Below are 138,177 nucleotides of genomic sequence, written 5' to 3'. Positions count from 1 at the left end.
CGGTAAGTTATTAATTATTTTCTTACTTTTATTTTTATTATTTGAGGAGGGAGTTTTTAATTATTTTCTAATTGATCTCCGCTGCTAAATTTTGTCAGGTATAATAAAGTGGGTGTTACGTTGACACTTGGCATGTTAATGTGTTTTGCCACTTGTGTAGAAAAAATTTCTACATGGAAAAAATCAGAATACAATAGAAAAACATGTCAATAATAATCCATTAAAACATCAACAACATCAACAACTAACTAATTAATTCTAATAAAAATACCTTGTTGTTAAATCTTTATTAAATAAAGACATTCAAATAGCCATGAGTAAGAATACATGCCCTAAAATAGAAAATCAAGAATAAAATATTCAATCAGAAATAAAATAAACAATTCATGTTTACTAGAGAAATTTAAATATAGAAAATTAAAGAGATTAATACACCTTAAGTTAATATAACACGAAATTTTCATTAGGATATTTCAATTATTTTTATTTTATCTATTAATTTGATAAATTTTATTTCATATTTTGAAAAAAAAATCATCTTTTCGAAAATACTGGATCTTCCAATCCTGTGGTGGTGATTATTAAACTAAGAACCATTGATTTTTGCAAAAAAAAAAAACAAAAAACAAAAGGCCACCCAAAGAGCTGGAGCTGGACCACTGGTTGGATTCCTCAAGATATTTTAATCGTTTTTATTTTTCTATTATTATGATATATTTTATTTAATATTTTGAAGAAACAAAATCATCTATTCGAGATATTGGATCTTCCAATCTTGTGGTGATGATTATTAACAAAGCAGAGTTTCTGGCTGGACTCTTCACGTTTGTTTGGAAGTGATCACATTTTATCTTTCTTTTTTTTGGACACAGCAAGCGGTGTCGCATTTTGTTCCACACAGCTGCGATGCTTAGCTTTCAGATTCGTCCGAAGGCTAAAATCCATAATCTATTTCATGACATTTATGTCTGTTTTTCTTTTAAAAGTCATTTTACATTTCAAAATTCACAAAAGTGTTGTGGATTCTTTATCTCGATTCAGGCTTAATGTTGATTATTGTGTTTTTTTTCTTCTCTACATTCTGTGAGATCCTTGATTATATATGAACTCCAGAATTTTTAAGAAGTTATCTTTCAGACTTTCTAAATTCTATTACCGGATTGGTTTTGTTTTGAGTTTAATTATTAATTAGTTAATTTTAGTATATTATTATTGGGATCTTTCAAGCTTCACCATTACTTTTGTGGGATTTGTCAATGATTTCTTACCTCAAGATGTTTTGAATGATTACCTTTGAAACCCTCGAAATTCTATCATTCATTGAATAAGTCGTGGGTTAACAATATTTTACATAGTTGATTTAAGTATACAAATACTAATGATATCTTTACAAATTTTATTTATTTTTTATATACAAAATATATAATACCTGCAATATCAAATAGTTTTTTTTTTTGTCATCCATATAATCAAGGAATTACTAAAATAAAATTTTATAATATTTTAAAGAAAAAACATTATAGTGTCAAATTAGATACTCTAAGTTTTGGGGATAGAATAATAAATTTATTTAAATTCTACATAAATCTTCCGGTATAAACTAAATAACAAAAACATAATATTATTAATTTTTTTAAAAAACAATTAATCAAATATAAAATAATATTATCAGTAATAACATTAAAAAAAAACATAATTATCAAAATAAATTTCTCTCATAAAATTTATTTCAATACATTAATAGCTAAAATTTATTTTAGTTTTAATTACAACTCCAACAGAATAGCTATATAAATAACTAAAATGTTTTTTCTTGTTCTAAAATATTATTTCTACACTTTATTGTAGAACAACAAAAAACAAGAGAAAAATACATATACTGAGCCAGCTACTTTTTTAAAAAAAATAATTTAAAAGCAGAACAAAAACAAAAACCCGCAAATTTCAAAGCCTTTATGCCTCAACTTCAAAAATAAAAATTTTAACAGTCATATATAAAATTTAAAATTTAAAATATTTATATAAATAAACTTAAAATTTTAAAGTTTAAAATTTGAACTTAAAATTATATCTTTTAACTTTCAAATTACTTCATTAATTTTATAAATTACTTCTATTAATTATATAATTAATAACATCATGACTATATTATATAAAAAACAATTAAATTAGTTATATAATTATATTAAAATTAATTTAATTATAAAAAATATATTAAAATATAATTTATTTTTTACTATTAAAATGCATATAAATAAAAAAATTATATTTATTTTATTTTAAAAATTATTTTATTAATTTAGCTATTTAATATATCATCTCCCATGGGAGATGGTCCAGCTCGTTTTAAAAAGTCCATATCAATGAAAAAAACGTGCTCGATGGAATTAATGAAATCAATGCACATGGCAGGGTAATAATAAAGCAACTTGGACGCTAGCTAGAGAGAGCATCCTAGGGTACGGAACAATACAAAACAGCGGCAATCTGATTTTGTTTTTTTCCTGCGAGGAAGTTGTGGTACCTTCTTGATCAACATGGAAATGATGGGGACAAAGATAGCACTTTTGGTACCGTCTCCAGGGAAAACACGATGTTTTATTACAAATTATTAGAAGGACGGAAATGCCATCGTATACCTCTATTATTGGCTATATATACCCCCATGCTTTCACCTTCTCAACCATCAACGAACTCAAGCATATTAACAAGAAATGAGTGTTTGGGCATTCGCATTTTTCTCCTTATTCTTGTCCCTTTCGGTTAGAGGCTCAGCTGAGCAATGCGGCAAGCAAGCCGGGGATGCCTTGTGCCCAGGAGGCCTATGTTGTAGTACTTATGGTTGGTGTGGGACAACGAATGATTATTGCGGTAATGGCTGTCAGAGCCAGTGTGATGGAGGAGGTGGGGGTGGTGGAGGCGGTGGTGGGGGTGGAGGTGATGGTTACTTAAGTGACATCATCCCTGAATCAATGTTTGATGATATGCTCAAGTATAGAAATGATCCTCGATGTCATGCTGTTGGGTTCTACACCTATGATGCTTTTATCTCCGCTGCTAAGGAATTCCCTGATTTTGGTAACACTGGTGATGATCTGATGCGTAAAAGGGAGATTGCTGCTTTCCTGGGCCAGACATCTCATGAAACTACCGGTAGGGTTTTCTTTTTTATTTAATTTCCCTGCTCATAACTTCAATTAATGTCATTTAGGATGCCTAGGTGGAGTAGACTCGTTGTACAAACTCATTATGTAATTAATTAAATAGGGTTATCCTTGGTTTATTAATTTCATTGTCTCTAATTTGACAATGCATGCTCCTACATAAAGGAGGGTGGCCAGATGCACCTGATGGCCCATACGCTTGGGGATATTGCTTTCTTAGGGAAATAAATTGTCAAGATTATTGTGACCCATCTTCCAAGTATCAATGTGTTCCGGGCAAGCAATACTGTGGCCGAGGACCAATCCAACTTTCATGGTAATTCCGCAAGGCCTTGACTAGCAGAGTCATTTGATTCAGTTTATAGGTTAAGTAATTTTTTTTATATATGGAAAATATATTGTGAAGTACTTTGAATCAAAAGAAGAGGCCAAATCCTGCAAAACATTATTAGATCTTGATTTGCATTGAGTTAGTTTATTAACATGTGGTGCAGGAACTATAATTATGGGCTATGCGGAGACGACTTGCATTTGCCACTGTTACAAGAACCAGAACTTGTTGAGACTGATCCGGTCATTTCCTTCAGGACAGCACTCTGGTTTTGGATGACACCACAGTCCCCAAAGCCCTCTTGTCACGCAGTCATCACTGGAAGTTGGACACCGAACGAGGTAGACTCGCAGGCTGGTAGGGTTCCAGGCTATGGTGTGATAACAAACATCATCAATGGTGGCCTTGAATGTGGTCAGGGAGGGCCAAATGATGCAAATGAGGATCGCATTGGGTTCTACAAGACATACTGTGATTCACTCGGAACGACCTATGGCTCCAATCTTGACTGCTACCAGCAAAAGCCTTTTGGATATGGACTCCTGGGATTGAAGGATACCATGTAATTTGATGTTGAAGCTATCATGTCTTTAAATAACGAGAGCTTTTAGCTTATCGACCTTTTCTATTTCCACCAGTAGGATTAAATCATGCTGTGGAAATCCAAAGCGTTTTCTATTTTCCTAATAGAGTTGCGGAGCTATTGATGGTTTTTGACGCCAGGTGCAGATAATTAACCCATAAAACAAGATAAAAAAAAAACCCTAGTATCAATTTAAATTACATAGAAGAAAAAGAAGAAGTCAGGAACATCGCTGTTAGCTAGTTATCTATATATATCATCACTTAAAGATTCTTTGAAAGAGTCTAGTTAATAATCAAGGTGCAACTAGCCTCATAAAGTTCGGTCTATATTGGTGGGCAGGAAAAAGATTGAGAGTGATTTTTATTAGCAGATAAAACTGGATTTGTCTAGGTTTAATGGACCAGCAACACCCGAAAGAAAAATACTCTTATATTTTAGAAGAAAACATATACTAAAAAAATTAGATTTTATTTAGAACGTACACCTTTTATAAAAATCTAGGACAACTAAGATTTTACTTATTTATCTGGGCTTATAAATTACATTTTTTAGAAATAAATACTGAAAAAATAATATTTTTCTCTACTAAAAAAGAGAGGAAGATGAATAGAAAATATTTTTTTATAATTTCATTGATATTTTTCTCACCGATAAATTGATCAACCCTCGGCCCACAGCAAACAATAAATCATCTCCAATTTCCAAGTTCTGAGAAGAACTTATCTCTAGTACCTGCTTTCTTGTCGTAATGTAAATAACTCCCAAATGACAAAAATATGTTATTAAAGAGCATATTCCTACATGAACCCTTGTGATAGAATTTCAACGCTCGATATCTCTTCTTCTCTCTAATGGATTTCCCTCATCAACAGGTGTCTATCGCACTCTAAAGTGATAGGCCAACATCAGCTGATATTTAAAGCAAAAGTCACGCCCATGAAGCTAGAGATTATTCTATGTTATCGGAAAAAAAAAAGTTAAGAAAAAAGAAGGCAGAAGACTAGACCCTAAAAGCCGCCATGCACTGTTCATTAATTTATTATAGCTGCATTTATTTTGCAACTGCTTTTATATTTACGATATAACAAACATAATAAAATATTTGAAAATAAATCAAATTAGCTTTTTTATTTCGAACGATTAAAAAAATTGTGTTTTAAATATATTTTTTTTAAAAATAGTTTTTATATGTTTTTTTAACTAAATTTTATAAAAAAAAATTTATGTTTTTAAAAAAGCTTTAAAAAAAATTAAATTTTTTTAATTTTAAATAAATATTTTTTTATGTTTTGATATTAATTTTAAAGTATTGTATTTTTTTTTTCCATAGATAAACCTCAACCATAATTTTTATAAAATATAAATCTAAATTCAACTAACCACATTTTTTTTAAAATTTATTTTTTAAAATCATAACCACAAATACTATCTCAAAATCAAATATAATCTCATCTTCTCTTTAATTATTACATTGATGTTAAATCTTCTTGAGGTCAGACCATTATGGTTTAAAATCATCTAGAAAAGTACTAGATTGGATAAATGAGCAGCCATCATTATTGAAACAGTCCACAGTTTTTATTAACAATTGACAGAAGTATTAAGTAGCCATGTTTCCCCTATATATACTAATGCTGTTACGATCTCAAAATCAACAAAATCCCAAACAAAACACTTCAAAATGAAGATCTGGGCCTTCACGGTTTTCTCTCTACTGCTGTCCCTTTTACTAGGAGGCTCAGCTGAGCAGTGTGGAAGCCAGGCTGGGGGTGCCCTGTGTCCGGGAGGTCTATGTTGTAGCCAACATGGTTGGTGTGGCAACACTAATGATTACTGTGGTACCGGCTGCCAAAGCCAGTGCGGTGGTGCGAGCGGAGGAGACCTTGGCAGTATCATCTCAAGTGCGAAGTTTGATGAGATGCTTAAACATAGAAATGATGGTGGATGCCCTGGCAAGGGATTCTACACTTACAATGCTTTCATCTCAGCTGCCAATGCCTTCCCTGGCTTTGGCACTACTGGAAATGCTGACACTCGTAAAAGGGAGATCGCTGCTTTCTTGGGCCAAACCTCTCATGAAACTACTGGTTCGTTTAATCAGTCTCAAACCTAATCACTCAGCTTAGTTTATATACTTCACATAACATTATATATCAGAGGAATATTAGTAAGTTAATTATCATGGTTTCATTTGATGAATGTACATGTAGGAGGGTGGCAAACTGCACCTGATGGTCCATACGCTTGGGGATATTGCTTTGTCAAGGAACAAAATCCTGGATCTTATTGTTCTCCAAGCTCCACATATCCATGTGCTGGTGGCAAGCAATATTATGGCAGAGGTCCTGTCCAGCTTTCATGGTAAGTCCAGATTTTTTATTATTGTTATCTGGTAGGTATTCTTTTCTTCATTTCTGGGTTTACATATTCATCCACCCATTTTCAAGCATTAAAAATCAAATTGAAAGAATTCAAGTGTATATTTTTTATTTGTTTAGCACAACTTTGCAGTCAAGTTAATTTGATTTGATAAATATGACACAGGAACTACAACTACGGGCAGTGTGGAAAAGCTATAGGAGTGGATCTATTAAACAATCCTGACCTTGTTGCAACCGATCCAGTAATTTCCTTCAAGACAGCAATTTGGTTCTGGATGACAGCACAGTCTCCAAAGCCCTCATGCCACAGTGTCATCACCGGGAACTGGTCGCCTTCCGGTGCTGATTCGGCAGCTGGTCGGGTTCCAGGCTACGGTGTGTTAACAAACATTATCAATGGTGGGCTTGAATGCGGTATGGGGTGGAAGCAACAGGTGGAGGATCGTATTGGGTTCTACAAGAGGTACTGTGACTTGCTCGGAGTTGGATATGGAAACAATCTTGACTGCTACAACCAAAGGTCATTTGCAAATGGACTCTTTGACTTGGTAGACTCCATGTAATTTTGTCGCATCATTCTGTAATCTGTATGCCTAACAAAATATAAAAATAAAACGTTTCCTGTTCTGAGTCAAATACAAAAATATGACTTTCTTATCTATCCATATTCCATGCCTTCAAGCTTTATGCCCACTACGCTTCTTTTAAAGACAGTCAGGATATATATGGAGAATAGTTGTTTTTGCTAATAGGGCCGGGGACACAAATTAATTAAGCAGCTTAATTGATACTGTTTGTTTTTGCTAATAGGGCCAGGGTGGGCCAAATGCAAACGAGAATCGCATTGGGTTCTACAAGAAATACTGTGATAAACTCGGAACAACCCCTGGCCCCAATCTTGACTGCTACCAGCAAAGGCCTTTTGGATATGGACTCTTGGGATTGAAGGACATCATGTAATTTGATGTTGAAGCTCTCATGTATTTAAATAACGAAAGCTTTTAGCTTATCGACCTTTTCTATTTCCACCAGTAAGATTAACAAACTGTTTCTTTTGTCCCTTCCAGACGATCGGAAAATAAAGAAATAGTTACGTATTTACAAAATACCGTCTCAGTTCATGGATTAAATCATGCTGTGGAAGTCTTCTACGCCTTTTCTATTTTCCTAATAGAGTTGCGGAGCTTTTGATGGTTTTTGACGTCAGGTGCAACTATAACCCATAAAACAAGATAAAAAAACCCTAGTATCAATTTAAATTACATAGAAGAAGAAGAAGTCAGGAACATCGCTGTTAGCTAGTTATCTATATATATCATCACTTAAAGATTCTTTGAAAGAGTCTAGTTACTGCATCAGTATCTTAAACCCAGATGCCCATATATGTCATGCTCTCTGTTTCTGATTATTCAAATCTAAAATTGATCAAAACCCGCCTGTTACTTGTACCCACACGAAGAGACAGAGAAAAGTAGTAATACTAATAATAACAATACTGACCAGCTAGAACTGATAAGGTCTCTCCGATTAGGAGAAGCCACGTTTTGAGGTCCGTAGACATGAAACGCATATGGGTGTGCTTCTTCTTCTTGAACCACCACCATATCCCTCTTCTGTACTTCACCACTACAGCTGTTTGCCATTTCCAGGTTATATCCTTCTCTTCTTAGTTTGAGACACAGACAGAGATTGAGAGAAGGAAACTGTGCGTGGATTCGGTTTCGCTGAGATTTGACAAGTTTCCTTCTTTCTCAGCTTTTTAATTGGTTAGCTTTGCTTCCATGGAATCTGATTCTCTCCCTGTTTGATTCAATTGCTACACTATTCAATTTCTTTCTTTCAAATCACAATATTTGAAAGCCTGACGTTGTCGGTTTATAATTAAATGACTTTTTTGTCCCTGGAAAGTGTTTTTTGTTCCCGGATGAGTATGAAATCGTGAGTGCCGTGTCTCGGGAAAGGGAAAGGAGCCAGGTTCCTTTACCTGGCTCCTTTCCCGCGCTCTATCTTCGACGAGAAGTAAAGTTAATGGGTTGTAGGGGTATTTTTGGTATTAACGATGGGACTTTCTTTGGTCTTCAGCTTAGGCTTTGCTGTGCTGTTTGTATTTCAAAAATATTTTTAAAAATATTAATTTTTTATATTTTAAATTAATATTTTTTGTTGTATTTAATGTAATAATTTCTAAAATAATTATTTTAATATATTTCTGAAAAAAAAACCCAACAAAACATACTAAATTTTTAAATATTTTAAAGTCTTCTTTATCTATCCATGCCTTCAAGCTTTATGCCCACTGCGCTTCTTTTATAGATAGTCAGGATGTATATGGAGAATGGTTGTTTTTGCTAATAGAGTTGGGGGCCCAAATTAATAAGCAGCCCGAAAATGGACGGGAAAATTGATTAGAATTACATTGACTACCTTCCATATCAGGCCTGTTTAAGAACCCACGACCACTTCTAGAAGCCCACATACTTGGACCAAAGGCTTGGATCGTGTAGAGGAGTCATTGGTCCAGGACCCGACTCAAGTATCCTTCTCCTCTCTCTCTCTCTTTTTAAAAAAAACATTTATTAAAAAAGCGACATAGTAAGATCCTAGATAATTAAAATGTAAAAAAATAATAAACTTCCATTTTCTAACCACAACACTATAAATTAATATTTCTAAATAAAACAACAAAAACTTCAACATGATCCATTCATGTACAGTGTACACAATATCAACAAAAAAAAAAGACAAAATATATTTTAAAAAATATGATGTTAGGCATGGATAGGATGATAGAAAAGGTAAACCCTCATCCCAGCTCTCTTTTAGTAAAATATTGTTGTTATTCATTTTTAGATTTACACATAAAACAAATTGAAAAAAAAACATGTAGCAATGAGAAAAAGACATAGGGATGCCTAGAAAATGGTAAAGGATTAGTTAAAGAAGTTCACAAATACAAAGATCAAAATTTAACAGTATATTTTTTATTGATGAAAATCATATTCACAAAAAAAATTCAATTCGAAAATAAATAGTCAAAAACCAGGTGTTTAAGGACTTAATTAAATTTTGTTGAAAGATTAATCGAGTTTATGAAGGGTTTGATTGCGAGAAAAATTAATTTTAAAGTCAATTTAGATTTTAATTGAAAGAAATTAAATTTAGAAGGCAATTTGATCAAACAATAAAAGAATTAATAAGTTTGGGGACTTAATTAAACTTTTATTTAATTAACGCAATCAAGAACTCAATTGAAGAAACTCTAAACTTTGATTTACGAAGGTTTTGATTGCAATAAATTAAAGTCTAAGAAACAAAGTGAAAAGACATGTGCACTGCAAGGAGCTTAATTAATATTTTCTGGGGTAATTTTGAACAAATTAAATGTTGAGAGTCAATTAAGGACCGAATTGAATAATTCAGAAACCAATGACTACTTTGTAAATGGCGCTGAAATATAGGAGTCCAACAGCATTTTATCCCGGGGCAAAATTTTAAAAAAAAAATGAGAGGGGGATTTTCCATGAATAAGGGTCCAATCGAAAAAATCCAGAACTTCAGGGGGACAATTAAAATTCGCCATATCAGTTAAGGAATTTCAAAGGGCACTCATCTTCTTCAGCAGACCAGATCAGACCAGACCAGACCAGGAAGAAGAAAAGCCGCCCCACGATGCGTCTCCATTAACACTGTAACGGTCCTGAGAGTCCGCTTCATATTTCTGGGCGAACGCATGGCATTCTCTGGCTTTATAAAAGCCAGACAAAGGCCACGCAAAAGATTGACGGAGAAAACAGTTGAGAGAGAAGAGAGGTGAACGAACCCGGACGAAAAACACAGAATACATAACGAGAAAGCAGGCAACGAGTGAAAAACCAGGGGAAGGAGGACGAAGAGAAAAAAACCAGAGAAACAGAAAAAGAACAAACAAAAAACAGAGACAGAGACAGAGACAGAAACATAGAAGGAGAGAAGTTAGCTTTGGCCAGTGAGCACACCTTCGCCATCGTCTTCTTCATGAAGCTCCAGCACCAGGGAGACACTTAGAGAGACAGGGAGAACAAGACAAGAAAAAAGAAACCAAGCAAAGAAAAGCAAGACCAGAGGAGACGCGCGAAAAGAACAGAGGCAGAGGGGAAGAAAGTAGCTTTGGCCAGTCAGCACACCTTCGCCATCGTCTTCGTCGTTAAGCTCCAGTATCAACACGTATCGCGGTTATCATAATGAGGGTTAATTGTGCGATGGAGGCCTCTGTTGCAGCCAATATGATTGGTGTGGCCTAAGCTAACATTAATCATTCTGGCTAATTCAAATTTTATTTATTTATTTATTAACCGATATTCCATAAAATATTCAAAATTTTAAATTTGTGATCCCAAATTCGGTCACTTATTTTTTTTTTTTCAATGTAATCGAATTATGTTTTGTTATGTATGCTTTTTACCGAATATTTCCAGTAACAAATCCATCACTAAGCATGTTTGTGAAGGATTTTTGCTTGTTTATAACTGAAAATTCAATCATAAAAATAATTATAATTATGATTATTTTTTAAAATATATTTTAATAAAAAAATATATTAAAATAATATTTTAATTTTTTATTGTATAAAGAATATTCTTTATCGTGTAAAAGAATAATGTCACTTAAAATTTTAATTTTTTAAGTAAAGTCTCAATAATATTTTTTTATAATATTCTTTAATACATTATCTTTAAATAAAATCTTTTTAGATTTAAAACTTGTATTGAAATATATTACCTCATATTTAATTTTTATTAATTAAAATAAAAGTAATGTGGCCAGTATATTTTATGTGGCAAAGGTCCAGATTACTACAGTACCGGCTGGCAAAGCCAATGCAGTGGCCATCACCACAGCCAATCTGGTGGTGATGTTTAATGGTAGAGGGTAAAAATTAAAAGTTCATTAGTTACTGTATCACCGAGTAATCATCACCGTAAAGAACCGGCACCTGGGCCCATCGGTATGATCTAACAAGTAACAGCGTACCATTTCACAAAACAAAAGGAGAGTATTCGAGTATTGATTCTCCAGGGCTCTTAAATAAGCCCTTCATTGACAAAGATAATCTAAGTGCTTCCAAGACATTAAACTCACAGTTATTGCCTCTATCTTAACAACTCAGCTTAAACAGCGTTACTGGCTGAGCTAGGTGAGACGACGGTTCCTAACTAGCTAGGATGTGAAGAAGAAGGTTATATACAAAACAAAAATTCTGAGCTTAATAATCAGGGTTATTAGAAATTCAAAATGTCTGCATAATGGGCAAAATTTGGAATCCAAGGACTATTCAGGGACCAGATGGGATCTTGGTTCCACTCCATGCTCAATTTGCTGGGAACTTGGAGCTCTGGTAACATGTCCTTCCCCGTAGGTAAGTGGAGACTTGGCCTTTTAATCTCGTTTGGTTTTTCATATCTAACATTGTTGCTGTCTTCTATTTCTTTCTTGAAAACCAAATTCTGCGCAGGCATTAATACCGGTGGCACTGGATCTTCAAGTTGACTGCAAAATGACATGGTGTCCAAAGACGATGGTGGTGGGGATGAAGATGGAGACGCATGAATTGTCTTCATTTCTTCTTCCATTGCTGCCCTTTGCTCTAGAACTTTCAAGGAAGTTGCCTTCCTATATATCTTGCACAAGACTATGTCCTGCATTGTATGTCAGAAAATTAATACAAGTACAGCGTAGAATCACCATCTCAAGTCATTCCAAAAAGGGGTCCATTATTCTTTGTATCTTTCGTTGTCAACAGAAAAAAGAATCAGGTTACTGAGAAATTTCAGAAACAGCAAACACTTCAAAATAGAATGGAATTGAATGATACAAGTCCTTCTGACTACAGCTTACAGCAACATTCCACATGGAAGTAACACAGAACTTGACCTTATTTGATACATCTTGGTCCATTCTTTGCAAAAGGTAAAATCTTCATTGCAGTGAGATGTTGATTCTTCGAAACCAACAACAATTGTGGGAGGTTTCTTGGCCACATTCATGCCTCGGAAATCGGAATTAGCCTAACAACTATGTGAAGGTCTTTTTAATTAGTTCTCTTTTCCTTTTGCCTTTTCTTTTAAATTAACAAGTCATGATAGTGATTATAAGTAAAAATAATTTAAAACTAACTTGTCTCCCCCCCCCCCCAAAAAAAAAAAAAAAGAAATAACACAAACACTTCATTCAATCAAGAGTTAATAAAAAATCAAAGCTAAGATACACACATATATATATATATATATGTATGATAAGTACCTTGGGCAAGGGGCATGAATATTCAGGCAGGCGATACTCGTTCATGACCCAATCAGTCTTGTTCCCTCTTGGCGCTCTTCCCTTGTAGAAAACAAGAGTCTTTCTCAATCCGATCATCCTCTTTGGGTCCGATAAGCTCACAATTTTCCGGTCAGAACCAGTGGCTTTCCAAAACCCATTGTGAGTAGTCCTATTAGGCCTTCCTCCACTACCATGCTTCCTGTCTCTAGGCACAAAGAAATACCACTCCCTTTCCCCAACATTTGACAATCCTATACCACAACAACATTAACATTGATGTAAGCATGCATGTTTAAGCTAACTGCGTTGTAACATGAACTAAAATTATTAAAAGGGAGTGAGCAATATATATGCATACCAGGCAAGTCCCAAGGATCATGACGATAGATGTTGAGGTAGCCGATAACATCAAGACGCATTTTTTTACCAAAAACTATATTTTTAAGGTAGAAATCAAGAAGTTCCTCTTCAGTTGGGTGGAAACGGAAGCCTGGAAGATCAAGCTTTAATGCCATTTCAGCCATGGTGTGATGCTGGCTGTCTGTAGTTTCTAGTCACTAGTGTGTAGTATTAGTAGTGGTAGTAAAGCTTGCAATTCTCAATATAAAATTGGAAAGGTTGCTCCATGGACACGCTCCTTCCTTGCAAGGATATTTATAAAGGGTGAGATATGTATAAGCGAGAGATATGTTGGTGATGTTGGTCGATAGAAAAAACATTAAAAGAAGACCTGGTCAGGAAGAAAAAAATGGAGATAGCTGGGAAGCTCGGAAGATCGATCAATGGTGGAACCCACGCGGTTTATCATAAAGTCCCCAGTGACAAACAATGTGAGGGGACACTCATGACATGTCTTTTGCGATCTTGCTTGACCTCGTTTTTATGTTCTACGGATTTTGGCCATTTACTTGGAAATTACAAGGCACGGGGGATGTTTTTTTCCAACAAAAACTTGCACCACATATTTTGGTTTTTGAACAAAATGTTTTTTTTTTTTTTTTCTGGTTACAGATTTCAGATTTCAAACAGCATCTTAGAACTTTCATGGTCAGCTAACCTTTCTTCATTCGTCAGTATTGTACGTAGATACTCTTTGAATTGGTCATAGCAACTAGATGTTTTGCTTCCTGTTGATTTTTCCGATTCTGGCATTGAAATGTATGGCAAGCTCCTAGCTGGTCTTTTACAGGTATGAGTATATGTGGTCGTCATATTGATTTTCTACGTAGAGATCTGTCCATGTACTATGGGTACCTCGCTGTTAATTGTCTTTGCTTGCCAACTAAACTACCTTGATACACGTATACGATCCATGCTCCGTTTGTTTTTATAATTTAACCTTCATCTTACCCATGTGATTTTAATTAAGTTTCACTTAATATTCTCTTGAATTTGGTCATAAAAAAAGATATAGCCCGTAATTATTATATTTTTTTTGAAAGCGTAAAATCTACGACAATACAGACACACACTAAAATACAAATAAATTACTTTTTTTTTTTCTGGGGGGGGGCACCAAGCATTGCTACACGACAATGAGGTTTTCCACAATTGAATGGAGATTGATTGCGCTTTTCATGTTCTAATTAAGCTTGTCCCAGCATTAATCATGTGGGAGCATGATTCATGAAGTTGTAGCTTTTATTGAATTTTCACATTTGGAAGCCGGACAATAATCTCTAGCGTTACACGGTTAAACTATTGAGAGGTATTTAATTAGATCTTACAACGAGAAATTAATATATAAAAGTTCTTAAAACGTAGTGGGTCTATATATTAAGTATTAACAAGAATGAATCATGAAGAATAAATGGCCTCATTTAGATTCAAAGGAGACTCCGCGTTCTTTAAATTCCTTTCACATGATGCTTAATGGTAAAGTTGGAGATCAACGAAGATAATTTTTCAATATCATATGTGGACAATTTGACTTGGAAGTCTCAAGTCTTCTCCAGAGACTTGAAGAAAGTCTTTTCCCTGTAGGTAAATGAGGGTCTCTAGCTATGCCGTTGCTCTTACTGGAATTCCAATGTTCTTCCATCGATGCTCCCTTGGAGAATCTTGGGGACCCCCCTCTCTTCATTATTTGCCTCTCTTCATTATTTGCTTTGTTATTGATTTTGATCCAAGGTTGGTACGCAGGTGTTTTATGTAAATTACTAAGATGAAACAGTGGAATCAGCTTTCCATGAAATTTCCTGGAAGTTCCTTGACACTTGGAGTTCATTAAATGTACAGAAAAAAGATGTTTCCCATTATATAGCATGATTGAAAGCTGAAGCTCTATTTTTTTTATAAAGTTTCTGATCAAAAGATTGCTTGTATGTTATCGTCTCGGATGTTAATTATAGCTCTTTAGCCCGAATAAATTCATTTCATGTATAGAAGGATGCATGGAAGACTCAATTACATCAAGTTCAATGAAAAAACACAAAGGTCCAAGAAGGTCATGAATTGAAGATGGCATAACGAAGACAAAACTTAAATACCTGTTTGATATTATCATGATTTGTTATTGAATTGGGTTAAAAATAAATAAAGAGAAAAATATCTAATAAAGAGTTATTTTATATATATAATTATATTTTTATAATAAATAAAGATTGATTTTGAATATTAAATAATTCTTAACAACTTTTTTAAAGACAATCATGATAGACCTATTATCTTTTTTTTATATATTATTATTATTAACATGCATTCCCACGGTCCTGAAAGACCCATTATCTTTTATTTGTGTGTGAATTGAACATTGGTATTAGAATTATTGATGATACTTGAGATGTGATTTCTCGTGTTGTTTTGATACGCGGTTGGATTGTATTTTTATTAAAACTTATTTTTTTTTATTTTAAATTATATTTTTATAATAAATAAAGATTGATTTTGAATATTAAATAACTCTTAACAACTTTTTTAAAGACAATCATGCTAGATTCATTGTCTTTTACTTGTGTGTGAATTGGGCATGGGTGCTGAAACTATTGCTGGGACTTGAGACAAGATTTTTTGTCATGTTTTGCTACCGCAATTGGACTTATTTTTTTATTTAAAATAAAAATTTTAATATTTTAAAATAATTTTAATATGCTAATATATATATATATATATATATATATATTTAAAAATAAAAATACATTTAAAAAAATAACCGTCAATACGATAACAAATCTACACGAAAAAACCTCCAGTTGAGGCGCAATTCAGGATACGTAATCATTAATTAGATGCAAGTGTCAAAGCACAAGGGACCCATAAATACTAATTGAAAAGAACTTCCACCACGATTTTTAGTGCTTCACTAGTTTCATGCCCCGCGCGATGCCGCGAGTCAATTATTTTTTGCATTTTAAAAATAGCCAAGATCTAAAAGTGTTAAGTTTTTTTGTAAAGTTATACCCAAGAGTCTCGGTTTTGGTTACATCACCTGATCCAAGAGTAATGTTTATAATATTAATAATAACATTAAACTTGGGTTAACCCTTAGCTTAAAAGTGTCTGGACTACAATACCAGATCCAATAGCATTGGACGTGGGTTTGGTTGCAAGGTCGTGTCATAAAAGTGTGATAATTAAATAGATTAGTTAAAAAAAAACCAACAGGAAGAAAAAACTAATGAGAAAAAAAAAATGAATTAATTGGGTTAACCCGTCATACCTTGAATTCATATCATGAAAGTTTGATAACTAAATAGAAAAAAAAATTAACATTAACAATTTAAATTAAATGAAAAAAATTAATTAAAAAAAACAAAAGGCATCAGCCGAAAACTACTTAGAAAAAAATTTAATATTAATAAACTAAATTAATTAAAAAAAAGAAAAGAAAAAAAAACCTCTAAGAAGAAAAAAAAAATAAATATAAAAAAATTTAACATTAACAATCTAAACTAAACGAAAAAAATAATTAAAAAAGCAAAAAAAATTCCTGGTTAACTTGTCAAACTAAGTTAACCCGGGATTCGTGTCATGAATGTCTGGTAACTAAAAAAAAAAGTAAACATTAACAAACTAAACTAAACAAAAATTAATTAATTAAAAAGAAAAAAAATCCCGGTTAACTCGTCAAACCATGCTAACCCGTTAAACCCAGGATCTGTGTCATGAAAGTCTGATAACTAAAAAAAAAATTTAACATTAACAAACTAAATTAAACAAAAACATTTATGAAAATAATAATAATAAAAATTGACGGGTCAACCCGGAATTAACTGGGTTCACCCGTAAAACCAAGTTAACCCGTGAAACTCAGGATATGTGTCATGAAAGTCTAATAATTAAATAGAAAGAAATTTAACATTAACAAACTAAACTAAACGAAAAAAATTAATTAAAAAGAATAAAAAGCAACAAAAAAAAATTCTATTTTAACTTGTCAAACCAAGTTAACCCGTTAAATCCGGTAAATGTGTCATAAAAATCTGACAACTAAATAACAAAATTAAACATTAATAAACTAAACTAAACAAAAAATTTTGTTAAAAAAGAAAACAAAGGAAGAAGCAAAAAAAATCTCAAAAAACATAAAAAACTTAAAAAAAAAAAAACGACTAAGAAATCAGTGTTTTACTGTGGAAATAAAAAAATTAATTAAAAAGAAAAACAAAAAAAATAATTTGAGTTAACCCGTTAAACCTGGAATGCGTGTTATAAAAGTTTGAGATAGAAAAAAAAAATTTAACATTAAAAAAAAAATAAAAAAATGAAGAAAAAGAAAAGCAAAAAGTAAAAAAAAAAAAAATCTGAATTAATTGGGTTAACCCTCAAACCAAGTTAACCCGTCAAACCTGGGATTCGCGTCATGAAAGTTTGATAACTGCATAAAAAAAAAAATTGACGGGTTAACCCATAATTAATTTAGTTAATCTATGAAACCCAGGTTAATCCATAATTAATTAAAAAGAAAAACCATAAAAAAAAATCTGGATTAACTCGTTAAATCTGGAATACATGTTATAAAAGTTTAAGATACAAAAAAATTTAACATTAACAAATTTTTTTAAAAAAAATATCCATTAAAAAAAAAACAAAGAAAAAATGAAGAAAAAAAAAAGGCAAAAAGCAAAAGTTAAAAAAAAAACGAAAAAAAAATCAGCTCAGTTTAAAAAAAAAAAAAAAAAAAAAAAAAAAAAAAAAAAAAAAAAAAACCGGAAAGTAGCAGGGATCAGTGTTTTACTGTGGACTGCACAGTGCAGTCCACAGTAAAACACTGATCCCTTTTAGCTATATATCAATGTCAAGATTCTCGTATTTGCAGTACAACAAATCTTGTTAGAAATTCGAGTGTAGCGTAAGCTAGAAAAATTGCAAGACTCCACCGAATCAGCATTGAAGTTTAGGTTTGGCTATGAACACCCGCAGTATTAGTAGCATTTCAGTTTGATTTTTTTGGGCATTGACATTTTTAAATGCTTGTGATTCAAGAACAGTGACTTCTTAGTTCTGACAAAATGGAAAGCATCTTGACAGTAAGAGCCACCAATTGTGGCTTCCATTGTCCCAAAGTTTTGGAATTGAATCCCATTATGGACCCCCGGGGGGGAGGGTAGAAGGCAGCCATCAAATTGGACAAAAGCCATCAAGATTTGTTGCTGGGTTTGTCTTCAAAAGATAACAGTCCTCCTACTACGAAATTTGATCTGGGTCTTAGCCCAAGACTGAATGGATCCCTGCCCCCTAGTTTCTGGAAGGAGAGAATAGCCGAATTACAAGAAATTTGTCCTTAAAGTTAGGATTGAACTAGAGACAATCAACAAAGATTTTAAATCCGAAAGGATTGATTGAAGTCGGGTGTGCGGTACAGGAACGAGGGAGACAATAAAGAAGAGGAAATGATGAACTTGTCAGGGTTCGATGGGGCGGCTGCAGGCCTTGGATATATATATATATATATATATGAAAGGTCTCTCAGCCACTGCTAGCCTTGTAAATGCATGGTCGAAGGTATCGGATAAGGATAATGTCATCTGCATCTAATAGATATTAACATGAATGCATCTGAACAGGTAGAAATTTTTTAGATTTTATTGTGTTCGGGTAAAACACGAATGTAAAAGATTGGGTATTTGTTTGGGTATAGATACGGATATGCCTACTTATAACTTGAATTTAATTTAAAATGAATAAATAATCTTAAAGTTTTAAAAAATACATGTATATAAATTAATTATATATTAATAGTTTGTTAATTATAGCATTTGAATTCGGGTTTTCAACATCAAATATTCATATGCGGTTAGGTTTTAATAATTATACTAAGTTGAGAATTGCACCCTTTTTTTTCTATAATATTTAGAGTAATACTCGAACTAGATTTTGTACACGAAGACTGTGTAATTAGTAATTAATTTATATTTAAGAGAAATTGCCAACGCTAACATAAAATTAAAACCCACTTGCGATTTGAGGCAACAACTCAAGGGTTATTGATGGTTGTTCTCATAGGCAATTTTGTGGGTTAGCATATTGTGAAAATTTGCTTCCCTCTTCCCTTTCAAGTCTGTAGTTGACTCTGGTTTCATAGACATCTCCTTTTCCAGGCCTCCTTTCTAGTTTCCCCAAAGCTGTAACATTTACAGACTTCAGTTTTCACTTTCAGTTTTCATGTGGTACTACTGCACGCTTCCATACCTCAAGTTTCCCATGTTATGTTTTTTTTTATTATTGAAATATATATTAATTTAATTATTATTTTTAAATAAAAACTTTGAAACTTCGAAAGACATGGTCCAGCCGCAATATCATGGTCCCCACTGGAATTGCTCCCTGTTTCTGCATCATGATCGTCTTGCCTTTGCAGGGATTGGACCAGCTTTGAGAGCAGGAGAAGGCCAAAATGGCAGGCACAAACTGCAAAAAACTTAAAGCGGTTCCCAACTACAGTCACGTTGCCCCAAAACCTGGGCCTTATGATACTCCTCGATACACTTCTTTGGGTGATCCATGCTAATGCTTTCCATGTCTTTTTTGGACCAGACAGGCAAAATGGCTGGCTCCTTTCTGTCAAATGGCAAGTAGAAACTGTCCCCCAAGGTTAATGGGCACTGGAATTGCCTCATGATCCATCCTTCTTGCATTTCTTGATTGTGGCACAGGCTTATCTGGTTCAGTCACCATGCGACACGCATGTATCCCACTTACAGAAAGAGATTGCATTAAGCCACTTAGAATTTGCTAAGTTGGAGCTTCATGGATAAGCACTCTGTGAGCTAACCTAAATTTGTTCCTCCCTCGGCCTGTTGTTAGCCTGTCCAAAAAACGTTGTCGACTCCTTAAATCAGGCCCAAATCTAGATGATGCTCCGTTGGGTCGATTTTTCTGATAAACACATGGTGTTATCATTTATCTATCACTGGTCCTCGAAAAGTTTTTCCAGAGTCTTAGCAGTAGGTTCCCCAAGCTCTGCAGAATCGATTCCAGGGAGTTTTGATGGTGTGAAAAAAATATTTTTCGACTCCAGTAGTAAATGGATTTAATCCTTTCATTAAAACACCCTCTAAATTTACCTCAAGACTTATTATAAATATATTCAATACCCAATTATACCAATATCCTAATCCAAAAAAACAAAAATTAATAAATAAAATAAATACAGTTTTCATTATAGTTACAAGAACCGACCAGAAATCTACTCAACACAAGCTTCAACGGATCAACCTAAACTATGACTTTTAAAAAAAACCAAAACACAGTTGTTTTTGTGAGGGAAAAAAAGGGGTGGTTTTGCATTGAAAAACCCACGGGTTTCAGAATCACCCAGTTGACCTGTGAGGCTGTGTTTTATAAATGGACTTGCAAATACTTGAGAATTGGACAGGTAAAATCACTCGATAAAAAGAATGAAGTTACCACAAGTCTCCAACTGTCCCATCCCATCCACAGGAAATTTGTCAAGTAACTGTACCAGATACGAAGGCAGTTCCTGAATTTTCACAAAAGTATTTGCTGCTGGTAGAAGCGAGGGGTAAGGATTTGAGTGACTTCACAATACTACTTCACCATTACCAGTAGCAAGAGGCGAGTACATAAACCAATAAAATAAAGACAAAAGAAGCTAGTTTGGTGGTTTGTAATGTCATCACCATGATTGGTCAGTTCTTTTTGTTTCAGGCTATCATTAACTCTCTCTTTTACAGTAGCACAAAACAAACAGCCTCTGGAATCTCCAGCTACAGTTCAAAAAATCCCTGTCCAAGCGCTACTGAACTGTAGCAGGAGTAGTATTCCCTGATCACTCATACCCGACCAGCCAGCCCGGCAAACACCAAGCTGGTACAAAGCACTCTACACGTCCACCCACCAACGCAAGCCCCACCATTTCAAGGTCCCCAAGGTGATGTCAAATGCACAAAGCACCACGCAAGATAACACTAAAGAATCAGCAAAAAGGCATGTAGTTGGCTATGGAGAGCATTGTCCATGGAGAATAAAGCTGCTTTTTTTTTTTTGTAATTTTGCTTCTTGTTGTTTCTATATATATATATTTATAATCATTTGAACATAAACATAATTCAAGGTACAAAACATTACTCCTACAATCTTAATACCCCAAGTAAAATTTTGACTGCCTTTTTCCTTTGATCAAGTGCGCTAGTAAAACAGACACAAAAGACCCACTTTTGTCAGTTTTCACTCCCCTCTAAGCACCCAGTCATCCATACCGAACCAGACCATTATGGAATCGTCGGTATGTGACCCAAAATCAAGACCAAAAACAAAAGAAAGGAAGCCTAAAGCACCTTTTTATCCCTAACTCCATATCTTCCTTTATAATGTCTCTCCTTTATAGAGCAACTTCGGTGTGCAAAGTTGTAGCATTGAACCCCACCTGTTGTTGCTGTTGCTGTGGTGATTGTTGCCGCTCAATCTCCCAGCTTGCCTTGGCTATAACTCCATCAAGCACAGGCACGTACTCCTAATCAAAACAAAAGACAGGGCCATCATTCACAGGTAAACAACACAAAAGAAAACGAAGAGGACACCAGGATGGAAAACTGAGAATGATTATTTCTTCAAACATCAGGTTGTCTTTTCCGTAAACGAACTCGTCCAAATTGTATGACCTCTGAAAAGAAAGCAAAACCTCAGTAACCCACCTCAAGTTTTTGAACAAGTTCTTTGGCATTTGGTGCAGAGACAATGATGTTGCGTTGGGAAGGCTTGATAAAGCCATCATCCACGGCTTTGTCAATGAAAGTCAGAAGATAATTGTAGTAGCCATCAACATTAAGCAAACCCACCTGTGCTTTTTTGGAAACAGAGTCAAGAGCTTGAAATAGAGAGCCATGACGCTTTGAGGAGCATACAAGGAAAACTCACAGGTTTGTCATGGATGCCTAACTGAGCCCAGGTAGTCACTTCTAATAACTCCTCCAGAGTGCCATAGCCACCTGCAACCACAGTAAAGGGATGAAGAAGAAATTAGAAACACCGAAAACATCATTGATTACTACGAGAATAAAAAAAGAGACGAGTTCGCGTGATCTATTTATACATAAAAGCGAGAAATGCATGGGACCTGGTAACGCTATAAAACAATCAGAATTGCGGGCCATTTCTGCCTTTCTTTGGTGCATGTCGGCTACTGGCTTTACCTCTCCAACGGTTTCTCCTGTGATCTGTGGTTGCACACACATACACATATATAAAGATACAATCTTTGCACACAATGAAGCTAAAAGTTTCAAACTTTAGACCCCCCCCAAACTGAAAAACTACCACCAACTAGAACAAAACATAAAGAAAATCCATCACAAATGAGATCTTGCACCTCTTTGCTCATCAAAGTTCTTGGTATGATCCTGTAAACAAAACCAGTATTAAAATTAGGCTACTCATGCAAGAAGATGAGAAACCAATCAACATAATAATCTACCCAGAAAAAGCAAAAGAAGGAGTGAGTATATATTGTACCCAAGAACATTGCCTCCACCACTATGAACAGCTTGAGAAACCAAGCCCATCAGTCCAATGCTTCCACCTCCATACACAAGATCTAACCTTTTTGCCACCTTAAACGGAAAACACAAAACACCCTTTAAATACCGAGCACAGGAGCCTCAGTTAACACAAAGTGAAAACAGGAAGTATAATTTACCAGCTCTTGACCTAGTTCATTGGCAGCATCTCTGTAGCATTTTCTCTTCCCGGTACTGCTACCACAAAACACACAAACCCTCTTGAATCTTGATGGTTTCAATACCTTTCCCTCCATTATCCTATTCTATTTTTTTGCGAAATTTAGCTTCTAGATCAATCACTACAGAAACTAAAAAAGCGCGTGAAGGTTTTGTGTGTGAGTACTACAATGTTAAATGAAACAGAACAGCCACTATTTATAGACACAATAAAACTATATTAAAAATAAAATAAAATTCACCAAAAGAAAAAAAGAAAAAAGAAAAAAATAATAATAAAAAAAGGAAAATCAAAAATCAAAATACCACATACACACCAAACAACATTGATAAAGGGATTGTAATGAAGGAAGACAAAAGGGGCTTAAAGGGACAAGCAGAAAGAGCAGTCTCTGCTATCCACCCATGACTTACACGTGGCTTACTCTGATGCCTTGAATCATGAAGGCTTCATGCTCCACAGACATTATCCAATCTCCACCCATCTCTCCCTCCCTGTGACATTTTTAATGCAATGCAGTCATAACTTGGAGGCTAAAACACGTGCAGGGGCTCCCTGCTCTAAAATCAAATCAAGATTGATATTATGCTATTATTTTAAGTATCGGACTACAGATTTATCTAACATATGGGTTAAGCAATTTGGAGGATAAGCCATAGCTAGGTACACAGTAGCATAGTTGTCATGTCCAGGACGAGGTTCAGATCGTGGGATTGATTGTTTACGTGTATAAATTGGTAGGTTAATTCAGATTTATTCGAAAACTAGTAATAAAAAATATCATTTTGGATAAGATTATTGGAAAAGAAAACTTGAAAGATTTTACTTCGGATAAAAAAAAAATGAAGCTGATCCTGTCAAGTTGTTAGTTAAGTTAAAAAGTTATCGGGTATTTTTCAAAACAATTAGGGGAAAAAACGCCAATGTGCAAGGGTTTAGATTAGATAAGAGGCTTGGCCTGGTGATTCTGATAAGTTCTTAATCATAGAATAATCCTTGTGTTGCTTGTATATTTGCCTGATGTTATCATTCCCAAAAGAAAAAGCCAATCCACTTGCCTTTTTTATCCACGAACAAAAACAATGCTCTGTCTCCCGAGTAAAAGTCTTTCTAAAAAGAAAAAGGAAAGGAAGTGAAAAACTCCTAGAGCAAGAAGAATCGTGGCGAAGAACTTGGCATTGGGAATGAAGACATGTTAGAAGTGCTTGCAATTTTCACAATTGTCATTTCGAGACCATGTTCCATGTACATGTAATAGCTGGTTATTTTACCTGTATATTGTCACGAGTCAATAAAGTTTTTAGCAAATAAAATAAATATGCAAATTTTTTAAATGTTTTTTTAATCTAATTATAAATCAAAAGACATATGCATGAATTTAATTAAATACATCAAGAATTATTTATATTAATAAATATAAAAATAAAATATTAACGTGTTTATTCAACTCATCTCATTTCAAGTCTAATATAAAAAAAATTTCAACATGAAAAATTAATATATTTTTTGACTTCAAGTACAAAATATATCTATAAATGAAAAGATTGATATTTATAAATAATAAAATATAATAAACATCACATTCTTTGATAAAAATATTTAAATTCTTAAGTTGACTTTTATCGTACCAGAAAAATTAAAGTAATGTTTCGATTGCTATAAATTAAACATTATTTTCTTAGTTGTTATGTAATAATTTTTCATGAAAAAAAAAGGTGTGAAGGAAAAAAAAACAAATTACAAGAATATAAAGATAAGAATAAAAAAAATATTAATAAACTTAGTTTAAAGCGGTAAACATTCAAAGTGTGAAAAATAAAAAATAAAATATATTTTTTTAAAACTTGAGTTGTTCGAGTCGACGAGATGAATTACACTATAAATTTGTTAAATAATATTGATATTAACTTCCGTGGACAAGGAACCCCATATTAATTACTTGAGCAATGCTAGCAAATGGGGGCAATCGGCACCCAACTGGAGTGAAGTGCAGTTGTAGCAGTTAAAACAACATCATGGTAATGATGGTAATGATTATGCTATCACTTCCACAATTAATGGGGTTTGCAGGCACAAGTGTGCAGTATAAGTTAGAGATCAATCTGTTTGCTGGCGAGCCAAATCAAAGATAACGGCTCTTGTTCTCTCCACCCTCCCTACCAGTTACATTACAGTCTCTTGTCCGAAAACTTTCAATGTCAAGTTGAACGAACTTCCAAAAGATTTCCTTCTCCCCGAAAAACAGGAGTCGTCAACTAGAACAGCGCGTACAATCCAGACCTCCTTTTTGACGTGGTTAACTGACACAATGCTAACGTGGTGTAAGTGAATATAGTCCAGGAATTTTTTTAAAAATATTTATTAATTAAAAATATATTAAATTAATATTTTTTTAATTTGATATCAATAAGTTAAAAGAGTAAAAAGTTTTAATTTTAGACTTTTAAAAAAAAATTTAAAAATACAACTAACTCCCCTCCTTTTCAGTTTTTTAAGAATATATATTACTTTTTTTTATTCACGTTACTGGAAGTATTTGCTCTATTATATTGTTGTTTTTTTTATATTTTGAAAGCATTTTTAAAAAAAATTAATTTTTTTTATTTTAAATTAATATTTTTTGTATTTTTAGATAATTTTAATATATTAATATTAAAAAGAATTTTTAAAAATAAAAAAATATATTATTTTAATACATTTATGAATAAATAACCTTACCAATCAAAACTAAATTAATCTTGAAGCCACGCCCTTATATTGATCATAGAAGAATAAATTTTGCCCGGCGATGATTTTAAAGTTTTAATTTCTTACTACTAAATTAACCCATTTTGTTTTTTAGAAACTATTTATCAATGGTAGTTTTATTTAGAACTAATTTAACAAACAATTAATTACAATATAAAGATTTCCAAATTTCATCACGGTGAAAGCTAGCAAATCTCTCGTTTGTTTATCTTTTGAAAGAAAAAATTCAGCATAACAGGGAATTGAATACTTAAATTAAATAGTCCATTAATAGCAAATAATTAAATATATCGTGTACTGTCTGCATGATAATTAAGAAAACGCAACTCGATGACCATGTGCTCTTCATCCTCTGCACTCTGCAGCCATTTTTTTTTTTTTTGAAGATCCTTGAAGGGTGGAGAAGGTATATCCTCCATGCATGCATGCATCCAATCTATTTATAATAGTAAACCTAGCAGCAATTTCTTTTAAGAGCTGTCTTAAAATAGATATATATATTGACATTCGATACCAGAGAGTTAGCTTGCTAGTTAAGCATGCCCCTTTTATTATCTAGGGTCGAAATCCTAAGCAAATTGCGAGAAAAAATATTTTTTGTTGTAGTAAGCTTAATACTCGTTAGAAAAACAATCCCAGTACGAGAAACATGATTCAAAATATACCATTACCACTGATTATTTAAAATTATATATAAAACTGTTTTTTTAAAAAAGTTAGAGCTGATCTAGCTAATAAAATATAAATCAAATAAAATTTTAAAACTTAACTAAAAGGGAATTAAAAAAAAATAAAATTATAAAATCTTTTAAACTTAATTGAAGCACGATCCTAAGGCTAATTAGCCAATTCCACGAAGAACATGGAATGTAAAATGCATTCATAAAATTTTAACCCGACACCATCATCAAATCAAAAGTTACAGTTCTCATGAAAAAAAGTTCAAACTTGAAATACCCGTAAGGCGCAAATTCTCGCTGGGAAAATGGAAATTGAATCGTGGAGATAAGTTTGTAGCAGCGGCACCAGCCTCTTAATTTTTTTTATTTTTGCCTGGTGGAGATCACACGAAACCTCCTCCTCGGTGCTCAGAACTAGTTATCAAGCCACGTTCGGTTACTGGAGGGACAGGGTGACATTGGGACCCACTTGAAGAGGATTTTTGAGACTTTTGATGGGGGCTATCAAGCTGATTCATAGGAACTTGTATGGTTGCACGTTTCAATTAATGTTCCTGATGGACCCATCCTGGGATGTTGTGTCTACGTGTCAACATCCTGCTACAGATGAGGTTCTGGTTTTATTTGGTTCCATCCTTATCCAACCGTGTTTTTTTTTTTTTTTTTTTTTTTATAATCATTTCAATATATTAATATTAAAAATAAAAAATAAAAAATATCTTAATACTTTTTTAAAACAAAAAATAATTTTAAAAAATAATATCTATCAAACTCACAAATAATTGTCATAAAATATCTAATTTAATGTTTGCTGCTGCTTGGTAAAGGGTTCAAGGTTGGAGCTTCAGTGGTGGATGGATAATCTGTTTGGAAAGTTGGATTCTATGGGGATTTAAGGTAATGTTTCGTGTTGGGGTTTAACTGTATTTTTAATTTATTTTTATATATTGATATTAATAATACTTTTTTTAAAATAATAAAAAATATAATTTTAATGTATTTTCAAACAAAAAATATTTAGAAAAATAATATTTATCATTCTCTCAAACTAGACCCTAAATTATTTAAGCTAACCATTATTATTTTGGGATAAAATGTCAATAATATGTTTGTATCTTTTTTATTTTATTTTTTATATTGAGAAGATAAACAAATTATTTCAGAATTATTGGAAAGATATATTTATTTTTATATTTTAATGAGACGCGGTGCCCCCATGAAATGAGCTCAAGGTCATTTCACATTATACATTTATTTCTATAAACACCTGGGCTTATCTTGGGAGATGAACATGGAAGTGTAGCTCACCACGTTAAGGGTGGCAACGCCAGCGTAGCTGCTCCATGAAAGGTGGCGAGAGCCTAGACTGCCACAAGAACAGCGAAAACTTCACCAAGATGCTTCACTTATCAAGCAAATACCTAATCCTACGAACCCTTATTGGTTGCTGGGAAGGCCACTTGATTGGTTAATTTGGTTGTGTTATTGTCCAGTAAAAATCGATAGCGTTGAAGTGCTAAGAAAATTTTATTCGGCAGTATTTTATTTTTGGATAGACCAATATTATATAGGATTTTGTGCAAAGATATGAGAGAGAGGGAGAAAATCACTGCCAGGGGGAGAAAAATAAAGAGAGAGAGAAAAATCGGGTCGGTCATTATGGTTACCGGTCGTGCGGGCTTAGCCCACCCAACAAGACTTGGCCCAAACAGTCCTTTTTTTAATGTATTATTAGCTATTTATACATTTCTATATTTTTTATTTTGTATTATCGCATATCAATTTTCAGAAGAGCCACTACGTACATCAGCACAGGTTTTACATTCACATATAAAAATATCCGTATTTATTGAAAATCGCATGATTTAGATTGGATCATACGGATAAAAAAATATCCGTATCCGTAAGAATTATTCCCCGTAAATAAACTATAGCATTTATTTTACCACACTGAGCATCATTATCTAATAATAATGTCGAGAAATTAACAGATCATATGCACTTCTTCTTCTCTGTAGTCTTCTTCTTCCCAGCACATGCATGGCCGTTGAAACAATTACAACGAAGCAGCCTGTGATGTGATTTTCTTGAAGTATTTGACAAGCACGTAGATATGGGCAGATACAAAGGAAATGATCTGTCCAATCTTCAGGCTTCGAAGTCCAACACGACATGTTGCATCGTTACCTACATTCTAATCACAATCAAACATAAAAATATTTAGAAAGTAATTACTTTCCGTTAAACAAATAGTTTAAATAGAGCCTAAAAATTTATTATGTGGCAGCTGATATGTTTAAAACTATATTTTACTTCAACCACAATTTTATAATGCCTGGCTAGTTAATATATACTATAATCTTGCATGAATTCTAATAAAAATTCTCTGTAGAATTTTAGTCATGAAAGAACTATATATAATATATAGTTTTCTTAAATCTATTTTTTAAACCCTATCATTAAAAGAGCATTTGGAAAAGACGGTGCAAACCACGATCTTAAAAAATTCAAAATTTTTTGTTTTTGCTAAAATTTGATATGCTTTGTATGTTTTGGATCGTTTTAATATGCTGATATTAAAAATAATTTTTAAAAAATAAAAAAACATCATTGACATGCATTTCGGCACAAAAAGTTATTTAAAAAGTAACCATTATTACACTGCTAAACATCATTGATATGCATTTTGGCTAGCTAATATATACTATAATCTTGAATGAATTCTAATAAAAATTATATGTAGAATTTTAGTTATGAAAGAACTATATATAATATATAGTTTTCTTAAATCTATTTTTTAAACCTTATAATTAAGAGAGCGTCTGGGAATGCGGTGCAGATCACGTTCTTAAAAAATTCAAAATTTTTTGTTTTTGCTAAAATTTAATATGTTTTGGATCGTTTTAATGTGCTGATATCAAAAATAATTTTTAAAAAATAAAAAAATATTATTGATATGCATTTCAACACGAAAAAGTTATGTGAAAAACAACCGTTACTACACTGCCAAATATAATCTAAATTTTTTTTTTTTGCTAAAATTTAATATGTTTTGGATTGTTTTGATATGCTATATCATAAATAATTTTTAAAAAATAAAAAAAAATCATTAACATATATTTTAACATAAAAAATTATTTAACAATCATTATTACTATATGCCTCAAACTATCAAACGTAACTACTGTTTAACCATATTGAAGGACATGGCCCATATTGAAGATCGGGAAAAGGAAATTATTATTGTATATACATCGTAGCTTCAGCTACCAGTGAATAACCAAGGCCCCTTGGTCCAAGGGTTATTAAATGCATTTCCATGGCAACTTAAATTTCTTGCGGAAAGGTTAACTGATGGATGGTAAAGGGTGATGGCACACCGAGCCAGAGCGGCGCGATGATTACTCTGCGCCGACTCTCATGTTCAGGGACATCATGTCCATTGTTGAATTTAATGGCTTGTCACCCTCCTGAGGAGGAGTTGCTTTCACACGAGGTCCCCTCTTTTTTTGTTTCTTGATCGATGAAGGAACTCTTGCAGGCTGCTGTTATGAAGATCATTGATGATGCGCACCGCCATGCTAGCTAGTAATAGCTTCTACATGGATTAGGGTTTTGGTTAGGAAAAGGAAAAAAAAAAAAAACAGACCATGATGCATGGACTTAATTAATAATAACCCTTTAATGGAAGAATTTTTTCTATCGATTAACTTATCAGAATTAATAAATTTATATAACTGAAGATCTGAAATAAAACAATTAAAAAGCTTGAAGTAAATTAGTTAAAAAGAAACGTGCTATATATCTTGATAGTAATAAAGATAATCTTTCTAACTTTAAATTAAATGATTCAACATGTAATCAAGAACAAGTGAAATGGTTAAATGATTTATAAGACAATTAATTAGGATTGAAAGAAGTAATGGTCATACTAAACATTCATTCTTCAACTATCTATACTAGAATAATTGTTTTACAATTATTAACATTATATGATGAGGTTGTTTTTTAAAGTGTTTTTTACAAAAACATGTGAGATTAGCACATCAAAATGAAAACATCAAAAATATATTACTACTTTTGAACCGCAATACCAAACACGCGAGCACATGTTTAATGGGTCGATATTTTTCTTGTGCTAACTCGAGCTTCGTTCCAGGTCCTGTGGTTAAGTCTAACCCCATGTAAGTAAAACATTTGCACAGCAACTTTGAGTGCAGAAAAGTAGAGTAATTTTAAAAATCACCGCTCTACTCCAACTTTGAGTGCAGCAAAGTAGAGTAATTTTAAAAATCACTGCTCTACTCCAACTTTTCTTTTGTCCAGTTAATTCAAATGTCAGAAAAACATGCCTTTGGGTAAATGTCTACCTTTTCTTGCAGGCATGCTTGTGCCACAGCCATGGAGCCACGGCCACTACAGGAACGGTGCCAAGAACAAGAAGACACTTTTTTTTTTTAAAAAAAAAGTACAAATTTTTTATTTCTTAATTACTTTAAATTATTTTTTAAAAATGTTTTTATATTGTTTGAGATATTAATATTAAAAAATAAATTTTTAAATATATTACACTTAAAAAAACAACTGGAATACAAATCCAATCATCTCGAGGGTGGCTAGGATTACATGGGCTACAGTGATCCTAATATTTTAATTATTTTTAGCCGTCAGATTTTTCAATTATACGAAATGAAATTGGCAGGGAGGGGTTGGTTTTCGAGGACATAAAAAAGTTGAATCATTAGGCACTTTATCCATATAGGGTCTCGAGCTTGAGTCTCATAAGTAGAATCATGACCGTGATTAGTGACCCTCTTTTGATTTAACTTGCCTCTGCCGAATCATTTTTTTGGATTGCCGTGCCTCTCGTTGATTTGTTCATTCTTCCCTGCTTGCAGCAAGACTGTATTTCTTCCTCGAATGTCCTTTGTGTAATTATCGTATAATTGCTGCAGGTATCTTGTAAGAATTTTTCCTTGTTTCAACACTCGGGGCCAATCAACAAAATAAATCCATGAATTGATTTCTTACGAAGAATATTCCTTATCGTATCCTTACCTTAAGAGTGTCCGAATTCTTCAAAGTTTGAGCAATATTTTTCTGTTGATTCAGAAAAAAACAAATTGTTGATTCTTTTTAGCTGGGATTCGTTTAAAAATCAAGTTGACTGGTGTGCTTTTTCGGACTCCTAGCATGTTAATCCACAGACGGCCACAAGTTACTGCAAGGGAGAAGGAAGACCTAATTCACATGCCGAACATTATTATTCCCATGGGCCATAGTAGCATACTATTCACACGAATTTAGCCTTTTGGGGTGTATACTTTTCATCCGAAGGCTACTTCTCATTCTTCATGTAATGTTCTAGAGGGATGATTGCCTTTCCCTTTCCCTTTCGCCTTGAATCTACACTTCGCCATAACTTGTGAAAGTGAAGGTGAGAGGGATGCATGGGTGCGCAACTTTAACATGGATTTTTTTTAAAAAAGAGACTAACTTTTATGGTTATTTAACTAAATTATTCCCTTCTTGGTCTTCAATCATGGTTATCATGTTTAAAAAAAGAGACCAACCTTTATGGTTATTTAACTAAATTATTCCCATCTTGGTCTTCAATCATGGTTATTATGTTAAAGGATGCCAAGAGAAGTTTAACTTAAGGGTGTTTAGTTTAGAAGTGTAGTTAGCAGTTGTTTTTTTAAATAATTTTTTTTAAAAAAATAAATTAAAACAATATTTTTTTATTTTAAAAATTATTTTTTATACTAGCGTATCAAAATAATCTATATATAAAAAATATAAAAAAAAATTAATTTTTTTAAAGTATTTTTTAAATGCAAAAATAAATAGAATATTAGTATCTCTAAACTATATTATCATGTCTAGTTTCAAGAATAATAAAAATAAAAAAAAAACTATCCACAAGACCAAGAAAAAAAGTATACAAATGAATGTTTTTCAAGAGATTCTTCGCAATGTTTTGCTTTCCAATTACTAGTTTCATCACAAAAAAGTTTAGAATAATCTTCAAAGGTTCTAAGCAGAGCACTCTTCTATGAATTTATCAAAATCATAAGAATAATGGAATAAAACTATACAATTAAAAATTATACGGGGAATAACTTTTCTAGTTGGTTTGGTTTGGCGAGGCTGTGTTTGCTTTTTATTTCTTTTTTTTTAAATTATTTTGATGCATTATTATTAAAAATAAATTTTAAAAAAATAAAAAATATTAATTTAATATATTTCTGAAAATAAACATTTTAAAAACAATAAATTCGGTGAAAAGCACAACTTTACTGTAAAAATATTATACAACACAACAGAAACTATTAATTAATTGTAATAACAATAATTTAGAGGGTAGTATCTCGTTGACTCGGGTCAGAGCAATCAACTTGACTGAATTAACGATGGGACATTTGCCGGTCTGTATACCCACCCTGGCTTAAAGTTAGCTAACAACACACGTAGTGGATTAATACCTAATCTCAAGCATTTTGAACTACTCAGAGTCCACGTGTTATCAAGCTACACGTGTCCATCACGTCCACCGAACTTTTCAAATTGATTATTATCGAATATCTATCTCTTTATAAAATCAATAATTACAAAGACACTACCTAACAGGAAAAAATCTCCCTTTTTTAAATGTGATAACGGTTATTTTTTAAATAGTTTTTTCGTATCGAAAAACATGATAATAATATTTTTTCATTTTTTTTAATTTTTGATATCAGCACATTAAAAATGATCCAAAAAATACAAACCACACTTAATTTTAATAAAAAAAAAAATTTTGAAATTTTTTTAAAAAACAGGTTTGACCATATACCAAACGGCACTTAACTATAAACAATCCAGGCCTACTCTCAATCGATGCTATATTATATAAGTTAGGCCTCCACTTTTAACTATAAGCCCAGGAAATGGGAGTAATGGGCTTTTGGGATTATTATTTTTTTCTGATAAAATGGGCTTCTGAGATAGAAATGGAGCAAGAGAATGGCTGAGTGTATATAATTCTTGCTCCGATAACATTTTGTAGAGGGAAATCATTCTCGCCATGATGCTGTAAGAGTGAAAAATTAATCCCAAATGGCATTATATCCAGTGGTGGGATTTTCTGTAACTTTGTTATTAAGTGATGATCCAAATGACAAAGTATATAGTCTCTGGATCATGCAAATTAACTGATGGATAAACCGATGCTGTCGGCCTCCAATTGGATGTCTTCTTCTTTTCTTTTCTGTCAGATCATGGCAGACTGGCAGTGAAGAACTCGCCCAGAATTAGGATATTCACTCGAGGAACTTGTGTTGCTTCTGTCTTGTATATATTCAGTACCCAGAAAACCTAGGTTAAGATCCCATGTTTCTCGGCTGCCTTTCCATTAAAGATCCAAACGTAGTTGCCAGCCTCACTTGGAGACTCTGATCGAACTGGATAGGTTTAGATTAAGTTTGTACTGGGTAATCGGGTTACTAAAAATCCGGCCAATCCATATTAGTTTTGGTGGAGTTAGTATATTATCTAATTCAATTAGAAATTCAATCAATAGGTATTTATAAATCCACCGTATGTAATGGGCTCATTCAACATTCATACAACCAACAATAACTAAGTGATAAAAAATTAATTAAGAGAAAAAAATATATTTGATTTAAATTCTATCACATGTTTTTCTCAACTCATGTATAAGTGTGTGATGGACTGAGAATCTTGGGTTAGTGGGCTCTAACCCATCATTTAATTCTTAGGAGAGAATATATATTAAACTTGGTTCGTTTTGTCGAGTTAACCTTGGGTCTTGACCAGATTTTAAATGGTCAAAACCTAAACTTGTAATTGACTCGATCAAATCATTTTGATCCACTAGATCAATCCATAACTCGAGTGAAACTTGATTTTTTTTTTTATCTTTTTAATAAAATTAAAAAATATAAAGTTAATTTGTGAATACTTGTGCTAACATATTTCTTTTATGGCCTATGTTCCATGAAATGTTAGAGAGAAGAGAGAGAGAGAGAGATGTTTTCTTAACTTTTCTATATGGAATAATTATATATATATAGTATAATATGAAATATTTTTTAATTTTTTCATGTGATATATTAAAATTATAAATATTTTTTTTAAATTGATTTAGGTTAACCTATATAATTCAGAATACAACCGAGTTAATTTTTAAATCAGATTTAATAACCGGAGAATAATCAGGTAAACCAGATTTCAATAATTATATTTAAGAATGAGTTGCATAAGAAATTCATCCATGACATAAAAAAAAATGGTCATTTTCCCAAATGAGAGAGGAGGAGGTTTATTGGAGGAAGAAAAAAAAAAACAAATACGCTAAACACCATTAAATATGTGCAAGGTGGACAAATGCCCTACTCGCAAAGTTTTTTTTTTAGAAAAAGGAACATTGAAACTGAATTGCTACTACTCTAAAACAATATGCTAACTTCATAAAATTCCTCTACATTATCGAATTCTGTATTGAAGAATGACATCAGATCAAACTGTGTGTGTATAGATGAATATTCACGATAGTAGTGGCAAGATCCCTCATTTCCAGTCCCCACCATCACATGGAGAGCAACCCTCTTGTGCAATATCGGTGATTTGGACTCCTGAATCATATGTCATCCCACGCTTCCAGTCTTCTGGCAGGACTTTCTTAGCCCAAATCCACTTTCCATCAAATCCAGCTGTCACCACAAATCTGAATTGAAGTGCTCCTGCTGGAACTCTGTTTGTGTCCCATACTGCTCCATGATTCCTGCTCATGAAACCCCAATTTGAAGAACCAACCTAAGGAAATTTAGCAAAACCAGCAAGAAGTCAGCATGGTTTTGAGCATTATATTGAAAAGTATGATTTACTCCATACAGGAGGTTAAAGCTCTGACCTTAGCAACGTCCATGGCTACCACTTCTGTCTGGCCACCTTGATACAGCAGTTTAATGGCCAAGTAATTTGGTTTTTTGCTTGATTCTTCTACTCGAACAGCCAAATTCTGATTCTTGTATTCACAAGGTACCCTGATCAATGAGACAAAGGGGATGCAAATTTAGAAAAAGACTAATAAAATATAAAATACCTTTTTATACTTCTTTTTAAAAGTTAGTCAACACTGTTCTGAACTTTTTTAATAAAGTTGAATCAATTTTCAACTAGTATATCAAATCAATTCTAACCTAGTTTATTTAAAACCTAAGCTAAGTCTCGTATCTCCCTGTATCGTCAAGTTGAGTATAATAACACAGAATACTAGCTGTAGATTATTGTGCGAATCCGCTCAGTTATATAGTCATGTTTTCTACGATTTTATGGACAGCGGTTTTACATTTTGACCGTTACCAGCATTTAATGTTCTCGTTTTTTGTTCCTAGCTATAATGTATAAAATTATAAAAAGTTTGTCCATATCACATGTATTTCTTTTGTGGCTGGTATAACCAAACCATTACCTGCAGAAGCAACTAAAAAAAATCATCATGCTGATCAGGTATTTAATTCACATGATCATTATTTTAACCAAAGAGATTCTATTATATATTATGATAATTGAGATGAATAAATCTTATAATATATGCTCTCACCTTTTATATTCCACGTCCAAAATCCCGTGTTTCAAGATGTCTTGACCCATGCCCTTGTTGGCCATGGCCATGAAAGCTCTGCTACTGAGAACAAAGTCTGTTTGGTTATTTTTATTAAGATCAGTCACAACCACTCTAGTTCCTCTGCTACTACATAAAGCTGTGTTTTTGCATCTTATCTGCCAAAGCCAGCAAGTGATATGATCAATCATCTAAGAATTCCACGGAAGGGAAAGCAGACAAGTGGTGTGGTCTAGTACTTACCTGAAAACAAGCACCACATCCAGCTCCATCTTTGTAAAGAGAAGAAACAGCAGCCGCAAGGTGTCCACTATTAAATCCTATTGCCATGGAACCATACCCACAAGCCCCAGCTGCACAAAACCAGGAATTCTCAGCAATTAAAAACTCCATTCAAAATACAGGGAATATGAAATTAAAAGAAAGGGAAAAGTGATTCTTACTTGAAAGGGCCGAGGCTTTGGAGAAATATGCAACCTTGGATTGGTGAACACATCGATCACAACCAGTAGCAGAGGAGATAATCAAGAAAAGAAAGCAAAGAAAGACAGCCATCCTGTGCTTCAAGATGTCACAAAAGGTAGAGGAGAAATCAAGCATTGTAGTTGACGCAATCTAGTGAAGAAAAAGAGGGTCGAGATAAGAGAAAAGAAGTGAGAAGTGAGGTATTTATAGGGTAGTGAATAAGACTGTAGAGTGGGCTACAGGTCAGCATTACGAAGTAAAATCTTGATAAACTATTATAAAAAGAGACACAAAACGCGGCAAGACAGCGTAAAGAAATGATGGGGTCAAGCACCGACTGATGGTCTAAGCACTGACAGCTGTGGAGTGAGGCAGACTGCTTTTTGCACTCCTAGGAGAAGTTTCTTCCTCGTTTCCATTCTCTACAAGATCACACTTTCGATAATTTGAGAGAGAGGTTGCCTGAACTCACTAAAATTGTTATAAATTGCCCCCCCAAAATTGACACTTGACCTATCTTAATTCTGGGGCCATGCTTGTAAAACTTCAAAAAAAATGTAAAAACAATTGATTGCTGTAATACTTATGTTTTGGTACATCCAATCCCAAAAACCCAAACTATATTTTATTAATATTTCGGAAGTTTCTGAAACGATGTGTAATTTTATTTAATTTATTTTTTTGATATGTATGTTCTCACGTTTAATTTAGGTGGAATGTCTATATAACATCGCTTATATATTGCCGGTTATTTACTCGGAATTTGAGTCATGATAATTGCAATATTTTTTAAAAAGAGCTTTTGAAAAAGGAATTTTCACAATTCATGTATATATGTTTTTGGTAACCCTTTAACCACTTTTTAAAGTGTTTTTTTAAATATTTTTAGTCTAAATTAATTTGAATTTTCTAGGTTTTTTTAATAGTTTTAACTTGCTGATATTAAAAATAAAAAAATCTAAAATATAAATTATTTTGATATATTTTTAATTGAAAAACTTTTTTTTAAAAGCATTTTGTACCGCATTACTAATTACACACAAAATCAGGAAAAAAAACTTAAAAATTGTTATTGGATATATATATATTATATATATATATATATATATATATAATATATATATATATATATATATATCATCTCTTTGCACAAGGATGTGCGCTGGTGGAAAACAATATCCCTTAGTTTGACGGGGACGTATCAATTATATGTGTCTACTGACAGTGAAATCTTTCTATGACAATAATGCACAATCAAAGATAACAAGAGATTGATTTATGGATAATTAATTTGATGTTTTAACAATTATTTTGCCATTTTGTGAGCATCACTAAAGGTGCTTACGTGTACGGTCCCAAAAATAAAAGAAAAAAAGAATTTTGGAGGATAAAAGCTTGGCGAAGGCGATCATTGCTGAATAAAGAGTGGGAAGATAAGAACAATATGTGCATGCGCAAGCCTTACTCGTCACGCAAGATTTTTGCCAAGTTGAACTCTCTAGATGGTATATATGATAATCACAGGGAATGTACAATAAATTCTAAGATATTTAATGAGTGGTTACTTGTACTTACTTAATACATTCACTAGGAAAAAAGAAAAAAATATAAAAATAAAAGAAAAAATCATATCCAAATTCATCAAAAAAATAAAAATAAAAATCTCCACTTAAATAAGAAATATATCATGTGCATTTGCAAATGTCGAGTCGTTTTACATGGAAATATCCATATTTTGCGGTGGATAGATTTTTTTCACTGAAAGCAGGAGGACCGATCTCTCTTTATGTGATCGAAGCAAGTAATCAGGACATTAGATTTGATACAAGACCACCAAGGTTTCTTTATGGATCCACAGCCTACCATTTCTTCTGACTTTTGCCCTTGGATCTCTCTTCTCTCTACTCAAAGTCAAAGTTCCTTTGTGCTCGAAGATAAGGGTGGTGCTAGCTAAGGGACATTTGGCATCCATCTAGGTTAAATACTTAGGATTCTTAGTGGGATCATAATGGTATTCAAAATATCGATATTTGTTATATCTATCCCTGAAAATATAATTTTTTTTTTTTATGTTTAAAGTGTCTTTAATTAGGTTTCAGTATTGATAACTTAAGCTCAAACTCAAATGCTATAATTTAAAAATATTTAGCATATATATAACTAGCTTGATATATATATATTTTTTCAAACTTTAAAGTTATTTATTTATTTCAGGCTGGGATGAAGTTCGAGTAAAGAGACTGGTATTTGTACCAATCTAAAACCCTGAATTTTTGCTCTTGATTGATTTTTTTTTACCCATTCATGTCGTTTTAGAGGAGTATCTATCAGTTTGGGTGAAATAGCCACCCCAAAGTACACCACTAAAATCAGACACAATCAATTTAAGGATGCTGGATCCAGCTGTAGATAGACACCATGAATATGATAGACATAGAAATCTGGATTTTGGGTAGATAATTGTGAAGATTAAAAATAAAATAACCATGGACTAGAATACTTTTATCTTTGATTCTGTAGGGGACTATTTCAGATGGCCAATTTTTTGAAATGCTATTTCTCATTAAAACTAAATGTCTTAAAAATATTTTTGCCAATTTTTCATCCTAGTAGTTATTTTCTCGGTGAAAATTTATCTCTAAATTTCATATCAAGCCTTTAATGGCATCTTCCATCCCTCGACAGTAGCTGTTCTGTCAGTTTTAACCAAGCATTTCCAAAAAGAAAGCAAACGTGTACTCAATGTTTAGCCAGCCTTTTCGTTTGATGGCTATCGTTCTAGGGGACAGCAGTTATCTTTAGTTCAAGCAAATCCGTGTCCTCTCTTGTAGGCTGATTTCTCCAAGGATCTTCATAAATTGTGTCAGCAACAGTATTTCCTTGGAGAGTACGAATAAATGTATTGCCATTCCATGTTTAAAGAGCATTGTAAGATTCTAGTCTCCATTTAAAAGCAACCTGCCGAAAAATTCATGTTGCTGACCATGCTCTGGAGAAAAAATGGTGTTGGAAGTGTCAAAGTTGGTTATGCTAAAAAGGCCACATCTGCCTGGATTGAATAATATTTTACATTTCTCTTCCCTCTTTCCTATCTTTTTTTTTTCATACACTATATCTACACGCCGGGGGGGGGGGGGAGCGGCAATTTCACTAACTATTTCATTGTTGTTTGCTTGTGTTAATATATGGAAGTATGCCTAGCCCAGCAGTTGTGACCAAGCAATTGAGGTGGAGTATACAAAAGAAAGAATTTCCCAATGGAAACTTCCAAGGACAAAGGAGAATATGAGCTATTCAGTTTGCCTTCTCAGTTAGAATCAAAATAAGATCTGTCCGAGCTTTTTCCAGGGCATTTGTCAAGTTCTCAGGCTTCCTCCCTCCTGCCTGAGCAAAATTAGGCCTGCCACCACCTCCTCCGCCACACAACTTTGCTATAGGTCCTATAAATTTCCCTGCCTGAATACCTATATCAACTACTCCTGGAGTGAATGCAGCAACCAGACTCACCTTACCTTCATCTGGACAGGAGCCCAAAATTATAGCTGCTGGGTCTTGCAGTGTATCCATTAGATATTCAGCTGCACTCTTGAGTGCATCAGCATCAAAATCATCCATGGATTCAACTAGTACCCTGAACATAATCAAAACAACCAGTCATTCTTTTGTCCCAAAACATGGTGAAAGTGTTTAGCATGTTTGACAATTACATTACATTACAGCTAACAATTTCAAAGACGAGGAACCAACTATCACACTGAAGGGACAGAGCCAAGTGAAACAACTACATTTTACAAGTCTGCAGAACTAACACTCAAATCATTGACAGATGATGCCAGTTCTGCTCCCTCAGGATTGGAGTTTCTTCAAAAATCATGTGCATATTTAAACCATTAAATGGTTGAGATTCCTTTTCTTAAGTTAAGCCTTTTTGCTTATCAAACCAGGGAATGTCTACTATTACTAGGAAAAAACTAAGTAAGATGAACAAAGAAAAGGTCAATTTGACACTTCAAGTGGAAAGCGCATGCAATTTGGTGAGTGATATGAAAATTAGGCATATTTTGAGAAGCAAGAGTTTAGACACAATAAGTATTATGAGCATGTACATGTATGCACTCAAGAAGCACCATTTACCTGATTGTTTTTGAAGTTCCCACTGAGAATGCCTTGCTAGCAATCATTGATGCTTTGTACACTGCTGCTTTTGCACGCAAAGCAGAAACTTCATTTCTTACCGTCCTTAACTCCTCTAAGAGATTATCCACTCTCGTTGTCACCTCTTCTGCTTTCACCTTCAAATGCAGCAATAAATAAACATAAAATACTATCTTCAGCTTGGAATCAAAACCACATAACAAACCAATCCATCCCCAATATATCCATTTATTTACTTGCAGATTTACATATACAAATATGCCAAATGCAGAATGGTTCTCCATAGATCATAATACACACACAGGCAGACAGAGATCTGGAATGATGTAGATTAGATGGAAAAAATATACACATCCAATAAGAGGAGTAAAACAAAAACATACTTTGAGAGTGGAGCATAAGAGTTTCATCTGGGAATCTCTTGCATTAATGTATTCAATGAAAGCTTCACCAGCCACAGCTTCTATACGTCTGATTCCAGATGCAATGCCCTGTTCAGATATGATCTTGAAGGCACGTATTTCAGAAGTGTTGCTCACATGGGTTCCACCACAAAGTTCCATGGACACACCAGGAACTTCTACGACTCTCACCTACAACACATCAGCATATGTAGAGATATATAAATTTGGGAACTTGTTTCCTTTGGTGCTTGATATGGTTGGTTAGTATCACTATTCAATTGTAGGTATGGTGCAAATACTTGAAAACTCTATGAGAAGAAGATACGATAAAATACACTTGTACCTGCTCCCCGTACTTTTCTCCAAACATTGCAATGGCCCCAGCTTCTTTTGCATCAGTAAGTGACATCACCTTAGTCTGAAGAAGTGTTCCATCCCCAATCCATCCATTTATCAAGTTTTCAATTTCCTCCAGTTCACTGTCATGAAGTGGTCGATGGAAGTTGAAATCAAATCTGAGACGATCAAAAGCAACCAGTGAACCAGCTTGTGATGTTTCTTGGCCAATAACTTTCTTGAGTGCAGATTGTAGCAAATGAGTAGCAGTATGGTGAACCTGCAAGATATCACTCGAACAATAAGATAGTAGGCTTTCAAGGTAGAAAGTAGGTTGCATAAAACTATCATATCATTGCATATCAGCACTGCATTTGGCATACTTCAGTTTTTTTTTTTTTAAAAAAAAGGTTCTGCTTGAAGGTAAGCATCTATAGATGTCCATTAGAATTTTAACCAAGCTCATGCTGCGAGCATCTATTTAGGCAGAATAAGAGGTAAACCATGGTTAAGCACCTTAGCCCGCTGCCTCAATTTTTCATCTACTGCAGCTTCCACTTCTCTTCCAACTTCTAGAACTCCTTCTCTAATAGTACCCTTATGAACAAATACACTGCCAAGAGATTTTTGAACATCTTTAATTTCCACAACAGCTGTCTGTTTGCTTCGATCTTGTGTAACATATAGAAATCCATGGTCCCCAATCTGACCACCAGATTCAGCATAAAATGGTGTCTTGTTCAGCAAAACTTCTACTTCACTTCCTTCAGAAACCTGTATCACTGGTTTCCCATTTAACAAGAGGCTTTCAACTACTGCTCTTGCAGAAAGTGTGTCATATCCTAGAAATTCAGTATCATGAACATTTTCAGCAAGATCCCCTCCATTTTCAACTGCAAGTTTAACAACGTTGTGTGCAGCCTGAGATTGACGCCTTTGGTTTTCCATCTCAACTTCAAAACCATCCATATCTATCTTGACACCTCGTTCTTCAGCAACTTCTGTGGTTATCTCCACTGGAAACCCAAAAGTGTCATACAGTAGAAATACATCTTTCCCAGACAAGCAAGGTAAGGTTTCACTTTTTTGAGCATTCAATAGTGCTTCTGCAAGCATTTGGTCAAGCAGCTTTTCTCCTCTCTCTAATGTCTGCACAAAACGAAGTTCCTCCCTTTGCAATTCATCAAGAATGCTATGTCCTCTAGCCTGTACATCTGGATCAATATGGGGGCTCAATTCTATTACTTTTTCTGCAATGGCAGGTAAAAACGCTCCATCCTCTCCACCCCCCTTTACACCAAGCAATCTGCCAGTACGAACAGCTCTTCTGACAAGCCGACGAACCACATAGCCTCTACCAATATTTGATGGGAGCACTCCATCTGATATAAGATATACAACTGCACGCAAATGATCTCCTATAATCTGAAAAAAATAAAGAACTTTCAGGTGCACGTTTGTTAAAAAGAAGACTTTGTTGAAACGAAATACTTGACATGTAGTAGGTAAGGTAAGAGCATCAATGTACTTTAAGGTTCATTTTTGTTCGATCATCAGCTAGAGCATATGATATATTTGCCAATTCTGCAGCCTTCTCTATAATTGGATAAATCAAGTCGGTCTCATAATTGTTTGGAACCTGCAGCAAAATGAGACTTGAAGAAAGATTAATTATGAAGCAGATACGCAATACAAATGTTGTTATGGATATATGCATCCATGAAATCAAGCCCACTAGTTAAAGAAACCTCCATGGAGATATTGAAATTTCTTTCCTCTCCTTTTTCTTCTTTCTTTTATTATTTTTAAATATGCAAAAGAAAGATAGTTAACTTGCTAGTTTATGATGGTGGCAAAACTTATGAGTACCTTTTGAAGGATGCGAGCCAAACGCTCCAGGCCAAGACCTGTATCTATATTCTTTTGTTTTAAGGGTTCAAATGATCCATCATCCATTTTATTGTATTGCATGAAAACCAGGTTGTAGAACTCTATAAACCTCCTATCATCTCCAAGATCCTGCAATTAATCATCCAGAACAAACAAAAAAAGATAAAAGCAGTAGCATGAGAAATTCTACGGGCTGAAACTTTCAAACCCTCTCCCCACTTCTCCTTGAAATGAAAAAGGGAAACGAAAGGAAAGGAAAGGAATCATAATACATACTGTATTCTTATATCCCCTTTCAGGATGGAAATCATAATAAAGCTCAGAGCATGGACCACAAGGTCCAGTGGCACCACTGGTCCAAAAATTGTCTTCTTCACCCATTCTCTTTATACGTTCGACAGGAACACCCACCTGATGCAAAGTTTTTTTTAATACATAATAAATTTTTTGTGGAAAACAACTTGTTATAACTGCAAAGGTTGGATAGCTTTGCATAAAACACAGGAGCCAGTTACAGGGGAAGTGAACATACGATGTAATGTGTTGCAATTGAAAAATTCTCATGCAGTTTACCTCATCATGCCATATTTCAAAAGCTTCATCGTCATCTTCATAAACACTAACCCATAACCTGTCAGCTGGCAGTCCAAATCTGCCAGAAAAAATTAAATAAATTTAATAAGTTTCTCTTTAGTCTTTCAAATTAAGAATGGATGAGCAAAAGTTTTATTATATCCATGCATACTCCTTGGTCGAAAGCTCCCATGCCCATTTAATAGCTTCTTTCTTGAAGTAATCTCCAAAACTGAAGTTTCCAAGCATCTCAAAGAAGGTATGATGTCGAGTTGTTCGGCCAACATTCTCCACATCATTTGTACGAATACACTTTTGTGCAGTTGTAGCTCGAGGCACTTGTCTGGGAGCCTAGAGACAGAAGCACTAGAACCATCATAAGCTCAAAAATTTTAACCCATGAAAGCAAAAAGTTAATTAGAATTAGCTAAACTTAACACACATGCTACGTAGACAAATGAATTAAAACAAGTTCAGCGATTGTTTCTTTCATAGTCAGTGTCCAATAACACGCTACACCAGGTTCCAAACTATAAGGATCAAAATAGTTTGTCGCTAACCTTCCCGAGGAATATAGGCTTGAACTGAAGCATTCCTGCGATAGTCAGAAGAACAGTGGGATCATCTGGCACAAGAGAAGCACTCGGAAGAACCTTATGGCTACGGGAAGCATAAAACTCAAGGAAACGACGACGTATAGCATCCCCACTTACAGGGTTTTCCTTAGTCTTATCCTCCACCAATTCCTCAGTCACCGGCTGTACTGACGCTGAAAAGAAACATGATAAATACTATATTCTTCAAAAATTGAACCTCATAGTTCACTCTACAAATTCATATCTCAAATTTCACACCATTAATTACATCAACCTTGTGTATTCCTTGCACCAAAACGCCTTTCCCTGGCTCCTCCCAAAATGAAATACCCACATGGAAATATACTGGGTGAAAAAAGGGCAACATTTCTTGTAGTAAAACCTGCAAAATTCCCCACACAAATAATATATCTAAAGACCAAATGATGCCACTAAATATAATGACAAGTAGAATATGCATAAGCAGCTTCCTTTTGAATTACCAATTAATTAATTTATCAAAAACGTTAAGACCCAATTTGAGATTTCAAGAAAAACCCATTATCAAACACCATCTTTGCTCAGTTATGCAATGCCATAGAATGTTAATCAAGCAAGAAACAGACCATGGCAGCTTTAAATGCTTATGAATAAACTAAAAGTGCAAAGTTAATTCTTTTTAAGTCTAAAGAGCTCAAATTTTGAATCTTTTTTTAACTAAACCAGAGACTTGAATAACAAAAACATTGAAAAAACAAAGAACTTGGAGAAGCAAGAAGGAGCTTTTACCAGTGGGAATGGAAGAGCTGTAATTTGGTTGAATTGTGAAGGCGGGTTTTGAAGGTGGACCAGTGAGAGGTCTCCTCCCGCCATGGATACCGTGTAGAGTTTGTGGTGGCAGTTTCAGGCCACCCATGTCTGTGTCTCTCTGTGAGGAGGTCAAGTGAAGGGAATTTGCCTTTTCTTTTTGGCTTAGTTTTTTCAAATGGCCGTTTTTATACGTGGGAAGGATAAGCCTTTTTAAGGTGTCCACATTATTGGCACACAATTTTGTTAGATTTTTTTTCCGAATTAGTTATTTAAGTAGTCCCTATAATTTTACAGAAGTAATAAATTAGTCGTTATAATTTATTAAAATGTGAAATTAGTCCTTGAAAGTTATTTTTACTTAAAACAATCATCTCATAAATTTCACGAATATTTTTATTTTGTAAGAAATTATAAAAAGAAGATAAGTAAACAAGATGAAAAAAATTTGATTTGAAAAGAAGTTACTATGAAAAATACTTACTTAATTAAGGATAGTCAACATTGGTCAAGGATTACTCAATTATTTTTATACTTACAGGGATTAATTAATTAGTTTAGATAAAATAGTGAGAATAATTAATAATTAATAATTAATTCTCTCTCTCTTTTCCTACGGTTCGGGATTTAAGAGTTAAAAGAAAAAGAAAAGCGTTAAAATAAAAGAATCGTAGAGGCTACTGTACAGATCGTGAAACACACGGATAGGCCAGAGATTACTTGGGCCAAGAGTTATTGGGTAGTCCACAAAAACCAAACGGGCCCTCTAAGAACCCATTTGGAATCTACATTCACAGTATCTGGAAGTGGGCATAGAATGATGGGCTCCTACATTTAGTTTTGTGATGCTAATTATATGCCAACATTTTGATATTACTCTTGTAGTTTTGAAAATCTGGGTTTGATACAATAAATAGGTGATACTTGAAATTTTCCTATAAATTTATGAAAAATTAATCTGAAAGAAGTAGAAACAATGTGAATTAGTTTAAGAACATGTATAATTTTTTGTTTAATTAATGAATTGAACTTAAATTTTATAAAAAATATAATAAAATTAGATGGTTTTTTAGCCGTCTATAATCCGGATCATTTTTATATTAAGTCCTAAAAAAATATAGTTATAATATTATTTATTTTTGTAGTATTTTTTGAATTCTTTTCTTAATAAGGTTTCAAGATTTTATTTGATTTGGTTTAAGTTTTTATTAATGAGGTCTTTTAACTCTTATTTGTATAGTTTTGCATGTTATTTTTTAACAGATTAATAAGTTAAGAATATTGATATTCAAGATCTATCAAGTCATTTTTTTATATAGTTTTAAAACCTGAAAAGAACCTTAATTTTTCAATCCCTGATCGCTATGTCAAAATACAGCATGCCATGCCAACAATGGTTAAGTTTACGGAGTATTTGTCTTCATAAAATATAGACTTCGATTTGTGAAGAATGAAAACTCTCAAAAAAGAAAAAAAAAAAAAGAAAAATGAAGGCTGAGAAAACTTTTCAAAGCAGCAAATTCCTAAGTTAGGCTAGCAGTCCTTTGAATGTCCTGACCGATCGGATGCCGCAAAATGACCTTTCTTGAATTTCAGCAGTTACTCTTGCTGATTTGAGGTTAGTACTAAAACAATGTCACAAGCTGGAAGCCTGTGCCAGCAAGGGGCTTCTGATGAATATACAAAACAATGAACAAAACCTCATTTTCCATTTTGAGCAATACATGATGTGACCTACCCAACGCAAGCAAAAAACAGAACCTAATTGAGTATAATACCCTGTTTATGCTGCCCAGTTACCTAGCTGACAATAGAACTTGTCTAAATAAGACTGAGCATTACAAGATTAAATAAATAATTGCGGTTTTTGTACATGAATTTGACGGGTAGAAATGGATAATCATAAGCAGACTAGAAACCTGATGGATTATTTTTATCTTGATGGCTACAGGCCAATTTCCAAATCTTGCAGACTTTCATGTTATTGGCCTTTTGTGATCTGTATGTTTATGGTCTTCATAGTAACCAGGCCCTGCCAAAGGACATGATATTTTGGTAGATTATCTGCTTGAATAAAATATCTGATATCCTTCAGGGATATTCCAACATAAGTACATTCTTCTACATTGAATTCCCAGAAAAGGAATCCTATGCAGGAAGCATTGTCTCGAGTAAATCTTGTGCATATATAAGTTATCTAGTTGTTAGTCAGGAGTAAGACAGCATGATTAGTCTGAAAAAGCTCATCAGAATTGCTAGCAAGTGACAGAAGATAGGTATCGTTAGGATTAAAAGAATTTCTTGTTAAGAATCAGTAGCAAGATGGATCTTAAGAATGGCAACCCATCATTTGTTGCTAAAAAAGGGCATATTGTTGTCTACACTGCAGATTGGAAGCGTTTTGCTATACCATTGGAGTATCTTAGCAATGAAATCCTTCGCGAACTCTTCAAGATGTCTGAAGAGGAGTTTGGAGTATCAAGTGACATGCCTATAAGGTTTCCATGTGATTCAGCATACATGGACTGCATTTTAGCACTCATCCGACGAGGCATAGCCAAAGATTTTGAGAAAGTTGTGATCAATTCCATTACCACTGGGCAGTACTGCTCAATATCTGCTTCTTCAGATCACGGATATGCTTTTGCGACATGCTTATCTTGGAATCTTTGTCTAAACTCTGAGCTTCAAAGACAAAAACAAACAAGAAAGGTAAAAGGAAAAGGTCAGGCATAGGAGAGTAAGAGTTCCTTGTGGAAAATGTACAATCAGTTGTAAATTTCTGGATAAGGTATATAATCATTCTTCAGAAAGCACAATTCTCATCCAAGTAGGAACCTGTGGCTACTACTTGTTAGACAGTTAATGGACATGTTGGGCCAATAGTCCTTGTCTTCCAAAGCATAGAATTGCTGCTCTCACAAAACCATCAGGAACAGATTCACATGCACATGTAGGCTTATCCATGCATCTGCCTTCTTGTGGATCACAGATTAAGTTTTGATTCGGCTAGATCAAGCGACACCAAATTTGGACCTTTTTTACTGTAAAACCGCTTGACTGAAAACATGCATGTCTGCATCCTTCCATGTCCCTACATAGGCAAACATGTCCACCTCCCAAACAACCCCACAAAACCAACCTCTCACATGGTTTTGCTTTGCATGTATCGAAGTGGGTTGGAAGTGTCGGTAATGGAATTGTCTCTGGCCTTGTGTATATATAACCAACCCACTTCCGTTTCCCTCTATCCAAAGCAAGATTAAGATTTCCATATTACAAGATCTAAATATCTCCTGTCTTAGTTTCATCAGCCTCAAGATGATCAGTGCCAAGAAGCTCGTCAAATTGGCAAGTAAATGGCAGAAACTGGCTGCCATTAGTAGAAAAAGGCTCACGTTTCCGCAAACAATTAGCAGTCTTGATTCAGATGACTGCAGCACATCATCAACAGCAGAGAAGGGTCACTTTGTGGTCTACACCACTGACGAAAAACGTTTTGTGCTTCCCTTGGATTACCTAAACAATGAAATTGTTAAAGAGCTATTCAATCTAGCAGAAGAAGAGTTTGGATTGACAAGCAATGGACCTCTCACCTTGCCATGTGATGCTGCCTTCATGGAATATTCAATCACCATGATCAAGAAGAATGTGGCTAAAGATGTAGAGAAAGCATTGCTGATTACCTTAGCTAGCAATCGATGCTCATCAACTTTGTATCCTCATCAAGAAGTCAGAAATCAAGAATTGTCAATTTGTAGCTTCTGAAATTCCATACAAAGTTAATATACACATTGATAAATTAATGAAATACAAGAATTTTTTTCACATTTGGTTGTTCTTTCATCAAAAACAGTTCTTGAAACATCCCTTTGATAACATAGCCCCCAGATCAATCTTAGTTTAAAGTGAAATCTAAAATTGTCCTGGTTAAGTACCTCAACAACAATTAGATTGAAACAACCAGAAAATATAGCATTTGAAGTCTGAAAAATGGAAAAATTCAAGTGTCTGAAATTGAAACTTCAATCTACAGAGACTACAAAGCTCTTTCTAGCCCTTCCCATTCATTAAAACAGTTGCTTCTTTTTAAATCCAAAATTTGTTACTTCCTGTGGAAGAAACTACCTCAAGACAAGTGGTCTCTATATATGGGGACTAAATTTCTTTTTGTAATAATTTTCGTAAAATCTTTTTCTGATGAATGTGTTAGTGTTCTTAGCATTCTGCGTCATAAATCCCAAAAGACTCTTTCCCCTGAATTTTTTTCTTGCAGGTGCGGAAGAGTTGGCCCATTGAATAACTATATCTTTTTAAGATTTTTAAGTAAATTATGGACTGTGAGGAGATTTTGTCGATTTGAATTTCCGTTTGGCGATGACAGGAATTTGTTAAGTGATCATGGTCTTTGATTTTTTTTTCATTCATCACCAAACAGAATTTGTTCATCAAGATGGTTCTTTTGATTTTCATCAAGATGTTAGAAATCAGCCATTGTCAATTTGACTTCTGGTTTGCTAATGACTAGAATATGTGAGGCGAAGATGGTCTTTTTGTTTGCTGGATGATTTTGACTACCAGTAGCAGGATCAACAAACAGAAAACATGGTGAACAGTTAGAAGATAGGTGCCAGCTTTTCCTGTCTCACTGATAAAATGCAACAGAAAAAATAAAATGAAGATGAACAGGCAAGGAAGGAGCAAGAGAATAAATGAGAAACATTAATGATCGCCACAAATTAATGACACCCTATGTGATGCAACCCATGTTCTATTTCATACAGAAATCTGCAATCCTGTCAAATAATCAAACGACACATAATAACCATAGCCAACGTACAGTATGAATGGTTTTTTGCCGTTGGGACGGTTGCCTTCTTCATCTCTCACCTGAAAATCTGACCGTCAATGAAGAGCATCATGAGACAAAAAAATGGGACCTGTTTCAATGTTAAACCACTTGATCGAAAACGTACATATATGCATACCTTCCATGTTCCACATTGGCTAACAACCCCACATAGCCCACTTCTCACATGGTTTTGTCTTGCATGTCTGCCTGATCTGTGAAAGTGTCCATTGTGGAATTGCTTCTGGTCTTCTGTATATATAACGCGTTCACTTCCATTTCCTTGTATCTATCATAAGATTAACATTTCCATATTCTAAGATCTAAACATCTCCTTCCTTAGTAAAAATCAGTTTCAAGATGATCAGTGCTAAGAAGCTCATCAAATTGGCAAGAAAATGGCAGAAACTGGCTGCCATTAGGAGAAAAAGGATTGAATTTCCAGGAACTGTTAGTGGTACAGATTCAGAAGATTGCAGCACATCATCAACAGCAGAGAAGGGTCACTTTGTTGTGTACACTACTGATAATAAACGCTTTGTGCTTCCCTTGGATTACCTTAACAATGAAATTGTTAGAGAGCTGTTCAATCTAGCAGAAGAAGAGTACGGATTAACAGGCAATGCACCTCTCACATTGCCTTGTGATGCTGCCATCATGGAATACGCAATCACCTTGATCCAGCAGAATGTGGCTAAAGATGTAGAGAAAGCATTGCTGATGGCCATAGCCAGCAGTCAATGCTCATCATCTTTGTATCTTCGTCATGAAGTTAGAAATCAACAATTGTCAGTTTGTAGCTTCTGAAATACATTTTAATGTTAGTACACACTTCAATACATTAATGAAATTCAAGATCTTTTGTCATGTTTGGTTGTTTTTCCATGGAAAATGGTACTCATCATCTCTCAAAAGCGTTAAAAGTCTCCCGTACATTAATCTGGAATACCTCGTTTTGACAGACCCCAGATACATCTTAGTTAAAATGAAATACATCTCAGCTGAGAGTAATTACTAGATGTAGTCTACAAAGTTGAACTGTTATTTCACTTAATCACTTGAAAAATATTCACTTGGAATAAAATAAAATGCTATTTCTGGCACTTGGCCGTTCCTTCTATCTTTCTTTATTCATGACAAGTGCAAAAATCAAACAACTAAGAATCATTTTCCATGCCATTTCAGCACTTCCTTCAATACTATATGAGTGAGTGATGAACTCGAGACCATTACGTCCCATCCCAAAGCTTTAGATGTTAGATGAGACTTAAAAAATGATTTATATTATTCTCTAATATTTTTTATCCAAGAAATTACTGTTGACTGAAAATCTCAATCTGGGCACTCATAATTCTGTTCTTTACATTTTCCTTCTTTTTTTCTTTTTCCCCTGTAGACTGACATTTTAACATATCGATCATAACAAAGTCTTCATGGTCACATGGAAAAAGTAACAATAAATCCAAGCTTCTAACCTGCACATAATTCTGGGCTAAAAAAGTGGATTGTAAAGAATTGTTGTGGAATAGAGATTCAGCCCGGTTTGTGTCAAAAAATACTGAGATAGAATTCCGAATTCAGCCCGTTTTGTGTCAGGAAAACTTTGAAATAGAATTCCGCAGTGGTGTGGTATTGCTACTGATGACAGTATATTCTGCTGTTAACAGAATGGTGCTATGCAGTAATTCAGGTAAAGGATTTTGTTTGTTCTGTTTTTGTTTGATGGATTATTTTCACTACAAGGAATTAATCAAGAAACATCAAAACATGATAGGGTAAGAAAAAAAGTTAAGCTTACGAGTCCTTTTTTTGTGAATAAACATGGCCAAGCCTTTATTCATCATGCAAGAAGAAGAAATGAAGACAAAATGGGCCAAAATGGAGCAAGTGAATGATTAAATGTGTAAATTCAATTAGCTGCACATGCAGGACCCTACAGTATGCATTCCAAGTTCAATGCAATTCAACTTTAGATCTCTGCTTTTTTTCAATTGTTGGAGACAGAGGCAAGTGAAATTGAATGGGAGATTGAAAACACTACACAACCTCCTGAAAATGGAACCTGATAAATGGACTTCCTAGTGTGACAGCCTATTAAGGTAGGCTAGTTTCAACCACAAATTTCCTGTTTGGTAGTTCGTCCAAAGCGGGGGACCAGCATGCTTATGTCTTGCAAAGCATTTGCCTAAATCTTCCAAATCAATGTTCTCACCAAATTGCCAAATCACTGTAAGAAGATTCATTTCAGCAATTTGATCAATTTGTTCTCTGTGGTTCTCGAGCACTAGAGCATTTATGATCAACCAGCTTGCATACCCGTTATGCCATTGAACTGCTTGACACATATTGCATTGATTGCTTACCTAAACCAAGCATGTTCTAACTTCTAAGCATGATCCTTCACACAAGCTGGGCCACTTGCAAGTAAAGTGTCTGCCTTCCCTAGAGGATATATAACTAGCCAACATCATCGCTTTCTCCTCAACTCAAGATTTCAATTTCAGTGTTTCAATAACTGAATTGATAACCTCGTCCTTCTCCAACTTCACCAGTCTCAAGATACCTTCACAATGATCAATCTCATGAGACTCGTTAAGTTCGCAAAAAAGTGGAAAAAACTAGCTGCCCCGGAGAGGAAAAGAATTTCAATACCAAGAAGCGGTGAAGATGAAAACACAAACAACAATGACAGGTTACCAGTGGCAAATAAAGGCCATTTTTTCGTCTACACCGTCGATCAAAGGCGCTTCGAGTTCCCCATCTCGTATCTTAACAGCAACATCTTTAGAGAACTCCTGGCAGTGTCCGAGGAAGAGTTTGGCTTGCCAAGAAATGGTCCTATAACGTTGCTATGTGATGCAATGTTCATGAAATATGCAGCCTCCTTGATGCAACGAAATGTTGATAAAGATATGGAGAAAGCATTGCATAAAGACATAACTAGTAGTGGTAGATGCTCATTGTCTTTTCATTCGCTACTTCAAGAACAAAGTAGCCAGCAATTACTGGTTTGCTGAATTTTTGTACATGACCAAAGACATAGTTGTAGTTAATATTAATATACTACTTCATCAGAATTCCCATCAAGTTTCTCCATGCTTGGTTGCCTAGTTTCAATTTTTTTCAAGATTTTCCATCCAAATCCAATATTTTCCATGCGAATGCTGAAGGAAGTGCTAAAACCTTCTCTGTCACTGGGCAAGAAAATGCTCAAAATGGGCCTGCCATTTTGAAGAGTAGGGGCTACCTGAATCATTCAAACGACATGTTTTTTCATTTTCTGAATGAATCTTGAAATTATTCAAACGACAAATCAGAATGATTAAATAGAAATAGTGAAGGCAAAAGCCCCAAGGATTACAATACGTAAGCCCATCAATGGATGTCTCTTCACGTTCATGTATTTAGATCACCATAGCAAATACAATAAATGAACCCGACCTGAAAACCAAAACCCGGCAATTTTTTCAGGGATTTCCAGGTTCCCGAATGTTTTTTCCCCCTATATTAACTTGGAATAAAGCGAGAGAGATAGAAAGTTAGGGTTTCTCGTGCTTCTAAAAATCATAATTAAATTATAGAGAAATTCTCTTATTTGATTGAATTTTTAAAAAAAATCTTAATTGTTCTAAAATAACACACAAAAAACTTGTTTAAGTAGTAGATTAAACTTCCGTAATTAATAAAACTTAAATCAAATAAAAATATGAAACCTAGTTAAAAAATAAATAAAAGATAATAAGAAAAATTAAGAAAAATCTTAACAATAACTTGTAGATTAATTTAAGTATGAAATCAACGAGCTACTTAGGTCGGATACTACATCTACTGTAGAACCAGGTCTGTAAAATATATTAGCTAGATCTCAACCTCATCCAAAGATTTAATGAAAGGTTTATATTTGTTTTTATAGAAAACTTATTTAATTCATTGGACTTCTTGTTAGATTTGAAGTTGTTGATATGATACTTGAATGATATGCTAATTCACTGTCATTATGTATTTCATGTAAGGGATAAGATAAATTTAGATTAATTTTTATTATCAGAATTAAGTTGTTTTTTAAATATTTTTTTTAACAATGTTTTTAGAGATTTAAGGGGTATTTTGTTTGGAAATACATTAAAATAATATTTATTATTTTTATTTATTTATTTTTAAAAAATCAATGTTAACATTATTATATCAAAACAATATGAAAATACAAAAAAAATTAATTTGAAAAAGAAAAAATTCAAAATTTTTTAAAAATATTTTTAAAATATAAAACTAATCAGTATCTTTAATTCAAAATGATAACCAGATATATAAACCTCACACGTCTCAACAATTTAAAGATAAGTTTTATTCTAATGGATGGGTAAATTAACCTATAATAATAGATCAGATGGGACACCAAACCATGTGTTGTTGTGAAGGCACAATTTATTTGAGAAAATCTTTAATTAGTTCTGTTGAAACCAACATAGCATATTCACCAAACTTGTACCAATCAGTTGTCATGTTTACTTCCATTAATCTCCTAATTGATGGAAACATAAGGGCTGTGACATAGGATGTTAGATTCACAATTTCACACAACCTTAAAGCACAATTTCGAACCACATATTTTACTTGTTTGGCAGCTCACCTTCAACATGTTGGGACCATCATGCTTTAACTGTTTCCACGCACCAAAATCTGCCAAAATACTCACCCAAGTTGCCAGACTTCTTCATTCTTAAGGATATCCTTAACGTGGATATATAGGTTTTAAGGCATAAGAGATATGTTCTAGCAATTTGGTCTCTTCTTCTTGTTTCTTGTGGCTCTCATGGATTCATGCCTTTATGATCCACCCTCTTGAGACCCCTCATGCCTTCAATCTACAGGGCACAAAGCTTGGTTTGTTAATTATCCATTTGAATCAAGCATCTCCACGCCACTCAATCTCCCTTCTCTTCCGTGCTGCACATGGTTATGGCCCACCAGTTCCCTGCATCAGAAAACATTCAAGTAAAGCGATGTCTCTGTGGGGTGGGTCTATATAACGAGTGCATTGCCAGTTCCTTCTCAACTCAAAAATCCCATTTCAATAATCACCAAGAATTACTGAATCTCCTCCTCTTCTCCTCTAGATCTCACTAGCTCAAAGCAAAATGATCACCCCCGTGAAACTTATCAAGATGGCAAGGAAGTGGCAAAGTCTAGCTGCCCTAAAGACGAAAAGAATTTCGTTACAAAGAAACCATAGTAATGCAAGTGCTAGCGGTAGCAACATGTCAACAGTGGCGGATAAGGGCCATTTTGTTGTCTACACAGCTGATCAAAGACGTTTCATGTTTCCTATTTCATACCTTAACAACAACATTGTTAGACAACTCTTGGTAATGTCTGAGGAAGAATTTGGCCTGCCAGGCGACGGGCCGATCACATTACCATGTGATGCAGTCTTCATGGAATATGTATGTTCTTCGATCCAAGGGAGAGTCGACAGAGAAATCGAAAAGGCTATGCTTATGTCAGTAATTAGTAGCAGATCATGTTCATTGTCTTCTTGTCCCAGTCAAGGGCAAACTAGCCAGCAGTCTTTAGTATATAGTTTCTGATCGAGAGTACCACACAAATTTTATAATAGTGAATAGACTTTCAAAAACGCCAACCAAACTTTCTTTTTGCTTGATTATTAATTAATTATTTTTTCTCGAATAAAATGAAAGCATCAAGGAATAGTATGGAATCACTTGAAGCTAGTTAGATTCTAACCAAATAAAGCTTCTTAATTTAGAGATCCATTCAAAGGGAACCCTTGAGATATCAATATTTCTATTGCATTCAAGTTCCATTGTGTGGCAGCACAAAAATATATATACCGAAAGCTCAGTTTATTTAGCTAGTGCCAAAATTAATGATGTTAAGAGCATAATTAGTACTCCATTAATATTCCATTTTCTTGTATATATATACTTGAGTATTCTGAGGCCAGAGACTAATTAATGCCAGAAATTGCCTTTCGAGTTTCTAGACTTTTTTCTTTTTGGTCTTCGAGCTAGATCGATGGTATCTCTGAACTATATGCAGCACCAATAAGAGATTCAGATCATTTACACCAAAAAATTGAGAAAATTCGTGAGAAATTCATGTTCTTGTGGCATAACCAACCGCAAGAAGCTAATCATTAGAAGCAACGTGCAGCTGCAAACCAGCCTATAGCATTTCCTTGCAAAGTACATATATTATTGCATCTTTTGCGTGATATCTAATCATAATCTCATGATTACTAAATTTTATTTTCCTGGGTAACTTGTAGTGTTTTATATAATCATATGCTTACTTTCATTCTGAGGCTGGAGAATTAGGGTCAAATCCTGGTGCAAGTTGCAGTTCAATTTGAAGTTGTCGGTATCGTTAGCTGATGCCATAAATTCCTACGTTGCCAAGTCTCTTTCTAAAATGCAGTGCTCGTACAATAAAATACAGGTCTTCATCATTCTCTAAATAACAACTAGCTACAGCCACTTGTAAAACAATTAATCTTAATTATTCAAATTAGTATATGCGGTCCAAGCTGGCCGCCAGCCGGCAACATAGAATTTTTTTCGTGTAAAATTCTATCATGGATCATAAGAACATCTATACATATTATTTTTTTCCCCGCCGAATCATACACCTTATTATATTTGACCATGAACTGATTATTAAATTAAAGATTCTAACAAACTGGAATGTGTTGATCATTCTATATGATTTTAGTAAATTTCTTGATTACGTGATTGCAATTTTCATCCCAAGAAACAAGATAAAATAATAATTCAGATTAGCCCTCCTTTTCATGCACAATCTCAAACTGACTCACATCTTCCCATCAACTGTCAAAAGAAAACAATTATTTTTCCCAGTTTAGACATTGCAATGTTTCTCTATGTAAATATTGAGATGATATACGTAAGGGAAAGAAAACTCAAACCTTTCGGTGGACTTAGCATATTTAATTATTAAAATTGTTGACATCAGATAGAATCTGAATTCTAAGTTCTGATCATCTAATATATATATATATTACCTCAGATTTGAAAAAATATTTTGCAGCTACGTTATGTGAATGATTTACAAGAAGATTAGAAGTGGAAAATGTTCCCAAGAATCTCTGCTCATTTTCCCTTTATAACTAATTCACGTACAGTATGAAAGGGATTTTACTGCTCCCAAAGAAGTCAGGCAAGAGCTACATGTTGTTGACCATGCTGTTATAAGTGCCATGGGAACAATCCAGGTTGCTTCATATCTATTTTCAGCAGCAGACTTGCTTGAAATTCAACGATTAATACTTTTCTCCCCGATTTTTCTCTTGTTTCACATATTTTCCTTGTAGGAACACTTTAAATAGTTTTTAATATTGTTGTTGATCCTCTTTACTTTAATAATCAGATTTCTATAAAATATAAAATATACATATAAATCAACAATTTTATCTTTAGCTAGGGCCATCATGCTTTAGTAAAGTAACCTGTAATTAGGAGGATGCAAGGGACAAACAAACATTGATAATTCCTTTACCAATTCGACTGGCGTCAAAGGAAAATAATGTGTAAAGCATGGCACACATTTGCCCACTTGACCAATAATTTGATGTTATGATGATTAATTTTTTTAATCAGCCTTCACACCTAATGGCAATTGGGAAGGGATTTGTAACTTTTCTGGGCATCAAGAATCTTTGATTTTAATCTTATATAATTAATTAGCTTGTGCTATGCGAAAACAATTAATTAAATTAAGACATGCACCATGTGGTATGTGCTGTCTACACGTGCTTTCCCCCTAATCACCCTTGTAAACTCACTTTTTTAGTGTGAGATTAATCAATCAAACTCACCGTCAGCGTCATATGTAAATGGTAGCTAGGTTATGCATTGGCATCAAAGGCAACTCCAATTAAGCAACTTAATTTATTTTTAACTATATACTTGATAATGGTTTCAAGAAAGGCTTGCTTGAGCTTTTAGCTAGTAGCTAGGACTGATTCCAAATTACAAGTCAAAGCCAGATAAAGATAAGGACATTTTTTAGTTAATGCATGGGGTATGCATCCTGTAATGTGCTGACAAAAATCTTTGCAGCCAACGTAGCAGGACCGGCAGTAGAAGGGCACTAGTCTTACAAGAATAGCTGGTCTTGCTCTGTATGGCTGGCTGCTACAGATCTTTAATTTTTTTTCAGGTCTTCGAACCCTTTTGGAATATTATTGTAGCCCTTTCTTTAGACGAGAGATTTTACAAATTATCCAAAAGTATTGTTTCTTATTTACACGCATTTTAAGACCATATGGGGGTATGGAAAGTTTTAGTGCATCAAATAGGAAATCATGGTCTCTATATATATAGTTTACTTCACTAATTAATTTGTGGGCAAATTAAGGGAGGACCAAGAGAACACCGTAGGAAAAGAAAAAAATGGGTGAAGCTGTTGATGCAAACTCTACTCCCGTGACACCAAGGCCTGGTGCAAACTCAACTCCTCTAACACCAAGGCCAGCCTCAGTGTCACCAACGCCACCGATATCGGCTCCTCCGTCGCAATTTCATTCGCCGTCGTTGTCTAGATCACCTTTGCTCACACCTGATCATATTGTTCCAAGCAAAACCCCAAGGAACTCAACCCCAAGAAATGCAACGCCAAGACTTAGAACTCCTCGCTTTATGACCCCTTTAGGTAGTCCTCTTAGAAGGGCTCTCCAACTCACAAAACTTGACCCTCAAGATGCTTGGCTTCCAATTACTGAGTCCCGAAATGGAAACGCATGGTATGCAGCGTTTCATTGCCTTTGCTCTGGCATTGGTTTTCAAGCACTCGTGCTCCCTGTTTCCTTCACTGTCCTTGGTTGGTAAGTAAAAACAACATGCATGATTGATCTTTGGTGTGGCAAGTTATACTTATTGGACCAGTTCGTAGTCTAGCAGATCTTTACTTTGTTTTTTGTTTTACAGGGCATGGGGCATCATAGCCTTGACAGTTGCATTCGCATGGCAGCTTTACACTTTTTATTTACTTGTACAACTACATGAAAACACCGAGACTGGCATTCGTTACAGCAGATATCTTCAAATTATGATTGCAAATTTCGGTACGTGTTCGATGTTTTTTTTGAACTCCCAACCTGTAGTATTTTGATGAACTCAAGAACAATTTCAACTTCGTATACAGCTGAAATCTTTGGAGAAATGATTTCTGAAAGAATATTCAATGAAATTAGCATTACTCTTCCTTAAAGATCCATGTCACACTGCGTGAAAGAAAATTAGCCCTGGTTTTTCTTCACAAGTAGAAATTATGCTTATTTGGTAACTATGTGATCTAAACTATGGCTTCTTCCAACAATTCAGGTGAGAAGAAAGCAAAGTGGCTAGGCCTGTTTCCAATCTTGTACCTATCAATAGGTACATGTGTGGCTCTGAACATAATCGGAGGATCAACATCAAAATTATTTTTCCAGACTGTATGCGGTCAATCATGCACAGTCAAAACATTAACACCAGTAGAATGGTACTTGGTGTTTGCTAGCGCTGCAGTTCTTCTGTCTCAGCTGCCAAACTTGAACTCAATTGCTGGTGTATCACTCATTGGATCCATCACTGCTGTCGTGTATTGCACAATCATGTGGATGGTTTCTGTTAACAAGGATAGGTTGCCTGGCATAACTTACAAGCCAGTTCGTGGACCAAAGGAGGTTGACAGGCTCTTTGAAGTTCTTAATTCACTCGGGATCATTGCTTTTGCATTTAGAGGTCACAATCTCGTACTTGAGATCCAGGTACCATAAATTCCAGCTACTTCTCAAGATTTCCCCCCCTTTTTTCCCACTTTGATGTTACATATTAGCTATCAGAGCAAGAAAAAATGTTTTAAAAATATTTCTCTTACAACTGGCATAGATAGGAAGCAGTTCAAGCATAAGCAAAGACTTGGATATGTCAACCATTTGATCCAATGGCTGATAATTCATGGATATGTAGGTGATATTGTCTAAGATTTTTCAGGTTCACAAGATATTACTGTATCTTCACGTGTGCTGTGAGAGCGTATTTTAGAAGAGAAAAAAATCATTTTCTTTGGCCGATTTTTATTGATTTGTCTCTTAACTTGAAACTTTTTTTCGTTGTTGTTTTATCGTCTGACAAAAGGAGATTTTCTGTTAGAGTGACTTGGAAATTTAGCAAATTAGCCTTCACACGTTACATGTGAAACAGTACTCTTGCTTCAGAGTGTGTTTGACAGTGTGATAGCAGTTGTTTTTCAAATAACTTTTCATACCGAAATACATCTCAATGATATTTTTTTATTTTTTAAAAATTATTTTTGACATCAGCACATCAAAACGATCCAAAAAATACAAACCGAACTTAATTTTAACAAAAAAAAAAAAAATCAAATTTGCACCAAACACAGGTGCAAACTCAGTCTATTTTCTTATCAGTTTTTTTTCGTGCAATTTCCAAGTCTACGCAAAGAACATAGAAAATACCTCGCAGCAATTAGTTGACCATTGACATTTGACCGTGTTAAATTAAATTAAATATGATATTATTTGATTTTCAATTGTTTAGATACTAGTTACAAGAGCAGGCCTGCTAAGCCAGGGTTTTTTACCTGGATCAACTTACCCGAGCCATCAAATCAACTCTGTAACTATGAAATGTGACAGACAATGTACAAATTATTATATCATGCTCTTCGTTTTATTAGAATTAAAAGAATAATCCAATATTTCTAAAGTGATTTGGGTGCGTTTTGATGTGTTTTTTTTTTTTTTTCCTCAGGCTACTATGCCCTCAAGTGAGAAGCATCCCTCCCGTGTCCCGATGTGGAAGGGTGCCAAGGCTGCTTATGCAGTTATTGCAGCATGTTTATTCCCCCTTGCAATTGGAGGCTTTTGGGCTTACGGCCAAAGGGTACTGCTATAATTAATTTTCACCATTTCCATCTCTCCAAACTAATTTCCTGTTGAGTTTCGTTGTTGTCTTCTAAAGCAAGCACATGTTTTCTTGATTTTCAGATACCAAAAAATGGTGGCTTGCAATCAGCCTTCTACGCGTACCGAAGGACAGACACCTCGGATTTCATCATGGGACTTGTTAGTTTACTTATCATAATAAATGCTCTCAGCTCATTCCAGATCTATGCCATGCCAATGTTTGATGAGTTGGAGTCGATTTTCACGAAGAGGATGAAGAAGCCATGCCAATGGTGGCTCCGAATAATCCTGAGGGCATTTTTCGGATACGGGGTCTTCTTTTTGGCCGTCGCAATCCCGTCTATCGGGAGTGTGGGTGGTCTGGTCGGAGGAATATCATTGCCGGTCACGTTGGCTTACCCTTGCTTCATGTGGCTTAGGATGAAGAAACCAAAGAAGTATGGCAAGATGTGGTACCTTAATTGGAGCCTGGGAATCACTGGTTTGATTCTGAGCGTGTCGTTTATGGCTGCCGGAGTATATGTTATAAAAGAGAATGACAGTAAATTTGAGTGGTTCAAGCCCAAGTGATTGAATGAATATGTAATGTGAAAAGGGAGGAAGCTTGATTTATAATTATTTTTTTTGCTATTAAATATGTGATTGTGAGATTTATTTGCAGAAAAGCAAATAAATAGAAAAAATATATATATCTCTACTTAATTCCTTGTAACATATCTGTTTTGTAATACATGATTGAATGATTCATTTATCTTCCTGCGGGCCTTTGTTTTACTTCCTTAAGCCTATCAATTTGGCCCACTAATTATTTTCTGTATTGAATCGAGCCTTGTACTAAATTGGGCTCGTGACCAGCCCTCTTGATATTAAATTGTTATCACTAAATTTTTATAAAAAATAAAATAAAATGATTAACTCGACAATATAAATAATCCAAGCTTTTTTTTCCAGATTAGCCTCAAATTAGATATGATAACTATTGTTGGAACTTGGCAAGTTAATAAATTTCCTCTCCTATTATTGGACTCAGCTAAATTATTTCAGCAAGACGAGGAGAAAACGAGCAAATATATGCATCAAGGGGACTAAACGAGTATTAATATTAAATCATACTTGAAATGGATTTAATATATATTCACATAAGACAAAAGGGGTTAACACGTTGGGCTTCGGCTAGCCATAACTCACTCTGAGCTCGTAGGAAGTTGGCCCTTTTAGCTTGGGTGCAAGCTTCTTCGCCCATCACTATATCATTGGGCTTCGCCTCCGTGTATCTTATCGGTCATCTCTCTACTCTTGTCTGATTGTTTATGTGTGAATGGGACATTTTGCATATCCAGAAAGTAGTTTGATGAAAAGGTAGTTATTAAACCGTTTTCGTGTGAATGGGACATTTTGCTTATCCAGAAAGTAGTGGGACTCAAATACATGAATGCCACGGTATTTACCCGAATAATAATGATTTTTCAAAAATTATTAACACTTTCAACTTTTTTATTTAAAAAGAGTTTATTCCGAGGATCGCTTTTCAAAAATCAATAAACATCAAATTCATTCGTTCATGAGATTTTTCAAACAAAAAAAAAATTATAGAAAGAGTAGTATTATTCCACATTAAGAAGAAGTTGAAAGACAAAATTATGTTTGTGTGCATGTTTAACGAATTTTAATGGTTATAAAATTAATGATAATATAAGATTTTAATAATCTTAAAATTTATAAAATTTAAACTAATAATTTCTAAAAAGTAAAGTTAAAGGCTTTGCAAAACTATATGTTTTTTTAAAAATAATAATAATAAAAATCATGATATTTTGTGTTTTTTATTGTAAAGCAGTGTATTTTTTTAATGTATATTTTTATTTGAAAAATATATTAAAATAATTATATATATATATATACACTTTTATTTTTTACAACATCACATTAAAAATATAAAAAAATAATTATTTAATATTATTTAAATAGCAAACACTTTTAAAACATATTGAATAAGAAGATACGCGCTTTCAAACAGTTACTGGCACAAAATAAAGCAAAGGGTAGGACTTAGGAGAGGGTAATGTCTTGTACTGTAACCAACAAAAGTCATCATCACAAGCACATCATTTATCTTCTTTCTCTGTTAACGTGAATGACGGCTACTTTCCTTCAACTTTTGTGTTGATTGACAAAGAGTAACACGCGCTTGTAAAAAAGATATCGTCTTATATATATATATGTTTTTTTTTTTAACATTTAGGTATTTTCAGACCAGTTTTTTCATCAAACTAGATTAATTTTACCTTTACTTAGAATGTATTTCTTAAAACGGTCATGACAGTTTTTTATAAGGAATCTAATAAAAGAAAAAACACAGCAAAAACATGAAGAATATGTTTTTATTGTTTATATTTGTGTGTTGTTAAGAAGTATACTCAACAATAAACACAACCTCAGCTTTTTTATATAGATCATGTTTTTTAAAAAAAAAAAATTTAAAAATTTTTATTTTTTATTTACTTTAAATTAATATTTTTTTAGTATTTTTAAATCATTTTAATATGTTGATATCAAAAATTAATTTTTTAAAATAATAAAAATTATTTTGATACATTTCCGAATAAAAAATATTTTGAAAAACAACTATAACAACACTCTCAATTAATAATTTTTTTTTAACTATATTAATCACTCCTAATTATGCTATCTCTTAAGAAAATAAGAAATCAACTTAAATCCGAACTTTTTTTATTTTGAATTTGGTTATAAGTGTATTTTTCATTAGCTTATCAATTAAGATTTTTTTTATATGTGATATTAAAATATATCTAAGAAAAACTAATGATTTTTTAATATTTAAACTCAGGAAATTAAGTAAAGAAAAAACACCTTTAACAAGTAAACTAAATCCCCTTGAATCCGGAATATGAAATCAAATAAATTAACCTCAATCAATCCCTCGTGGCTGCATGTCTTTGTCAGTCTGGGGCCTCCTTTTCCTTATTGTCAAGATGGAGGGGTCACATTTGCCCCGCCCAGCAAGGCAACAACGCAATCTTGAAAAACGAAAACCAAGAAAAAGAAGAAACAGAGCAAACTTGGGTGACTACAGGGAAGATAATGTTGGCATTTTAAGGAGGGTGGGAGACAGGTAAGAGATTGCATGTTTTGCGTAACTTGTACAGTTGTATATTCGTGAACGCACAGGAACTCGAGAAATCGTTATCCATTATCCACGTTAATGCTTAATTGTAAATAAAATTATCTACTTTTCAATGGAGTGATTGGCGTTTATTTTAATTTTCGTATTTTGAATTTCCTCTGAACACGAGGAGCTTGGTTATCTTTCAAAAATCATGGTTGTGACCGGTGGGTCAAGCAAGCAACAGAAGCTTTTCGCAGGTTTTTTGGTTCCATTTATAAATGTAATTCTGCCCTCGCCAGCATAATTATTGGCTGCTTCTTCTGGCAGACACCTTCAAATGGACGGAAGTTGACAGTGTTTTCTCAACGTCATGGACACAACACATCAAGTTTTGTGAAGGGCCTAATGTACTTGCTAATAGAGTTAACTGGCTTGGTTCGTTCCAAATCAATGCCATCCTGGTTTTCGACAACCTAACATGGTGGATTCGCACGGGTTTTCTGCTCTCTTTCGGAGGAGTGGCCTTTCTTCGTAGAGGTGGCTGTTCCTTTTCGGACTAGCCTAGTTCCTTTAATTGGAGGGATTACCTGACCCCTTATACTGGTTTATCCGTGTGGATTTCTATTAAGAAAACCCATCAAAAAGGTCATGAAGTCATGTTTAACGGTGATGATTAGGCATTGTTCTTAGTGCTGTGTTGGTGGTTGCAGCAGCATGGAATTTGACTAACGAAGGCTTACATGCCAACTTCTTTAAATTCGAAGTTCTAACCCCCATGGTAACTGATACTTACGGGAGAATATGCTGCAGATTTTATAGAGCATATTAATTCACCTACAAGATCAATTTATGGACTTGTTTAACATCGAATCCATAGAATCTTAATTTTACAGTGTCCAATTTTATTTGAACCGCGCTCGAAAGCTTACTTTCCTGAAGAAAATTTCATGTTCATAGCAAGTCGCAAAGATGTCAACCTTTCAAGGACATGCTGCTAGAACTTGGACACCATGGAGGAGGCAAAATCACAAATTAAACCAAACCGCCATCCCCAGTCCTGCTTGTTGGACCCAAGCAAAAGGTAGAAGACAACAGCAGGCCCCAACCAACAACCATTGTTTGGTCAAAGAATACTGCAAAACTATCTAAAGCACAGAAAGGACCAACACCAATTTTCTTTTCAAAACCTTGTAACAACAAGCAGTGCAATTTACATTCCAAATAAGAAGCAGCATAAATCGCTCCATTCTTCTACACCAAACATCCATCTGACAACCTTGATGAAATGTAACATGGTGGGCAAAAGAACGAGGCCAAAACATAACCGTTGGTGTCAACTGAGAAATAAAAATACATCTTACGAACCCCTTGAAGCTGTGCATCATTCAGAGATAAACACATGCTTTTGTCAAATTGTGGGGCTTGCCCAGTTTTTTACCAGTTAGAGTAACAGTGCATCTAACACGATTATAAAACTTTGACTTCACCAATCTTCCCAGAATGTAGGCCCTAGACCTCAAGGAAAATGTTAGGTTAAGAGGAACTGCAACTTTGTTTGCATGCTCTCTAGCATCAGCAAGAGGGGGCATCCCTCCATAGAGGGGAACTTGGGAACTGTGCACCACTGTCACCACTGTCCTCCGGCTCTTCCTTGGCTGAGAGAACTTCTTCATCTATTTTATCGACCCACAAAACCATTTAATTAGACCCAAATAATAAGTAAAAAGTAAAAAAAAATGATCTTAATCCAACAAAATCCACAAATTAAAAGAGTAAATACTAACAACATAAATTAATAACTTAGATTACTTATTCTATGAACATTGCATTCAATGAGAGCTCAGTTACATTAACATGTAATTGAACCTCGATGATACGGTCCCCTCACATGCAAAGACAACTGGGACACAGGCCCTCTGGAGTCCCATGCAAGTCCAACAACAGTACAGACTTTTAAGATCCACCATGTTAGAGATTTTTCTTTCCAAGGACCGCAGCTCGAGGCAGATAAAATTGACAAAACAACAACCAAAATTAAAGATTAAAGAAACCAAATGCTTCTTATCCAATTCAAGCTAGCTAATGGGTTCCACTACACTTCCCAACAAATGAAACTGGATTAAAGTTCGTGGCGGTTTTTGCAGTCTTTTACAGGCACTCCAAATTTGTAACCAATAGCATTCCCTCAATGCTTCCATGTCCCATTTCCCAAGGTATCCTCGGGACCCTTAAACGGCAAAAGTCTGACGACCTAACAAAATGTTGAACCCGCCCCATCAATGTTATTCACAATGACCATGTTACCCGTATCATAGCCGTTATTACATGTTAAAACCAAGGATTAAGAAGACTTTAGAGACGTATAGACTAGAAGAATTTACCTGCCCAGAGGCAAGTTTGAGCTGGAAATAGTGAATTTCAAGAGGGGTAGAGGTGACATGGACGGCGAAGAAGGTGGCGGGATTTCTGTAATGAATCTTGACCGTGGAATTTAACGACAGCATGTCTGTTGGCACTCCTGTTTGATCATTCCCTGCTTGAATATAAAAATTCTCGAACACCATGCTCTGCTTAAAAAGAACACACAGAAAAGCACCTTTTTAATCACTTTAAATTATTTTATACCTATGCTTTAATTATTTGATTTTTACTGCTGGTTAACTAAAAATGAAATAAATTAACATGATTAAAGGCAAAAAAAAAAAAAAGGGATTACGCAAACCTAAGAGCAGCGGTCTAATCCTAGCCCAAATTTATAGTCCCCCTATGCCCTAGGCATCATCACCAACTATTCAACTTCCCATAAGACCTCCAAAAAACGAGCCACTTAATCGACCCGGTTGCCACACACCGATTCAACTCGGTAAATTTTTCAAGATAAAAAAAAAAAAGGTACCTTGACTGAAACTTCAGGCTTGTAACCCTTGCTAGCACCCCACAGGATCAAACAAAACACGGTAAACAGCAGAACAAAGAACAATAACCCAATGAAATACAATCTCACTTTACTTGCGCCACCCCCATCATCTTTTTCATCATCGTCATCACCATCATGATCGTCTCCATCTCCGTCATCAATCCTTATATGTTTCCAAGCAGATAAACTTCTTGGCATCTTGAGTGAATTAGAAAATCTTGACGTCGATGACTCACGAGAGTGGTGGATTGGTGAACAATGGTAGTAAAGGTGTGGTGGTGAGACGGTTGGGCTTGACCCATAAGACATTTTCTCCACATCATGGTTTGATGGACTTTGAACGTAGTAGACTGGCCTTCTTGGTGACCTCGGAAGCCATGATGTGTCGAGACTGGTTCCATCTGAGTCAGTCTTGGCGTGCATCTTTTCTTTTCTTTCCCCTTGAAAACTGCTTTGAGAGAGGTAAAGAGAAGAAGATAGGCGTGTTATATGTTAGGTATTTGAGTTTTTTGTGTTTTTGTGTTTTTGTTCAGGTGGGGTATGGCGTTGGAGAGCCAGAAGAAGGAAGGTGACTATGATACGATGCCGAGACAAGGTAGGGCAGGCAGTGGCAAGCAAAGAATGCTGACACCGGGAGAAGGGGTTTGAAACTTTGAATCACGAGACAGGGTAGCTCTGGAGAGTGTAATAAAATCTACTGACAAAACCTTCCTCGTGGAGGGCCAACTGTTATGAATGCGAGCTCTGGTTGCCTGGATCTATTTCTTAAAGCCTGGTGCGTTGGTCTCCGATCCTGTCTTTCTAGGCCAGGTTCATCGCTGATGAGGACTTCGGCAACGGGTATAAGCCCATGACTAATATTGATATTTATTTAATTTAAAGGGTAGTATTTATTTCCATCGTATTTTTTTTTACCGCCGCCGCAGGCTGTAAATTTATCTTTAAAAAAAAATCTGACTAGGCAGGTTGTTTTCTAAAAACTTTAAAGTATAAATAAAAAAAATTCATGTAAATAAATAATTAAATAAACTAATGATTATTTATATAAACAAATTATTAATAGAACAAAAAACTCAAAAAATTAAAAGAGATGTTAACGAAACTATTTAATATCACGATACGAGTTAATTTACTGGTTGTGTTTGATGAATTTATTTGAGAAAATCAATATATAACATAAATCAGCACAAGTAAAATTTATTAAATAAAATAAAATAAAATAAAAATAATTTATGCAATGTTATGTGTATTAAAAATATTGCAAGAAAAATTTTTTAATTTAAAAAATAATTTTAATTTGTATAGGATATATATAAAAAATTTATAAATGAATCACATTAATCTCATAAAAACTAAACACACTCAGTATAATAAAAAAAATAGTTTATATTTCAAAGAAAGCCAAATAAGTCAATAACAAATTACAAAACAAGGGGTATTAACCTAAACATAAATGAAAATGATATTTTTAAAAATAAATATAAAAAATAGTAATTGCAAAAATTATATATAAAAAAAAAGGTGAATGGCTCACGAAGAAAGTATCTGCGTGCAGCCTTGTTTTTTTCTAAAATTAACATGGCAAATGACATGTTGTTTGCCTTTTTTTTATATAAAAAAAAATTAACATATCATCTGAAATCCCAAAAACTCAACTACTGTGGTGGTCTAAAAAACAAGATTGCTGGTTTTTTCTTTCTACGAATCTATTTTTTATCAATTTTTTACCAAAAAAAATATAAAACACCATATAAACCTTACTAAACAATTCATAACCTCAAAAAATAAAACAAACCGTGTCAAGAACCAAGATCAAAACAAAAAAAAAAAATTATCCAGGCTCACATCTATTTTTTCATACGCTTTCAAGGTCATGATCATATGATTTGAACTTCTCTATTTATATAAAATCATTTGATATAAAAAGAATAACTATTTTTGTGGTCGGATTTGTTATAACAAAATCCTTTTGTTTTAAATTAGAGTCTAGCAAGCTTTCTTTTTTCACACAAGAATATCATGTCTAACATAAAATTAATTTACATGAAATTAAAGAGGCCGGTTAATTAATAAATTAAATTAATAAAAAAGTTAATATTAACTTTTTAAATAAATTCTAAAAAATCAATTATATAACTCGAGTTTTTTTATTTTTTATTTAGTTTAACCGTCTCCTAAAAAAAACACCATTGGATGTTTTAAAAAAGTTCAATTATACATAAGATAAAAAATCACGAACAAAATTTTTGCATTAAAAAACACTATTGTAATCCACAACTAATCGTAAAAAGGTAAAAAAATGTACACTAAAAGAGCCTCGCTGTTTTTTTATATATATATATATAGAGAGAGAGAGAGAGAGAGGGGGGGGAGGCACATGAACACAACGAAGAATAAGTTAAATTTTTCACGAGGATCAAAAAAGCTTGAATTTGACGTTAATCCCATTGTGCTCGTTATTTAATCTATTTTGTTTGGTTGCTTGAAAATTAAATTTATTTCCTTATATAAAATTTTATTTTGATTGGTCCACATGTATGACAAAACATTGACTTATGAGTGGAAAAGGAGAAGATTTGGAGAATTTCGGAATCCTTTGATTAAGGAAGAGGTACGAGAGAAAGAATTTCATCCCTAATTTATTGGTTTTTCATTTTTTAAATGGAACATTTCAATATTCCTAACATAAGTAACTACTGACACCGTTTGTTTTATATTTTGAAAAGTAATCACTATTAACATAGTTTCTAAATATTTTCTAAATTTATTAATTTGATTTTATATTTGTTAAAATTAAATGAGCCTAATTTAAATTAATAAGTCTTTAATTAAATTCTTTTTGACAATAACAAGCAAGCTTTTAGTCTATAATGGGAGTTTTCGATTCAATTTTTTTTAGTTGAATTCTATGTAATTTGTTTTTTCTTATAAAATCTTGAATTTACACTAACATAGCTGAATTTTTTTTAAAAAAATTTATACTTTAATCGGTTAATTTTGGATTGGATTTTTCAGATATTTTGAACAATTCAATTAATTTTCTCGCTAGTAACAGTAATTTTCAGTAAAAGATAGAATTAATGTACAAATGATGTTTTTGTTCGTGGCAGGGGTTGATTTTAATGTTTTTGCTCAGACATGCATGAGATTTCGGGTTCATCACTTTTATCGATGTTTTGAAACCAAGGGTTGTTTTCGACCACCAGTTAATTTTTTTCATTGGTGGCCGTAGTTTTTGAAGCGTGCTATAATTATTTTTAGTTTCTGATGAGGAGTGTGATGTGTGTTTTTTTATAAGAAATATATTTAAATAATTTTATTTTTTAAAAAAATTATTTTTAATATTAACACTTTGAAAACTATAAAAACACACAAATAAAATTAATTTAAAACTTTATTTTTTTTTTTTATCAAAATATAACACCCCAAATATAGTTATTAGACCGGTTAACCCGATTCAAAATTCAAGTTCGGGTTGAACTCCAAAGCCAAGTCAGTTCTGGACCATCTAATTTGAAAGCAGGAATAAAAGTTTGATAACTGAAACCCATGTCCAAAAAGTTAAAAAACAAAAACACATGTTCTTAATGATCAGTTCTCAAGACTTACAATTGAAAGAGCTTCAAAGCATAATATTTCCAAACCCAATAATCTCGATTTCAACAGTTACAAATTACAAGTTGTGAAAGAAGAAAATTTTATAACCCATCACTGCTCAACTGGGCCTCAACACTTCCAACTCCATTGATCTGTCCCTCCTCGAACTCCTTGATCAAATCAAGATCAACATTCTCTTCAGGCTCCCACGTGGCCTCATCAATATCCGTCCATTTCACAAGATACTCATTCTTCCCATCATCACCTAGCCTCTTACCCACCACTCCCTCTGCCACGGCATACTCTAACCCTGCCTCAAAATCCCTCACCAAATCCTCCCCTATAAACTTTGCTTTCACCCACTCATTATCACTGCCATCCTTCCATTTTACCAAATACTCCAAATCCTTCCCTTTCCCTCTTCTCTCCAGTATTTCCTGTACCTCAGCGTACTCGAATATTCCCTCCTCCAAGTTTCTTATTACACTTTCTAACCCCAATCTTCTCCCGAATTGCATTGGGTTCCCTTTTGGGGTCACTCTTAGAATTTCCTTGGCCAAATCCAAGGGAGTTAATCCTCTATCATCCTTCACCTCAGGATCAGCACCTAGGTCAACCAATAACTTAACGACACCTGGCTTAACATAGCCAGCTGCCATATGAAGAGCCGTCAGGCCACCGCTGTTGTCTCGATGATCCAATTCAGCTCCAGCTTCGGCTAGGAGCTTAACGCACGGCTCAGAGCCGAGCCCAGATACAAAAAGCAAAGCTGTCCGTCCGTCACTATCCACAGCATTAACATCACGTCGTCCATCTTCATTCTCCGAAAGAATCTGACTAAGAGCCGACGAGTCGGCCTTCTTGGCTGCTGTCCACCATGGCGTCTCGTACTCGGCCACTACATCTTTAGCTATGAAATCTGATGGGACCCACGAAGGTGTATGGCCGTCTTTCCACTCTATGAAGTACTCCATGCCTTTACCACCTTCAACCGCTCTGCTTCCAATGATCTTGCTGACTTCTCCATACGACTCGTCGTCTTCGATGTTTTGAGTGGTTTCTTGAACTGAGCTTTGTGTTTCTTGTTGGTCTTGGATAGCAAAGAGTGTGAAGGAATTGTAGGGTTTTCTACCATGGTTTGGTTTGAGGTGTAAAGGAGATTGATAGGAAAAGAAAGAAGAAGGGATTGTGAGTTTTGGAGAGAGCTTGAGGCGTGAAAGAGCTTGGTTAACAACGAGAGATTCCATTGATGAAGCGAAGTGAAGGATTTTGTTCCTCTTTTTTAACCTTTTTAAGTATTTTTGGTTAAAGAAATGACTGAATTTTCATTGGTGGGTTGATTTGTAATCTGAAATCTTGGGCAGGAGAGATGGAGGGAGAGAGAGAGAGATAGAGGATAAGAAATCCCATCCATTTGCATGGTTTTGATTACGGCAATGGCAGGAGAATGATGGAATTGTGGTGTTGAATTTGTTTGGTCTGTGTAAATTATTGGAAAAACCTTTTTTTATTTGGTGGTTAAGAATCAATACGACTATAAACTGGGTCGTTTATTCTATGGGTTGGTGATGGCCCATGGGTGGTAAACACAAAACAAAACCTATCAATCTGCCCAATCCCTCATTTTATTTAATTCTTATTTCCTCCCTTTTAATACAAAAAGAAATATGGATGTAAAAGAATAGAAAAAGAAAAACAAATCATGTCCAGTACGTGATTGTGGTTTTATAAAAGTTATTAAATCAAAAGTATTATTGTAAGTCTTTAGGTTAGAAACGCGAAATGAAATCACAGTAGTGTTCATGTTTTCAAAGAAGCATTTAATCTCTCTTTTTTTTGTGTGTTTTTAAACAAGTATTTAATTTTTTTTTTAAAAAACGCATATAAATATTAGTTTCCTCCCATATATTTTGAACATTTTTAGAATAAAATAAATGTATAAGATTATATAAAGTTTTATTAAGTGATCTGAACAAATCCTTTTGTTTTCAAGCAATTTTAATACATAAACACACAGCTTGTTGAGTTCAGAAGAGAATTGTAATCAACGCCAATAAAATATCAGCTGTGAACATGATAGGGGTTATCTTTCCATGATTATTAAGCTAATGGCATATATATATATATATGAAAGATATTTCATCTATACTTTGCTCCAGGTATCTATTCAAACTTGTATATATACACAGTGCTGCTGATTCTAAGCTAGCAGCTCTACCGCTGCAAAAACAAAGCAACATTTAAACGCTTGCTCTCAAAAATAGTGCTGATGACATCTTGATCAACTGTGTTGAGATAACTAAACCATATTTTCCTGATATATTACAATATTTAACATGTTAAGCATGGCTTGCAATCTAAGGTCCAAGCTGGACCAGGAGCTTTTTCCCCATAGTGTCGGGCAGTAAAATGGGATGTATTCTTTAAGTTAACCATGGGAGAAACAAGGAGATTAGCTTACCAAAACAAGTACATAACATTAGGGAGTACACAACTCAACATGAAAAGAAAGAAGGTATACAACTTCCTTATTACACCACAATTATGGTGGTTGCATAGTGCTATAAAGAAGAGAGGCTCAAGGCACTTCCTTATTATTACAAATCAACAACTGGAAATATGGGAAACAGTACTAGGTATCTATGAAGGGTTCACCCATTCTTGAGACTGAAGATCCTCCACAAGTTTTTTATCCAGGTGGAATGCTGTGGTGAGAACTTCAGGATTAATAGGCCAATTGGCTCCAAAGATCGCATTTGCTACCGTGTTTACTCCAGGATTTTGGCTTGTTAGTGCAGCAATGGCAACCGCGGGGGTTTTGCCAACATTCATTTGAAAGTGAACGAGGCCAAATGGAAACACAAAGAGATCTCCTGGTTTCAAAATCTTTGAAAAGAGGCGATGATCTGGGTTTGATGTGACAAAACCAGCATAAAGGGTGCCTTCTAAAACCAAAAGAACCTCGGATGCTCTGGGATGATAATGTGGAGGGTTTAAGCCACCATTTGGTTCAAAGTCTATACGTGCCAAAGAGACACCGAGAGTATTAAGCCCTGGCATTAGATCAGCCGTTATGAGATTAACATGCGCTCTTAGTTGAGTTGATGTGTTTCCAGGAACATTAAGCCCTGAATACGAGAAATCATCCGGGGTGGCAAAGCTTGGATTCTTGCACAGTTTTCCATTAACAACCACTGCACACACAAGCAAAGTGTTAATATTGATATATAGAACTCGACCAAAACTGCAAAATATATATATAGATCACTCATGTTGGATTGGGATTTGAGATCTCAATTAAAACTTAGATGAAACGTTTAAAAATGGCAAAAGTGAGAGAGAGAAAAAAGGATTTACCAGCAGAATCAGCATCATTTATTCCTACACAGAAGTCTTGGAGGGGGCTGGGATCATAGGCAGTGGCGAATGAGGAAGCCAGAGCCAAGAGAGCAGAAACCATTAGCATACCAACAACTTTCATCGTGCTTAATTTCTCTAGGTCGCTACCTTGGATTTTATTTTCTGGTATGATCGTTCGTTGGTCAAGGAATGAGAACTTGCATGCAAAACCTGGGTATTTATAGAAGAGTAATTATACTTATTTAAGCACGGGTCATAGGCAGTGGCGAGTTTCGTCTTGAACATTGAAATTTGACAATTGGATGCGGAAACTGGTTCGCCAATATACACCTTCACTAGTTAAATTCACTTTCTTGGTGCAAAATATATACGACAACAGTTAATTAGCCAAGGAGAGCTCGTGATAAACAAAATTAATCACGACAACAACGCCGCCGCCTGGAGCCTAATTAGACGACTGAAAGGAGGCAAAAGACTTGGACCCTGGGCAGAGTGACAACCTGACCGCATCATGCTTAACATGGATCGTGTTTCATTTAAATTTTTTTTTTTTATTGACATAGATAATTAAACTCAAGAAATTCATTCGAGGAGTTTATCTATCATTCAATTACCTTTATCAAGAACAGTCAAGTCAAAACTTCAAAAAAACAAAAAACTGTGTTATTAAAAGTTAATATTATATGTTTTTTATTACTTTTTTATATGGATTTCAAGGAAAAAAGCTATCACACCAAACTTCCAAATACTCAATAATTAGGCCTCGTTATATATTGGCAAAAAAAAATTGTTTTTTAATCACATGTATGAAGAAGAAATCTGATCTTAATTACCTAACTATCAAGAACTTCTAGATTTTTCAATTCTTACACTCGGAGAGAACGTTTTCATCTTGTAATCTTCATTCTCTGACCACGGTTCTATGATTTGAGAGTCTGCATATCAATGGTAGGATCCGAATTAAAATTCTAAGATTAAGAGTGTCGATATGGAAATAAAAAAAGAATTCAAGTAAATTTTAAAATAAAATAATAATAATATATATAATATATAATTTTTGGGTGCAATGCATCTGCTAATTTTCTATCAAATAATCCTTAATTCAAATGATCTAATTTTTTTGTTGTGGCAAGGAAAAAACTTTTCTTATCCTAAGCTAATGGGATTCAAGAGAAGCCCACTTAACTTTCTTTGCTCTTGCTGCCAATCCAAAACTGATCAAAAGACCTGGCTTCAGAGGAGGAAATTTTGCCTCTGGAGTGTTAGAGAATAATATAAATCATATCTTGAGGCCTCACCTAATAGCTTAAGTTTTTGGGTTGAAATGGTTCTTTGACATGGTATCAGAGCTTTAATGACCAAGCGGTCACGAGTTCGAATCTCACCATCCCCATTTATTTGATAAAATTAAGCACAAGGTAATGTAGGCCTGTGCAAGTTTCAAGCCCAAAGGGCTTTCACTTGAGGGGGTGTGTTAGAGAATAATATAAATCATATCTTGGGGCCTCACCTAATAGCTTAAGTTTTTGGGTTGAAATGGTTCTTTGACATGGAGGGCCTGGCATTCTTGACATAACTGGCCAAACAACGGTAGATGCCTATTTATCCTGCTAGCTTATCCCTTTCTCCTTCTAATCCAGATTTGAGAACAAAACTGTTGAATTCTTCTCATTTCAGTTAACCTTCCTGGGCGGTGTTTTGAATGTATTCCCACTACAAGAACAGATCGAGCGATTTTCTGCTGTCTGTGACAGTGATGCTATTAAGGGTTCAGCAGATACCAAGGAGTCCATTATTCTTCATGATCAGCATTGGTAGCAGTGGTATTCTTAGTTATTACCATTCAAACAGTACTAGTGTACCCGAGCAAGAGCTCATGTCTGCTTTGGAATTTGAATACGAGGAACACTTGAGGGTGAGGTCCTCCTCTTTCCTGTCTGTTTGGTGATCCATAATTCTATCATATTGCTCAAAAGCATACTGAAGCAACTTTTCTGCCTTGTTGATCTTAATTTGCAGAACCTACTTAAGCATGGGGCAAGAAAGACTGCGCGCTGTGGAGTTAAGACGTCCAACGGTGAAGGCATCTGCCACAAAAATGCAAATCTCTGCTCGAATCGCCATGAATATTAATTTCAAACAATTGGCCGAGGCTTGGTTGGCCAAAACTAGTTTTTAAAGATCCCTCCACGACAGTAATTATAAAAGCATCTTCAAGTAAACAGCTAGCCAAATGAAAAGCCAAAAAGAAAAGAAAAAATGATTTTTATCTTTTATTTTTACAGCTTCAAGGAAATAACTATATTATTGGAGAGTTAAACATAGTATTTTTATATTGGAGAGTCATCATTCCTACATATTTATCTAAGGTGTTAAAAATTTATTTAATATATTTTTATGCAAAAATAAAATAATAAAGTTTTGATTGGAGTTGTATTGGTTATAATTATATTAATAAATAATTTTATTAATATTAAATATATTAAAATATAATTGAGTACTTTTCTAAAAATCTTTTCACTGTTGGAATGTAAATATACAAAAAAAAAAAAAAACTATATTTATTCCATTCAAAAAGCGGTTTTTTAGATCATTGCATGCTTTTACAGTCTTTTAGTATAGTTTATGTCGTTAGGAACTTAAATTTGTAACCAAATTCTATTTTCTCGTAATGACTTCAATTGATTCATCAGTGTAGGCCTCCACATATAGCAAATAATAAATTATGATGTAGTTGCAAATCTTTCTAAAATTATATGATACAATGGTTAAGTTATTGATACGTGGATGTAAAGTAGATATGTTTTATAGATTAGATGAAAAAAATGAAGTTCAAGAAGAAGACTTGATATATTTTTAACAAAAATAATTATAACTTTTAATTTGACGGTTTGATTATATTAAAAATTTACAAGTATATTTTTTTTTTATAAAGTCAACTTCTTTGTACGTATCAGCGAAGATGATACAAAGATGATAAGGAAAGCCATCAAATTAGTCATGGAAAAAGTTGTTTTTGGATTTTTCTTTATTTCAATGTTATTTTCCGATTTTAATTTCCTTTTCTAGTTAGTTTCAATATTTTTTTTTACTCTATATATAGGCTAGGTCAGTTTATAAATACTGAATTTCTAAAATATATTAGAGTTTTTTCTGCCATTTAAGAGACTTGAGAAACTCTAAAAAGATTTTTCTGCTATACTTTGCTCCAGGTATCTATTCAAACTTTTATATATACACAGTGCTGCTTCTAAGCTAGCAGCTCTACCCTCGCAAAAACAAACCAACATTTAAACGCTTGCTCTCAAAAATAGTGCTGATGACATCTTGATCAACCGTGTTGAGATAACTAAACCAGAGTTTCCTGATATATTACAATATTTAACATGTTAAGCATGGCTTGCAATCTAAGGTCCAAGCTGGACCAGGAGCTTTTTCCCCAGAGTGTCGGGCAGTAAAATGGGATGTATTCTTTAAGTTAACCATGGGAGAAACAAGGAGATTAGCTTACCAAAACAAGTACATAACATTAGGGAGTACACAACTCAAAATGAAAAGAAGGTAAACAACTTCCTTATTACACCACAATTATGGTGGTTGCATAGTGCTATAAAGAAGAGAGGCTCAAGGCACTTCCTTATTATTACAAATCAACAACTGGAAATATGGGAAACAGTACTAGGTATCTATGAAGGGTTCACCCATTCTTGAGACTGAAGATCCTCCACAAGTTTTTTATCCAGGTGGAATGCTGTGGTGAGAACTTCAGGATTAATAGGCCAATTGGCTCCAAAGATCGCATTTGCTACCGTGTTTACTCCAGGATTTTGGCTTGTTAGTGCAGCAATGGCAACCGCGGGGGTTTTCCCAACATTCATTTGAAAGTGAACGAGGCCAAAAGGAAACACAAAGAGATCTCCTGGTTTCAAAATCTTTGAAAAGAGGCGATGATCTGGGTTTGATGTGACAAAACCAGCATAGAGGGTGCCTTCTAAAACCAAAAGAACCTCGGATGCTCTGGGATGATAATGTGGAGGGTTTAAGCCACCATTTGGTTCAAAGTCTATACGTGCCAAAGAGACACCGAGAGTATTAAGCCCCGGCATTAGATCAGCCGTTATGAGATTAACATGCGCTCTAAGTTGAGTTGATGTATTTCCGGGAACATTAAGCCCTGAATACGAGAAATCATCTGGGGTGGCAAAGCTTGGATTCTTGCACAGTTTTCCATTAACAACCACTGCACACACAAGCAAGGTGTTAATATTGATACATACTATTAGTTCGTCACCCGAAAATATAATGATTCTATAAAGAAAAAGGAACATTGCATGGTCCTAGAACTCGACCAAAACTGCAAAATATATATATAGATCACTCATGTTGGATTGGGATTTGAGATCTCAATTAAAAATCAGATGAAACGTTGAAAAATGGCAAAAGTGAGAGAAAAAAAAAGGATTTACCAGCAGAATCAGCATCATTTATTCCTACACAGAAGTCTTGGAGGGGGCTGGGATCATAGGCAGTGGCGAATGAGGAAGCCAGAGCCAAGAGAGCAGAAACCATTAGCATACCAACAACTTTCATCGTGCTTAATTTCTCTAGCTCGCTACCTTGGATTTTATTTTCAGGTATCGTTCGTTGGTCAAGGAATGAGAACTTGCATGCAAAACCTGGGTATTTATAGAAGAGTAATTATACTTGTTTAAGCACGGGTCATAGGCAGTGGCGAGTTTCGTCTTGAACATTGAAATTTGACAATTGGATGCGGAAACTGGCTCGCCAATATACACCTTCACTAGTTAAATTTACGTTCTTTGCGCAAAATATATACGACAACAGTTAACTAGCCAAGGAGAGCTCGTGGTAAACAAAATTAATCACGACAACAACGACAACGCCTGGAGCCTAATTATACGACTGAAAGGAGGCATAAGACTTGGACCCTGGGCAGAGTGACGACTTGACCGCATCATGCTTACCATAGATCGTGTTTCATTTTAAATTATTATTTTTTTATTGACATAGATAATTAAACTCAAGAAATTAATTCGAGGAGTTCATCTATAATTCAATTACCTTTATCAAAAACAGTCAAGTCAAAACTATATATATATATAAAACTAAAACTGTGTCATTAAAAGTTAATATTATATGTTTTTTTATATGGATTTCAGAAAAAAAGAGGCTATCACACCAAACTTCCAAATACTCAATTAGGCCTCGTTATATATTGGCAAAAACAAATTGTTTTTTAATCTGATCTTAATTACCTAACTATCAAGAACTCTAGATTTTTCAATATTCTTACACTCGGAGAGAACGTTTTCATCTTGTAATCTTCATTCTCTGATTTTTCATTCCGTGAACAAAATATCCAAAACCATATATTTCACAGCCAACCTATTATGTCGTCTTATTATTATTATTATTATTTTGGTATGGTTTTCTGATGTGCTTCATAGGACGCTACATGAAGTTAACGAAATCCCTTAGACTGAATATGAAAACTTTTGGTTTGCGCACACGATTATAAATTAACTGACAGAACAGAACGAGTTCAGGTTAATCATACTTGATCACGAGACAAACAAAAAAACAGAGTACATGCAGGTTTTTATCATTTCCAAACGATAATTTGTTTTTTTTCTTTTGATTTTCTTATTGAGGATGTTAAATAGTCGTGTTTATAGGCAGAATGGCGTAGGCCTGGGTGTTAATTTCCTTGGTGCGGCTAGACTTCATTCATTTTTCGCTTCAACTCCTAACAATCTTCGTTGTTGTCTTGGCCACTGCCACTTTCATCATTATCTTTTTGGTCTTTAAGTACTATATATTCTTTTCATGGCCATTCACACCATTCAATTTGAGCAGTGCCAAGTTCCATTTATATTTTGTGGATCGTCAAAATGAATCGACTTGTGCGTAATGGACAATACGATGAATCGGAGTTGAGGTCCGTGACGGAATAGGGCAAGAGGACTGCTCTTCTTCAACAGCGTTACGTCCATAGTTTGTGCAGATTTTTGTTTTTATTTCTTGCTTTAGTTGCCACCCAGTACTGTTGTTTCTTTGATGAGGAGTGAGGACTTGCATGGATTATATATATTGGTGTTTATAGACGAGCACAAGTACTCTTCCCAGAAATGAACCCATAGAGAGTTGAACTCGCCAAATCGATCGTCTACATTTTTCAATTCCCAGTCCTCTGAAGATGGTGTCTTCATCTTGCTCTGATCTCCATGCTCCTTTTGCCTTCAAGCTCCTTTTGGATGTTGCCCTTTTTGGTGTTTTCTGGGGACTTCGTTTTGTACTTCAACTCTCATAAATTCAACGAGTCTTTTATTCTTCTTGTGGCTCTTCTATCTTGTCTATTATTCTTTAAAGCACTGTTATTGGCATGGGCAGCCATGCCATTCACTATCCTATACACTGCATGAACTCTCCGCCTTGCAACTCCTAGACATAAGACCAAAGTATTTTTAAAACGTTCTTGGACAAAGTCCTCTTTTTAGGCCAAATTACATTAAGATAGAGTTCGACATGTTGATAACTTCACTTCCACCCTGTAAAACATGAATATAAAGTGATGGAATCATAGTTCTCAAACTTTATTTTAGAAATGGGTGGTGTTTATTATTGTAGTAATAGTTGTTTTTAAGATGTTTTTGTTTGGAAATATATAGAAATAATTTATTATTATTATTTTTTTAAATTTATGTTTGACATAAACACATCAAAACATTCTAAAATATATAAAAAAATTAATTTTAAATTAATTAAAAATAATAATTTTAACAAAAAAATTATTTGGACCGCATCTCCAAGCGATATCTCAATTATCGTATCAAAACCAAAATTAATTTTTTTATTAAAATGACAAGGTTATTTTTTATATTTTTTTTATGTCAACGGTTATAATTTGAAATGATAAATTTATACGATAAATTAACTCTTACCCTTAAAAAAAAAATTAACTTGTGTATTTATTGCAAAAAGAATGTTAGCATACATCTGCAGTGCAAAAATGTATGCAAGAACCATGTCAATGCATAATGATGTGATATATGCAAGTTGGCTGAACTGGACCTTCATTATACTAGACTTGACTGATATTAACCAAGTTGGGCCTACACTCAGAGAATATGGATCTTGGTTTAAATTTCAGTATGAGATACATATGGGCTCAGTTGTAAGCCTTGCTAGGATTGGGCTCAGTGACGTTGTCTTTCCATTTTCCTTGAGTGGAAGTATATATCTGATAAATATGGTGATGAGCTTGTAAAGCATATATTTATATTACAGCAGCTTGGATGCTTCCTCTGTGATAAGAACTTTGATATCAGCTGGAGCACTCTTTACTAGGAGAGCTAATCCGGTGCTTCAGATGGCAATATTTCATGGTATGAATCATCCACGGGCAGAGTAGTTATGACAGTCGAGGAGGAGGAGTCCATTCTCCAGGTGAACTTTTCTTATTTGGACTTGGCGTTGAGGAGATTGTCTCTCTCCCTCTGCATATTTAATCAGTATTCTGGCTCCTGAAATAGCCTCAATATCTGCTCAAACAGAACAACATTACAATCCTTGTTAGGGATTTTAGCCTCCTATTATAGAAAGGACATGCATGTGATGACATTTTCATGGAAGGTTTGTGCAATATTTTTATATGGGGAGAGATGAGAAAGCTAACCATTTCCATCGTTGGCCTCCTAGAAGATGAGTGTACAAGGCAAAGGCGTGCTACAGAAATCATGATTTCCATCTCTTCTCTCTTGTAGTCTCCACTCAGGTGGGGATCAATGAGACGTTCACATAGACCAGAGTTTAGTAAAGACCTTGCCTGCAAGTCAAGGAGACAGTAACGCATAAAAAATTAGAGGTGAAACTTACTCTCTTCAAATTCATTCAAATCCAAAGGACTTCTTCTCTTACCCATAGAACTAGGCTTTCATGATTTGCCTCGTTTGTTTGAATAGCCTCCTGCCCGGTGATAAGTTCCAGGAGTACAACCCCATATGAGTAAACATCAACCTTCTCATCCACTTTCCCATACATCATGTACTCTGGAGCCAAGTATCCAAAAGTCCCAACAACTTTGGATGGCTTTGTGCTTGCTGAAATTTGTTCTGATGGTTGGCTCACCATTGCTCCTCCAAAATCTGAAAGCTGAGTGCAAAAGAAACATATTTTGTCAATGTTGAAACACGTTTATACAAGGGACTATATATTCTCATGTAAGTTCTCATGACGCAAATTCAATCTAGATGGTGATGGAACTTACTTGAGGCTGGCGAGTGCCAGAGAGGAGAATGTTAGATGACTTCACATCTCTGTGAATTATTGGAGGGTTGAAAGAATGATGAAGGTATTCAAGTGCCTTTGCTACACCAACGGCAACTCCCATCCGCTCATTCCACCTGAGTTGTCTCAAATTTTGCTTTAAACTACCTATTAGTAGATTACACACAATTGCATGCATCTCCTTACTGTAGCAGTACCCAATTATCTGGATTATATTCTCATGTTTTACGTCAGATAGAATCCGCACTTCGTGGAGAAGATCCTCAGCTGGGAAATGTGTTTCTTTCAGGATTTTCACAGCCACAGCCTGGCCGTCCTCGAGGTTGGCTCGATACACTTTACTGTGCCCACCAACTCCAATCACCATTTCAGGGCTGAAATTATTAGTAGCTAAACTGAGCTCTTGAAATGTGAAATGCCTGACGAGTCCCTTAGCTTCCAGGATAAGCGATCCATGAGACACCTTTTCTGCCCAAAGGTCTGAAACCTGGACTGCCTTCCTGATATTGTACCTAGCTGTAATATCTGTTTGCTGCATTGATGGTGCTGTTGAGGAAGATGGCACAGTCAATGATTTTCGTAACTGAGAGGCGGCTCTCTGTTGATGAAAGTAACTTTTTTCTGATGAAGACGATAGAGGATGTCGAAAGGGTGCATAAATCGAGCCTTGTTGAGAGGTACCTTGCCTCTGGAGTACGATTTTTCCAGACTTATCCATCACCAGAAAGCTGCAAGATGGGGGCAACTCTTTTAAGCAATCATTGACGACTGATTGTTTGATCCTGCAATACAAGAACCATGTGAGTGAGAAAGATGAAGAGAGACGCAAGGAAATATATGGATGTCAGCATGAATACCCTGAAAAGCTGCATCCAACTGCTAGGATTGTTGCATAGTTGACGCGTACTTGATAGCCTAATTCTGAAATGTAAGAGTCCCCATTGCAAACCTTAACTAGGAAATCCACCTTCATAGAATAACGGATTAGAATAGAAACAAATAATCCTATGAAATTCTTGTAATGTCAAAATTGCATACCTGCTTGGCCTTGCAGATATCTTCATGGATATAGAAGGTGTTTGGATCGAAAGTATCAGATGGTTCTTGAACATGTATAGCAAGCACATTATCCCTTGGATTGACAACTTTATGGAGAAAACGCAGAAGCATTTCTCTGCTATAGTTATCAGACTTTAAGCCTACAATCATTGTCCTCTTCTTTTCTTCCTTCGATTTCACGATTGGAAAAACTTTCCACTCTCTGCTTGCCTTCCCCGCCATCGCAAACAATACCGGTGTATATTATCCAGCCACCAACTCATTCCAGAACCAAAAAGTGTTGTTGTGATTGTTAGTTGCAGGTCTTTATTTCTTTCCACAGCTTCTCACATTGCCAACAGAGTATTTATTAGCTATGGTACACCTGCTCTCATAGTTTGATTTGAAGCTTTTCTAACAAGTAAATTGCAACTTGCTGATAGATTTAAGCATTCACTATTCACTGTGGTAAGTGTATTCACTTAAGTAGCTATGCACTTACCACAGTGAATGCCACCAGTTCTGTCTAATAACGAGAAATCTCTTAATGGACAATGGCAAAGATTCCCCGCAATTTAACTTCACCAAAATATAGAAAGCCTGCCGACTTATTATTTATTGACAATAGGGACAGCACACTTCAAGGCTCCCTACCCGATGACCCATCATTGTGTCAACAATGAATGAGAAGTAATTGTCTGTATCAAAATAATTCTCCTCTTTTTTTATTGCATACAAGGTTTATATATACAGGTTCAGGAATCCTATTTACGGATGAAAAACTAAGAATAGGAATACACATAAAATCTTTCCTAAACTTATTCCTGATTTCTAGTTTCTTGATTTGTAATATTGCTAAATTAATTCTTGTCAACACTCCCTCTTAAGTTGGTATGAAGATATCTTGTATGCTTAACTTTTTGAGAGAACAGTGAAACACTTGATATTGTTTTAGTAAGTATCTCTGTCAATTGATTCTTGGATTTGACAAAAAAAAAAAATCACAGCCTTCTCATCAAGTTTCTGCTTGATGAAATGTCTATCTCCTTCCACTTGCTTAGTTAGGTTATGTTAAATTGGATTATTGGCCATAGTAATGGGAATTTTATTGTCACAGTACATGTTGATTTTAGTTTCCATAGGATATCCCAACTCTTTAAATAGCCTCTTTATCCACAGTACCTCACATAATCCTTTAGTCATCCCTCTGATTTCTGCTTCGGCACTAGATAGAGCAACTACCTTTTGCTTTTTACTTTTTCAGGTAACTAAGTTTCCCCTAACAAAGGTAAAGAATCCTAAAATAGACTTTCTGTTAGTCAGGTTCTCAGTCCAGTCTGTATCAGTATAGCCAATGAGATTAAGGTGATTATTCTTCTTGAAAAGAATTCCTCTTCCTAAAGAAAATCTAAAGTATCTAAGTACTCGCAATGTTGCCCTCATATGTATCTCACTTCGGTTGTTCATGAATTGGCTGATAGGATTGACTGTGTATGCGATATCTAGACGTGTATGTGATAGGTAAATGAGTCTTCCCATCAATTTTTGATATCGTTCTTTATTTGTTGGAACCTGATCCGATTATTCAGGTAAACAATGATTTTGTATGATTGATTTATCCACAGGTTTGCAATCCAATATACATGTCTCAGCTAAAAAATCAAATACATATTTCCTTTGTGATCGAAATATGCTCAATTTTGATCTCAATCTAATATACATGTCTCAGCTAAAAAATCCAATACATATTTCCTTTGTGATCGAAATATGCTCAATTTTGATCTGTATACTTCAATGCCCAAAACATACGTCAACCCACCCAGATCCTTCATTTTAAATTTGCTTGCTAGATATTTTTATAATTCTTAAATTTGATCTTCATCATTACCTATGACTATCATATCATCAACATAAATTATTAAAGCCACAACCCCCCCCCCCCGTTTCTTTGCAGAAATAGCGTGTAGTTTGAGTTGCTTTGGCTGAATCCATGCTTCTGCATTGCTAGACTGACCATGCCCTAGGAGACTATTTCGGTCCCTAAAGTGATTTTGTAAGCCTACACACTATATTTTCTGCTCTTCCAGTAAAACCAGAAGGAACATCCATGTATACTTCCTCCTCGAGATCTCATTGAAGAAATGCATTATTTACATCAAACTGATGTAAAAGCCAATCCAGGTTTGCTGCAAGTGATAAGAGTACCCAAATTGTGTTTAGTTTGGCTATTGGTGAGAAAGTTTCCTGATAATCTATGCTATATGTCTTTGTGTATCCCTTAGCCACCAATCTCGATTTGTATCGTTTTATTGTCCCATTTGCTTTATATTTTGCAGTAAACACCTATTTACATCCAATTTTCTTTTTTCCATCTAGCAATTTAGTTAGTTCCCAAGTATTATTATCCTGGAGAGCCTCCTTCATTTCATCATAAATAACCAATTTCCAATGTTCATCTAGCATGGCCTCTTCAATGTTTCATAGAAGCTGTTCTGAAGATACTTTTTCCATAAATACATTTGTTGCATCTGACATGTTATGAGCTGAGATAAAATTCACAGTGGAGTATTTGGACTTTCTTCCTTCTGTGTCTGGTGAGTACTAGTTTGGGGGTATCCCTCGATTATACATATGAGGTAAATTGCATAACATCAAATAACATAGGAGAGTCAGGAGACCTTACCTCAGTTGTAGTGTCATGAATGTCCTCATGATTTTGAATTTGGTTGTGGTGTATGTTGGAAAGGGGGTTATATACTGTGGCTTCAATATGTGCGTTGACGTTACTCATCTGCTTAATAATCATTAGATTTGTTTAAGTATGTCCTTTAGTATGGTTAGTATAAACCCAATCTTATATTTGTTGTTCAGTTCTATTCTCCCCCTGAAGAACAGAAGGGGATGGTTCATTGAAGAAGTATTTGGTCTTAAGAAATGTTACATCCATAGTAACATAGAGTTTGCGTGAAAGGGGATCATAACATCGATATCCTTTTGTATGAAAACCACAGCCAAGAAAGACATAACGAACTGCACATGGGTCCAACTTGGATCGTTGGTGCTTCAAAAATATGGAATAAAGACAACACAACCAATATTTTTTAAAGGTAGGTAGAGTGTTGAAGGTAATGTAACATACCATTTCAAAGTCTGTAATGGTGTGTGAAAATCAAGTATTTAAAATGACATGCGGTTGAGAAGATAAACAGATGTACCTACAACATCAGGCCAGAATCATTGGGGTATATGAGTAGCTTTTATAATTGTTTGTATTGTCTCTAGTATGTGTCTATTTTTTCATTCAATAATTTTATTATGTTGAGGAGTATATGGACATGCAGTCTCATGGATGATGCCCTTGCTATCACAAAATTGTATAAACTCTTGACCAATATATTCACCTTCATTATCATATCAAAAAGGTTTTAATACTCATAGAGAACCGAGTTTGTACCATGGTGATAAATTTCTGAAAAACTAATAGGACATCCTTCTTATGTTTTAACATATAAACCCAAGAGTACTACGATAAAAAATCTTCTTCATGAGAACATCCTAAAAAAAAAGATTGTGTTGATTTGAGGGTTAGTTTTGGAGTTTATGGTTGTAATCTAGGCATAATTCTGTGGGTTTGTTTTTACCATGTTTCAAGGTTTGTGATTTGAGAAAAAAAAAATAGATTTGGATTGATTGCTCTTGTACCATGTCAACAATGAAAAGTAATTATCTTTATCAAAATAATTCTCCTGTTTTCTTATTGCATGGAAGGTTTATATATAAATGTATAGGAATTCTATTTACTGATGGAAAAATGAAAATAGGAACACACATAAAATCTTTCCTAAATTTATTTCTAATTTTTAGTTTCTTGATTTATAATATTGCTAAATTAATTCTTGTCAACGGAATGAATAATTTAGTGAAGCGAGTACATAAGAAGAACTCCTTCATGCTGTAAATCTTTTCCAAGGAGATTTATTGGCATCATAGTTATTAAACCCGGCCCGGCCCGGCGGGTCAACCCGGGACCCGGTCGACCCGGTGGCTGGACCGGGTCGGGTTTAATAAAAGACGGGCTGTGGCAACAGCCCGGCCAAACCCGGGCGACCCGGTGGGTCAACCCGGGACCCGGGCGACCCGGGCAAACCCGGACGAGACCCGGGTTTTTTTTTTTTTTTTAAAATATGAGATAAAAAAAATTGGTTTAAATATTTCAACTTAAAATGATAACATAGTATCTTTTCAAAGTGGGGTTTAAAGCCCTTTCATATATATACTCTATGTTTACATGAAAAAATCATGTTTTTTCAATGTGGGATTTGAAACCCATTAGTATATATACTCTATGTTCCCAAGGAAAAAATCATGTTTTTTCAATATGGGATAAAAAACCTTTTGGTTTAAATACTTCAACTTAAAGGGATAACATAGTATCTTTTCAATGTGGGATTTGAAGCCCTTTCATATATATACTCTATGTTCCCATGAAAAAAGTTATGTTTTTTCAATGTGGGATTTGAAAACCCATTAGTATATATACTCTATGTTCCCAAAGAAAAAATCATGTTTTTTTCAATGTGGGATAAAAAACCTTTTGGTTTAAATACTTCAACTTAAAGGGATAACATAGTATCTTTTCAAAGTGGGGTTTAAAGCCCTTTCATATATATACTCTATGTTTACATGAAAAAATCATGTTTTTTCAAATGTGGGATTTGAAACCCATTGGTATATATACTCTATGTTCCCATGAAAAAGTTATGTTTTTTCAATGTGGGATAAAAAACATAGAGTATATATATGAAAGGGTTTCAAATCCCACATTGAAAAGATACTATGTTATCCTTTTAAGTTGAAGTATTTAACCAAAATGTTTTTTATCCCACATTGAAAAACATGATTTTTTCCTTGGGAACATAGAGTATATATACCAATGGGTTTCAAATCCCACATTGAAAAAACATGATTTTTTTCATGTAACATAGAGTATATTATATGAAAGGGCTTTAAACCCCACTTTGAAAAGATATTATGTTATCCCTTTAAGTTGAAGTATTTAAACCAAAAGGTTTTTTATCCCACATTGAAAAAACATGATTTTTTTCTTGGGAACATAGAGTATATATATCAATGGGTTTCAAATCCCACATTGAAAAAACATGATTTTTTCATGTAAACATAGAGTATATATATGAAAGGGCTTTAAACCCCATTTTGAAAAGATACTATGTTATCATTTTAAGTTGAAATATTTAAATCAATTTTTTTATCCCATATTTTACATGGATTTTTTCATATAAAATATTATTTTTTTTAATCAACCCGGATAATCCGGGTTGACCCGGGTTAACCCGGGTTGACCCATGAAACCCGAGACCCGGCCCCTTGGCCGGGCCAACCCCCGGGCCGGGTTTAATAACTATGATTGGCATTCCCACACCCCACCAGAAAAGGAATGCCAATGATGGTTTAATCCATCTGATCCATATACTTCAACTTCCGTATGCTCCGAGGAATGCGCTCCGTTCATTTCCAGGATATGAGTGGTGGATGAAGGTTGTTTATGGAAAGATTTAACCTAGCTAAATAGATTTAACACATCCCACCTAATTTTTGAATCAGACATCAATTGCCTTGTCCCCCACGTCTCAATTCTACTTGATTGAAAGATCATTGACCTTGTGACACTGGCAATGATCGGTTGGCTGGCATAAATGGCAGGGCGTCAATTTCACTAATTATTATTAGTGATGGGTATAGGTAATGAAAATTATTTGCTTTAAATTAATACAATATCTAAAAAACATTTTAATATAACCCCCACCACCCACACTTCCAACTTCATCTTTAATTGCTATGGGAAATTATTATTCGACTTAAAGAGGGTCGGCCAGGCGAGCCAACCCTGTGCTGTCCCATAAATTATGTCAGCCATATGTCTTGATAGCCATACGGCACTCACCAGACCAGGGCGAGTGTGGCATATTTAGCCAACCGACCCTTTTAAGTCGCAACTAGGGTTCGATCCCCTTACTTGTACTTGCGCTTGCTTGCTTTTGTTTCTCACTCTCGATGTGGGATAGGACAGCAATCATCTCCGCTAGCTAGTTATTATAAATAAATCACATATATTAAACTTAATTCACTAGTAGATAAAAAAAAAATATATATATATATATATAATTAGAGCTTAGCTTAATTTGGGTTTCACTTTCCTAATCCAAATCCCTAGTGGATCAACTTAAAAAAAATATTATCTTTTTTTAAATAAAAATATATCATTTAAATAAAAGATGGTTTAACGGCGATTTGTAAATTCATCAAATGACGACCTGGTAACCCAGATCCACACTTCAGGTGCGACAACTAAGAAATAAACACACTATCCCCAGAGAATTTCAAGTCTTCACAACCTGACCTTGTAAACCATAGATATACTCGCATGGTTTGAGCCTTACCCGTCATTTTCTCGATCACCTCCGATATGGGGTGAGAAAATGGAATGAACAATTATAATAGCGAAGGTATTTTCTAGCTATTAGAAGTTTTTAAGAACCCGGCTATTGATAGCATATGATTTGTGTGTGCAAGAAAAAAAGATGGTCGATGAAGACTTCAAATGATTAATGGAACCCGCAGTGTGCAAGACACGTCCGGCTGTGTTTGTTTACCAGCGGCGCAAATCGCGAACACGCACTCTTTGAGTTTCTCAAAGGTCCGCACATTAAAAGATTTCAAACCAAACACTTGCTTTACATGCTCAGACGGTGACATATCCCATAATCTTTTTACCTTTTGGGTTCCAAACAGGTGGGGGAAGGTAACGACTTACAACCCCTTGTCCAGACAAATCCTTTGGCGCGCGCATGAGTTTTAGCATGCCATATGGTTTCACCCTTCCAACCAGAGCTGTCCCAAACTCCGAATCCTCCAGGCTTTGATAATCTTAAGGACTGTAGGAGTCCAGAAAAGATGAAGTCGGTGACTCTATAGTAATGCACAAAAGAATCATGGCATTGACTTTACCTATGTCAACCAGGCATGCAACAATACATCATCGGAACACAACACACTGCTCAGCAAATTGCGAAATAACATTTCATAAAAAAATGAGGCTTGCAACAAAGAAAGGATTGCTTATGCCCCAGTTGTTATTGGATTCAAATTTGGCTGGCAAACATACATACAAATTTCATATAAGGTTATTTGTCCACATATATGTGATAGGATGCCCAGCGAACCTCTCCTTGACAGCAAGTCCCCAGAAAACACAGCCCATGAAAATGCGGCGGCTTTCACTCACTAGTCTGCATATCCAAAATGGTTATAGATTAGATGACTTCGGACACAGTAATCCAGTAAACAATTTCATTATAGTCATGCTACTAAATGAATAAATTTTTCTTTTTGATTAGAGAGTGATGCCCTAACAAGAAACTTATCTACCAATAGAGTCATGCCTCAAAACCGAATGAGTAAGAAATGACCTTGGGGATCTAGCATCAGAAGTGAGAAAAAACAAAAAGATAACGTTAAAGCATAATTAACTTCCCACAGGAGTCAAGAAATCCAAGGACAACAAAGATAAAATTTCTAAAACAACACTCAGAAAAACCTTAGAGGCCATAGTTTAAAAGTTACAGATTATACCTGGTTAAGAGGATTGTCAGGAGATTTCTTCCATAGCTTCCATATCATGTCCTTGTATTGTGTATGTGTAAGGCCTGGCTTCTCTTCCTTGAGCTTGGGGAGCTCAGCTTCTTCAAAAGCCTAAAAATGTTTAAAACATATATATGATTAGAAGAACAGGAAGAAGAAAATAACACAATTTCATCCCAGCATTGCTAAAAGAAACAGAAAAGATACTACCTATATGAGTACAGAAATTCAATTAAAGAAACATGTACCATGATGAATCAACCACCAGTTACCAATGGAACAAATCACTAGAAGTTGATTAGAAAAGGAATGAGTAATTAAACACATCTGTGACCATCTTACATGAGTGAGAGGATGCATGCATGCTACCATAACTCAATACAGTGTTACTTTTTCACCTCTTTACACCATAATCATGTGATGCCACAAACTACAAGCTCATTTCAATATACTCTCTAAATTCATTTACGTGTTCTTATGCCCCACATTATCTTAATAGTCAAACTCTTCAAAACAGCTACCATCCAACCGTCCATATCTTCCCAAAAACTAAAATAAATGGCATTTTACATCAACACTTCCTCCCAAAACAACACATTTAGTATATTACGTATCTGATTCATTTCTCTGGTTTCTCATTCTCACTCCAGATGCTGCACACATTCCATTCCTGCTCTCTATCCTAAAGGCCAAACTTGCATTATACAACTTAACACTGCTTAACAACCTCATAACTCTACTCCAACACACTCTGCTCGTATCCATCAACACTGTACCTACTAAATTTCAATCAAATTTACAAATTTCAACAACACAATTGTACACATCAACCGAACATGCATGTGCTAACATTCCAATCAACAATCCCAGAACAAAATCACCAGTCCTAAATTCCCACAATCAAAATTTCAAAAACTTTCCATGCACCACATTCATTACAATAATAAACCCTACAACAAAACAGTTAAAGCACCAAATACAATGCCAAATTTTCAGTTTTCAACAGAAAAAAACCAATAAAACGACGCACCTTAAACGAGGCCTTAAGCCTCCTCTCAGGATGCCGATCAGCAGGCAAGTTATCAGCAACACTGATCCGCGCAATCGCTTCCTCAACGCTACTCGCTTCAATAATCGAGTCATCCCTATTCGTATTCGAAACCAGCACCATCCTCTCATACTCCTCTTCCTCCGCGGTCCTATCCTTTCTCTTCTTCGCCTCATCCGCTTTCCTCGCCATCTCCGCTTGTTCCTCCTCCTTCCTCTTCCTCAACTCCGCCTCCGTCACCTTCACCGGAATCGAAACCCTATTCGCCTTCTTATCCGGCTTCTTCATAGCCTTCTCCAGCTCCTTCTCTTCCTGCTCCGCTAATCTGCGCGCCTCGGCTTTACGCGCGGCGGCTTCAGCTCTTTTCTCCGATTCTTCCTCGCGTTTCTTCGCAGCGCGTGATTTCGACCCCTCGGCTTCGCGCCAGTACTGTTCCTCTTTGTCGCGAGCCTCGCGAGACTTTTTCTCGGCTTCTGTTGCGTTCTTACGAGCTCGAGCCTCTTCGGCTTTGCTGTTCACTCCCATCTTCTTCGGCATCTTTGATTAAATTAAATCTAGGGTTTCTTTTACGTTTGGATTCGAGAGAAAGAAAATTGGCAATTTTGATTCCGCTGGTGTGTTTTGGTGGCAGTTCACGGAACTTGCAATGTGGCGGAATGGTATTTTGGTGATGACGGTGGTGGTGTCATGGTGTATGGGGTTGTGGGGTCAAGTTCTGATGGGTCTGGAGTCTGGACTTGGACGAGATACGGGCCTTCGCTAAGATTTGGACCTCTTTTTCTGTGTGGATTTTATACTGTAAGATAAGATAGATAGGGTATTAATTAGATAGGGGGTTAAACGTTTTTTTTTATTTAAATTTATTTTGTTTTAAATTAATATTTTTTTATTTTTTATTTTTCAATTTAAAAATATTATTTTTATTATTTTTCCAAGTTAAAAAATATTTTAAAAAATAATCACTATCAGATTTTTAAAAATCTTTATAAAACCGTGCAAAATAACTGAATAAATGAATTGGCTAAAAAATTATGAAGAAAAAAATCTTGGAAAACAAATAAAATATTTAATTATAAAATTTAAAAAAATGGGTTGATTTAGTTTAGGTTTTGGATTTTAGAAATTAAAAAAAAAACTGAACCAAAATAATTTTTTTAAATATAAAATTTAAAGAGATCAAATATTTATGTACCAATACCATCTTTTTAAATAGAAAAATCAAATTATCTGATTTGAATTAGTTGTTTGATGTACCTCAAAATTCTTTTTTTTAAAAAGAAAAACAGTTTGATTGAGATTGTTTTATATAAACAGAACAGAATCAATGGATACTCACCTCTACAAGCTATGCCGTGTAAATAGGAAGCTGCAACTTAAAAAGACGAGATAGAAATAAATTATTGGCTACTCGACCAATTTTACTACATCAAGTTTGTTATATGAGAATCTATTGGATTATTTATAATTTAGCTAAAACGAGAAATTATTAGAATGATGGTTTTTAAGTTTTAAAAGTGTTTTTAAAAAAAAATCACTTCAAAATTAATATATTTTTATGTTTTTAAATTATTTTAATGCACTAATATCAAAAATAATTTTTTTTCAAAAGAAATATTATTTTGATATACTACTAAACAAAAAATATTTTAAAAAATAATTATATATATACTTTTAAATAGATTGATTGTATAAGCTTCGTCAACCTCTCCATTACAAACCTCATGTGAGCCCAGTTAACCGACACAAAGAAAACACTTGGATGGAAATCATGCATGTGGCTGAGCACTTCATCCCTCTTTTTTTTATAAATTATATTTTTATATTTTTAAGTTATTTTAATATGTTAGTTTTAAAAAATAAAAAAAATATATTATAATATATTTTTAAATAAAAAATATTTTAAAAACCAATATGTACAGCTAATTTATTCCTACCAAACCTCGGCATACTACCATTGGCCATATATGATACTAGTGTTCATCCTCTTTCAAGTTTCAACTACTTTTTAACAGCTGATTTTTACCTATCACAGCTAAATAAATATATATCAATCTGACAGAGCAAGAGAGAGAGAGGAGCGAGTATCAAGAAAGTAATGATGCGCTATATTGATATATTAAATGTAAGTTTATTGGTCCAGTAAATAATTCGTGGGTAGTGTCCGTACTGTAAAACGGCAGGCAGACATCAAAAAAAATAAAGAGCGAGGGGACCAGATGTCACTGCCTGTCTCTCATCACTTGGAACATGCCGTAAATCCAACCCCTGTAATAAATGCATTCCACTCAAAAGAATTGTGAACGTACGAACAGCTGGTGATTGAAACCAAGGTTGTGAGACTCGCCTGAGCTTGCCCAGGAAATGACTGGTTAATTAAGTTAATTATTTCTGTTAAAACAACCCGAGCTTTCCCACGAACAACAGTCGAGTTAGCTGAATTTCATCGTATTAATATTTTTTCTAATTTAATTTAAAAACATTATCAGTGCATGTTTTACGTCTGCGTGGATGAAATGGATCTGGAGACGTTGAAGATGAAGGAAAGGAGATAAAAGAACACACAGTTGGTATATACCAGAGAAAGGAAAGGAACGATTCCTTTCCTCCTTTCATCTTCAAACGTTTCATGATCTCACGTGTTTCCTTTCCTTGATTTATTGTCTGTTCATCATTTTAACACCAACATGGAAGAATTACTGTACAAGAAATCTGATACTCCCCAGAACAATTTAGTGGCCGTTTGGCGCTGCGGTTGCGGCAGCGGTTGAAAACAAAAGCTGAAGTAAAGTGTTTGGTTAATCCAAACTTCTCATTTTTTACATGGGCCCCACCTAATAACTGAGGTCGAACCTCAGCTCATGAGAAGTAGATTTTATCTGCTTCTCCTGCGTTCTTCTCCTGCGATCCTACCTGCGTCTTCTCATGTTGGAGAATGAACTCTCCACTGTGCACTTAAGTGAACAGTGGAGAGTGAAATTAATTCACTCTCCACTGTTCACTTAAGTGCACAGTGGAGAGTTCCTTCACTGTTCATATGAACAGTGGAGAATTCTTCCACTGTTCACATGAACAGTGAATACCGGACCTGGTTCTTATCCAGTAAAAAAAAATATTTTTTATTTTTAATTGTGTTTTATTTTAAAAATTAGTGTTTTACATTATCCAATAACACTATATAAATTAGAAGAAGATCGTTTGATGACGTAATATTTGTAGAATTTGATCACAATCCTAATTTTATTTCTGATGATATTTTACCTGATGTTGTTGCGCGCTTACAAAACCAATAAAACTATAGTCCTTATCGGATGTATTTTTATACGTGATGGAATTGTAAATGGTTTAATGAAACAATAAAAAAAATTTTATATAAAATATTATTTATTTCATGATGTAATAACAATAATTAAATCTACAATATTTAAATTTAAAAACAATATATATATATATATATATATATATATATATATATATTTTATAACCTCAATTTGAAAAGCATTTTTTTAACCAAACACATTAAACTACTTTTTACTCAACCTCAGTTTCAACCACAGTTTTAACCAAACACCTATTTTTTCAAACCAACCTCAACTAAAAGTACTTTTTATAAAACAACTTTTTTCAAACCACAACCACAAAAGCTACCGCAATACCAAACACACTCTTAGTCTGGTTAATTAGTTTTCAAGAGATATACACGACTGGGATTGTTGTCTCAATTGCACACAAACAAGATTGTTTTACTTTATATCCTTATCTTCTCAATCACTCACTCCTATCAAATTCATCTCTTGCTAGCATTTCTTCTCGTTTGAAATAGAAATTAAAAAAATATTTGAAGATAAAAAAACATCATTCCATAAAAAACATCAAAAAATTAATTTAAAATAGATATTAAAAAAATTAAAATACTTTTAAAATAAAAAATAAATAAGCTTTTAATCTTTAATTCTGGAATCTAAGTTGGGTGATATATCTAATCTTTAATAACTTTGAAAAAATAAATAGCAGAAAATCAAGCACACATTAACCATGTTAATGACATCGTAAAGGTTGCCCGTGCATGTGAATCAACAATATCACTTGTACTATCCCTTAATTGTTGCTGGGATTGGGACTTTTTATAATCCCATGTGCTCAGAGGGTATCATTAACTCCGAACTTCGAAGTCATTAACTCATGAATCATCGAATTAAAAATTACACGTGGCAACCACTCCATGTCCCCACGAGACCAAACCATCTTCTTCAATTATTATGGTCCCCATGGACTGCACACGGTCGTGATTTCTTTAATCAAGCAACTACAGGATATAACCATGCTCAACAAGCACAGCCAATACTTTTCTCTTCTTCCTGGTAAAAAACAAACGGTCCCTTCACGCCGTCTACTTTATGGGCTCGTCCACAATCCCACCATAAGGGAACCTGACAAGCCGACCTGTTGTTTCTATCCCTAGGTTTGTTGCCTCTATAGTATTAGGCTGGTCCCCACTACAAATCAAAAGCCTGTATCTACTTTACATTCCATATTCACAGCTGGGGCCTACAACCTGTGTCAACGGCCCAGATTTAATTCGACGCCACTTCTACCTTATGCCTATATTTTATGATATCAAGGGCCCGGATTCAATTTCATCGAAATAACCATAGTTGTGGTGCCTGTCTGAGGCTGAGCATATAAAGAATATAAAGTTCTTATATCATGGAAGTCAATTTGAGTTCTTTTTTATTAATTTGATATTGTTAAGTTTAATTAGGTCTACTCATTAAATTATTTAAATTTGATCAGGTTAGTATTACCATTAATTAAAATTTAATCTAAACCAAATTATACCAATATGAGCCTTTTAGATCAATTCAAATTAAATAATAAATGTGTTTATTTTGATTTTATCATTAAATTCAAGTCAAAAGAAAGTTACAAAAAAGAATTTATTGCAAATACAACAATTTATACATTAATGAGATTTTTCAAAAAAACACATTAATTCATATGAAAAAAGTCCGGTTTGAATTTCATTGCATATTTGGAAATGTGATGTAAATTAGGTTCATTGAAATTCAATTTTTTTTTTTACTAAAGCTTATTTTTATATATATGTTTTATACTAAAATATATTAAAATAATATATTTTTTATTTGAATATACAACTATATTTTCAGACTGAGATTTAGATTGAGTACGTATAGGGTAGTCAACCAGGTGAAAAAACATTAATTAGATCCCATATCTTCACCAATGCCCACCAGTCTATCTCGGTGGTCTAGATTGAGTTCAATGATGATTGAAATGACACGAGCGTTTGTAAGAAATAAGAGGATATAGTTTATAAATGTCATCAAATCACAATCATCTGATTAGTGATCTTGATGACGTGTAATGAACCTGCTTCGAAAAGATCAGCACGTGAATGCATAGTAAAATCATAATTATTCAACCACTTGACAAAAACCCCGATGACAAAAAAAATGTACGGTCCAATAACATTGTTTTACATATTTCGAGCATCAGATCCGGTATGACAAATATATGAATGATAATGAATATCTATATGTTAAATTCATTAATATTTATATTTTATATATTATTCAACAGCTAAAAAATTTAGATATCAATAAATTATTTATCATATTTCAAGTATTTTTTATTTTTTATTAATTAATAATAAAATAAAATAATTAATAGCTATTCAAATTATATATATATATATATCATGTTATATTAAAAAAATTAAATATTTCACAAATATATTTATATAATATAATTATATATTTCATGTTAGTTCGGTAATGTTTCATCAGATTTAACCATAACTATTCTCTAGCAATTATCTATAATTTCCAGTAAAATGTGCTGTTTTGGACGTAAACGCGCACTCGATCAGAGATCACATATCGTCCTCGAACATAGAAAAGGAAATGCGTAACATGGGATTGATTTTGTAAGTAACTACACGTAATCAAATCCACAGCGAATACTTCTCCTCCACACAATGTCAGGCTTTTAGCCGCTTGGAGATTCTATCTGATACTCTCCGTCACTTGGGGAGATCAAGACCGTCGATTTAACAGATTCCATGTGATCAAAACTGGTCACTACCTTGTGAGATCATCAAGTCGTTTCGCACAGAGTTTGTCGTTTGTCTTTTGTTAAATGTTATTGTGTGAATTTTGATATATATAAAAAAATTCTTTTTAATATTAAAAAAAAAAAAACAAGAAAACACGAACTACATTCTAATAAAAAAGACGCCATGATGCCATCTGGTCATTTAATGAGTATAAAGCTGGAATCACGAGGAGGGTATTCTCACAAAATAGCTGCATGAACATAGACAAATGTTGGATTAGAAGATTCCCATTGCATCCATCCAGGTATTTTAGCCTCAAAAGGTGTCATGGTTGAGGGACCTGATCAAGACATGTTCAATAATTGGAGGGTCCAGCTCTAATTTTCCCCTTTCAAAATCAATTAAGCATTTCTTTTGAACAAATTAAACAAATTGACAACTCTAACTCAACTAGTTAGATTCTAGATTTATTTTCTAGATATTACTAGTTCGAGTCTCGTAAATCTCAGGATCACTGGAGGTTTACATGGTCGTTAAATTTAGAGCTTGTGAGATTAGTCGAGATATAAGCAAGTTGGCCCAAACATTTATAATTAACAAAAAATAAATAAATAAATTATGCACTGAAAAAGATGAAATTAAAATAATAAGCCATAAGTAGCCTAATCCAAGGCTTTGGAATACGAGTCCAGGGCTCATTAACTGGGTACGCTTGCTTTGTATCTTTGTCCCGCCAAAAAAAAGACCGCCGTTACACTCGTTTGCACGTTATCGGCTATTCCCTCCATTACCAGCCAAATCATTGGCTTGGGTTCCACATTTCACCGTTAAATCCTACCTCCGCATCATCGCTTCCATTGGGGTGACTGCAAACATCCACCGTGGCGATTAATTAATCTAATTGGCCAATCAGGTAAAACATTAATGGAAGAACACATCCCGTGGCAATTAATTAATCTAATTGGCCAATCAGGTAAAACATTAAAGGAAGAACACATCGACGAGGCTCTTTTTTTTTAAAAAAAAAAAAAAATTGCTTGAAATCATGTTTATAAGATTGGCACGTGTGAGCTCTGCTTAAGGCCCGAATAGTCACCTAGACGAGTTTATTTGAATTAATTTATTTTTATATAAAATAAACTATTTAAATTAAAAAATTAATTTCTTTTCAATGACTGGCCCTTGAATTGAATTTAAATTAAAAAAATTATTGAGTTGACTTGCGTAAATGGATCTTATACTAGACTCATAACCAAAAAAGTCTGCATGTAGACAATTTTATATGTGTTTGTATTAAAAATTAAGGTTGAAGTTTGGATGTAATATCCACTAAAAAAACTATAAAAAATAAAAAAATTTAGCTTTTTGTGATTGAGTTTTGTGCATAAATAAACTGTACCAAATCACAACCTCAACCACAAAAGCTAAAATAAACACACTCTTCAAAAGAGGTGAAAAAACATTGTTTTGTGACTACATTGTGCGTGTAGTTTATCTAAAATTTAAAGACTTATTAGATATTCATGTGATAAGGAAACATATGTTTATATAAACAAAGGGGAGAATTGGTCCTCATCTCTTGTAATTTAGTTTTTTTTTTCCACCCTGCTTTTATATATAATATTAGTCAAAAACTAAGTAAAAAATTAAACGATATCCAATCAAAACATATAACAAAAGTTTCTAAATTAATTTAACTTTAGATAAGATTGAATACCACTAGATTAGGTATCTCGCAAGTTTATTCTTATTTTTTTTAATAAATCTTAATTAAAATTAAAATTAAAATGGTAAAGTTAGGAAAGGATCAAAAACTCTTTTAATAATTGTTTGGGACTGGTTGTCCCGACACACCAAGACTTGGTAAAAAATAAAAGATTGCGCGTAGGGGCTTGCAAGACGAGACCTACAAACCCGAGCTTCTATTGTTTTTGTTCTATCCAAACAAATGGGCAGGCATCGCGTCTACTTGACTACAAGTAATATATATATTTTTTCAACTTAAAAATCTATTTTTTTATCAAGTTTCACCTAAAACACACAATACTCTTTGTTAGAATATAAAAACTAACTTATCAATACAAAAAACTCCAAGAATGGTAAAACAATATTAAATAAAATTGGGATTTTTTTTATCTCCTGACCAATCAGTGTTTTAATACAAAATAAATGTTCAAGAACACTTTAATGAGACCCTTTTCATCTAACAAGACCCAATAACACCAATTATCTATATAAATACCTTGAAAGAAAAAAAAAGTGGGTGGACTAAAAAAGATTGACCTAGAAATCTCTTCTTTTTTCTCACGCTTTGGCTTTATTTTGTTGGTTTTTTTTTTTCGTTCTCAAACAAATTATAACAAATCATATAATAATTTGATCCTAAAAGTTTGTAGTTGAAAAGAAAAATATGTAATGTAGTAGTCTTTTAATATCTCAAAAAATGCTTAAATTACTCCTTAATTCACGCTTATATAATTTGCAATGTGTTACATAAATTGTAAAAAAAAAAAAATACAGTCAAACTCGGTTAGTCCTGTAAGATTGATCAGTCAAACCTTATCGAATCAACTTCAATTTTTTTTTTTTAAAAAGAAAAATAATACCATTTTAATAAAAACAAATAACTCATTAATTAATGAGTCGATACGGTAATCTAAATCATTTTCAGGTCGATCTCCGACCGTACCTGATAACTTGAAAAAAAAAAAAAAACCAATGGGATTTAATAATTAATTTAAAAGTAAAACATGGTGGTCCCCACATAAAAGAAGGCGTGTCTGGTGCTAAACCCTCCTGTTACGAAAGGACGAAAAAACAAAGCTGTAGCAGTAGCAAGCGAACGTCCGTCTCCGTCTCCCTTCCTCTCTCGCCTCATCAACAGCAAAGAGCAAACTACTCTTCACTACACAATCCTTCAGCCACTGATTATATAAATAAATAAAAAGTATTCTGAAGAAGCTCCAAACACGAACACCATTCTTTCCAGAGAGAGAAACACACTCACTACACTCACATTTCCAGCCAACCAGCTGCATTGACCGTACAATGAGGAGAAGCAGTTAAGATCTTGATTTATGACCGTCTAATCTTGTTTAAATTTTTCCATCAAGATGGGGAGCGTGTCTTCTGACGATGATGGTGGTGGTAGTGAGAGGTGCGGGAGCTATAGTTTGAGTGCCGACGTCAGCGAGTCGGAGAGCTGTACTAGTTCGAGTAATTTCTCGTGTCGGCGAGGGCTTGGTCGTGATGGTGGTGGTGCTTCGAGTTCGATGACGTCATCTCCGCTTCCGGTGGCTGGAGGTTTCTGTTTTCCGGCGCCGGTTATGGTTCCTGTTATTGGTGGTAAAGATGTGGTGGTCTGGGGCTCAAAGAATGAGAAACGAAGGGAGACTGATTTGTCTGGTAAATATATATATATTTTTCATTTTAGTGGATTTTAATTTTTATGATTTTCTAGTTACTATTCTTTTTAATCATTTTTTCAAAGAAGCAAAAAAATTGATTCTGAGATTTATTTATTTTCTGAAAAGACTGATTTATTTGCTTTAAATTTCTTTACATTATTCAAATTTATTTTCACTAATTTTGGATTTTTTCATGAGCATTTTCATAGAGGTTGAGATGATGAAAGAAAGATTTGCAAAGCTTCTACTAGGAGAGGACATGTCTGGTGGTGGTAAAGGAGTCTGTACTGCACTTGCCATCTCAAATGCCATCACAAATCTCTCTGGTCTGTATTTTCATTGGCTGTATTAGTGCTGTTAATGTGTGGTGCCCATATGGATTTGAGTTCAATCTTGGGTTGTAATTGCAGCGACTGTTTTTGGCGAGTTGTGGAGGTTGGAGCCATTGTTGCCGCAAAAGAAGTCGATGTGGAAAAGGGAAATGGAATGGCTGTTATGCGTGAGTGATTCGATTGTTGAGCTTGTACCTTCGATGCAGCAATTTCCTGGTGGGGGAACTTATGAGGTTATGGCAACTAGACCACGCTCGGATTTATATGTGAATCTGCCCGCGCTCAAGAAGCTTGATGCTATGTTGATTAGTATGCTTGACGGGTTTTGTGAAACGGAGTTTTGGTATGTTGATCGGGGGATAGTTGTGGCTGATGGTGGTGATTGTGATGCCTATCCGTCGGGTATTTCTGGGGGGAGGCCTTCTATTAGGCAGGAAGAGAAATGGTGGTTGCCATGTCCAAAAGTGCCACCAAATGGGTTGTCAGATGATACAAGGAAGAGGTTGCAGCAGTGCAGAGATTGCACCAATCAGATATTGAAAGCAGCAATGGCTATTAATAGTAGCGTGCTAGTTGAGATGGAAATACCCACTGCTTACATGGAGACCTTGCCCAAGGTAACGTTTTGTGTCTCTTGAAATAACACGTCCCTTAGGACTAGTATAATTACCCCCTGCAGCACGTGTCTTGTTTTGCTTCATTCTTTGTCTGCACCATTTTTTACTAGGCAATTTGATTGATTACATTTGGAGGAGGTTCTGTTGTCATATTTGCCTCCTAGCAATAACTTCTATCTTTTAAAACTGAAAGAGTTAATAAATCATGCACCTTGAACTTTTTCTTATTTTAATTTTGCTATTGGGCTTTGGATGCTAAACGCATAATATTCTGTATTTTCTACTGTGATGCTTATCAGAATGGAAAAGCTTGCCTTGGTGATATCATCTACCGCTACATAACCGCTGAGCAGTTCTCACCAGAACGCCTCCTCGATTGCCTTGACCTTTCGACAGAACATCATACTCTGGAAATAGCAAACAGGATCGAGGCAGCGGTGCATGTATGGAAGCAGAAAGATCATAAAAGACATACCCATAACATGAGAATTAAGCACTCGTCATGGGGCGGCAAGGTCAAGGGCTTTGTTACAGATTCGCATAAGAACCAGATTTTGGCCCAACGAGCAGAAACTCTCCTGCAGAGCTTAAGGCTTCGTTTCCCTGGCCTCCCACAAACAACTTTGGATATGAACAAGATTCAATATAACAAGGTAGATGCTTCAATTCTTCGTCGGAATCTAGAATTCTAAACTAATAATCCTAATTAACATCATAAAATAACTTTGCATGCGGTGAATCCCTTTCAGATGAATCCAAAAGTGCTGCAATAACGAATAAATAGTTCAAGAGACAATTATGTTATTGCATTCATCACTCAAATACACTGTTTAGACCATCCAGACAGGGGCGGGGGCGCGGGGCTACATGTAAGAGAACCGGGGCAATCGCCCCCCTTAATTTTATCAAAGAATTCATAATAGTCCTTGATAGTTTAAAGGGTTTTGAATTTACCCCTCTTTTCTAGACATTTTCTCCCCATAGTTATTGAAGTTTTCCCATTACTCCATAACATATCTACTATAGAATAATTTACTTAGAATAATTGTACATGAGATTATCATTTTTTATAATACAACTTTGATGTAATAATTTTGTTTAAATCCAATATTACATAATAAAATAATGTTATTTGTGTAATAATACCTATTGAAATAATATTTTTATTTTTGCCCCCCTTAATTATGGATCCTAGCTCCACCCCTGCATCCAGCAACAGTTCTGCCCATGCTAGACATGCTTTGCGGATTATGAAAGGTTTATTTTCTTGCAGGATGTCGGGCAGTCAATTCTCGAAAGCTACTCAAGAGTAATGGAGAGCTTGGCCTTCAACATTATGGCAAGGATAGATGATGTTATTTACGTAGATGATGCAATAAAGCAGTGTGCTGCAGCAGAATCGATGTCCCTCTTCAACAGAGGAGGATTAGGAGGTCTTCCCATCCAGAAGAGAATGTCTCCTAGCCCCTTCTCAATCCAATTAAGCCCATTTGCCTCTCCTTTTGCAACCCCTACTTATTGTGCTTCGACTCCAGTGTCCGGAAGCCCAGAAAGGGTGCCATCCTCCCTAAAGAGGGGCAAACCTAAGGAAGCACCTCATCGTAAGTTGGAAAAACCACTGTCATCTGACTTTGAGACGGTTTGGACATACACAGGCAACCTTAGTTCAAGAATAGCTTCTGGAGATGCTCCTGAACGAGACTGACTTTGAAGCTCTCACCATCCTGAGTGAGATTGACTGTTATTCTATAAATGCAATCAAGAAAACACATTAATGTGATCTGGATGGATATGTAATGGCTGAGGAGCATGTAGAATTCGTATCCCTAGCCTTGTATATTGTTTAGCAACAGATAGATTATGCTCTAAATTTTTGATGCGGTCCTCTTTCAATTAAGCTGCAAGTGAGGGAAAGATTACTTTTATGTCAGGAGAAAATTATGCTCTTTTTTCTTGAGTCAGCCAATTGGCACACTGGAAAGAGATTACCTACATTTTCAGCGTTGACTTATTGGATATGGGCATGTACAAAATCCAACTCAGTAGAGTTAACTTGCTGAAGATTAATTATAATAATAATAACAAAAATAAAAAAAAAGGTTAGTCAACAGCACTTGTTTACAGAAAACAAAAACGATTAGTTCTGAATCCAGAGTCATTTGGATCTTTCTACTCAAGGCAATAAATGGAAACTGCATGAGCGCTCCCGCAAACAACCAGCTTCGCGCCCTCCACGATCTGATTGCAATGAGTTATCACTCAAATTAATCAGGCAGCCTTTAGGTGAAGAGATTTCATCCACTTGCTAGACTGAACAAAAGCTGTTGCCTAGCTCTCAACTAACATGAGATAGAAGGCTCAAATCACTTAAACATTTTGGTACTCACAGAGAAAGTGAAAGCCATAACTGATTAAACTTCTCAAATAGCACTGGAAACTTCAGCTCATCGCTTCACTTCTACACCTCAGGTCATCAGGTAAATAAATTAATGGACAGGTATACGAGGACCGAGCTCTGCTGATATTTTATCAGAGCGGCCATGAAAAGGACTACTGTTACTCACTTCTCTATCAACAGCTCTTCCAGCTGGTTTTGATTCTGCACCTGTTTTATTCACCATATCAGCAAAGAACATGTCATTATACGGAAAAGGAAAAAAAGAAGAAGTGGAAGAATGTTTATAAATAAAAAATGAACGTGATATCAGATACAAGGGCAGATGTACTAATGCATGGTGATTGTACTAAAGCTAAATAATAGCATCCATCCCACTTAAATTTGACGGTCATATTGCAAGGCATATGTTCGTACAGTCCAGCAGGAAAGATTTTCCACTTGAAATTACAATCAACAATTAATTAATTGATTAGATTAAGAAAACAGTGAGATATGAATGTCTTGTTACCAACTATCCAAGCATCTGAAATTCTGTATTTTGGCAACAATGTTCAAGCATTCACAAAGAAGCCAAAAAAACTGGAAGGACACGGTTAGAAGGAAGGATTTCCATGTAAAGTAGAACCTTGAAGTAAAACATTTCTAACAAAATCCAAAATCAGTTCATAGTGTTGCCTCGAGATTATGTAATTTGACAACTCTCTTTGGAAATGCTCAATTACAGAAGTTGATAGGTGACCCATGCTCTCTCACTCAAAAAGGGCATATAACTGACAGTCTTGGCCTGTCGCCACTCACATTTGAGGTTGAAAAAGAAAACCAGAAGGATCTGTCCTGAGCCTCTGACACAATGGAGGGATGTAAGTTGATGATGCAAATGCATAGGAAGGCAGGTCGGGGCATAGTTTCCATTATTCCTCACAAATATATTAAGTGGTCTAACCAGAATCTAGCCTTCTATAGATAGATCGCCTCAGAAAAGGCATCACTGAATGCCTCACCTAGAATGGGTTCCCCTCCCACCCAATGGATCTATACCTATTTTCAGCACAACATTGCCAGTTTACTTATCATGGATCAACTATGACCTGTGATTCCAAGGGCCATTTGGATACACAACTATCAAGACATGAAGCTGAAAAACACATCCAAACTGCAAGCCGAACAAGTTGAGAAATCTACAGAGTAAATATCAAAATCCAGGCAGGATAAACTAGCACGCAAAAATAAAATTGAAACTTCACGAAAACAATTGCACCGTGGGAACAAAAAAGAGTGAACACTTACTTCCAATGAAGTTGAAGCAACCCAATCAGGAGGTGGCCAGAACATCTTGGAGTAATCAGGAAAATTCCTTAAAGGTCCTATACAACCACTCTCCAATTCGAACACACCTATATCACGACCAATCATTGATCCATCATCTCCTTCCTCTCTTGAATAAAAGAAATTATCCTCAAAAAATATACAATTGCCCTTGCAACCAGAAAGCTCAGAAGCCGATGCAGAAAACGTGGAATCATCACCTAAAAACAACACTCGATCTTCCAAATTCTTCACCTCAATCCAACTCTTCCCTTCTTCATTCAACTTAAAAACCTTAAACCGAACCGTCCTCTCACTCATATACTGAACAAGATCCTGCACAACATCGTTGCCAATACTCAACCCTTCATCAGTATCAATACTCAAATACATATCAACCAGCAACAAATCCCCCTTCGACTCAACCAGATACTTCTTGTCCCCACCAAAAACGGGATCCCCAACCAAACCCAAATCTGTATCCAACGCAACAACCACAGTCCTGCCGGTATTATCCACGGCATAAAACCTCCCTTTATAAACAATAACGTCATCGAAAGGCGATGGCATTTCATTAATAATAGTCCATCTCTTATCACCGCTCTTAAACATGGCCAACTTCCCAGAAACATGAATTGTTAACAAAACAAACTCGGTTTCGCAATTTAACCAAATCATTACAACTTTCTCCATGTATAAATTACCAGCATCAGTAAAACTCGACGAATTCGGCTTGTAACTAACATGATGCAGAACATATTCATGACCCAATTCACGAATTCTCAAATTCATTAAATCTAAAACACGAGGAAGACTATGAGGCAAAGAAGTTGACCTGCACCGTGATAAAGGATCAAACAAGTGTTTTTTACCAGGCACATCTTCTTCGATTTTGACAAGCCAGCCTTGTGGGTCTGCCTGGTTATGGGAATTCGGCAACCCAATGAGGAATATATTTCGCTTGAACAGAGAAAACCCAAAAGAGGTGTGAGAGATACCGTCATTTGGGAGGATCTTAAAGGTGTTTGATGATAAACGGGGTGATTTCGGAGGGATTGAGGATCGCCATGAATTGCAGACGGAACGGAAACGGAGGAGGTCTGTGGAGGTGTCTAGGCATTTGGAGATGAGTTCTATGAGATCTTTTGGAAGGTGGGTCCACTCTGCCATGGTGAGTTTTTCTCGAGAAAGTGAGGGAAAATTGGAAAGAAAACACTGTGGATGGCGTGAGAATTTATAGTTGTATGGATTTTGCCCTGAAGCTTGTCGAGATTGAAGGTGGGCTGCGTTTTGCTTATACAGGCCCATTACAATTTTGTCGATGGCATTAAATTGAGTTACTGTTGTGATTTGAATAATTTTTCTTAATAATTTTTTTCTATCCTTTTTTGTTTATTACATGGGAATTTTAGAAGCTACTAGCAAAAGAAAAAAAAAGCAGAATTTAGGTTCATTTGTATACTTGATGGAATCTGACATATTTTAATTAAATCCTTTGCATCAACTCACCGTGTATTTATATGGTCCGGGGAGGTTTATTTGTCCTATAGTTTAGTTGCTTTATTTATTTTTGAGTAATAAATTAGTTTTTTTTCTCATTTAATCTCAATCTATTCTTATGATATTTTGTCTAGAAATGTCATTCAAAATTAAAAGAATTTAATATGTTGTGGCATATAATCTGCTAACACATTTATAAACCAAATTATCCCCCCCTTTTTTTTGAAAAATATAATTAATAATTTTGTTAAAAACAAGAATGAATTTCTATTAATTCAAAATGGTTAAAAAAAGTAGTAATTGACAAATAAATACAAGTTCCTTTACAAATGTTTAGATATATATAGTTTTCTCAATTTAGCCGATTCGCTTGCCTCAGATACGTATATATTAATTAAGATAACATTTCGCAGAATAAATAAAGCTCAGTTTTAACTCGAATTGTACAGGGGACGCGGCTTGCGCAGGCCCCCTCTACCACAAATTTTGACGTACACTCTCCCACTTGGGGAGATGTTAGACAGGTGCACCTGCTGAGTGCAATGCAAGCCACAAGCCTAGGCCTGAGCCTTTTTGATCGCCCAAAGACCCCGTCCAGGTAAGTATGTTGTTAAGTGGCCCGTCCATTCTTTTTTATACGCTTTTCGTTCTGTCTTTATTACTTTCTTTCCGATATGGGATACCAACAAAAACTGTATCCTCTCCTTTATATACGTGTAAGGTGCCAAAGATAAATAAATTAATAGTATGTAATTTTATTGTTTTTGGTTTTTAAAGGAAATGAAGAGGAAAGCAAGCAGTTAAGTGGGGGTGTTTCACACCATTTATATTTTTGTTTCTATATGTTTTTTTAAAATATTTTTAGATTGAAAAAACATTAAATTAATATTTTATTGCATTTTTTATAAATTTATATATTAATATATAAAAAACTGTTTTGATAAAATTTTAAGCAACTTTTTTTTTTAAAAAATTACTCTACACCATAATCCAAAACGCTCTAAATTTCTAGATCTTGAGAAACTTGGTTGAATCAATTTAGGTTGTGTTTGTTTTCTGGAAAGTGATTTCTGAAAAATTACTTTCCAAACTTTCTTTTGTTTATTTGTTATTAGAAAAGTTGATCAATGAAAAATACTTTCCAGTCAAAGAAAAATTTGGCTTGATTTCAAGAAAAGTGTTTTCCTTTTATTTTGGGCGGAAAATACTCTCTGGAAGTTGTGAAAAAATTAAAAATATCATATTTTTTTTTATTATATTAAATTTGGTCCTCAAACTTTTGATTGCTATATATATTTTATTTTTGAATATTTATTTTTCAATTTCATCCATTAGAATTTAATTTTTATATTAATTTTGATCCTTAATTTTATAATTATTATTTGATTTTTCCTTATCATTTTTTAATTAAAATTTTTTATTTATTAAATTTGATTCTCATTCTTTTGATTGTTACTTATTTTATTTGAAATAATTTATGAAATGTTAATTTTTATTATTTTAATTTTTTCTTCTTTTAATTTTTTAATTTTTTAAATTTGATCTTTATTATTTTGATTATTATTTATTTTATTTGAGATAATTTATGAAATTATATATTTTTTCAATTTTATTCTCATTCAACGTTTTAATTTATAAGATTTATTCATTATTATTTTAATAAACTTGAAAAAAAAATATTAATGAGTTATTTTTCAATTTATTTTTCATGATATAACTAAACACTGAAATGTATTTTTCAACTTATTTTTCATAACATTACTAAACATCGAAAAATAATTCACTTTCTCGGAATTCACTTAAAAAAAAAAACTTTCCAATAAACAAATGGGGCTTAATAATTTGTTGATTTAGAATTTGCTTTGAGGCTATAACGGTGAAAAAAACTTGATTCTTTTACTAAAAACAATATTGTTTTATTTTGAAAAACCGTCGTTATGTAGTAATGGCTTTTCTTGCTATAACATTGAGCTCTCTAAAATAAGTTGTAATTAATAGTATGTAATTATTTGACGACGTTTTAAAGTTCAAAGAATAAAATTTGAATTATTTTAATGATTGAGACATGTAAAGAGGACGCTATGGTTTCTTTGTGCTCCGATGCATTAAATTTTGGGTGGTATTTAATTACATTCAACTGCAATTAAAGGTGTTAAACAAAAAAGTGAATTGATAGAAAAATACAAATTTATTTAAAACTATTAAGATATAGATATTAATTATAATGTTGAAGATTAATTTTTTTGATTAACATCCCATTTTACAGCAAATATCGAGAAGGTTAGAATGGACAAGATTTAAATAAATTTTCGACTCATAATAGATAGACAGGAGCCGTTAAAGACTGAGAGAAGGTTAGCTTACACAAATATTAAATGAATTTTCAACTTTTATTAGACAGGGGCCGCGGCTAGCGCAGGCCCCCTCTACCACAAATTTTGACGTACACTCTCCCACTTGGGGAGATGTTAGACAGGTGCACCTGCTGGGTGCAATGCAAGCCACAAGCCTAGGCCTGAGCCTTATTGATCGCCCAAAGACCCCGTCCAGGTAAGTATGTTGTCATGTCGCCCGTCCATTCTATTTTATCCGCCTTGCGTTCTGTCTTTATTGCTATCTTGCCGATGTGGGATACCAACAACAAACTGTATAAATAAATAACTTTATTGCTATCTTGCTCTTTATATATTTGTAAGGTGCCACGGATAAATAAATTAATAGGATGTAATTTGTTTTTTGGTTTTCAAAGGAATTGAAGAGGAAAGCAGGCAGAACATATGTTTTTAATTTTATATATTTTTGAAAAATACTTTCATCACAATCCAACCAAAATTTTATGTATCCTAAAACTCGGCTGAATCAAACTAATGATCAGTCGATTTAGAATTTGCTTGAGGCTAGATCGGTGCAAAAAAACTTGAAACATATCTATAGCTACAGTTTCCTTGGCACTTGCTAAGTTGCTGCAGAAGTGGGAGAAGGGATTGCAAGAATACCATGTCCGTGAAAGCATCTTTAATTCGGTAAAAAAAAAAACAAGAAGTGGGAAGCATTTTAGAATCCAAGGTAGCCTGGACTTAGTTACTCCACCAAGATCGGAGGGTGGTTTAGGCTTGAAATTCTTTTTTGAAGGAATGGAACTGAGTCTGTGTTGACAAAGGTTCTTTAAGGGTTGCTGGAGGGCAGAGTTGCCTGGGAGCTAAGAATTCCAAATGACCGTAGTTGGAATGGGAAGAAAGTTCTAAAACTGGGGTCTGATTTAGGATTACATATGTGGAGCACAGGTAGGGGAAAGGAAAAAAACATTTGTTTATGGTGGAATCAATGAACCTGGAAGGAGGATCATCAATGAACCTGGCTTGATCGATGCTACAAAAGTTCAGGTCTTTGCACAGATTGAGATGGCCAAGCCAAGATCAGATGCCATGATGAGCATTCAAATCGCTATTTGCAGTAGTGAGGATTCTGTAATATGGAATCCATCCAACCAGCCATCCTTGCTATCATATGCATCAGAATCATTAGTTACATGGTAGCATTCATATCTCATTGTGCATTGTCAAATACCTTGAGCTTTTGAAGGATGCCAGTTCAAGCCCTCACTTTAGAGACATCAAGCCACGTTATAACAACGAAAGCCAACACCACATCCAGAACTGAAAACTGACTCCATGTATCTTGCACAATTGGCTCTTTATAAAACTTATGCTCCTCTCCAAAGATTTCATGCTTGGAGTTTGGAGAACCAGAAGAAAAACACTTCGGCACTTTGCTAGTTCAGGATACAGGATACTGGTTTCTTAAGGACCCAGAAAGTTGATATCCCACATCGGGAAGAGAACACTCACGGCGGGACGGAAGTCATATAAACTACAATGGGTGGGCCCCAGTATTCTCTCAGACTGCGTTTCGGGCAATCGAGGCCCAGGCCTAGTCTGGTAGCCCGCATTGCACTTGGTGGCTGTGCCCAAAGTGGGAGAGCGTGTCAAAATTTGTGGTTTTTAATGACTTTTTTTACTTAAAAAAATAATACAGAAATATCATTTTGTTTGAAAAGCATTTTTAAAATGCTTGTACTGCAATATTAAACACATCATCAGTCCAATGCTTATTTTTACGTGTTCTCTTTTGAGTTGAATAATAAAGAAGCTTGAACAAATCAACTTGGGCAGTGCATCTTCTTTTTTGCTGTTGGTGTGTGTTTTTAAAAAGATTTAAAAAATTTTAGTTTTAAATTATTTTTTTATATTTTAAAATTATTTTGATATTTTGATATCAAAAATAAATTATAAATTATAAAAATATATATTATTTTAATAAAATACAATATCTATTATAATATGAAATACGAATTTAAGCCAGCCAAGTCTAATAAAGCCCTTCATATATTAGTATTTTTTTATAATACCCAATCACACACACATATATATTAAAAAAACTTAGGAATAAATTAAATAAAACACCAAAATTAGGTGAAAAAGATAATCATGTGCAAATAATCTCCTTAGAGGTCAAAAATATCTACACCTACGGATGTTGCGGAAATTTTTCGATTGCTCGTTCAAAAACTATAATCTTTAATTTTGGAATTGAAACTTTTTATATGTGTATATATATATATATATATGTATGTATGTATGTATATATGTTAAAAGCTTTTAAATTTATTCGAAGCTAGTTTAATAAAATATTTTAAAATTTATCTTTTATAATCTATTGGTATAAACATTAACAATTTTAAATTAAATAGTCTCGCCTTAAAAAAAAAAAGTTTGGACAATTACTGATAGAATACAAACCCTGTATTTTTCAATATAAAACGAATAAACCTGGAAAGGTGGATTATTTTGTGAGGTTTTTTTGTCTCGGTAAAAAAGGGGAACTTATACTTGTAAAAAAATTTAAAGTAGTAGAAGATAGAAAAGGAAGAACTAACATCTTATGAGTACTGTGGGGGTGTCTTAGCAAGACCATGGACCTTAAAAGACAAAAATAACGTAAGAGCAGTATAAAAACATGAAATTCAGCAGGTCTTGAATCTGAAAACTCCATGAAAAAGATCAACAAATATATGACTGGAAGATACAATAAACACTATCCACAAACTATACATATGGACATCCCAATCCACTTATAGTAATTTGTTTGGAATTAATTTTCTATTTTAGTTGAATTCGATTATAATGTTTTTTTTTTATTCAATTGCTAAATAAATTGAATTTTATATTTGGAAAAGATAAAATTTAATTTAATTTATTTTTTACATTTTTATTCTATTTTTTCAAGAAGTTTTTTTTTATATATAAAAAGGGTGCCAGACGAGTATCTTGAAAAAAATTTAGTTTTAATATTAAATTTATTATTTTTAAAATTATAAATAAGTGGGGTTGATCTCCTATTTACTTTTAGAATATTTATATAAATTAAATTTTATTTATTTATTTATTAACATATAAGAAGATTTCCGATACGAGATTTCATTAAATTTTTTTAATATAATTCAATTCAAAGTATTCCAAACATATTGCAAACATATAATGTATTGTTTCTTCCTATGACATATCAGTAAATCAGATTGAATTTACGAAAAAAAATTTCAAATGATTAAATTAAAAAAAGTTCAATTATTTAATTTGTTAAATAGAAAAACAAGATCTGAACAAGGTGCAATAACATAATCTTGTCAAGATTTTCAAGGGCATATTAATAGATTGCTTTGAATCCGTGATGTTCACTTCTTCAGAGAATAAACACAATATATGGCAAGACATAGACATGAAGCAATGTTCTAAGTTATCATCCGTGTCGTTTTTGTTCATGTAAAGACTATTTTTCTCGAGAGAGCGTCGAAGATAAAGTTTAGGCTTTTCCTTCGTGTTTTTTTTTGTTTTCCCCTAGGAAGAGATGCATATGATTATAAAAGGTAAGTAAAGGCATGTTTGTTTTTATATTTTAAAAATTATTTATTTTTTTATTAATTTTAAATTAATATATTTTTAGTGTTTTCAAATTATTTTAATATAATAATATTAAAAATAATTTTTAAAAAATAAAAAATATTATTAATATATATTTTAACATAAAAAATTATTTACAAAATATCTACAATCGCAAAACAAGCTCGAAGCTAGACCATTGTATTATTCTACAGAGATTAACCTTGCTTTCGGTTCCACACCAACCTATGTACAAACCCAAGCCCAAAACCACTCCTTCTCTCCTGGCCTCTCTCTATAAAAACCTTCACCGCTAGCCTAAAACTTCGGCTCTCTCTTTTCCTGCCTATGCCCTCTTAATCAAACGAAAAAGAAACAGAAAAGTCGAAAGCATTCTAAACATGGACGTCAACAAGCATAACATTAGTAGAAGGAAAAACCAGACAAATCCCTCAACTTCAACTCAAAAGGTTTTTGGAGCCAAAGAACTAGAAATTGGTGGAAATGATGCTTCACGTTTAATTGGTAGCATTATTGAAAAGGGTATTTCGGAAACCCCACAAAATAAGCCTACTCCTCCTCCTCAGCTCACCGTTTTGCCTTTCCCTGTTGCTCGCCACCGCTCCCATGGTCCTGTAAGCCCTTTTACACAGTCTTTTGCGTTTTAGACTATCAGTTTTCCCAGCTTCAAATTCGAAGCCAATATATTTGACATGCTGGGTCTTGTTTCTTGTTAATGAAAGAAAAGGTCTTGAGCTTTCGAGAAAGTTTTGTGCTTTGGTTTTTGTTTCAGAGCTGGAGAAGAGAAGTAGTTGATCTTGTTAGGGCTAGGATATGGTTTAGCTGAGTTTCTATTGCTTTAGAGCTATTAAAATAATGGGACGTAGTGGATAGTTAAAAAAGTTTTGAATTTCACACAATTTGACCAATCTTGGTGGTTCTTTTGTTTTGTTCTGGTTTTTGATGAAATTATTCATGGTTGCGTGGTGGATGTTTATGAATTTATATGTTGATTTGATTAATTGCAGCATTGGGGTCCGATAAGTAGCAGAAAGGATGGTAATGATGATAATGAGGATGATGGTGAAGAAGATGATGATGATTCTATTTACTCTAATCCAATATCGGCTTTTGCGCATCCAGTAAAGAGGAAGCAGAAAAAGGGTTTGGATCTTAGCCGGTGGAGAGAGTTGGTCCCGAGTGATAATTCATTGGAGATTGACGAGGTAGAAAAAAATAGGGCTGGACTAAAGAAGACAGGAAAATATAGGAAGGATGGAGAAGCAGTAGATCACGTGGAGAATAGAAAGTTGTTAAATGACTCCTTTCGAGCTAGTGAGGTTCCAATGGAAGTGGATATAGAAACGGATTTAAGTTCTTCTATGCCTCCAGCGAAAGTGAAAGAGGCTGTCACTTCTGTAGTTGATATGGAGACAAGTAACCGTGCATTGTCAGGGATGCTAAAGAAGCGAGAGCAGCTCAATCAAAATGTAGTTTCTAGCTCTGGTTTCAATAGTCATGGTAATGAACAAGGGTCTAAGCTTCTCGAGAGTGAGATTGATGCAGAAAATCGTTCCCGGTTGCAGAGCATGTCAGCTGAAGAGATTGCAGAAGCACAGGCTGAGATAATGGAGAAGATGAACCCTGAGTTGTTGAACTTGCTGAAAAAACGTGGCCAAGAAAAACTGAAGAAGAAAAATGTCTCGAGTTCAGACGAGGCTGTCAGTAGTCAAGTGGATAGTATCCCAGTTGGGAATCGCTTGATCAAACACTCAGAGATTTCTCCTCATGCAGGGAGTGAGAGGCCAGAGATGATGACAGCGAATATATCAAAAGACACAAAGAGTGGGCTAGATAACAATTTGCTGCATGATTCAAGCACAACCAGTGGCTGTTTGTGGAATACTTGGAGTGAGAGGGTTGAGGCAGTTAGAGGATTAAGGTTTTCTTTGGAAGGGACTGTTATTGCAGATGAACCCGATACTGGTATGACTAAAGTCTTATTCTTATCCCTTTTGTTGTTAGATTATTTGTTCTTTATCCATATCACCCATTCATTTAAAAAAAAAGACGATGAAAGAAATTCTGATTCTCTAATTTACTCCACAACCTATTGTCATTCAGTTTGTTTGGGTGATATCTTTTTAGTCATATATCATTCTCAGTTTTGTTATCTTTGGTGGATTTATTGAGCATTGAGTAATTAGCAATTACACCTCATCATGCTATTTGATTTACTTAATTGATTGCTGATGGTTCCTCCCATAATCACGAAGGCCAAAACCTGTAGGTTTTGGTATCTTAGGCAAGAAGCTAATCAAGTAGCCAAGTTTAAAATCTTCAGTAGACAATAAGAAGTTCTAATGTCTAACATAATAATAACCCGAGAAAGTTTTGTAGCTCGGTGATCACCTTTGCTCATTGTTTAATGAGCACTTTTAGATATAAAGGTTTTTCAAACTTCCTCACCTTTGGTCACAAACCAGTAGTAATTTTAGTATTCACAGTTCTTCTTTCAAATTTCATGTTAAACCTCTTTGAAAGCATGTTGTTGAACCTGGTTCTGTTATCTGGAATAATAGTAGATTTTTTTTTGCGATAAACTTACATTTTAGATGCGGTCTTTATTTACAGGGGTGGGGTAACAGATGCCGTGTCATGAAATTGAGTATTCTTTTTTGTTTTGTAGGTAATATATCCAGTGACAATGGGCTTAGCGCTGATAATGTAGCTGAACGTGACTTCTTGCGGACTGAGGGAGACCCTGGTGCAGCAGGATACACAATCAAAGAAGCAGTGCAACTTACTAGAAGTGTGGTCAGTTAACATCATTCATAGCTCACCAATTAGTTTTAAGTGAATTAATTTCAAATTTTGGCTTTCTTGAATAAATGGAAAGCAACACCTTATGATTTTTGTTATATGATTCTTGTGCAAAGCTAATTTTGTTAGTTTCAGATTCCGGGACAACGGGCTCTTGCATTGCATCTTCTTGCATCTGTGCTTGATAATGCGATACATGGTATCCAACAAAATAAAGTTGGATCTACTGTGAGCAATGCTAATCAAGTTGACAAGTCAGATGATTGGGAGGCTGTTTGGGCCTTTGCACTTGGCCCTGAACCTGAGCTTGTTTTAGCATTGAGGTTGGTCACTCCAGAATTCTTTTACTGTTTATTGTCACTGCCCTTTGACAATGATGATTGAATCACTTGTTTCATACAATGACACAATAGTAAACTCAATGTTGTTTTGATTTGTAGGATGTGTCTTGATGATAATCACCATTCTGTAGTTTTAGCTTGTGCAAAAGTTATTCAGTCTGCACTCAGTTGTGATTTGAATGAGACTTTCTTTGAGATTTCAGAGGTAAAGTTCTGGACATTTTCTTCGTAGCTGAGCATATCTCTGGCATCAGTTGACTTTGAGTTTGATATATTGTGCTTGCAGAAAATTGCAACTTGTGAGAAGGATATCTTCACTGCTCCTGTTTTTCGAAGCAAACCAGACATTGATGCTGGTTTTCTTCATGGTGGTTTCTGGAAGTATAATGCTAAACCTTCTAATATTATGGCTTTCTCCGAGGATATCGTTGATGATGAGATTGAAGGCAAACACACAATTCAGGATGACATTGCTGTTGCTAGCCAGGATTTTGCTGCAGGTTTGGTTAGGATGGGAATCCTTCATAAGATGCGCTATCTTCTGGAAGTAAGTGTAGTTATATTGACAAGAAAAAAACAACATTTTGTGATTAAAGTTAATGTGGGTGAACTGACTATCACTTCTACAATGTTTTACTTAAGGATGAATTCTGTTGGAGGTCTGTAAAATGGAGATGGATGTGAATTTAGTTTTTTTTTGTTTTTTGCGCTTGTCACAGAATCGTTCTTAGTGCTTCTTTCAGAATAACGGATGTTTGAAATTACTTACACTCAAATCGGAAGACATTTTAGAACCATATGTAATATAGTTTACTCTCTTTTGTTGAATTATCGTGTCCTGCATTATTGATTTAAATGATCGTTCCCTCGTGCATACTTATTGTATTTTGATCTGCAGTTTTCTATGTCCGATTTCAGGCTGACCCTTCTGCTCCTTTGGAAGAATGCATAATTTCTATACTTCTCGGTATAGCAAGGCATTCCTTAACATGTGCAAATGCAATTATGAAGTGTCAAAGGCTTGTCAATATGGTTATCCACAGGTTTACTATGGGAGATAATATAGAAGTTCGCCCTTCTAAAATAAAATCTGTTAGGCTGTTGAAGGTAAGAAGTTTCTGCACATTTCTGAACAGTTATAAATTGGTGCCTGGTCCTATTTATTCTATTGCATGGTTAATGTCTCTAATGCTTCATTCAAGACAGCCATTTTAATGTTCTATTTTGATGTCAAACAGGTGTTGGCTCAATCTGACAAGAACAATTGCATTGAGTTAATAAAGAATGGGTTTGTCCAGGCTATGACATGGCATCTGTATCGGTATACTTCCTCCCTTGATTACTGGCTAAAATCTGGGAAGGAGATCTGTAAACTATCATCAGCTTTGATGGTTGAAGAACTACGTCTTTGGAAGGCCTGCATCCATTATGGGTGCTGTATATCATGCTTTTCAGATATCTTCCCTGCATTGTGCTTGTGGTTGAATCCACCAACATTCACGAAACTTCAAGAGAACAATGTTCTTGGTGAATTTGCTTCAGTCTCTAAGGAGGCATATCTTGTTTTGGAGGCATTGTCTAGAAATCTTCCAAATTTCTATATGCAGAAGCATGCAAGCAATCAGATGTCAGATTGTGCTGGTGATGAACAAGAAAGTTGGTCTTGGAGTTTCGTGACTCCAATGATTGATTTAGCTCTAAAGTGGATAGCATCCTTAAGTGATCCATACATTTCTAAAATCTTTGAGTGGGAGAAAGGAAATAGGAGTGAATTTGTTTTTCAAGATTCATCTATTAGGTCCTTGTTGTGGGTCTATTCAGCTGTCTTGCATATGCTCTCCACATTGCTTGAGAAATTGATCCCAGAGGATGCCTTGAGACTCCAAGGAAGTGGTCAGCATGTGCCATGGTTGCCAGAATTTGTTCCTAAGATTGGACTTGGAGTTGTTAAAAATGGGTTTTTGAGCTTCATTGATGAACTGTGCCATTTGAGACAGCACAGTAACTCTGAAACATCATTAGCTTCTGTTTGTTGCCTCCATGGGCTAATCCGTGTTTTTGTATCCATTGATAATTTGATTCAATTAGCTAAGAGTGGGGTCCATAGTCCACCTTCCCAAGAATACAGATTCTCAGGAGAATCAAAGATACTCGAGGATGGGATACTAAAGAGTTCTTTGGTTGAATTGAAATGTGTCCTTAATCTTTTTATTAAGTTTGTAACATCAGAATGGCACTCTGTGCATTCAATTGAGACATTTGGTAGAGGAGGACCAACTCCAGGGGCAGGAATTGGTTGGGGTGCCTCTGGTGGAGGATTTTGGTCCATGACTGTTTTGTTGGCTCAAACAGATGCGAGAATGCTAACCAGCATGCTAGAAATCTTTCAGAACTTGTCTTCCACAGAAGTTCCAACTGATGAAGAAATGGCATTCGCAATGAACATGATCTCTTCTCTTTTAGGAGTTTTCCTAACCATTGGACCAAGGGATAAGCCTGTTATGAAGAAGGCGCTGGATATTTTGTTTGATGTCCCGGTTCTTAAGTATCTTGACTTCTATACACGGAGATTTCTACAATTGAATGAGAGAGTGAAACTTTTTGGATGGGAATATAAAGAAGAAGACTATGTGTCCTTTAGCAACACATTGGCTTCTCACTTTAAGAATAGATGGTTGTCTGTGAAGAGGAAATTGAAAGCCACACCAGAGGACAATTCTAAGGGAAAATCATCCCTGGAAACTATACATGAGGATCTGGACATATCAGACATGACATGGCAAGATAATCACTTAACTTCTTTGACAGCAGAGTGGGCTCACCAGAGACTGCCGCTTCCCTTGCATTGGTTTCTCAGTCCAATCGCAACCATCTCCAATAACAAACAGGGTTGTCTTCAAAGTTCTTCTGATACACGGAATCCTACTGAGCACACCCATGATACACTTGAAGTTGCTAAAGGTGGGCTTTTCTTTCTACTAGGCCTGGAAACCATGTCCTCTTTCCTGCCTACTGATGCTCCCTCTCCTGTTCGCTTCACACCTTTAATTTGGAAGTTGCATTCTCTATCTGTCATACTACTTAGTGGAATGGGTGTGCTTGAGCATGACAAGAGTAGGGATGTTTATGAAGCCTTGCAAAACCTCTATGGTCAGCTTCTTGATGAATCAAGATCTGTTAGAAGTGCTGAACACTTTTTGGAGGATAATGTAAACGTACTTCCAGAAACTGGGAAGAAATCTTCCTTGGAGTTTTTGAGGTTTCAATCAGAGATTCACGAGAGTTATTCTACATTTCTTGAAACTCTTGTAGAGCAGTTTGCTTCTATATCCTATGGTGATATAATTTTTGGCCGGCAAGTGGCTGTATATTTGCATCGTTGCACTGAAACTCCTGTGAGACTTGCTGCCTGGAATGGATTGACCAATGCTCGTGTTCTTGAAATTCTGCCACCTTTGGAGAAATGCTTTGCTGAGGCAGAAGGCTACCTTGAACCTGTTGAGGTTCAGCTGCTAAACTTGAACTTCTTATATTGGCCATGAATGTATTTTAGTTGAATTTAGTTCTATCTGCAGTCTAGTTCGAGCTTGCATGATTTCCATTCTATATTGCTTGGACTTGGGATCCATATACGACATGGGGTTGTGTCTGACACATGTATGTATGCCCGAGCCAACTATTTTTAAGAACTTTCCTTCATTTCCAGATAATTGGAGTGTCCGAGTGTCCATAGCCATGTCCAAGTGTCCAGTGCTGGACGCAGGTGCTAAGATAAGATGAAGGGTCAAAGCAACACGGGTTTGATTTAATATGAGAATGAAGCTCTTGTCTTTGGCTGCAACTGGTGGAAATTTCAGGAAAAAAAGGGGAAAGAAGATAAATTTTGTGTGTTAGGTTATCTTGAGGTTTATAGGAGATATTAAGTGCATTTTCTCTGTTATAATTTGTCTAGGCAGAAATGATGAGATAGGAACTAAATGCATGGTTGTGTATTGGTTTCGAGAACAAGCACAAGATCTTGCTTTGCTTTTATCTCAGGAATAGTGGTCTTTAGTTTGTCATGTTTGGGCTGGTCTCAAATTTTCACAATTTCAAATAATTTTCGGTCAAGATTTTGCAAGAATTTTAGTATCCAGTAGATTCTGAGTTTAATCAAATAATGCACACTTTTTATTTATGAAACTTGGTCCTTTGCAGGACAATGAAGGCATTCTGGAAGCTTATGTCAAAGCATGGGTTTCTGGTGCTCTTGACAGAGCTGCAACTCGAGGATCAATGGCATTTACCCTGGTTCTACACCACCTTTCATCCTTCATTTTCCTGTTTCATGCCAATGACAAGATAACGCTGCGAAATAAGCTTGCAAAATCTCTTTTGCGAGACTGCTCCAAGAAGCAGAGACATGAGGTATTAAACTTTTCTGGAGGGCGAATTACCTATTGGTTTGGTTCTGATTGAATAAGTAGTTTTCTTGACTTTTGCATATCTAAGCCTTAAACATTGGTGAGACATCATTCAAACAATTCGATATCAAAATCGAAGTGTTTATTTGCTGATATTATCTAGGTGTTTATAATCTTCTAGCAGCCAATTGTTACTCGTTTATTTGACTTGGTAGCAATCTGGAATGACAATCCATTGCTGCCCTTTCTGTATTTGGACAAAACCAGATTTGTTTTGCGGTCAAAATAAATAAAAAACCTGTAAATGGTGAAGATGTTTTCGGTTTAGGAGCGAGCATCAATATGTTTTCTGTATAATAACTATCCAGTTCATGTCACAGGGAATTATGCTGGAATTGGTTCGTTATTACAAGCTATCATCTCGCTTGCCTGAGAAGCCGGAAGGTTTGCCACTGCAGGCCAGTGATATTGAGAAAAGGTTTGAAGTCCTTGTGGAAGCCTGTGACAGAGATTCATCTCTTTTGATTGAGGTGGAGAAATTAAAATCTGCTTTTGTGAAGAAACAGTTTGTTGATAGACTCTGATGTGTACATATATGCAAGAAGATCTCTCTCTCTCTAAAAAGGAAAGGAAAGGCGCTTGAGTAACCTACTATGTGAAGTTCTCAATCATGGATTCATGACAAAATTTTGACCTGTCTCATCAGTAACTTGAAAGGACTGAGCTGTTGATTACTTTATCTGATTATTTTGTGAAGGCACTGTTGGGCAGGGATTGTTTTGGCCCTTCTACTGTGGGAGGGAATTCCTGCAATGGCTCCCTTCAGTTCAGAGTGAAGCCCTTCAATTTCCCATGTCAAACCTTTTGATTTCCAGCATTGCCTAGAAATCCTCCACTTCTTCTTTCTTTCCGAAAAGAGATTATCTTGCAGTTAATTCCATCTCCATCCATCACCATGGCTGTTGCCAGCTGTGTTTAGGTAGTGTTTGAATTATAATGTTGGTTGTTTTATAAAGTGTTTTATTTTAAAAAATATTAAATTTTTTTTAATATTAATATATTTTGAAAGCAAAAATAATCACATATTTTTTCCCCACCGGACATCACATGTGCCCTGAGGTCAGCCAAAAATGGAAACATAAAATGTAGTTTCCCCATATGATATGCTGTGGTAGACCTAATATATTACAAAAATATATTAAAACTGGAAAACAAGATTGGTTGGTGGCCAGCTGATAGCAGCAACTGAGTAGCTTCATGCAGGGAAAAAAAAAGAGAAAAAAAATGGACACTGGAAAAGAAAAAAAAAAATTGGTATGCAGATCCAGCGGACCACATGTTTTGAAATGCAATAGCTTGCTCGAGGAATTCTTATACTCTGCTCTATAATTATATATAAAAGTATAAACTTGAACCAATGATTAAGCAATAATATATTGAATGGAAATCTTATAGTGCTTTATATATATTACTGTTTAAGATTTGTTTTGGAGTTTGATAGATTTTTAAAATGTTTTTTATTTGAAAAAATATTAAAACGTTTCAAAAGCCTAAAAAATTTAACATATTTAGATAGTGTTTTTTGTTGTTTTTTAATATTAATATATTTTGAAAGCAAAAGTAAACACGTTTTTTCTCTCCCCACTGGACATACCACGTGCCCTGAGGTCAGCCAAAACTGGAAAGATAAATGTAGTGTCCCCATATGATGTGCTCTAGCCAGCCTGGTTGGTGTCCAGTTGTCAGCAGCAATTGAGGACCTCATGTAGGGGGGAAAAAGAGTAGAAAAATAATGAACACGTTAAAAAAAGAAAGAAAGAGAGAGAGAAGTACGTAGAGCAAGCAAACCACATGTTTTCGCGAGCATATTTAAAATTATCATTATTATTATTTTTTAAAATATTTTTTATTTAAAAATATATTAAAATAATATTTTTTTATTTTAAAAAATTATTTTTAATATTAGCATACCAAAATAATCTAAAACTATTAAAAATATATTAATTTAAAATAAATAAAAAAAAATTTTCAAATTTCCAAAAACAAATAAAGTTGTGTCTAATGCAAATAGCTTGCTAAAGGAATTCTTATACTCTTGTACTAAGGGTGTCAAATATATTTTATTTTATTTGATATAAAAAATATAATATAAACTTGGATTGTAGATTTAGATTATAAAATTATAAATAATTTTTAATTAATTATATATTAACAATTCCAGCTAAAAATTAAATTACATTAAAATATGATAAAATGAGTCAACAATGTTATAATCAATTAGTGATCTAAATAAAATAAGAAAGCTAAATAATATGAATCAATAAATTAATGACAAGAATAAATAAAAAGTCCTATAACAAAACTTTTCAATACAAGAGAATTACTGAATGGTAGGAAGTATACATGAACCTGGTGACAACTTGATTGTTCCCATCATAAAACAGACCTATTTTAGGTTACAAGTTAATGAGTCTAAGTCAATAATTAACTAATATAAATTCAATAATAAAATAAACCCCTAAATAATGTCTAATGTATTATAAAAAATTCAAATTAAAAATAATTATTCAAAATAAATAAATAATTAAATAAAATAGAATAATAAAAAAGTCTTAATTTTATGTAATCCAAATCTCTAATTTTTGTATATTCTTGGCAGACTTGATTCTTATTTTCAAACATGTCATTCTTTTCATTTAGATAAATTACTGGGCCTACGATATATAGTTGGAAAGTTTCAATATTTAGCTTACAACCCAACTTTAATCGCAACAAAATTCCACTGATAGCTCCAGATATGCCCAAACAATATATGAAGATCTAGTTTTACATATTTAACAACATTCGTCTACCAAATTTGACCCTCTAAACTATTATGTTTTCAAAATTCATTTGACCTGAAAAATTATCACAATATATTTTCATATGTCTAAGATTTCTCTGTAAAATTTCAACTTTATCTAATATACGGTTTGGAAGATATACTCAATCTTGTAAATTTGATCAGCAAACATTTTAAAGCCAATTTTAAACATGACTTGGTTCATATCATAAATTTAGTAAACTTGTAAAATTAGACTGAGTTTATCGAGTTCACCGATTTTATACGAGTTAAGTTTAATTTTATTGATTTTGAATTTTTAGTCTGATTTTACACATTAGATATATATTAACTCGTAAAATCATATAATTTTATAAGTTAATTCACGATTTTAATATAATTATATATAAAAAAACATGTAATGTAAATAACTTGCTAGAGGAATTCTTATGCTCTCTGCTATATAATTAGTTAATTTAAGGTCTGTTTTGAAGTTTGATAGGTTTGTAAAATGTTTTTTATTCAAAAATATATTAAAATAATAAATATTTTGTTTTAATTTATTTCTATATCATAACATCTAAAATACCTAAAACATTTAACTTAAAACTAAAAGATATTCAATTTTTTTAAAAAATATAACTGATAAGTAATGCTAAGATAATGCCAAACAGGTCAGGATCGTGAGCGGATCTTACTGATGTAACGTATGTTATAATGTGGTCCTGTTTTGGCAAATATATAATTGAAGCTTCAGCTTGGAAGCTTTTGTGCATAATCAAGAAAACCCAAGACCATTGTGTGTGTGTGTGTGTGTGTGTGTGTGTGTGTGAGAGAGAGAGAGAGAGAGAGAGAGAGATGGGATCAGTGACAAAAATAGATGAAGAAATAAGAGAAGATGAAGAAGAGGCACAAGCAAAAGTTGAAATATGGAAATACATATTTGGCTTTACTAATATGGCAGTTGTGAAGTGTGCCATTGAGCTTGGAATAGCTGATGCCATTGAAAACAATGAAGGCCCTATGACACTATCAGAGCTATCATCCTCACTTGGATGTGCTCCTTCCTCTCTTTACCGCATTATGAGGTTCTTAGTCCATCACAGCATTTTCAAAGAGAAACCTTCCAGCCAAGGCACCACGGTTTATGTACAGACAGCACTTTCTCGCCGGCTACTTAAGAAGGGAGAAAAGAGCATGGTTGGTCTTCTTTTGTTTGAGAGCAGCCATGTAATGATGGCACCATGGCATAATCTTAGTTCCCGTGTCCTGAACGATAACAACTCACCATTTGAGGGGGCTCATGGAGATGATATATGGAAATATGCGTTGGCAAATCCAGCTCACAGCAAGCTCATTGATGATGCAATGGCTTGTGATGCTAAGCTGGTAGTGCCAGAAATAGTTGAAGGTTGTCCAGAGGTGTTTGATGGGGTTAAAACTTTGGTGGATGTTGGTGGGGGTAACGGGACTACTTTGCAGATGCTGGTTAAGGCTTTTCCTTGTATCCAGGGCATAAACTTTGATCTTCCCCACGTTGTTTCCGCTGCTCCAGAATCTGAAGGAGTTCAGCATGTTGGTGGTGACTTTTTTCAGAGTGTTCCAAAGGCTGATGCTGCTTTCCTAATGGTTAGTAATAAATACAAGTTTTTTTTTCCTCCAAAATTAGGACATTGATGATGAAAGAATCAAGTTAATAGCTGACCTTTGTCCGATTGTTCAAGTGCCTTGTCAACGCTTCAGGGAATAATATTATTCACTCACTATACTTGCTAGCTTATTGGAACAAGTCCAAATGGCTAGATTTCCTCCTCCCACCTCCCCATTTCCTACTAACTTTCTGTGCAGAAAGGCATTAATTAGAAGCTAGAATCAGAAGTTGGTCAACTGGCTTGGGAAAGTTATCGGTTTCCAAGTCTGAATTCAAAGAATTTGTTCAATGATATCTATCACTGATGCATAGGTAATTGACCTGTTTTTTTCCTCCTATTGCAGTGGGTTCTTCATGACTGGAACGATGAAGAGTGCATCCAAATCCTGAAAAACTGTAAGGAAGCTATACAGAGTGACAAGGGGAAGGTGATAATTGTTGAAGCTGTGGTTGGTGAAGAGAAAGGCGACAAGCTTGAATTTGTGAGGCTAATGTTAGACATGGTAATGATGTCTCATACCGACGCAGGCAAAGAAAGGACCTCCAAGGAATGGGAATACGTTCTCAAGGAGGCTGGCTTTAGCAGCTACACCATAAAACCAATTCGTGCAGTGCAATCTGTCATTGTTGCTTCCCCTTGATCTCCACAGTGATTTAAGAATTAATAATTATGAAGTTAATTTGTATTTCAGTAAAGCTCAGTACTCTAATGACGCTTCTACTTGTACCCTGCCTTGTATTGTAAGAATGGCTGCTGGCTACTGCATGCTGTTTAATGTTTTCTATGTTCAAAATCAGTCTTCTACGTCTGCTTGTTCTATATCTTCATCTGGGAAGACTCTGTATACCTGGCAGGATTCCTGATGTTGTAGATTGTCATTCATAGAGGTCACTGTTCCATATCAAAAGATCAAAAGAAAAGAAGTCACTTCTATGATGAGTCCCTTGTTTGCTTTATTATGGAAGAATATTTTCACTCTCGTGATTAGCGAACAAGAGCTGAACTTGGAATGTTGACAAAATCTTTGCGGTTGCGGCAGCGGGCTACCATTGAATTATTGACAAGGTGTGTCTATTGCTAGTTGAAAGTTGGATCACTGTTTTTGTCAGCCTTTCTAAAGTGGCCATTACTATGCCATCCCTAACCTCTGGAAGCCAGCTTTCACAAACTCTTAAAATTATGTCTTTTACCTACCGACGAAGTTTTTTTTAAAATCCAAATAGTTTAGAAATAGGAATGCATAACCGGTTACTTAAATAATCATAGCAATCTAAACAGTGCTTGGAAGGCCAAAATGATTTATAATTAATGCTTGTAAAAAGTTTTTTTTTAATAAAGATAATATTTTTTAATGTTTAAATAAGTATTTTTTTAAAAAAAATACAATAATTTTTTTAAAAAATATATATATATATAGTAGAGAATAAAGATTTTAAATCTTTGTTTTGATTATTTTCACGAGCATGTCCAGAATAATGATCTGCTCATTTCTTTGGACATGTCCAGAGAGGAGCTCTTGAATATATATGGAGCTTGATATATTGTTAAGCCTAGTGTACTGAGATTTGACATACTGTCATGCCTAAAATTTATATTTGTAAATTTTTCTTGTTGTGATATTATACTATGATAAAAGTCGATTCATTATCTACCGATTGGCACATGAAATATACTGCCCAGCTTAATTTGACTGGATTTGTTGTCTTGCTAACATGATTAAAGCCATAGTGGGACTTTATCATCGAAAGATTTGAAAGGATAATGTTATTAAATTGATTTGGGGAAAAAGACATGGACCCACGTATTCATGCATAATTGAACTTAAACAACAACGTGAATCATACCCGGAACTTGTCCAAACAAGCAGTCAATTTCATACAAAAAAAAAAACAATATGAAAGTGGTAGCGTAGGAGAATATATTGCTAGTTTAATCTGAAACTACTGTCCGAAAATATATCCGTATCTTATCATAGATTTGGGGATTCAAACTGAAGTTTTTCTTAAGGATTTCATTGATAAATTCAAAGGGAAAGATTTGCACAAATAAAAGAGAGATGGAGAGGACATCAAGAGATTCAGAAATGAAAGAGGAAGAAGATGTGCAGGCAGGAGTCGACATATGGAAATATGTACTAGGGTTTGCTGGTATTGCTGTAGTTAAGTGTGCTATTGAGCTTGGAATAGCAGAAGCCATCGAAAACCATGAGGGTCCTATGGCATTATCAGAGCTATCATCCACCCTAGGATGTGTTCCATTCTCTCTTGATCGCATCATGCGGTTCTTGGTGCATCACCATTTTTTCAAAGAGGAACCAACTATCCAAGGCACCGCAGGTTATGTGCACACACCTCTTTCTCGTCGTTTACTTAGGCAGGGAGAAGACAGCATGGCTGATTATATTTTGTTGGAGAGCAGCCCTGTGATGCTAGCACCATGGCATCATCTAAGTTCCCGTGTTCGAGTAAATGGGACTGCAGCATTTGAAGCGGCTTATGGCGGTGACATATGGAAATATGCAGCTGCAAATCCTGCTTTCAACAGGCTAATTAACGATGCCATGGCTTGTGATGCTAGATTGGCAGTGTCTGCTATAATTGAAAGCTGTCCAAAGCTGTTTGATACTGGAATAAAAACTTTGGTAGATGTTGGTGGTGGTAATGGGACTGCTTTGGGAAAGTTTGTCAAGGCTTTTCCTTGGATTGAAGGCATCAACTTTGATCTTCCTCATGTTGTGTCTGTTGCAGCGAAATGTGAAGGAGTAAAGCAAGTTGGAGGAGATATGTTCGACAGTGTTCCAAAGGCTGATGCTGTTTTTATCATGGTTAGTGTATTTTCCTTGAATTAATCACCTAACCAAAAATTTCAGCTGCAACTTGGTTTATTATTGGGCCAAATCAAGATAGGGTAGATTTCGGCTTATTCTTATGATTAATCTTCTTTGGTTTCTGCATTAATCTCAACCAATAATTCCAATCAAATACGTCCCGCTAAAAATTAGTCTTTTATACGAATATAATTTCTTTGTTTCTGATCACACCTCTGTTGGCATTTACTGTACAAACTGCAGAAGGTTTTGCAGGACTGGAACAATGATGATTGTGTCCGAATTCTTAAAAAATGTAAAGAAGCTATTCCAAAGGACAAAGGGAAGGTCATTATTGTTGAAACTGTGATTGGAGAAGAGAAACAGGACAGTTTTGAGTTTGTGAGGTTGATGAAAGACATGGCAATGATGGCTTTCACCAACTCAGGAAAGGAGAGGACCTCTGAGGAATGGGATTGTGTCCTCAAGGAGGCTGGATTTAGCAGCTACAACATCAAACCAATTCGGGCTGTGCAAGCTGTCATCGAGGCTTTCCCTTAATTCACAAAGCAATTTCAGAACGTGTATTTGTAGTTTGCCTAGTCCAAGTTCGCTTAGATGACGTGTTTTCTTTGTCAAAAGCAGGCTCCTACATGGATTGCTTGTTTTCTATGTTCAAAAGTGTCAATTTCTCATCATTTTTCAGTTTTCCTTTGCAAAAATTTCTGATAGGATCTGTGAAGTCATGGGCTGTCATTCATAGAGGTACTTCTGCCATCCTAGTAGAAGGTGATTCAACCTTTATGGTGAAGCCCTCTGTTTGCTCATATTCAACACTTGTTCTGCGAAAATAACCAAATTTGCAATGTTGAAAATATATTGTGTGGAGTTCCGACAAGGTGCATCTATTGCTGGTTAAAACACCATTGTATTCAGCCCTTCTACGGAGGGAATTTCAGGAAGAGTCCTTCGGGGTGAAGCCATAAAATGCAAGTTCATATGATCCCTAGCTGCAACCCCATCTGGTTGTTGGGTTCATCTCACTATTTTCTTAATAATACAGAAAGCACATAACTCTAAGCACAAGTTAAGACATCGATTGTCGGCATCAGAGTTCTCAAAATGTCTTTTCATGGCTAGTATATCTTCCTTGAATAAATCACCTAGTCGTGTGAGTTTGTAAAATGACCAACTGAGATCTCAAAATGATTTTGAGTCAATAGAGAAAGGAAGCTGGTGACCTTTGCATCTTTGGGATGCAGTAGATGTTGCAGGCTGGCATTTGAAAAAGGAAAGATTAGACGGAAACAATCTTAATCTTGGTTATGATCATTTAACTTCAACAATTTCATAAATACACATGCAAAGAATCAAAATCTTTACTAATTCTCAAGGAATTCTTTGTCTTCTGATTTTCTTATTGCTGTCCAAAGGCTGGTCATATTGCTGTTTTCATCATTATTTATACATTCTTTCATGAAACCTATATGCTAGCTCTTCAAGTCTTATTCATTAAATTTAGCTTGGCTTGACGGGCTGACTTAACAAGCTTTGGAGTCGGGTTCAGACTTAATTTTAATTTTTGATTTAACTAAATCTAAGTGACTCAATATATTGATACCTGGAAAAAATTATTAAGGTTCACAAAATATCATTGAAAAGTGTGTTTTTCACATTTAAAAGTAATAATTAAATTGAAAAAAAATTCTATATCTCTATCTTAATTTGCAATTTTCTTTTGTTTTTATCCATGCTATTCCATAAGTTCTTAAAAGAGTTTAATTTGTAAATGGTTATAATTATAATATCTATGGAGAAGATCACGTCAAGTTAAAGAAAAAAGCATTCCACACCACTTAATTAGTGGGAATGCTTGTACACCCAACTACTCGATCGTCCATTTTGATGAAACCACATCACTAGCGCAATGGCATTCGAGCCGGTCGCTGATCAAAGACCTCCTGCGGTGGGCCTGTGGCCATTCCATTTCTGTCAGCTAAGTTTGCAGCAAAATCTGAAGAACGAGGCTTTATCGCAAGCTGGTGACCACACGAGTAAGTACTCAACCGCCTATCAACTAGAGGGTTTCTAGCTCATATATACAGAGCCTGGATGCAGGAGTTTGCTGGCCATTAATTCTTTACAAATCAGTCATCTCTCTCCCTCCCACAAATCTCTCTAATGATGTCTAAAGTCATAAACTGATTGTTTGACAGAAGCGCTTCACTGACCAAATTCTCCAAATCAATGGCTGATAAACCATCTGGTCTGGTGGCCTCTTGAGCTTTTTTTTTCCACTCACGAGTCTTTTCTCCTTCCACTTCTTTCTCTGTGAAATCATTGTCGATTTCCATGTCCACTCTCCATTGCTTGCAGCACATCTACAAATCAACGAGTTGTAGATATGCTTGCCATGCAGGGAATGGACAGTTGGTTTGGAGATTGATAGTGTTGTCAACAGGGAAGACGGGGAAGACTGTTTAGCTTGAGGAATCAAGGAGAGAAGGGCAAGAAAACGAGGGAAAAGGTCAAGCTGAAAAAAAAAAAGCTGAAGATAAGAGAAAAACATAGATTGTATTATGCATAGCACCCCTGATGAAAAAAACTCAGTTCCGTTTCTGGTTATATCTTACACAAATTAAAAAGAAAATAAGAGAGTAAATTGCTCTAGTGAAAAAGATATAATCCTCGTAATAATACATTCCAAGTATTATATAGATTCTTGGTCAATAAAGAAGTGTTTGATTATTACATTGAAATAAATAAATAAAAGATTTAAATATATTTAATTGAAAAAATAAAGATAAAAATATAAAATAAATTTATTTCTAAAATAATTTTAAAATGAACTATTATACTTTTAAAACAGATAACAGAAAATACAAAAAAAAAAAAGTTTTCTAAAACTATATATATTATAAAGTACTGTGTGTCACTATTAAATCTAATTTATCTTCAACTCTTGTTTTATTTTGTTCTAATTATCCCAATTATTTTTTTATTGCAAAACAGTATTAAAATATTATCTAAAAATATGTTTAATTTTGTCACTACCTAAGAATTTTTTAATAGTTATGAGAAGAGAATTAAGTGGTATAGTCGCCCTCGCAAGCTCTCACTCGTTAAAAGAAAGAAAAGGAAAAAGCGAATTATATTAGATAAACTTTCTTAAAAAAAGAAAAGAAAAAACTGAAAACGTGCATTTAAATATATGTGCCTGGGAAAATGCTTAGGAAAGTCCTCGAAATTAATCCCTCAATTATTCACAGTATATCAACTGGATACTCAAACAACAAATTTTCCTAATTGGGATAAAGTTTTCAACGTTATCCATTAAATAGCATATGTTATACAATAAGACGGCGTCTTGTTTAATTGTTTTGGTAAAATCTGACATTTTTTTGTTAAATAATGGGAAGATTCTAGACTGTGATCAAATTGAATATATATTAAAACCGAATATTTTTAGAATTAGTATAATATTTGGTAATGATTATTTTTTTAAAAATATTTTTATTTGAAAATATATTAAAATAATATTTTTTTTATTTTTAATATTGACACATCAAAATTATATAAAAATAATTTAAGAAAAAAAATAAAAATAAAAAGATAAATCAATTGCAATCTTCCTGCAAAAGGGAGCAATTTAGTTGCCCAATGTTGAAGCTTTGCTGGAATCTTACGATAAAAAGACCAGTTCGTAGCTGGACTGCAGGCCTGAACTCTCGGTGTTCTAATCCCACATCGACAAGACATAAAGTAGAGAAACAAATGGTGCACTATAAAAATGAACGCGTGTCTGCGGATTAAGCTATCTTTGCGCTTGGGGCAATGACGCAGCTAGTGAGGTTCTAACCGAGGCGCGTCAATTGCTGGTTGAAAACTATTTCCAAACCCCCTCTTAGGCCTGGGTTTGGCCCAGTGCCTTCGAGAATTTCTGGAAGGGCTCCCTTCGGGGTAAAGCCCTACAAATTTAAGTTCAAATCTTGTAGGTGATGTTTTAGGGTACCTGATGTGATCATAAGTTATCTGATCATGTAATCAAGAATTTTGCGATCATCTTAGGGCTACAAAAATTATCTAGTTGACGGAACAGCATGAAATAAAGAAGGATAGTTTAAGTCACAAACGAGTAAATAGCATAACACTGCCATTAGAAGAAGAGCCCATGATAGCAAACTCAGTAGGCCTTACAAGACAGCAATAGGCCCAAGCCCCACAAAGCCCATTTCACAGGGCAAGAGCAGAAACCTCCTAGGCTAAGAACTCGAGAGATTGAACTTGATAGATAGGTCCACACTTTCTAATATTTTTCAATATATATATTAAAAAATAAATGTTAACCTAAAATCTTATACTTCTATGTAATTTTTCCAATAAAAAAAATGCAATGCATTTCCGAAAAGAATAAGAATAAAAACAGTATTATTCAAGTAATCAAGTGGAAGGTTGCCAATTTGCTAGTTCTATTTGCTTGTTCAAGAAACTGAATAGATTTAATTTCAATTAATCTGAAATATTTATGATCATTAAATCATTAAATATTAAAAAAGATAAAACTTAACGGCTAAACCATCGCATAACAAATATGATGATTATGTCAAGACATGCTAACCCATATTCAATGCAACACTCATAATTAGGCTCCGTGAGACTTTTGCCTCCACAAATACACACAGCCGAAACAAAACCAAGCTCGTCATTCATCAGCAATGGTTACATAATTTTTTATAAGATCAACTAACTAAACTATAAAAGCCCATTAAATTACCTTTATCATTACATGAAAACAAGTTCTCTGGTGGTTTTAATTTAGGTTTGTTTATTTACTAGAAAGTAGTTTTTTTAAAAAAATAGTTTTTTTTAAAAAATAAATTCCTGAAAAGTGAATTATTTTTTAATGTTTGGTAATATTATAGAAAATAAATTAAAAAATATTTTTTAGTGGGTTATGTTAGGAAAAATAAACTAGAAAATAATTTATTAATGAATTAATTTTTTTTTCAAGTTTATCTAAATATATATATATATATAATATTTAATATAAAAATTTAATCACTTACAATAAAAAAAATAAAATCTAAAAAGTATAATAATAAATTTTTTTATTATATCCTATATTTATATATAGCTTATTTTATAAAATATAACTTTCTATTATTTTTTAAAAAAAAAACTTATTTTCTTTTTATATTTTATATTCTCGTCTCCATCGTATTTATTTATCCTTCATGTGAATAAAATTTTTACTATTCTATTTGTTATTACCAAAGCACTAAAAAAAAAAAAAAATGAAAAAAACAAGGAAAATGAAATACCAATAAAAAAAAAGCTGTAAGACTTCAAGAGATAGAATGTGTGAATGAGGTGCATGTGGTTCTGTGATTGGTGATAAAATCCCTGTTTTGCTTGTAACAAGAGGAGAAAACACGTTTTTTTTTTTTTACACAAAGGAAAGTGTTTTTCTTGGGATAAAAAAAAAAAAAAAAACTTTCTTGTGGTAAAATATTATTCTTTTTTTAATTAAAATTTAATTTTTCTAGACCAAATTTTTTTTATATTTATCAAACATAAAAAAGTAAGAGAAATAGTTTACAGGAAAATAAATTCCTGAAAACAAATAAAGCCTACTGCTTTCATTCTTTAAAAATATTAAAAAAAATTGACAAAGTGCATTTCCTCTTGCTTAGGTAGCAGCCACTACTCCAACCCATGACACGACAAGTCAATGAAACCTTTTCTCCACTCCCAAATCCCATCCGATCCATCGTAAATGTGCACCGAACTCCATTCAAAGCTCAAACGTTTCCACATTGGAAAAGCAACCTTTGTAGAGGCATTATCAGTGGTTGAGAGAAACACAGGTTCTGTAAAAAAAAAAAAAGATGGCTTTCTCTCTCGCAGCGTTACCATCACCATCTATTACTCTCTATCTCCCTAAAAAAGGCCCAAATCTTTACCCTCCGAAGCTTAACAAAATGTCACCAATTCAGTGTTCTTTATCAGTTTCAACCCATTCAAAAACACCCCAGTTTGATTTAAAGACTTATTGGACAACTTTGATTCTAGAAATCAATCAGAAGCTTGACCAAGCCGTTCCTATTCAGTATCCAGATAAGATTTATGAGGCCATGAGGTATTCTGTTCTTGCTAAAGGTGCTAAAAGAGCCCCTCCTGTTATGTGTGTTGCTGCTTGTGAGCTCTTTGGTGGTAATCGTCATGCTGCCTTCCCTACTGCTTGTGCTCTTGAAATGGTAAGAACCCCCATCTTTGTATTTTGACTCTTTTAGTATGGTTTTTAATTTGATTTGGTTTTTGAATTTTTTTTAATGCTGTTTAATTAATTATATTTTTTTAGGAACTTAATCAAGAAAGGAATTGAATTTGATGCTGTTAGGTTCTTGATGATGTCTAATTAGTGTAGGGTCAAGTGGGTTGGGTAGGTTCTTTGATCGCACTCTTTAACATTTTTATATGGGTTTTCATGATGACTGTTCTGCTTTAGATGTCAAATAGCAAATATGAAGTTTCGGTTGGTGCTAGTCTTGTTTTTTAGTTTGTCTTCTAGAAGCTGTCCGAGGAATCTTACTGAAAACTCTAATCTTGAGTTAGCAGGACTGATGATGCTATGATGTCCTATTATGTTGAGCAACTTTATGTTTTAAGGTGTTGAATATTGGATATGTGATAAAGATATTGTTCTTTTTGTGGAATCTTTTCATTTAAGGAAGGATTCAGGGTACTTCTCTTTAGGTAGAAATATTTTGATTTAAGTTTGTTCTGCATAGCAGAATCAGAGAGTAAATATGGAATTGCTTTTAACTGCTGGTTCCAATACTGAGGAACAACTCTGTTTATAAAAAGGAGAATGCTAACTCTTCTTAAGTCACTTGGAGTACTTCCATTGTCTTGGAGGAAAGGGAAAGTGTTGTAGAGGTCTGTCATCTATGTATGCATGACAACTTTGCTGATTTGCAATCACCTTCCTTGTGGTAATTGAATCCATTATCCTCTGGTTTTGACAGGTTCATTCAGCTTCGTTGATTCATGATGACCTTCCCTGCATGGACGATGACCCATCACGTCGAGGCCAGCCTTCAAACCACAAAATTTATGGCGTTGATATGGCAATCCTTGCTGGGGATGCACTCTTCCCTCTTGGCTTTCGCCACATTGTATCCCACACACCTTCTGACCTTGTACCAGAGCCACGACTTCTCAGTGTGATTGCCGAGATTGCTCGTGCTGTGGGGTCCACAGGCATGGCTGCTGGGCAGTTCCTTGACCTTGAGGGTCATCCCAATTCTGTTGAATTTGTTCAGGAGAAGAAATTTGGTGAAATGGGTGAGTGCTCCGCAGTGTGTGGAGGATTGCTAGCCGGTGCCAAGGATGATGAGATACAGAGATTGAGGAGATATGGAAGAGCTGTTGGGGTATTATATCAAGTCGTTGATGACATCTTGGAAGCAAAAAAGATGAAGAGCAAGGTAGATGAGGACAAGAAGAAAAAGAAGGGGAAGAGTTATGTTGCTTTATATGGGGTTGAGAAGGCTATAGAGTTAGCGGAGGAGCTGAGAGCCAAGGCTAAAAAAGAATTGGATGGGTTTGAGAAATATGGTGAGAGTGTATTGCCACTTTATAGCTTCGTGGATTATGCTGCTGATAGAGGTTTCAGTTTTGGTGAGTCAAGTTAGTGATGAGGCTTTAGCCCTATCGTTTTCACACAGTCTCTGTGAAAAGAGGATGGCTTGTTTGGTGGCAAGAGATGCATCTTAGTGACAAACATGATGAGATGCAGCAGCGAACAAGCATTCGAACTTCATCGACAGTGAAAGCTAATTGCAGATAGTCTGCTTCTTATGCTCTTTTTCCGTATAGAGGAGATGCCCTCTTCACCAATCTGGATGGAGAAACCTGCGGGCAAAGTTAGAATTTAATCGCAGATAGCTGAGTGTTTTAATTACCTTTGTATAAATCAGACAAGTAATTCAATAGCTGCAAGTTTACTTTATGGATGACCGGTATTAGTAAAAACTATTTGGGTATTGAAACAAATAAAAAGTTAGTTTAGGGAAGTAAAAATATTGTCTTTAAGTTATTTATCTGTTCTATATAAAAATAACAATTCCAAGATACAACTAAACTTTTTGAAAGAATAAGAAAAAAAAGAATGGAAATATGATTTTTGCACATATATATTAGTGAGAATAAAAGGAAAAGAAAAAAGATACATAAAAAAAAAAAACTAATTTCTCTGAAATATTAAATTTTAAATGTAATTTTTTACATATATTATAAATATCCATAATATTATAGCATTAGAAAGCTTACTAGTAGAGCTTATTTATCATGATTTTCATTTAATTTATTACATAATAAAAATTTATGTTTATAAAAAATTTAGTAGGAAAGTAGTTTTTTCAATATAGAATAAAAATCTTTTTTGTTTTTATTTACTTATAAACTACATAACAATAAACTAAATGGGACAATTGTCTCCTCTATTCTTTTTCAACTTTCAATTACAAGTTTATATCTTATTAAAACCAAATAGTTTAGGGATAAATAAATTAATTGAAATATCTAGAATATTTGAAAAATTTGCCTTGAAATTAACTAAACTTGATCATTTTTTTAGATATTTTTTATTGGCACTTTTTTGCAAGAAATTATTTTGGTTTTAGTTTCAAAAACCAAAAAAACAAATTCAGAATTAAATTAAACTGAATCAAATAAAAAAATTATTATACCAGAAAAAAAAACCTTAATTAAAAGATTCATGAATTAAATTAAACTTATTTAATTTTTAAAATATAAAATGAAATTCATCAATTCAGTTTAGATTTAAATTTTTTTAAAAAAAATCAAGCATGGTTAATTTTATTTTATTTTGAATTAAATCGTTTTAACTGATGCTCAAGTGATTTAAGATTTGACAATATCTTGATAAAACCAATAAGAACATGGCAAGTTAATCTTGAGATCGCACCATAGGCTCTAAAATGGAGATTGGAGAAGGAAAACTATATGCTTAATTAATTCAACATAAACATTTCTCTCTTATGAACTGCAATTGACGGCTTAACAACCGACATGTAGTTCTTGTGAAAATACCTTTATTGAAAAGATACCTGTCGTTTACATTCGATTTCCAAGAGACCTCGGATTTTCCAAAACGTCCTTGACTCTTGAAACTATTTCACTTCAATCCTTGAATTGCAAATTTCGGAAATTTTACTACCCAACTAAACACATATGAATGAGACACCAGCTTTCCTTTCATCATGTATATTTAGAAGTGTAGTTGTGATTGTTTTTAAAATATTTTTATTTAAAAAATATTAAAATAATATATTTTTTATTTTTAAAAAATTATTTTTAAAATTAGCGTATCACATTTTAATTTAAAAAATACCAAAAAAATATTAATTTAAAATAAAAAAAATAAAAAAAATTAATTTTTTTTTAAAAATATTTTTGAAACACAAAAACAAAAGTTTGAATTATCTGTTTTTAATTTTCAAAATTATGCATCAAACAAAATGTGACGCTTATTGATAAAAAGAAATTGTGAATTACTCTTCATTTATTTTCTTAATATTCGACATAAATAAATCATCAATAAACTAACTTGTCACATGTAAAATTTGAAATTAATATCTTTGAAAAAATAATAAATAATATGAATTTTATAACTTATAAACTGACATAAATTAAAATAAAGTAAATAAAATAACAAAAATAATA

The 138,177-nt window shown here is 34.3% G+C and overlaps 22 protein-coding genes, 1 long non-coding RNA gene and 4 other non-coding genes across 30 annotated transcripts; 12 read left to right on the top strand and 15 right to left on the bottom strand.

Moving 5' to 3' along the window:
- The first annotated feature begins 2,676 nt into the window (after positions 1-2,676).
- On the top strand, positions 2,677-4,210 carry LOC118058885 (acidic endochitinase WIN6-like). The gene is made up of 3 exons (XM_035071667.2): positions 2,677-3,153; positions 3,330-3,480; positions 3,659-4,210. The coding sequence occupies exons 1-3, from the start codon at positions 2,715-2,717 to the stop codon at positions 4,059-4,061; spliced, it is 993 nt and encodes a 330-aa protein (XP_034927558.1). The 5' UTR covers positions 2,677-2,714; the 3' UTR covers positions 4,062-4,210.
- A 1,510-nt stretch (positions 4,211-5,720) lies between these two features.
- LOC118058887 (probable inactive chitinase-like protein LaCIC) lies at positions 5,721-8,618 on the top strand. Of its 2 annotated transcripts, none has more exons than XM_035071669.2 (4): positions 5,721-6,168; positions 6,292-6,442; positions 6,626-7,010; positions 7,273-8,618. In XM_035071669.2, the coding sequence occupies exons 1-4, from the start codon at positions 5,763-5,765 to the stop codon at positions 7,420-7,422; spliced, it is 1,092 nt and encodes a 363-aa protein (XP_034927560.2). In that variant the 5' UTR covers positions 5,721-5,762; the 3' UTR covers positions 7,423-8,618. The 2 variants fall into 2 exon arrangements, with proteins under 2 accessions (XP_034927560.2, XP_073267348.1); XM_073411247.1 differs by having other exon boundaries at positions 5,722-6,168; positions 6,626-6,982.
- Positions 8,619-11,474: 2,856 nt separating this feature from the next.
- Positions 11,475-13,459, bottom strand: LOC118058883 (NAC domain-containing protein 6). The gene is made up of 3 exons (XM_035071663.2): positions 13,121-13,459; positions 12,742-13,013; positions 11,475-12,137 (listed from the first exon to the last, which is right to left on the bottom strand). The coding sequence occupies exons 1-3, from the start codon at positions 13,284-13,286 to the stop codon at positions 11,721-11,723; spliced, it is 855 nt and encodes a 284-aa protein (XP_034927554.1). The 5' UTR covers positions 13,287-13,459; the 3' UTR covers positions 11,475-11,720.
- Positions 13,460-21,220: 7,761 nt separating this feature from the next.
- LOC118058882 (cytokinin riboside 5'-monophosphate phosphoribohydrolase LOG5) lies at positions 21,221-23,074 on the bottom strand. Its single transcript, XM_035071662.2, has 7 exons — positions 22,859-23,074; positions 22,675-22,772; positions 22,532-22,562; positions 22,280-22,379; positions 22,081-22,151; positions 21,858-22,001; positions 21,221-21,676 (listed from the first exon to the last, which is right to left on the bottom strand). The coding sequence occupies exons 1-7, from the start codon at positions 22,973-22,975 to the stop codon at positions 21,545-21,547; spliced, it is 693 nt and encodes a 230-aa protein (XP_034927553.1). The 5' UTR covers positions 22,976-23,074; the 3' UTR covers positions 21,221-21,544.
- An 11,592-nt stretch (positions 23,075-34,666) lies between these two features.
- On the bottom strand, positions 34,667-36,599 carry LOC118058880 (expansin-like A2). Its single transcript, XM_035071661.2, has 5 exons — positions 36,399-36,599; positions 36,199-36,308; positions 35,935-36,113; positions 35,242-35,374; positions 34,667-35,144 (listed from the first exon to the last, which is right to left on the bottom strand). Exons 1-5 carry the CDS (start codon positions 36,553-36,555, stop codon positions 34,899-34,901), a joined length of 825 nt encoding a protein of 274 aa, XP_034927552.1. The 5' UTR covers positions 36,556-36,599; the 3' UTR covers positions 34,667-34,898.
- Positions 36,600-39,557: 2,958 nt separating this feature from the next.
- Positions 39,558-45,346, bottom strand: LOC118058879 (alanine--tRNA ligase, chloroplastic/mitochondrial). 3 transcript variants are annotated; one of them, XM_035071657.2, is made up of 13 exons: positions 45,143-45,346; positions 44,649-44,756; positions 44,339-44,547; positions 43,951-44,129; positions 43,779-43,857; positions 43,482-43,616; positions 43,185-43,334; positions 42,844-42,954; positions 41,832-42,740; positions 41,323-41,595; positions 40,959-41,168; positions 40,555-40,712; positions 39,558-40,051 (listed from the first exon to the last, which is right to left on the bottom strand). In XM_035071657.2, the coding sequence occupies exons 1-13, from the start codon at positions 45,267-45,269 to the stop codon at positions 39,715-39,717; spliced, it is 2,985 nt and encodes a 994-aa protein (XP_034927548.1). In that variant the 5' UTR covers positions 45,270-45,346; the 3' UTR covers positions 39,558-39,714. The 3 variants fall into 3 exon arrangements, with proteins under 3 accessions (XP_034927548.1, XP_034927549.1, XP_034927551.1); XM_035071658.2 differs by having other exon boundaries at positions 44,339-44,541; XM_035071660.1 differs by lacking the exons at positions 44,649-44,756; positions 45,143-45,346 and having other exon boundaries at positions 43,951-44,144; positions 44,339-44,479.
- Positions 45,347-50,303: 4,957 nt separating this feature from the next.
- Positions 50,304-50,858, top strand: LOC118058877 (auxin-responsive protein SAUR64). The gene has a single exon (XM_035071655.2). It carries the CDS (start codon positions 50,370-50,372, stop codon positions 50,814-50,816), a length of 447 nt encoding a protein of 148 aa, XP_034927546.1. The 5' UTR covers positions 50,304-50,369; the 3' UTR covers positions 50,817-50,858.
- Positions 50,859-54,802: 3,944 nt separating this feature from the next.
- LOC118058875 (auxin-responsive protein SAUR68) lies at positions 54,803-56,108 on the top strand. Its single transcript, XM_035071654.2, has one exon. The coding sequence runs from the start codon at positions 55,148-55,150 to the stop codon at positions 55,595-55,597; it is 450 nt and encodes a 149-aa protein (XP_034927545.1). The 5' UTR covers positions 54,803-55,147; the 3' UTR covers positions 55,598-56,108.
- A 2,207-nt stretch (positions 56,109-58,315) lies between these two features.
- On the top strand, positions 58,316-61,713 carry LOC118058874 (lysine histidine transporter-like 8). Its single transcript, XM_035071653.2, has 5 exons — positions 58,316-58,872; positions 58,976-59,112; positions 59,372-59,799; positions 60,806-60,937; positions 61,042-61,713. The coding sequence occupies exons 1-5, from the start codon at positions 58,442-58,444 to the stop codon at positions 61,528-61,530; spliced, it is 1,617 nt and encodes a 538-aa protein (XP_034927544.1). The 5' UTR covers positions 58,316-58,441; the 3' UTR covers positions 61,531-61,713.
- Positions 61,714-65,246: 3,533 nt separating this feature from the next.
- On the bottom strand, positions 65,247-67,821 carry LOC118058873 (uncharacterized). Its single transcript, XM_035071652.2, has 3 exons — positions 66,984-67,821; positions 66,469-66,654; positions 65,247-65,760 (listed from the first exon to the last, which is right to left on the bottom strand). The coding sequence occupies exons 1-3, from the start codon at positions 67,425-67,427 to the stop codon at positions 65,473-65,475; spliced, it is 918 nt and encodes a 305-aa protein (XP_034927543.1). The 5' UTR covers positions 67,428-67,821; the 3' UTR covers positions 65,247-65,472.
- Positions 67,822-70,565: 2,744 nt separating this feature from the next.
- On the bottom strand, positions 70,566-72,091 carry LOC118058872 (signal recognition particle 43 kDa protein, chloroplastic). The gene has a single exon (XM_035071650.2). It carries the CDS (start codon positions 71,846-71,848, stop codon positions 70,703-70,705), a length of 1,146 nt encoding a protein of 381 aa, XP_034927541.1. The 5' UTR covers positions 71,849-72,091; the 3' UTR covers positions 70,566-70,702.
- Positions 72,092-73,053: 962 nt separating this feature from the next.
- On the bottom strand, positions 73,054-74,157 carry LOC118058871 (germin-like protein subfamily 1 member 13). Its single transcript, XM_035071649.2, has 2 exons — positions 73,959-74,157; positions 73,054-73,795 (listed from the first exon to the last, which is right to left on the bottom strand). Exons 1-2 carry the CDS (start codon positions 74,080-74,082, stop codon positions 73,242-73,244), a joined length of 678 nt encoding a protein of 225 aa, XP_034927540.1. The 5' UTR covers positions 74,083-74,157; the 3' UTR covers positions 73,054-73,241.
- A 1,363-nt stretch (positions 74,158-75,520) lies between these two features.
- LOC140955929 (uncharacterized) lies at positions 75,521-76,237 on the top strand. Its single transcript, XR_012170692.1, has 2 exons — positions 75,521-75,876; positions 75,981-76,237. It is a non-coding gene; the product is annotated as an uncharacterized lncRNA (long non-coding RNA).
- A 1,226-nt stretch (positions 76,238-77,463) lies between these two features.
- Positions 77,464-78,686, bottom strand: LOC118058870 (germin-like protein subfamily 1 member 13). Its single transcript, XM_035071648.2, has 2 exons — positions 78,428-78,686; positions 77,464-78,201 (listed from the first exon to the last, which is right to left on the bottom strand). Exons 1-2 carry the CDS (start codon positions 78,549-78,551, stop codon positions 77,648-77,650), a joined length of 678 nt encoding a protein of 225 aa, XP_034927539.1. The 5' UTR covers positions 78,552-78,686; the 3' UTR covers positions 77,464-77,647.
- A 2,237-nt stretch (positions 78,687-80,923) lies between these two features.
- Positions 80,924-83,840, bottom strand: LOC118058869 (probable serine/threonine-protein kinase PBL21). The gene is made up of 6 exons (XM_035071647.2): positions 83,307-83,840; positions 83,126-83,235; positions 82,249-83,050; positions 81,900-82,133; positions 81,658-81,807; positions 80,924-81,523 (listed from the first exon to the last, which is right to left on the bottom strand). Exons 1-6 carry the CDS (start codon positions 83,547-83,549, stop codon positions 81,491-81,493), a joined length of 1,572 nt encoding a protein of 523 aa, XP_034927538.1. The 5' UTR covers positions 83,550-83,840; the 3' UTR covers positions 80,924-81,490.
- Positions 83,841-89,184: 5,344 nt separating this feature from the next.
- On the bottom strand, positions 89,185-89,312 carry LOC118059233 (U11 spliceosomal RNA). The gene has a single exon (XR_004689278.1). It is a non-coding gene; the product is annotated as a U11 spliceosomal RNA (small nuclear RNA).
- Positions 89,313-90,379: 1,067 nt separating this feature from the next.
- Positions 90,380-92,681, bottom strand: LOC118058868 (uncharacterized). Its single transcript, XM_035071646.2, has 3 exons — positions 91,996-92,681; positions 90,957-91,076; positions 90,380-90,613 (listed from the first exon to the last, which is right to left on the bottom strand). The coding sequence occupies exons 1-3, from the start codon at positions 92,548-92,550 to the stop codon at positions 90,602-90,604; spliced, it is 687 nt and encodes a 228-aa protein (XP_034927537.1). The 5' UTR covers positions 92,551-92,681; the 3' UTR covers positions 90,380-90,601.
- An 8,210-nt stretch (positions 92,682-100,891) lies between these two features.
- Positions 100,892-104,389, top strand: LOC118058866 (rop guanine nucleotide exchange factor 1). Its single transcript, XM_035071644.2, has 5 exons — positions 100,892-101,491; positions 101,703-101,819; positions 101,904-102,442; positions 102,742-103,095; positions 103,716-104,389. The coding sequence occupies exons 1-5, from the start codon at positions 101,200-101,202 to the stop codon at positions 104,145-104,147; spliced, it is 1,734 nt and encodes a 577-aa protein (XP_034927535.1). The 5' UTR covers positions 100,892-101,199; the 3' UTR covers positions 104,148-104,389.
- Positions 104,390-104,485: 96 nt separating this feature from the next.
- Positions 104,486-107,412, bottom strand: LOC118058867 (F-box protein SKIP23). Its single transcript, XM_035071645.2, has 2 exons — positions 106,128-107,412; positions 104,486-105,047 (listed from the first exon to the last, which is right to left on the bottom strand). The coding sequence occupies exons 1-2, from the start codon at positions 107,313-107,315 to the stop codon at positions 105,003-105,005; spliced, it is 1,233 nt and encodes a 410-aa protein (XP_034927536.1). The 5' UTR covers positions 107,316-107,412; the 3' UTR covers positions 104,486-105,002.
- Positions 107,413-108,090: 678 nt separating this feature from the next.
- On the bottom strand, positions 108,091-108,251 carry LOC118059235 (U1 spliceosomal RNA). The gene has a single exon (XR_004689280.1). It is a non-coding gene; the product is annotated as a U1 spliceosomal RNA (small nuclear RNA).
- Positions 108,252-110,043: 1,792 nt separating this feature from the next.
- On the bottom strand, positions 110,044-110,203 carry LOC118059231 (U1 spliceosomal RNA). Its single transcript, XR_004689276.2, has one exon. It is a non-coding gene; the product is annotated as a U1 spliceosomal RNA (small nuclear RNA).
- A 3,665-nt stretch (positions 110,204-113,868) lies between these two features.
- LOC118058864 (transcriptional elongation regulator MINIYO) lies at positions 113,869-122,196 on the top strand. Its single transcript, XM_035071641.2, has 10 exons — positions 113,869-114,216; positions 114,610-115,567; positions 116,271-116,398; positions 116,540-116,727; positions 116,845-116,950; positions 117,032-117,292; positions 117,664-117,852; positions 117,984-120,248; positions 120,943-121,152; positions 121,529-122,196. The coding sequence occupies exons 1-10, from the start codon at positions 113,983-113,985 to the stop codon at positions 121,730-121,732; spliced, it is 4,743 nt and encodes a 1,580-aa protein (XP_034927532.1). The 5' UTR covers positions 113,869-113,982; the 3' UTR covers positions 121,733-122,196.
- Positions 122,197-124,744: 2,548 nt separating this feature from the next.
- LOC118058865 (acetylserotonin O-methyltransferase) lies at positions 124,745-126,580 on the top strand. Its single transcript, XM_035071643.2, has 2 exons — positions 124,745-125,598; positions 125,965-126,580. The coding sequence occupies exons 1-2, from the start codon at positions 124,828-124,830 to the stop codon at positions 126,259-126,261; spliced, it is 1,068 nt and encodes a 355-aa protein (XP_034927534.1). The 5' UTR covers positions 124,745-124,827; the 3' UTR covers positions 126,262-126,580.
- Positions 126,581-127,506: 926 nt separating this feature from the next.
- On the top strand, positions 127,507-129,325 carry LOC118058863 (acetylserotonin O-methyltransferase). Its single transcript, XM_035071640.2, has 2 exons — positions 127,507-128,445; positions 128,692-129,325. Exons 1-2 carry the CDS (start codon positions 127,678-127,680, stop codon positions 128,986-128,988), a joined length of 1,065 nt encoding a protein of 354 aa, XP_034927531.1. The 5' UTR covers positions 127,507-127,677; the 3' UTR covers positions 128,989-129,325.
- A 2,918-nt stretch (positions 129,326-132,243) lies between these two features.
- LOC118059236 (U4 spliceosomal RNA) lies at positions 132,244-132,395 on the top strand. The gene has a single exon (XR_004689281.1). It is a non-coding gene; the product is annotated as a U4 spliceosomal RNA (small nuclear RNA).
- Positions 132,282-132,659, bottom strand: LOC118059040 (uncharacterized). Its single transcript, XM_035071847.2, is given in 3 exon segments — positions 132,282-132,354; positions 132,356-132,439; positions 132,625-132,659. Coding segments are annotated over 3 exon segments (192 nt in total).
- A 1,458-nt stretch (positions 132,660-134,117) lies between these two features.
- LOC118058862 (heterodimeric geranylgeranyl pyrophosphate synthase small subunit, chloroplastic) lies at positions 134,118-136,445 on the top strand. The gene is made up of 2 exons (XM_035071638.2): positions 134,118-134,684; positions 135,456-136,445. Exons 1-2 carry the CDS (start codon positions 134,316-134,318, stop codon positions 136,122-136,124), a joined length of 1,038 nt encoding a protein of 345 aa, XP_034927529.1. The 5' UTR covers positions 134,118-134,315; the 3' UTR covers positions 136,125-136,445.
- The last annotated feature ends 1,732 nt before the right edge of the window (positions 136,446-138,177 follow it).

The sequence above is a fragment of the Populus alba genome, chromosome 9 (assembly GCF_005239225.2).
Source record: "Populus alba chromosome 9, ASM523922v2, whole genome shotgun sequence".
NCBI lineage: Eukaryota > Viridiplantae > Streptophyta > Magnoliopsida > Malpighiales > Salicaceae > Populus > Populus alba.
The sequence above is the reverse complement of the archived record's forward strand: the minus strand, read 5'-3'. Positions and strand labels throughout refer to the sequence as shown.

Bases quoted from the DNA above. Each gene is read 5' to 3' on its own strand.
- LOC118058877 (XM_035071655.2), top strand. From the start codon at position 50,370: ATGATCAGTGCTAAGAAGCTCATCAAATTGGCAAGAAAATGGCAGAAA.
- LOC118058887 (XM_035071669.2), top strand. From the start codon at position 5,763: ATGAAGATCTGGGCCTTCACGGTTTTCTCTCTACTGCTGTCCCTTTTA. The intron at 6,443-6,625 runs GTAAGTCCAGAT...AATATGACACAG, and splicing joins GGTCCTGTCCAGCTTTCATG to GAACTACAACTACGGGCAGT. The intron at 7,011-7,272 runs GTAGACTCCATG...TTTTGCTAATAG, and splicing joins CAAATGGACTCTTTGACTTG to GGCCAGGGTGGGCCAAATGC.
- LOC118058872 (XM_035071650.2), bottom strand. From the start codon at position 71,848: ATGGAATCTCTCGTTGTTAACCAAGCTCTTTCACGCCTCAAGCTCTCT.
- LOC118058882 (XM_035071662.2), bottom strand. From the start codon at position 22,975: ATGGAGGGAAAGGTATTGAAACCATCAAGATTCAAGAGGGTTTGTGTG. The intron at 22,773-22,858 runs GTAAATTATACT...TTTCCGTTTAAG, and splicing joins ATGAACTAGGTCAAGAGCTG to GTGGCAAAAAGGTTAGATCT. The intron at 21,677-21,857 runs GTGGGTTACTGA...TGTTTTGATTAG, and splicing joins AACTTGTTCAAAAACTTGAG to GAGTACGTGCCTGTGCTTGA.
- LOC118058870 (XM_035071648.2), bottom strand. From the start codon at position 78,551: ATGAAAGTTGTTGGTATGCTAATGGTTTCTGCTCTCTTGGCTCTGGCT. The intron at 78,202-78,427 runs GTAAATCCTTTT...TTGTGTGTGCAG, and splicing joins AAATGATGCTGATTCTGCTG to TGGTTGTTAATGGAAAACTG.
- LOC118058864 (XM_035071641.2), top strand. From the start codon at position 113,983: ATGGACGTCAACAAGCATAACATTAGTAGAAGGAAAAACCAGACAAAT. The intron at 116,399-116,539 runs GTCAGTTAACAT...TGTTAGTTTCAG, and splicing joins TGCAACTTACTAGAAGTGTG to ATTCCGGGACAACGGGCTCT. The intron at 116,728-116,844 runs GTTGGTCACTCC...TTTGATTTGTAG, and splicing joins GAGCTTGTTTTAGCATTGAG to GATGTGTCTTGATGATAATC.
- LOC118058866 (XM_035071644.2), top strand. From the start codon at position 101,200: ATGGGGAGCGTGTCTTCTGACGATGATGGTGGTGGTAGTGAGAGGTGC. The intron at 101,820-101,903 runs GTCTGTATTTTC...TTGTAATTGCAG, and splicing joins TGCCATCACAAATCTCTCTG to CGACTGTTTTTGGCGAGTTG. The intron at 102,443-102,741 runs GTAACGTTTTGT...GATGCTTATCAG, and splicing joins ACATGGAGACCTTGCCCAAG to AATGGAAAAGCTTGCCTTGG.
- LOC118058885 (XM_035071667.2), top strand. From the start codon at position 2,715: ATGAGTGTTTGGGCATTCGCATTTTTCTCCTTATTCTTGTCCCTTTCG. The intron at 3,154-3,329 runs GTAGGGTTTTCT...TCCTACATAAAG, and splicing joins GACATCTCATGAAACTACCG to GAGGGTGGCCAGATGCACCT. The intron at 3,481-3,658 runs GTAATTCCGCAA...CATGTGGTGCAG, and splicing joins GGACCAATCCAACTTTCATG to GAACTATAATTATGGGCTAT.
- LOC118058871 (XM_035071649.2), bottom strand. From the start codon at position 74,082: ATGAAAGTTGTTGGTATGCTAATGGTTTCTGCTCTCTTGGCTCTGGCT. The intron at 73,796-73,958 runs GTAAATCCTTTT...TTGTGTGTGCAG, and splicing joins AAATGATGCTGATTCTGCTG to TGGTTGTTAATGGAAAACTG.
- LOC118058883 (XM_035071663.2), bottom strand. From the start codon at position 13,286: ATGGCTGAAATGGCATTAAAGCTTGATCTTCCAGGCTTCCGTTTCCAC. The intron at 13,014-13,120 runs GTATGCATATAT...GTTGTGGTATAG, and splicing joins TGATCCTTGGGACTTGCCTG to GATTGTCAAATGTTGGGGAA. The intron at 12,138-12,741 runs GTACTTATCATA...CATACAATGCAG, and splicing joins ATTCATGCCCCTTGCCCAAG to GACATAGTCTTGTGCAAGAT.
- LOC118058875 (XM_035071654.2), top strand. From the start codon at position 55,148: ATGATCACCCCCGTGAAACTTATCAAGATGGCAAGGAAGTGGCAAAGT.
- LOC118058874 (XM_035071653.2), top strand. From the start codon at position 58,442: ATGGGTGAAGCTGTTGATGCAAACTCTACTCCCGTGACACCAAGGCCT. The intron at 58,873-58,975 runs GTAAGTAAAAAC...TTTGTTTTACAG, and splicing joins TCCTTCACTGTCCTTGGTTG to GGCATGGGGCATCATAGCCT. The intron at 59,800-60,805 runs GTACCATAAATT...TTTTTTCCTCAG, and splicing joins ATCTCGTACTTGAGATCCAG to GCTACTATGCCCTCAAGTGA.
- LOC118058867 (XM_035071645.2), bottom strand. From the start codon at position 107,315: ATGGCAGAGTGGACCCACCTTCCAAAAGATCTCATAGAACTCATCTCC. The intron at 105,048-106,127 runs GTAAGTGTTCAC...TGAATAAAACAG, and splicing joins TTGCTTCAACTTCATTGGAA to GTGCAGAATCAAAACCAGCT.
- LOC118058869 (XM_035071647.2), bottom strand. From the start codon at position 83,549: ATGGCGGGGAAGGCAAGCAGAGAGTGGAAAGTTTTTCCAATCGTGAAA. The intron at 83,051-83,125 runs GTATTCATGCTG...CTTGTATTGCAG, and splicing joins GTTGGATGCAGCTTTTCAGG to GATCAAACAATCAGTCGTCA. The intron at 81,808-81,899 runs GTAAGAGAAGAA...CTTGACTTGCAG, and splicing joins ATGAAAGCCTAGTTCTATGG to GCAAGGTCTTTACTAAACTC.
- LOC118058862 (XM_035071638.2), top strand. From the start codon at position 134,316: ATGGCTTTCTCTCTCGCAGCGTTACCATCACCATCTATTACTCTCTAT. The intron at 134,685-135,455 runs GTAAGAACCCCC...TGGTTTTGACAG, and splicing joins CTGCTTGTGCTCTTGAAATG to GTTCATTCAGCTTCGTTGAT.
- LOC118058879 (XM_035071657.2), bottom strand. From the start codon at position 45,269: ATGGGTGGCCTGAAACTGCCACCACAAACTCTACACGGTATCCATGGC. The intron at 43,617-43,778 runs GTAAACTGCATG...ACTTTGCATCAG, and splicing joins TTGAAATATGGCATGATGAG to GTGGGTGTTCCTGTCGAACG. The intron at 41,596-41,831 runs GTGCTTAACCAT...GATATCTTGCAG, and splicing joins AATTGAGGCAGCGGGCTAAG to GTTCACCATACTGCTACTCA.
- LOC118058865 (XM_035071643.2), top strand. From the start codon at position 124,828: ATGGGATCAGTGACAAAAATAGATGAAGAAATAAGAGAAGATGAAGAA. The intron at 125,599-125,964 runs GTTAGTAATAAA...CTCCTATTGCAG, and splicing joins CTGATGCTGCTTTCCTAATG to TGGGTTCTTCATGACTGGAA.
- LOC118058880 (XM_035071661.2), bottom strand. From the start codon at position 36,555: ATGCTTGATTTCTCCTCTACCTTTTGTGACATCTTGAAGCACAGGATG. The intron at 36,309-36,398 runs GTAAGAATCACT...GGTTTTGTGCAG, and splicing joins CAAAGCCTCGGCCCTTTCAA to CTGGGGCTTGTGGGTATGGT. The intron at 35,375-35,934 runs GTGAGAGCATAT...CTCATTGATCAG, and splicing joins TTGGACGTGGAATATAAAAG to GGTACCTTGTGAATACAAGA.
- LOC118058868 (XM_035071646.2), bottom strand. From the start codon at position 92,550: ATGCCGAAGAAGATGGGAGTGAACAGCAAAGCCGAAGAGGCTCGAGCT. The intron at 91,077-91,995 runs GTGCGTCGTTTT...AAACATTTTTAG, and splicing joins GGCTTAAGGCCTCGTTTAAG to GCTTTTGAAGAAGCTGAGCT.
- LOC118058873 (XM_035071652.2), bottom strand. From the start codon at position 67,427: ATGCACGCCAAGACTGACTCAGATGGAACCAGTCTCGACACATCATGG. The intron at 66,655-66,983 runs GTACCTTTTTTT...CTTTTTAAGCAG, and splicing joins AGCCTGAAGTTTCAGTCAAG to AGCATGGTGTTCGAGAATTT. The intron at 65,761-66,468 runs GTAAATTCTTCT...TCGATAAAATAG, and splicing joins TCAAACTTGCCTCTGGGCAG to ATGAAGAAGTTCTCTCAGCC.
- LOC118058863 (XM_035071640.2), top strand. From the start codon at position 127,678: ATGGAGAGGACATCAAGAGATTCAGAAATGAAAGAGGAAGAAGATGTG. The intron at 128,446-128,691 runs GTTAGTGTATTT...TACAAACTGCAG, and splicing joins CTGATGCTGTTTTTATCATG to AAGGTTTTGCAGGACTGGAA.